This window comes from Hyaena hyaena, unplaced genomic scaffold, assembly GCF_003009895.1.
Source record: "Hyaena hyaena isolate Hyena2069 unplaced genomic scaffold, ASM300989v1 scaffold_490, whole genome shotgun sequence".
In the NCBI taxonomy this organism is placed as follows: Eukaryota; Metazoa; Chordata; class Mammalia; order Carnivora; family Hyaenidae; genus Hyaena; species Hyaena hyaena.
This window is the reverse complement of record NW_024081123.1, coordinates 732,883-868,245: the sequence shown is the minus strand read 5'-3', so window position 1 is coordinate 868,245 and position 135,363 is coordinate 732,883. Positions and strand designations below refer to the sequence as shown.

The 135,363-nt window shown below is 41.2% G+C and overlaps 2 protein-coding genes across 4 annotated transcripts; one reads left to right on the top strand and one right to left on the bottom strand.

Moving 5' to 3' along the window:
• Positions 1-16,940: 16,940 nt before the first annotated feature.
• Positions 16,941-83,206, top strand: B4GALT6 (beta-1,4-galactosyltransferase 6). Of its 3 annotated transcripts, XM_039254442.1 has the most exons (9): positions 16,941-17,216; positions 39,839-39,955; positions 46,386-46,499; positions 61,885-62,009; positions 68,143-68,259; positions 74,417-74,604; positions 77,822-77,944; positions 78,633-78,734; positions 79,720-83,206. In XM_039254442.1, exons 1-9 carry the CDS (start codon positions 17,102-17,104, stop codon positions 79,865-79,867), a joined length of 1,149 nt encoding a protein of 382 aa, XP_039110373.1. In that variant the 5' UTR covers positions 16,941-17,101; the 3' UTR covers positions 79,868-83,206. The 3 variants fall into 3 exon arrangements, with proteins under 3 accessions (XP_039110373.1, XP_039110375.1, XP_039110374.1); XM_039254444.1 differs by lacking the exons at positions 16,941-17,216; positions 39,839-39,955; positions 46,386-46,499 and adding an exon at positions 60,801-61,461; XM_039254443.1 differs by lacking the exons at positions 16,941-17,216; positions 39,839-39,955; positions 46,386-46,499 and having other exon boundaries at positions 61,993-62,014.
• Positions 83,207-107,920: 24,714 nt separating this feature from the next.
• TTR (transthyretin) lies at positions 107,921-115,264 on the bottom strand. Its single transcript, XM_039254453.1, has 4 exons — positions 115,150-115,264; positions 114,100-114,230; positions 111,462-111,597; positions 107,921-108,173 (listed from the first exon to the last, which is right to left on the bottom strand). The coding sequence occupies exons 1-4, from the start codon at positions 115,216-115,218 to the stop codon at positions 108,066-108,068; spliced, it is 444 nt and encodes a 147-aa protein (XP_039110384.1). The 5' UTR covers positions 115,219-115,264; the 3' UTR covers positions 107,921-108,065.
• Positions 115,265-135,363: the final 20,099 nt, after the last annotated feature.

Genomic DNA, 135,363 nt, shown 5'->3' with positions numbered 1-135,363 from the left:
TTTCTCTCTCTTGCTTCTCAGAACTCTTTCCCTTCAGCTAGAATGATTTACCAAGATGTTTGCTAAACAACAGTATTATCTCTAAAAGAATTTCTGCCACTGGCTACTTTTTAAATCAAATAAAATAATACATGTATAAGGTTACAAAAATTTCAACACTAAAATAAAGAATGCAGAGAAAATCTGATTTCTTTCCACCTCCTACTGCAAAAATCTCCATTCCCACTGCTCTCTTTCTCAAAGGCTCCTCATGCCAGATTCTTGGGTACACAAGTATGAGTATATTCCCACTTTCCAAAACATAGAGTGCTCTGTCTCGCCCATTTCCCAGGTACACTCTCTACCTCCCTTTCCCTGCTCAGAGCTCCATTATGGATTAATCGACAAACTTGGTCACCTCTAGCTTCATGCTGGAAGATCTAAGGGGGAGAAAAGAGAGGTGGACTCTTCCTAAAGTCTCATTGGTGGCTCTCTCCAACTACTCTATCATTCCAATTCTGGTAACTGTGCCTTTCTTTCATCTTTCCAGGTCTATATGTGGTTACCATGCCTTGCATTATCTCTAGAGGTTTCTCCACCCCACCCACATGACTTCATAAACAGTCTCCTTTGAAAACTCATCAGTTTGAATGTGGCCTGGTAGAATCCTAAAGATATAAATGAGAGCATCATTTATGCAATTTTCTGGAGCTTAGATGTCAGGATGTATCAACTCACATAAAATCTACCTTAGGCCTTTATAAATGTAATTTTCAATCACACCTGCTGTAATTTATTTACCTGTCCCTTAATGTTGGCAGTTAGGTTATTTCCTGTTTATGACACTGATGCATATTTGTAAGTAGAACATATATAATTTCTAGGGGTGCCTGGGTGGCTCAGTTTGTTGGGTGTCCAACTTAGGCCCAGGTCACGATCTCAAGGTCTGGTCTGTGAGTTGGAACCCAGCGTCTGGGTCTGTGCTGACAGCTTGGAGCCTCGAGCCTGCTTCTGATTCTGTTGTCTCCCTCTTTCTCTACCTCTCCCAGACTCATGCTCTATCTCTGTCTCTCTCAAAAATAAATAAACATTAAAATAAATAGTAATTGCTGTACCAAAGACTACAAACACTAAAAATATTAGTAAATGTTGATAATTGTCCCTTTAGAGGTTTGTATTAATTTATACTGTCTGTGATAGTATCTTGCCAATACAGTTAATTCCTTACCAAACCCATAAGTGAAAGATGGTATTTAATTGCCATTTTAATTTGCATCTTAAAAATTGTGAGTAAAAGCTTAACAACTTTCTATTTTTTTAAACAATTTTTCCCCATAAAGCTCCTTTTTCCATCTCTTATTAATATGTGAGCACTTATATATTAAGGAAATTAATCCTTTGTCTCTTTCATGCATTTCAGATACTTGTTTCAGATTGTCAGTGATTTTTACCTTTGATTATGGAACACTTCCAATGAAGAAAATTTATATTTGCTTGGTAACACTTCTCAATCATTTCTTTCAACATCTTTGTTAGGAAGACCTTCTGCATTCTGAGACAGTCAAGAGATTTGCCTTGTTTTCTTCAGGTATTTTTTACAATTCAAATTTTTATATTTTCATGTTTAAAGCTTTGAACTCTGGAAATTTTTAGTGTAAAAAATCAAGCAGATCTGTTCCTTCCAGATGTTAGTATTGTTCCTTTGCCATTTAATAACTAATCTTGCCCATTCTTATGACTTCAAAAAAGCACTTTAATATATATTGAATTCCCATATTCATTTGAATTTAATTCTTAATTTCTATTCTTTTCTATTGTTTTGGTAATGGAGTTTACTAGTGGGTAGTAGTCTATATTAACTCAATGGTTACATCATTTCTTTACTGTCATCTCTTTATTCAGTTCTTTGCTGGCTGACGTTCTCTGTACAGCGGATTTTTCAAGAAGGGGCTCATGGAAGCATGTTATTTGACTTTCGTCCACGTTTGGAAGTATTTGTTGCCTCTATGCTAAGCAACAATTTCTATGGGTTTACAATTATTGGATATTTTTTCCCCCTGGTGACTTCTGGAAATTAATAGAGAATTCAACACCCCTATTGGGAATTCTGGAACCAGTTCATTGTTTTCCCTATTGTAATGATTTGACCTTTTTTGCTTGTACGTCCAGAAGACCTTTTTTTTTTTTTTTTTTTTTTTTTTTTTTTGCTGTGTGCTGAGTATACTGATCAATGTTGATTAGTCTACTAATTTGTCTTCCGGGACATGGCATGCACTTTGAACATGTTGACTTAAGCCTTCAACCTCCTGTAAGATGGTCTCTGAATTCACAAGACAGGGGCATCCCTTCCATTGTAAAGATATTGAAAAGATCAATAAGAAGATCAGAAAACCAATGCAATGACTGAATTGAGTATTGCTGAGGCTCTAACTCAGAATGAAGCAGACTCAGAGATGAAGAGATGGAAAACAGCAGGAAAAATTAAAAGACAGGCAGGTGGAATGGGAAGATCCAACATCTGCCAAACAGAATTCTTGAAGAAGCACATAGAGAAAATGGAGAAAAGCCAATATTCAGAGAACTGATGACTGCAAATGTTTCAGAATTTAAGAAAGACATTGCACACTGAATCCCTAGCAGTATAAATAAAAACATATTTCAAACACATAATAATGAAACCACAGAACATCCCCAAAGAGAGAAAACTGTAATAGTGATGGAGGGAAAATTATCTACTAAAGACTGATAATCAGTCAAATAGCAACCATAGGTACCATCAGACAATGACACAATTCCTTCAAAGGATGAAGGAAGAATAACTGTCAACCTATAATTCTATGCCAGGCTAGTAATCATTTAGTACTGAGGGCAAAATAAAGTCATATTTATACATGCAAAGATTGAGGGTTTAATACCACAGATCCTTGCTGTAAGAACTATAAAGGATATATTTGAGCAAGAAGGGAAATGAACTTAGATGAGACAGCTGATGTAAGAAGCCATGGTAAGAAGAGAAATGGACAAAATATCTCACAAAAATATATAGAAATATTAATCCTAAAAGCAGCAACAACTATATATATTTTTTAAAAGAAATTGGATACCATATGATTTCATTCATACGTGGAATTTAGGAAACAAAACAGATGAACATATGGGAAGGGAAAAAAACAGAGAGACAGAGAGGGAAACAAACCATAAGAGACTCTTAATGATGGAGAACAAACTGAGGTTTGCTGGAGGGAAGGTGGGTGAGGGGATGGGCTGAATGGGTGATGGGTACTAAGGAGGGAACTTCGTGGGAGGAGCTCTGGCTGCTGTAAGTGATGAATCACTAAATTCTACACCTGAAACCAACATTACACTCTATGTTAACTAGCTAGAATTGAAATGAAAATTTGAAAAAAAATGTGATGGGGTTTAAAGCAATGAAAATAAAATGGTAGCCATGGCATGCTATATGGAATGTAGGCTGTTTGGAGAAAAGTTAAATTGCTTTGGATCTTTGAGAAAGAGACACTGATAATTTTAGAATGCCTGAAAAATAATAAAAATTTTGGGACTCCTGGGTAGCTTAGTCATTCGAGTGTTTGATTCTTGATTTCGACTCAGGTCATGATCCCAGAGTGGTGGGATCAAGCCCCGTGTTGGGATCTGTGCTGAGTGTGGAGCCTGTTTGGAATTCTCTCTCTCTCTCTCTCTCTCTCTCTCTCTGCCATTCCCCTGCTCTATCTCAAAATAAATAAACATTTAAATAATAAATATTTTAATGAGCATGTTAAAAATTTGAGGATAATTAACAAAGTAACAGAAATAGATGTAGAAAACAGTAAAGGGAAAAAAGGAAATGAAATCAAATTTGATTAATCAAATGCAAGACTTGATAGGAATAAAGAAAGCCAAAAAACTCTATAATGAATAGAGATATTCTTTCCTTTTAGTTTATTCAACAACTATAATTTTGAATTTTTTTCTGTTGCATTTATTCTGTTTTCTTCTTCAGCAGTACCCAATACCTGATGAGTTCTGTTGCCTGTCCTTCTTTTTGTTCTAATATCAGCTTTATGGAGGTATAATTAACAGAATTGTAATATATTTAAAGTGTATATCATGGTGATTTGATATATGTATATATGAAAGGAATCCCGCACCTAAACTCACACATCTGTCACCTGTTATTCGTATCTACTTTTTACTTTATTATTTCACTTGCTCAGTTTTTCTCAAGCCTGTTATCTCACACCTCTGATTGTGTTTTCACCAATATCTGTTTTTCTTTTATTTCTGCTTTCCATATGGACGTGATTTTTGTGATGGTATTATTCTTCTCTTTCATTTTTCTCCTGGGCTCTGCCAGTTTATTTCACATCTGCTTCCTTGAGCTCTTGTAAATCTCTATGCTTATCCAAGATAAGTGTGTATGTGTGTATAATAATTCTTTGGAATTAAAAAAATCTATATTGATCTCCTTTATGGTATAATTTTTCTAGTATGTGGTTGTTATTGGCTTCCTTACATCATGTCCTTTTTCCTCTTGTTTTTCTTGTGTTTTATGGTGGCCCCTTCTTGACTATTTCTGTTTGGAGTGGATTTATTCCCAGTAGTAAAGGGGGTAAGGGCCAGGGAGCACCCCCGCAGAACAGCTGCATCACAAGATGCTGCCTGTGAAAGCTGTTTACCACTTTGCCCTGTGGCATGATTCTCTTCCAACTTAGAAGTTGCACTGGTTTTTCACGAATCTCCTCATGAAAACACTTCTCCAGGATGTTTACCTTTGCCTTAGCTTTCACAACTTGCAGTTTCTATAGGTTGGCAGCTCTGGGCTGCAGGTCATCCAGGATTTTGCCTCCCCATGGTACACTGAGAGCCTGCTTCCTAGGGGCAGAGTGCGTCTGTGCTTTGCTGGTTGAACATTTCCCCTGCCATACTGGCAGAGGAGGGGAGAGAAGCTCCTCAGGCAGCTGAGCTACCAACTCTCCTTCCAAAGCTGTTTGTCTGCTCAGTCCCCCCAACCCCCCCACCCCCCCCACCCCCCCCCGCCGAAAACTCCAGGCTCTGAAGGCTCTGTCCCAAATGGACTGAGTAGGGATCCTTTTCCAGCATTCTCCATGACACTATTCCCAGGCTTCCTTCGTATATAATTGGTGAGAATTTTAAGTGTTTTCCTGTATCGTTCAGGATTTTTCTTGTATTCCTTGTTATTTTCAGTTGATTTTAGGAGGAAGAGGTGGCAAAGCTATTTTTTAAAAATGTTTATTTATTTTTATTTTTTAATTTTTATTAAAAATTTTTTAAATCTTTTATTTATTTCTGAGAGAGAGACACCATGAGCAGGGGAGGGTCAGAGAGAAAGGGAGATACAGAATCTGAAACAGTCTCCAGGCTCTGAGCTGGCAGTCAGCACAGAGCCTGATGCGGGGCTCAAACCCACGAACCGTGAGATCATGACCTAAGCCAAAGTTGGATGCTTAACTGACTGAGCCACCCAGGTGCCCCAATGTTTATTTATTTTTGAAAGAGAAAGAGAGGCAGAGAGGACAGAATCCCACACAGGTTCCTTGTGCTGTCACTGCAGAGCCTGTTGTGGGGCTCAAACTCACCAATCGTGAGATCACGACCTTAGTGGAAACCAGGAGACTGACACTTAAGAGCTCTTTTTATTTCATTGGTTTAAACTGGAAATCACCTTTTGCCAGCCTAGCTTTTTATAACAAGTTACCTCCTGCTACATGTCTACTTTTATTGTTTTATCCCCTTTCTCTGTGGGAGTGGAGAAGGGTTTAACCAGAAAGGTTTGTCTTAAAAGTAGGGAAAAAAAGTCATTCCCACCTTATTTTAATGAGACTTCTATTTCATCAGATCCATATTCCCTCTCCACGGCATAGTGTGATTCTTCAGAACAGCAATACATGATAAAGGCTCCCAGGAGATTTTCATGTTATTTTACAAGCAGACCCAGAACTTGATCAGGAATGTTTAAAATTAAATGTCTTTATTAATCACAATGCAATTCATATGGGTAAGACTATTCTACTGTTAACAGTTTAAAGACATATGGGGTCTGGGGATGACTGGCATGTCAAATGTGGTGGAGTAAAATTTATTTGTTGTTTTGTACTATCAGTTTCACAGTTAATGCATACTGTTTTGGTAAAGTGGGATTTTAAGCTATCTTTATCATATAGCAAAAATAAGGACTTTTTAGGGGCGCCTGGGTGGCTTAGTCGGTTAAGCGTCCGACTTTCGCTTAGGTCATGATCTCGCGGTTCGTGGGTTCTAGCCCCGCGTTGGGCTCTGTGCTGACTGCCTGTTCAGAGCCTGGAGCCTGTTTCAGTCTGTGACTCCCTCTCTCTCTGACCCTCCCCTGCTCACGCTGTCTCTCTCTCTCTCTCCTAGAAATAAATAAAACACATTAAAAAAATTAAAAAAAAAAAAAAGGACTTTTTAAAATTGAAGTTATTCGGAGAAAATTTACAGCAGGACCAGAAGCAAACCCAACTATAACTCAGTAATAATTGCCAGTTGCTGCAAATTATGTGAACAAAAGCCCTATAGATGCTTTTCATTTGACCAGGGGTGAAGATCGTATAGCCAAGGGCTCTGGTACCTGAAGTCCCTTCATATCCTCTCCTTAGTACACTGGCTCCCCCAAGCCACTGTAGAGCCTGAAGAAACACGGAACGATCATTCCCTGTCTAGTACACGTAGTCCTAAGGAGGCTGGTGTGTTCAAAGGTGTCCAGGTTTGTCTGTACACATCTGTAGTCTGGGTAAGCGGAGGGGTATCACGCTGAGTGCAAGCGTTTCCACCTAGGAAGGCAAGTCTTGTCTATGAGAGCTAACCTTCTCCACTTCATACGCTTTAGCTGACTAGTCTGGAAATACTTCCCGTTTACTTTACCTCTTCCTGAAGAAAGACTTCATTTACTTAAGGATAGATTAATTTTTTCTCTCACCTTGACAATAACTATATTTTTCATGCCTTGTCAGATGAAGAATGCTAGAAACATAGTTGGTTATATACAGAGATATATAGATAGATAGGGAGTTGTCCTTTGCTTTGGAAGCATTTACTGCGGTGTGTCCTGTCTCAAGCCATCTATATTTGGGATAAGTGACTGTAACTCTTTAACTTGGTCATTTTCCAGCATTCATGGTCACCTTGAGGGACCACGAATTCATCCCTAACTGTAATACTGATTTTGTCCATCCTTTCCATTTCTTTCATTCTTTCTGTCTATCTATCTATCTATCTATCTATCTATCTATCTATCTATCTATCATCTATCTACCTATTTATGTTTATTTATTTATTTTGAGAGAGAGAGAAAGCGCAAGTAGGGGAGGAACAAGTGAGAAGAGAGACTGAGAACCCCAAGTGGGCTCTGCACTGCAACGTGGGGCTCAAACCCACAATCTCTGAGAACATGACCTAAGCTGAAGTCGGCCACTTAACCAACTAAGCCACCCAGGCGCCATCATCCTTTCCATTTCTCAAGTCTTATTTTAGGTCTCCATTTTTCTGGAATCAAATTTATTTTAATAAAACACTTGATTTTCAGTAGGAGTTGCATTAGTTTTCAAATTGGCCCTTATTTGAAAAGCTTTGCTTTTTTATTTTTTTTTTAGAACAGTTTCAGGTTCACAGAAAATTGAGGGGAAGGTACAGAGATTTCCCCATGTACCTCCTACCCCCACCTGCACAGCCTCTCCCATTATCAACATTCCCCACCACAATGGTGCATATGTTACAACTGATGCACCTCCAACTGACACATCATTATCACCCCAAATCCATTAGGTTTTGCTCTTGGTGTTGTATATTCTGAGTCTGGACAAATGTGTAATGATATGTATCTATCATTATAGCATCATATACAGTATTTTCATTGCCCTAAAATCCTCTGTTCTCTGCCTATTCATTTCTCCCCCCAACTCAACCCCTGGCAACTACTGGTCTTTTTATTGTCTTTATAGTTTGACCTTTTCCAGAATGTCATACAATTGGAATCATACAGTCTGTAGCCTTTTCAGATTGGCTTCTTTCACTTAGTAATACTCATTTAGCAATGCATTAAGGTTTCTCTAGGTCTTTTCATGGTTTGACTGCTCATTTCTTTTTTAAAAAATTTTTTTAATGTTTATTTATTTTTGAGAGAGAGAGAGAGAGAGAATGAATGGGGGAGGGGCAGAAATAATGGGAGACACAGAATCTGAAGCAGCTTCCAGGCTTTGAGCCGTCAGCACAGAGCCTGACAGGGGGCTCGAACCCATGAACAGCAAGATCGTGACCTGAGCTGATGTCGGCTGCTTAACTGACTGAGCCACCCAGGCGCCCCATTGTTTTTGTTTTTGTTTTTGTTTTTGTTTTTGCATGTGGATGTCTTGTTGTTCCAGCACCATTTATTAAAGACTATCTTTGCTCCATTTTATTGCCTTTGCTCCTTTGTCAAATATCAGCTGACCATGTCTATGTGAGCCTATTTCTGAGCTCATTATTCTGTACCACTGATCTGTTCTATTCATTTGCCAATACCAAACTGTCTTGATTACTTATAGTAAGTCTTGAAGTTGGGTAGGGTGGGTTTTCCAACTTTCTTCTTCTCCTTTAACATCATGTTGGCTATTCTGGATCTTTTACCTCTTCATATACAGTTTAGAATCTGTTTGTAGATAGCCATAAAATAACCTGCTGGGATTTTGATAGGGATTGCCCTGAATCTATAGATCAAGTTGGACATTTGATAGTTCAACTGACGTCTTAGGCTGGAGTTGGGTATTTCTTTTAGCCCACAGGGAAGGCTAGAGGTGATTGGAATTGGGTATTCCCTTTCCCCCAGGTTAGTTAGGCTCTGATAATGCCCCAGCTAGGTGGGCGATGGTTCACTCACAGGTTAATATTTGTGTGGGATAAGTTGATCAAATTTTATCCATTTTGTAATAAAATAAGGTATATCACATTGCCCATTTGCTATTTGTTCTTATGATATTTCAAAGATAGAAAATGCTATATGAATAACAATACATTTACATATTTAATAATATATCTTATTACCCTGTTATAGGGTTTTTCTCTATGCTCTGAGTGCCATCATGTGCTCAACCCATGAGGTTCTAGTGGATTATCTGTTAGCAAACATAACCAGTGAGCGATGTCCCAGCCATCCTGAGATGAGTGTTTCTACAATGGGTGTTGTTTTCTCTGCTTTAGCCTCTCCTGCATTTGAGCTCTGGTCAATAATTTTGACATAAATTGACTTCTAAAGTTAAGGTTCTACAGTGCTTTACCTACTACAAAGGAAAAAGGAGGACCAGAAGCTAGGTTAGAAGACAGATTTTTCCGGTAGCTTGTGATACTTTCAGAAGAATGCTTGAGGAAGCAGAGAATAAAGAAAATTAGCGGATTGGTAGAAGTCTTTTTGACATTTTGAAGGGCATCTTAAATATTGCTAAAAGCTTTGAGGATTGAAAAATTGCTTCAGTGGAATACTTAAAATACTTCTCCATAGGAACTATAGAACCTAATATAACCAAATCAAGTTAAAGCTCTGATTCCTGAGAATTTATCTTCATGCTGAACTGGGTAAGTGTGTATATATTGTTTTCATTGGCTTTTTACCAATTATCCTATTAGAATGATCAGGTTTTCCAATTAATACTTTTTGGTAGTCACAAACCTATAAATAACAATAATTTTTCTCACTTTCTTTCTACTATTTTTACCTCTTCATATTCTCATCCAAGTGCATTGCTTAATTCTTGCCAGTCCATGTCTTTTTCATGATTTGAATGAGGATAATTCTATATGCCTGTTGGTCTTTTAAAAATAAGAACATTATCTGCTTTTCCCTACTTTATGAAGAATTTAAACATCAGAAATTACTTAATTGTATCAAATGCTTTTCTAGCCTCTATCCAAGAGATTGTATGCCAATAAATTTATGAGAGGTTGCTCAATCTTTTTGGTAGTCCTCAGGAAAGTGAAAATTAAAACAAAAATGAGGCACCACTACATTCTATCCAGAATGTTAATATTAATACAGTTGATTACAAGTGTTGGTGAGAACATAAGGAACTTGAACTCTCAAACACTACTACTGGGAGTGTAAACTGATAGAACCATTTTGCGGCAATTGGTTGCCATTATTTCTGAAATGTGAGCACACCCATATCATGAAGGTGAGAATTCTGACTAGTAGCCATACAGCCAATAAAAATGAGTAAATTTGTGTGCATTATAATAGTTTATAATGTGTGCATAATACTAGTTTTATTTGTAATTGGATCCAATTGAAAAGCAATGTTCATTCACAAATAATAGGATAGGTAGTTAAATTGTAATATATTTATACAATTACCTACTAAAAAAAGATACTAAATTTCTTTTCTTTGACCTAATATGTTGGGAAATGTTAATAATTTGCCTAGGTTCTTGCCCTTCTGGGTCATTCCTATTGGACATGGTGAATTGGTATTATTCATACTTTTTAATCTGAAAAGGCTACCTCCTTTCTATTTTTTTTTTTTTTTTTATTTTGAGAGAGATTGAGAGAGAGAGAGAGCAAGTACAAGCAGGGAAGGGACAGAGAGAGAAAGAGAGAGGGAGAGAGAAAGAATTCTAAGCAGGCTCTACACTGTCAGTGTGGAGCCCAGGTGAGGCTCAAACTCACAAACCACGAGATCATGACCTGAGCCTAGCTGAAGTCAGACTCTCAACAGGTTGAGTCACCCAGGCACCCGAATACTGGCTTCTTTCCTTTGGTTAGCTCTGATATATTTAAACTTAGGTTTTTATATCCCTTGTAATGGTAACTTAAATCCTTTCTGTGACTATGAACTTGTGAATTTTAATTTAAGTCAGGACCTCAATATTCCAAAATTCTCTTCTCAGACACAGAAGCACTGAAATCCTTTATCAAATTTACTTGAATCCTCTTTCTCACTTCAATGTTTAACCATTTAAACTCTAAAACTGTCTTAGTCACTAAAAGAATAGATAATTTAGTCACTAAAAGAAGAGATGGAGAAAAGCCTAATAATGTCACATATGATAAAAAAAATAGATAGAAAAATTGCCGATGAATGTCCTTCATTAAAAATTTATTCTGTATTTTAGATTTCATATTTTTTATTACTTTTGGCTGCCACAGGTATAGGATTGTTGATATGATAGAAGAACATCTTACTAGCGTATTAGCTTTTATCTATGCATTTTATCTTCTACTTTTATGATTCATTCACCTATGAAGATGGCTCTTTTGATAAAATGCTCTGGGTAAATTAAGGTGAACTAACTTGGACTCCTTGTTATACTACTCAAAGGAATATATGTAATCATGTGAAAGGTTAAGAGTATGTTGATTGATTCACTCAATAATTATTTATTGCCTTGTTTTTGTACAAGGTTCTGGGGTACTACTGCATGTCATCAAAATAGAATCATGCTCAGGAAATGATTTTTTAAAAAATTCAATGAACTGGGTCAAGTAATAGCAGTGGTTTTCTTCCCCTTCTTTTTAACATGTCTATATGTGTGTCAATAAGAAAGGTATCTCTCAAAGTTACCCAAGACTAACTGCTGTTTAGAATTCAAGGCAGCTCTGGGAATATGGTCATTGCCTTGTCTGTTTAGCAGCCAGGTTTATGGACCCTCATTCTAGGGCTGGTTTGCTCACCTGGTATGTACAATGGCCACTTGTCCTATGCATCTGTTTATATGTGTGCTAATACTTTGATTTCCCTCAGCTTTCTGGGGACTGCAGGGGACTTGGGTGATGGAAGCCTCAAAAAGGAAGAGGAAGCCTCCTACATTTCTCCCTGGTGGGTGCTTAAGTAACATCCCTTCCCATGGAAGGCACAAGGCACTACCTTCTATGTGATCCAGCTGCTCTTTCAGTTTTCTATCTTTGCTTTTCACTGTCTGTTCCTCCATCTCCAACCTCAAGTTTTCCAAACACATTCTTATTCCATCTGCCATGGGGAGGTTTCTTTCTCTAGGCAGCCTAGGGGCTAGTCAGGGGCACTAGCTGGCAGCTCAGATTCTCTTTAAGGCAAAACTAGCAATCTGTTGAATAAACCAACATTATGCTGAGAAAAAAAAGGATAAAGCAAACATAATCTATTAAGTTTTCATTCTGACCCATCAATTGATTGAACTAGACAGATGGGCCTTAACTTTATGCACCACATAGTACAATTTAGAATCTTTGTGACACAGATGTCTGAGACAAAATTAGTAAAGATAATTTGAAATATTTTTAGAAAAATTAAAAAAATACACTAACTAAAACATTTGCCCCAATAGACAAATTGTAATCCCTTTGAAACTGGAGCAGGTGTGGTTTGTGGAAAGGGCACTGAATGAGGCTGATAACATCTTGGCTCTGTGCCCAGCTCTGCTACCTTATTACCATGTGACCTCAGGCCAGATATTGTACCTGACTGAGCTTTAGTGACATAATAATACTTGCCAAATGTACCCCAAAGGGATGTTGTGAAAATGATAGAAAGGTGGTTTGAATACTTCAAAATGCTATAGGGCATTCTTATGATGGGAAATAATGGTTTTGGATTTAGAACAAAAGGGTTAAGGCAGTTTGAAAGGAGTATGAAATTTGGGTCAACTGCTGAAGTAGAGATTGTTATTACTAGAGTGGTTTTCTTTTTAAATGTTAACCACAATATGGTATCACCCTATATATAAGATTATTAAAATCTCCCTTTAAAGTGATTATGTTTGCTTTCAAATTTGTTTTAAAATTTCTTTAATACAACATAAATCAGATATAGAAAAATCTGCTGATTTTTCTCAGCAGAACTCTGACTATATTTATAATGAACATCAGTTGGGGAAATGGGCTTTATTTAAGAGAAGTATCTGTGCCACAACAGTATCTTGGAATATATATTCCATTTCACAAATCACACCAATGTCTAACTCTTAGACAATCTATATTCCAGTCATGTAAGTAAAAAAATTCAAGTGTCTAAGTGTAACTCATCAACCCAACAATTTTCTTTAACTGAATATGAGAGGCTAAGACCATGTGTTTAAATATATAAAATTACCATATTTAATCAGTGGTTGTAATATGGAGGTCTGAACCCTAACCAACCATAAAAGTGAGATTCTATGTGTTTTCTTTCATTCCTTTTCCCCCCCCTCCCCCCCCCGTAGCTTACAGGAAAAACAACAACAAAAAAACTTATAGATTTTTATGCTACCAAGGTTGTGAGCAAATCCCAAACCCTTAGTAGATATTGTTTATCCTCATTCAGCATGGACCAAGTAAAATGTCATCCACCTCATCAAACAAGTACATTTTTCTATTCTGTTGTAATCATAATTTCAGTAATATATTTCTGATTAATATACATAGAAAGCCATTAGTTTTAACTTATTCAGTTTGAGATGCAGGTATTTAAGAGCATGGGGCTCTCATAAACAGAAAATAATAAAAGGAATACTTGGTGGTAATACATGTAGAACACAGCAGTTAAATGAAATTTACTTGTGTCTTACTAGTGTTAAGTTTTATATTATTATAAGTTTAAAGTCTTACTGATTTTATAAAATTAAACTTTGATAGTAAAAATTAAACTTTCTGCAAGGTCATTCCTCTGCTGTGGGCTTTACCTGGCTCCTGAGGAAGTATCAGTTGATAATCTGGGCTTGAGAAGGTTTGGTGAGCATTTCTTGAGCTCTAAGTATTCCATCGATTTTTGCTTTACAAATGAGCTGAGACCCTGAGGCATCCTTCAGACTACTGGAAACTTCATGGGTGACTCCGTAGGAAGTTTGGTGTTTAGACAGAAAGGAGATCAGCATCACCCTTTACTGTTGGCAGAGTGTGATCTAAAAGAGATTTTTTTAAAAAAACAAATTTAACAAATGTTTTAATTGTGCTTAGTAGGTACTAGGCTGCCTCAAGCTCTTTAAAGGTATTAGCTCATATAATTTAATCCTTATAACAACCCTAAAAGGTAATATGATTATCTTCTTCAGCAGATGAAGAAATGGAGGCACAGGGAGCTTAAGTAAACTCTGAGGTCACTTGATCAGAGTTATTGGGATTCTACCCCAGGATCCCTGGCTCCAGAGGCTAGGCTGTTGACACTCTTTGTGACCGGTGATTAAAGGGCTCACAGGCACACCAACTAAGCAGGTTTTCTGGTACACTGCTTTGCTCCAGAGGGAACCAACCAGTCTTTTTCTTTTTAGAACAAACTAGTCTTTTTAAAAAATGTTAAATGTTTAATTTAAACGTTTGAAAAATTTGAAAATTTTTCTATAATTGATTTTTTTCTTTTTGAGGTACAGTTGACCCACAATCTTTTATTCCTTTCAGGTATATGCAATGATCGCCACAATAAGTCTCGTCACCACCTGTCTCCGTGTATAGATACAAATTCTTTTTTCTTGTGATGTGAGCCTTTTAAGACTTACTCTCTTAGCAACCAATCAGTGTTAATAAGCACTGTGGTGAACTTGAAAGAGATACCAGTGGCAGTAATCTATGCCAGCCAGGCACATCTATACATAGATGTTGGATTTCTTAAAATAAGAATCAATTTCTAAGATGTTAGATATACCTCCCTCTTAGTTTTATAATAAAGTTTTCTAATAAAAAGCCAACCTCACCTGAGACCTGGCCATTGCTAAGCTGGCAGCTGAACTGGTACAAACAGATGAAAAGTCAGCAGGGTCTGAGAAAGAAACTACAACTTTGCTTCCTCACTGTTCATGGATTTCTTTTGTTAGCAAAGACATTTTTTAAGTGAGTTTTATACCGTATTTAATGTGGCTCCATTTGTATTTCACGTTTCCCTTAAGCATCTAAAACTATTACAAAACAGCGTCATTTCCTTTCACATTAAATACCCAATCAACCAGAGAAGTTGAGTAACTTGTAGGTATCCCGAAAAACTAAATATTAAAAAAATGAATTGGAACTTGGCGATTCCACTCGGTCAACGGTCTAATGGGATGTGAGAGAATCTGTTATGTGCCAGACATTGTGCCTGGCATTTTACACAGTTACCGGGCTCAACCCCACAGCCTTGCAAAGTGGCATCACATTCATCATTGAGGGCACAGAAAAGAGGCTTGCAGAAGGTAGTAGCTTGTCATGAATTTCACAGTTAATAAAAGGCCTTAGTAAATTATAAATTCAGGTTCAGGCTCCACGTAGCACAGTACTATTTAAGAGATGATCCAAGGCCTGGGTATCTTGCTAAGAAGGTACCAAGTTTCCTGGCAGTCAAATGATGGTTCGATACCACCGCGTCTGGAAATAGTGAGCAAATCGTGGCGGTAGGGTGCATCCAGCCATTTCCAAAGATTAGTTGCAACAGAAACACCTTCACACAAACATTGGAAAAATGTGATACAGCTAAGGATCCGGACTTCTTCACTTGGCTAGCAGGAAGAAGCAGCTTTTGAACAAAGGGGAGACCAAGGCCCAGGAGGGGGGGATTAAAACAATTTGCCTACTGCAGCTGGTTGGTGCTGCAGCACTCAAGGGCCAATTGGCTGCACAGAAGTCTTCTCCGCCCCGCCTGAATGGGTATAGCTACCGTAGGACTAGCCAGGGCTCACCTTCAGATGAGAGGGCAAGTCCTATTACAATGGAGAGACACAGATCCATAACACATCCTGACAGTATGTTTCTATAAGAAGTACGGGATGGAAGGTTTCATTAATCCGGGACTGAAAAAAGCCCTGGTTCCCGGGGCGTGGTATTTTGGGAGGAAATTACACCATTGAAGTCCCCTCCTTGAGATACCCTTTTCCTTCCAGGTGCATCATCCTTCCTCATCGATCCCTAGGGGCAAGCGTACCCGAGGCTCAAGACCCGTCCTCAGCCCCAAGCAGCGCGGGGGTCCCCTGGGGGCGGGGGCCGCGGTGACGCAGGAGGCAGCAGCGGCCCGGGTCGCGGCGCGGGGTGGGGGCAGGTTGCTCGGCGCGGTGCGGCGCCGGCCAATCAGGAGGCGCGGTGTTCCGGGCGGAGGGCGGGGAAAGTGTGGGTGGGGGCCTCAGGTTTCCTCCGGTGCCCGGGGCAGCGCCGCCTGCAGTCTCCAGCCCGAGCGCTGAGCCCCGCGGGGGGTCTCCGGGCGCGCCCGCCGGTGCGGGTTTTCCGCGGCTCCCCCCACCCCCCCTCGCGGGCCAGCCCCCTCCTGCGACCCAGACGCGGCTCGGACGGCGCCCGGCCTCCTCCTCGTCGGGCTTCCCAGCTCTGCCCGCAGTGCAAGTCGCCGGGTCGACCGCTCTACGCCTGGTGTCCGGGGGCGGCGCCGGCGGGGGCGCCTGACCCCCGGCGGGCGGCGGTAATGTTGCTGCGGTTGCCGCCCTTGCGGCCGGGCGGGCAGCTGGCGGCGGCAGGAGCCGGGGTCGGAGCCCGCTCGCCGCTCGCCGGGACGCCGCCCTCGCCTGCGCTCGGCTCCCGCGGCCGCCGCGGGGCGCCGGGGCCCGGCGCGGCATGAGGAGGAGGCTGCGCGCCCGCGAGCGCTCAGCTCCGCGGCCCCCAGGGCCCCCGCGGGCCCCCGCGCGTCGCGCGCGCCGGCTGCGGCCCCGGCGCCCACGCTAGCCCCGCGCAGGCACGAGACGCCGCGGCCCGGACGAGGCGGCGGCGCAGGCCTGCCGAGCGCCGGCGGGCCGCCCCCGAGCGCGGGGGCTTCGCGGCCCGGACCCCGGCGGACTCGGGGAGCCCGGGCGCACTGCATTCTGCTGCCCCTTTTCCGCAGGGGCGCCGCGGCGCGCAGCCCGCGCTTCTCCCCACCTGCAGCCCCTCCTCCCGTCGCCGCCGGGCGGATACAACGCGCCTCCTTGCTCTTCCTCGGCCTCTTCGGGTCCCGCTGTCCCCGGGTCCCCCGGCCTTGCCTCCCTTTTCCCTCGTCCCCCCCTCCCGCTCCTCCCCTCCCCCGACTCTCCGGCCTCCCATTCATTCCGTCCGCTCCCTCCCTCCCCTTTCGTCCTTCCCGCTCCAGCCCTCCCCACAGCCCCCCCGCGCGGACCCCGTGGCTGTCTCGCTATTCTTAGCACATTCGTGGAAGTTGAGGGCCTGGATGGTGCCCCCAGGTCCGGCCTGAGAACGCAGCCCGAGCTGCTGGCCGGGAGCAGGAAGATGTCTGTGCTCAAGCGGATGATGCGGGTCTCCAATCGCTCCCTCCTTGCCTTCATCTTCTTCTTCTCCCTCTCCTCGTCCTGCCTCTACTTCGTCTATGTGGCTCCGGGCATCGGTAAGCACTGAGACACACCCTCCCTTCTCGGTCACACCGAAGGAAACGCAGGATGTTCGCGTTTGGGGTCTGGAAGGTGGAAGAACAGGGGCCCGGCAGAAAGCATTTTATTTGAAAGGTTATTTCAGGCGTGTCAGGTAAACTGCTTGGGGGACACGGCTTTGGTACGTTGAGTTTCGTTTGTGCCCGTTTAAATAACTTAAAAGACTGCATTAAAGGGACACAGCAAAATTAGGGGTGGTGACCCCGGATGCCCTCCCTGGCCGCTTTCTAGAGTGTTCATGACAGCGTCACTCATTTAATACCAGGTCCTTTAAGCTTAAACTCAGTGCTTAATCGTAGTTTTATTCATATCCCCTCAGATATAGTAACTGATTGTGAAAATATGATGGAGAAACCGACCACAGGGAATGTGATTCAGTTCAAGAATGTGTGTTTTCAAGTGTTCTAGGTCACTTTTTTAGAATGGGGTCAGTGAACATTTCTGCCACACTTCAGGAATTTTTAGGCGATGAGTTTTCTTATGAAAACAACGCTCCATTATTTAGTCGGCTTTTCAAGGGTAGATAGACTCTGCTACCTGTTAGGATGACTTCTGAGATAAAATAATGATTAAAATGACAATTTTGCAGGATAGTTTGTAGTTTAACATTTTAACCTTTATCCTACTTAATCATTTTTTGGGCCTTTGGCCCAAATACACTTTTTAATAATCTACTTGGATTGGTTTATTAAATATTCTAATTAGTCGGCCCCCTTTGGTTGAAAAGGTGCCAGTGTGATCTCCTAGTGAATAAAAATTAGGAACCTCATAAGGGTATTAAAACACATTGTGCTTCCCAAACTTTTTCTGAGCTTTCCCTGGTTATTCTGTATTTAATGTTAAATATTTATGGTATGTATTTAATGTTAGTGCATATAGTGTAAAATATGAGTTTAATGTTAACTTAGTATTAATATGGGTCTCCTGTTACTTCTTTTTAGACACTGGTTGTCTTTTGAGCCAGTGCCCTTTCTCTCTGGGTCAGCCAAAAATGTATGGCCTCTTATACAGTGAAAACACCTGCAAAATTTTGAGATGGACTTATTATCAGGATATTGTCCTGTGTGATAATAGATTATTTTAACAACTTGCAGGGGAGAAGGAAGAAGCAAACCTTATTAAGACTTCTATTTCCTAAAACAGAATCACAGTGTGACTTTTTCTTGATTAAATTTTTGGATTCAAGTAAGATGTTTAAACTCAGATAATGATGGTTGAGAAGACATACATTGTTGAAACCTTGATGTATCCCAAAATAGAAGTTTGAGGTTAAAGTTTGAAGAGATATGAATAATTTAAAATATTATTTTCCTTTAATGCAGTTTTTTCTTTAGGCTAAATAGAAACCCCTGGACACCTGTAGTAGAAATGACAATGGTAGCTCAGTGGATTTGAGAGTAGTTAGCCAAAATATTTGGTGGCTGTTCTTAAAATCTTCGGCCATTTTGGAAGTCATACAAATTCACTCTTCATGGGGCACCTGGATGACTGAGTTGGTGAAGTGTCTGACTCCTGATTTCGGCTCAGGTCATGATTTCATGTTTGTAGGATTGAGCCCCATGTCAGGCTCTGCGCTGACAGCACAGAGCTTGCTTGGGATTCTCTCCCTGTCTCTCAGCCCCTCCCCCATGTGTGTGTGCTCTCAAGATAAATGAAAAAAAAATCAACTCTTCATTCTGTAGCAATTTTTACTTTGTCATGTAGTTTTCTCTTTAAAGGTTGGAAATCTTTGGGTGATGTTATTTTATCAGCTATGTAACTTTGAGAGGTTTGGGAGAAAAAAATTTTTGCACTTAGGCAACAATGTTGTTTCTCAGTATTTTGAGTAACTTGTTGAAGTTATGTTACTCCAAAAGCTAACCAAAGGAAATAAATTCTAGCTGTTGCTTGTTAGTCATTCTTTTTTCTTGGTGCACTGATACATTATCTATAGATTCTTAAAATTCAGTTGATGTGAAATGCTAATACGTTTTTCTTGCTTATATACTTAATGTTTGTCATAACATTATGATATGTCATAAAAAATTTGGCAATTTTCATATAGACAATTAGGTTGACACAGTTTATTTTATTTTATTTTAATTTTTTAATGTTTTATTTATTTCTGAGAGAGAGAGAGACAGCGTGAGCAGGGGAGGGTCAGAGAGAGAGGGAGATACAGAATCTGAAGCAGGCTCCAGGCTCTGAGCTAGCTGTCAGCACAGAGCCCGGTGTGGGGCTTTGAACCCACAAACCGTGAGATCATGACCTGAGCCGAAGTCAGACGCTTAACCGACTGAGCTACACAGGTGCCCCAGGTTGACACAGTTTACTGTTTTTGTGGGTCTTATAATTTATAAGTTAAAAAAGTTGATTAAAGCCAGTTAAGAAGAATGAAAACCAAAACGTATGAAGTACCATCAATGTGTTAAACCGTATCTATTTCCCAAACCAAGTATTATTTAGCAGAAAAAAAAAGGCTCTTTATTTTTCATTTAAGTATTGGGAAGCCATTTTCCAAAATTCACATTTTTCCCTGAAAGCTCAAATTTTATCATTGGCAACAACTTTTTTTTTTTGAAGTGTTAGGCTCACTTTGTTCATTTTTGGGAAAATGTAGGTATAACACAAGAGTCTAACCATAGTTTGTCAGTTCTTTAAAATAAAACTGATAGTTTGTGTAAAATGTGGCTAGGAACACTTCCCATTTCATGATATGTTTCTTATTAATGAGATGCACCCCACACTAACTAGGTTCTTATAACTAATTTGCATGAGGTGTACAGAGAATCTTCTTGAAATAATTCATATTATTTTTCAGTTTTTTAAAATTAATTTTGAGAGACAGAGGGGGCTAGAGGAGCAGAGGGAGGGGGAGAGAGAATCCCAAGCAGACTCTGTGCTGTCAGCGGGGAGGAGGTGGGGGGGTTGGGGGGAGCCGGATGCGGGACTTGAACCCACAAACCGTGAGATCATGACCTGAGCTGAAATCAAGAGTCTGATGCTTAACTGACTGAGCCACCCAGGCGCCCCTGAAATAATTCATGTTTTAGCCTGAATTACATCTTGGGGCAAAATTTTCTTGTGACCAAAATATATGTTGTTTAAGAGAGTACTTTTTGTTGATCCTAAATAAATGTTTCGGATCTCTTCCGTTAAAAAGTTCATATTATACCTATCCACACCAACTTGTTGAGTAGACATTAATTATATTTTCCTGCTTTTCCTGTCCAGAGACCTATTTTTGTCATGCGCCTTCCCCCAGGCAATCAGTCTGTCATTTTTCAGTTCCTCTTCCTCAGTCTTCTTTACCTGTGTTTCTCCCTCCCTCCCTTTCTTCCCTCTGAACAGATAGGACCACACAGTTGTATACAGCATGATCCGTTTTGTTTCCGGTGTTTTCTCGTGTTCAACAATTTTTTTGGCTATTTGGGAGATAAGCTACAATGAGTTCCATAAACTTTAAGCTCATTATTTTAAGAATAATTCGAGGGGCGCCTGGGTGGCTTAGTCGGTTGGGTGTCCGACTTTCGCTTAGGTCATGATCTCGCGGTTCGTGGGTTCGAGCCCCGCGTCGGGCTCTGTGCTGACTGCCAGCTCAGAGCCTGGAGCCTGTTTCAGTCTGTGGCTCCCTCTCTCTCTGACCCTCCCCTGCTCACGCTGTCTCTCTCTCTCTCTCCTAGAAATAAATAAAAACATTAAAAAAAAATTAAAAAAAAAAAAAGAATAATTCGAAACATTTTCTTTGAAATTTCTAATTCATGCCAGAAATACAGGGATACTCTTTATATCATGAACTTTAGTATCAAGGGAAATTGGTCTGCAGACTCCCGCTCCCACAGGAAGTCCATAGACTGCTTCCCTAGCCCACCTGGCACAGTCAGGAGCCATTAGTTGTTTCTCATTCTCTTTCTGCTTTTGTGCAGGATTGCAAAAAGATGAGTGTGGTTTTCCCCCAAGATCTTGACCTGGCTGGATTGCTAGTGGAAGTCCATGTAGTGTGAAACAATTTCCGTTGTAACTTCCAACACAACATGCGTCTGTCTTCCTGCTGTAGTATAAAAGGAGAAGATGCGCTGACTTAGGCATTCATTCAGCAAACACAAATGGAGTACCTCACATAGGCTGGACATTGTCTGAGGCACAGGACATAGATGACTAAGACACAGTTACTTTCCTCATGCTACGATGGGATGAGCATCAGGAGAGAGCTGTAGCCAGTCCTGGGAAAGCATACCTGGTGGAGTGTGGGCTACTTAAGGACTTTCAGAGGGAGCTGGTGGTTGGAGCAGGCCACGGGGAATTTTCTGGACTAAGCAACAGGACAGCATGGGCAAAGGTACTTACAGAAAAATAGGACTCTTTCCACCTGGCTACCACTTAGGGTGTGGGATGGCAGATTAGCCAGTATTTTGGTGTTGAGGGCCCCAAAATTCCTGGCAGAGAGAAACTGGACTTGACTCACACAGGTTTATCAAAGCTGTCTATGATTAAGAAAAAAGTGGATGCGCCTATAATTAGTGGGGTAGTATGGCGGTGAGGATTGCATAACTCCTTTGGGAATGGGGTTTCACGTCTAGCTGACTCACCAGAGGTTCTGACCTTTCCTAGACATGCTGACAGGCTGCTTTATTCTTTGAGTCGAGGTGGAATTTGGTTGGGGTACTTTGGTCTGAATTCCTATGGGCCTTTTAAGGAATTAGCCTGGCAAGTGCTTTATTAGTTTGAGCCTCTAGGCGGTTTGTGCTCTGCTGCTACTGGTGTAGCAGATGGGTGGTCAGGGTGTGGGGGTATATGTGTGCAAGGGTATGTGGTATGGGAGAGGGTGGCTTAGTTAGATCGTTGCTGAGATCCCCGACCTTTATTTTTTTCTAAATGTTTATAGATCAAATTGACGCAATTTTTTTTCCATAAGAAATCATCTCAGTTGTTTCTTACAATAGTATCCATTTTCAAAGCGTTTATATATTTATCTGATAGTTTCATTTCTACCGGTTTTTCCTAAATGTTTAACATTGATACTTATTAACTTTGTGTGTGTGAGCGCGCGTGCGCGCCGGAGTTCCTCTTGGCTAGCTCAGAAGGTGGCAAGTTGTCCTGCAGCTTTCTTATCGTTGCCCTCTAGCCTCCTGGCCCTGGCTGTGTAAGCCTGGTTGGGTTCTTTTTGACCCTTATAGTTTGCTTTGTGTGTCAAAGGTCCATTGGGTTTTTCCTCACCAAGTTCCCTGACCTACATGGCTCCTTTTAGGGTTTCTTTTGATTTGGGTCATGGTGTCAGCCGTTTCTTTCCCCTCGGCCTTTCTTTGCTGGTCACTTCATCCCATGCTCAAATATTTGTCCTGGGAGTAGCAGGAAACATGAGAAGTTTTGCAGAGGGGAATGATGCAATCCTTTGTTTTAGGGTATATCTTTTAGCGTGGAGCACGGCGATAGAGGGCAGGATCAGCGGCAGGGACACCAGGTAGGAAGTTATTTCAGTAGCTCAGACAGTAGAATTTTAGAACCTGATCGAGGTCATAGATCCAGACAGAGTTGAGAGGGTGTGAGTAGTGACAGTGAAGGAAAGAGAGAAGCTTTAGGAGGGTGCTGTATTCCAGCTTAGACAGCCAGGTGGCTGGTAGGAAGTATAGAGAGGCATGTGCTTTGAGGGAGCTATTTTGGTTTTAGAGAGAATGAGTTAGGATGCCTGTGGGATATCCAGGAAGAACATGTCAGTAAGTAGGAAGATGCACTTGGAACCTGGGAGAGACGTCTAACAGGAGAGTGATTTGACTGTCTTCATCATATAGGTAAATGGTACCTGTTTCTCCCCAACACACCTGAGTGACAAAACTAACTCCTGTAAGTAGAAGTAACTCATGTTTCCAGTCACTGTTAAACAAGGGGTGATAAGGATTAAATCGAAACATGGAGGGGGGCTTAAGTGTAGTTTGAAAAGTTTCCCAAAAGGCTCTGTGACCGTATTCATTCCTCAGTCTCAGATAGGCAGTCATTGTGGTTGACATCATGGAAAGTTTGGATGGCCATTCAAGGAGAGCTGGTGGAAGCTGAAGAGAAGATAGCCATGGATGAAATCTAACAGTTCAGGGCAAGTGGAGAAATAGAAACAGGAAAATGAAGGGGGAGAGAGATCATATGAATGAAGTGAGGCCTTTGTGAGTGAGTGAGTGAATGAATGAATGAATGAATGAAAAATGATGACTAGCAAGACAAGTGTTGCAATGGGTTAATGCTTAGAAGGAGAATTCCCGATTTGGTAAGTAGGAAGTACGTAGGGAACGGATTACAGCATGTGAGCTGGGAAGACTTCATACCGCAAATGTTTGTCTCTACGGGACACTGTGGTTCAGCATTGAACAGGACACACATGGTCCCTGTCTTCACAGACCGTAAAGCCGGTGAGAAATCCTCACAGCTGAAGAATAACTATTCTAGAGTAGAGGGAATACCATTTCCTGTGGGTGCACTGGTTGTGGGGTGGCACTAAACTAGTTTAGGCATTACGGAGAAGATGAAGATGACTCTGAGGCCAGAAGCTTAAGTCAGGTAATTAAAAGCTTAGCTTGGGGGAAGAATAGTTCATGCCGGAATGGAATATTTGAAAGCTAAGAGGTGAGGGAGAAATGGAAAATTAAAAAAAAAAAAAAAAAAAAGGTATGGGCTAAAGCATAGAGTACAGAGAGGAGTGTGGGCTGATGCCAGAGAGATAAATATGAGTTCAGTCAGAGTGATCCTTGTAAACTGGGTATGAGAACTTGGACGTTAACCTGAGGAGAGTGTCAAACCATTGAGCTTACATTTTAGGTAGGAGGGTGACGTAATCAGATTTGCATTTCAGAAATATTTAGGCAGTACTACTATGAATGGATTAAAGGGAGCAAGATTGGAATCAGGGAGAGCAGGTAGAGAGAGTGAGATCAAGGGTGTAGGTACATTAATTTTGGAGGTGGGAGGAGAGAGAACATAAAATGTTTGCTGTAGCAAAAATTAGATGGATATGGAGGACATTAAAGGAGTTCATACTTGATTAGGTAGCTGTCTTGGTTATCTCTTTAGAATGAAGGGTTCCGTTTATTTGATCAAATCTAAGTATAGAGTGAACTGTTTCCTAAACTAAGTTAAGAGATTTGGTTTCTGCCTTGGCAAGTGCTAAAGGCTTAGTAAAGAATTAGTATCCGAATGTTTCTAGTTAAATCCCTTCTGTTGGTAGGGCAGCTCCTTTGTTCTCTTAATAGCTGACAAATCAAAACCATTGAGATGTTGGATGTTAGATACCTTGGGAGATTATGGAGGATGGGCTGGGAATTAGGAACTGTAGAGAAAATTGGATTGGTCAGCATATTAGTTATCTTTAACTTTGTGAATTACCCCCAAAATGCAGGGGCTTAAAAGAACAAATACGTATTATCTCATAGTTGCTGTGGGCCAGGAATGTGGACATGGTGTGGCTGCATGCCTCTGGTTCAAGTTCTCTCAACGAGGCTATGGAGTATTGAGTGTTGATTACGGCTGTGGAGCCTTCCAAGTTCACCCATGCAGATTGGGCAGGATTCTGTTCTCTGAGGGCTGTTGGGCTGAGGGCCTCAGTTGTTAGTTGGAGGCCTCCCTCACTTCTTGCCACATGGACCTCTCCAGAGGCCAGCTCACAATCTCATCACTTTTGCCATATTTTCTTAGAAAAGAGCCACTCAGTATGGTCTACAATCAAGGGAATAGAAGGCATTCTTGGAAACTGCCTACCACAGTCAGATTGCCATCCTTGAACAGAATACTTAACTCCACTATGTCGTTTCAGTATATGTGAATCTAAATCCTATGGGCTCATGAGAAATGAGGTATATTTGTTTTTGTTTTTTGTTTTTTAATTTTTTTAGATGTTTATTTATTATTGAGAGAGAGAAAGAGAGAGAACACAAGCAAGTGGGGGAGGGGCAGAGAGAGATGGAGACACAGAATCAGAAGCAGGCTTTAGGCTCTGAGCTGTCAGCACTGAGCCTGATGCGGGGCTCAAACCCCCAAACCACGTGATCATGACCTAAGCCGAAGTCAAATGCTTAACCTACTGACCCACCCAAGTACCCTGAAATTAGGTATTTTTGAAGAGAAAATTGATTCATTGAAATCTGACAAGGCTAAATACCATTCTTCATGTTATTCTCTCATGAATACATTTGCAGCCTATTGAACAAGGTGGCACCATGAGATAAGTGATGTATTTATTCTGCAGCAGTGTTTACCATTACTACCTTTTAATGTTTATCGAAGGTAATAATAGACACATCTATGGATACTTCTAAAAGGGAGACTCTTAATCTAGGATTGTAGTCTCTGTATGGCAGGTATTCCAAATACCAGTTGGAATTTAACTGAGAAGAGGATGGGTTTTTCTCCCAGGGCAGTGTTATGTATGGTGGGTAATTTCCTAGCCCATCATGTGGCCAGGCTGTTTATCACAGGATGTACTTACAAGGCTTGTCAGGGAGGACACTTGGTGGTCAGAGCGATGGTTGCCTCTTCCCCACTGGAGCCTCTAGGTTTGTTCTTTTGTTCAAGGGCCCAGGGCCTCGGGAACCTTGGACATAGAGGCCTTGGTGTCTCTGGAGCCAAAGCTTTGTGTGAAAAAGTCACAGGAGAGAGATCCCAAGTGTAGCCCACAGCCTCACTATTGGAGCTTCATAGAGTTGTCCCTGCCACACCCTGAACCCTGTGCTAATGAAATAGTCTTGTTGAGAAGGCAGGACTGGCTCCCCAAATTGTTGCTTGTCCAAAGTCTCACACATTGTTATTGGAAGAGCTGACGTAGATAGTTTCCAGAAGAGCTGAAATGTACAGCTTAGGGTATCTGACTCCTCCACTGTGCCTGAGTTGAAGGACCTGATTGTTGTTGCCCTGGAAGATGGTTTGGGGGAAATATGAGCTCTCTCTTCTTCAGCTTAAAAGAGGACCACGTAGAAGAGAGATGAAACTTTTTTGGATAGCCTTAGATAGCCCTAAGGGCAGTTTAGTTACAAAGAGGCAGATTTAAAAAAAAATTTTTTTTAACATTTATTTTTGAGACAGAGACAGAGCATGGGGGGGGGAGGGGCAAAGAAAGAGGGAGACCCAGAATCCCAAGCAGGCTCTAGGCTATGAGCCATCAGCACAGAGGCCAACACAGGACTCGAACCCACCAACTGTGAAATCATGACCTGAGCTGAAGTTGGACACTTAACCAGGCACCCCGTGAAGCAGATTTTAAGAACCCACACCATTCTAACTGACTTGTCTGTAAACAATGAAATAAGTGCCTCATAAGCATGTTTTCAGGCCAGGGGTGGATGACCACCTGTTAAGGCTGGAGAAGGTGCTTTGCTTGGGAGACTGGGCAGACTTCTAATAGCCTATTAAACTCAGTTATGCTATGTTAACCTCCGCAGCACCCTTGCTCACCCAGCCTAGGGCAGACCTGCTCCTCTACCTGTCCCCACCCCGCCTCCACCCACACTGCCTTTTAGAACTTCCTTTCCCTTTCAAGCCTGCATTTCATGTTTGTCTTAAGTAAGTGTGGGGGTGGATGGGGAGGCTGCAGGGAGACTGTGGAAAGAGGTGCATTGCAGTGATTTTTCTAGAGCTTGGATTTCCTAGGTCACTTTTGAGAGTTCCCAAGAGCACTGATTTGTGCACTATTCTCCTGGTCAATTTTCCTGGCCACTTTAGACCAAGCTGGCTGTTGTTACCACTGCCTCAGACTGCAGTTTACCAGTTTTTGTTTTTGTTTTTAATTTTTAAATGTTTTATTTTTGAGAGAGAGAGAGAGAGACAGCATGAGCAGGGGAGGGTCAGAGAGAGAGGGGGACACAGAATCTGAAGACAGTCTCCAGGCTCTGAGCTAGCTGGTCAGCACAGAGCCTGATGCGGGGCTCAAACCCACGAACCAAACCATGAGATCATGACCTGAGCCGTAGTTGGACGCCTGACCAACTGAGCCACCCAGAGGCCCCTGCAGTTTACCAGTTTAATCAGAATAGTCTGTCCCTGCCATCTGTGTCATCCTTTCCCCCCCTTTCCCTCTGAATCTGTTTTTCCTTTTTTTTTTTCTTTTTAATTCCTGAAGGACACAGTGATTTAATATTTACAAGACTGGTTTTTTCCCATTTTTATCTTTTGTTAGAATAATAACAAAGAGAATACTATACAGGTAATATTGTGATTTGAGGTGAAGATCAGGCCAATTCAAGGTTAAAAGTCGGTTTTCCGAGGATACCTACTATGCTATTAACACGCCTTTGAAAAATTTAGAGTTTATTCCAGTTAGTACTAGACATTAAAAATTCTTTTTTAATGTTTTATTCATTTCTGAGAGAGAATGACAGCATGAGCAGGGGAGGGTCAGAGAGAGTGGGAGACTCAGCATCTGAAGCAGGCTCCAGGCTCTGAGCTAGCTGTCAGCACAGAGCCTGACGTGGGGCTCGAACCCATGAACTGTGAGATCATGACCTGAGCCGAAGTCGGATGCTTAGCCGACTGAGCCACCCAGGCGCCCTAGTACTAGACGTTTTTACCTCATGTCTTAGATTCACTGAAGAATTTCAGGTAACACCTCAATTTTATTTTTCTCTAGTATGTAAATCCTGTATTGAGCCAACTTGATTTGTTATGTTTCATCAGCATATTTGTTTTTAGTCATATCAAAACTTGGCAAAGTTTGGTTTAAAGCTACAGCAAAAACCCTCCTCAGTTAAAATAGGAAAGATAGCTTAACGGATGTTTGTCAGCAGTTCTATTTTTGGCTGAGTGGCGTAGCAAAATGTTTAGGAAAACATACTTAGTAATCTTAAATCTGAAATTTGTAATTAACTTTTTTTTTCCTCCAGAGGCATAATAAATATGGCTTTTTGCTTGCATCTATGTTTTCATGATTAATTACTCGAGTTTGTGAAAGTCTTTGATTCAACCAAATCATTGTGCGATACCATTATACTAGGAGGTAAACATAGATTCTTCCATGTCTGAATGAACTGTGCATAAATTAGAAAGCTGTGTAAAAGACGATTTGTTTAATAGAAGTTAAACTAATATAAAAGGAAGTTGTAAGTTTTTGCTTGTTACAAATGTATTTTTAAAGAGTTACTATAGGCCGTGGTTTTCAAATTTCAGTGTGCTTCAGGTGGTTTGCATAAAAAAACTAAAGCCTTCTTAGGCTTTATCACCTGAGATTCTGGATCTGATTCTGGTTCATTTTTAATATACATCTTAGGTAATTCTGGACTGTGGGAACTTTATTTCTGACAAATACCCCAGCTGGCAAGTGAAAAAAAAAATTAAGTGCTTGATAGGTTTACCTCTCTAAATTAATCATCTTCTATCATTTGATCTTTCATAGGAGTAATCTTACTTTTTAAAAACTAGATTAACTTGTTTATAGCATCCTGTTTTACTGGAGCTGGAGATGGCTGTCATGGTGAAGAGTTTTTTTCCTCCAGAATAGAAATGGATAGAACGGACACATACATCCTTTAAGACAACAAGGATCATGTGTTTCTTTGTGAGTCTGCACTGACTATGTGACTGAGTTATAGGTGGAGCTGAAATCTGTTAGTGTTTTTAATTATGAGAAAGATACATTGTAATTTACTTAATAGGAACAGTAAAAGGGATTAAAGTGTTTAATGTTGCATGTTAGTTAGCCAGTGATTTAAAAGCATTTTATATAGCATTTTTCTAGAAATGTCCCTTTGTAATATTGTTACAGTTAAGTAGGTATATGAAATTTGTTATTGTAATCTTGATTGAAATATAGGTCGTGTTTTATTTTTAACTATTTGAGGTTTCCTAGTGTTAACGTGACCTTATTGAAACCATGTTATATATATTGTCTTCCTGATAATTAGGTTAGTAGCTCAGAAATTATGACTTTTGCAGTTTCCAGTTTGACTCAGAGGAAGAGAAATTGGATTTTACTTTTATTTGAATCAAGAGACCTAAGGTAGAGAATTATAAGGTGCTTTGTTTATTGATTTGAAAATATGCTCTAGCTTTGGAAATCTTTGAAATTCATTTCCCACAGTGTCCGCTTCTCTTCTGCTTGTTTTAGAATCCTTTTCCTTTCATAGATAAGTTGAAATTTCAAAAGGTTATTTTAATTGTGAAAACACAAGGAAATTGGGGATGACTGTAAAACATATAGTTCAGATACTTTAAACCTTTTTTCCTCATGATAAAATTTTAAAAAATTCTTTATTTTGAACGAGAGAGAGAGTGAGAGAGTGCATGAGCAGAAGAGGGGGAGAGAGAGGGAGAGAGAGAATCTCAAGTGGGTTCCATGCTGTCAGTGCAGAGCTGTGAGATCATGACCTGAGCTGAAATCAAGAGTTGTACACTTAACCGACTGAGTCACTCAGGCACCGTGTGATAGAATTCTTTTGTAAAGATTCATTTCACATTTACCTTATACGTTCTGCAATCATTAATTTTCAACAGTTTTATAATGTTTCCTGGGTGTGTTTATTTATGGTGTGATCTTTTAGTCTGTAAATTCATTAGGTAAATTTCCTTACTGATTAGTTTAAAAATCTAATTGGCTGCATTCTTCCTTCCCCGATTCCCTCATTTCCTCCTCATTTTACTTTTCTACAATGTGATGCATAATGCTTAAGTCTTTAAGCTCCTGCTTGAGCTTTAAAGAAACATGCATTTATTTTAAGTGAATAACAGTGAACTAAGAAGTGACAGTACGGATTGGTATCTTGTGTTAGTGTTTTCATATTGCTAGGTTCAGAAAACTCAGCTTAACTGATGATCTGATTGTTGCAAAAGTACTTCTGATATTTTAGGTAGTTTACACTTCTTTAGGATTTTGGTTTTTACAGAGGAATCTCCCCACCCCCGACCCCTTAGTTTCTGGTACTGCATGGCAAATGGTAGGCATTCAGTAAATATCTGTTGAACAAACACATGTCTCTACCCTGAACGTCTTTAATGAGACTGTTGGAAAAGTCCAATTTTATCTAAAACTATTTAATTTTGGTCGGTATTCAAACAGAAATAATCTCCAAAAATAACTTAAGACTGCTAAATTGCAGAGTGGACGAGGTAAAAGCACCAGTTGTAAAGAATTTCTTGTTAATTTTTAGTGTCTACATCAGCAAAGGTGTAGCTGTTGGCTAAGATCTGAAATAAATCTGTACCGTGTCTAACCACAGAATTCATTATTCCTTGATAAAGTGGGATTCTCAATGCAGAAGTCTTTCATTCTCTTTATTCGATAGTCAGCCCATGAGTCACTTGAAAGATGGGGAGGAAGTTATTATAAGTTGGTAATTATCTGCACTACAGATTTCCTTGAGCCCGTACCTGCTTTGAATTATTGTCACCATGGTGAGATACTCTGCTTAAATAGTACCTTGACATAAAGTGAATTTGTCTTACAGCCTGGCACAGTCTAGAAATTTGTTACTTTTTAGTTTTTAACCCAGGCAGTACTTTGGTCCTAGGCAAAGTATGAGCAATATTTCATATATAGTCTGGCCTAATTCTGGGGTTTACAACATTATTAACAGGGATAATGTGTTTATCTTTATCATCTTGGATGAGTAATTTCTGGGAATTTGTTGAACAAGGGAAGAAGAAAACCTTTAAGCATCTGAAATAGATACTTAGAAGATTCTTGTGAGTTCTTAGAAATTCAGAGCTATCTGATTCAGATATCTGTAGTAATATCAAGGGGCATAATATAGGCAGTATTTTTCTTTTTTCCACATCGTTCATTTCTTTATGTGTTCTGTAGATAATATGGGAAGCTGTAAGTGCCCCTTCTGATTTCCTCCTCCTCTTCCATGCACTAGTTGGAATCTGGTTTATCCCTCTTTTCTCACTTCCCTCAGAACTTCTTACATTGAAGAGTTTTCCTTCTTTTTTTTCTTTTACATGTCTCCCTTTGCTCTGTGACTTTCAACCATTGCCTTTTCCACATTGCTGTCCCTCAGAGTCCTTCAGACCTGTCCTTGAATCTCAGTTTTTAATACCTACCTATGCCAGTTCTGGGTTTGTTTTCTGATTTTATAATGGGGAAAATTGTGCCTATGCCGTGTGGTGGTGTATTAGTTTCCTATGGCTGCCATTCACATTACTACACACTGAGTGGCTTGAAACAACAGAAACTTATTATCTCACAGTCCTGGAGGCCAGAAGTCTTAAATCAAGTGGTGCCAGGGCAGTGGTCCCTCTGGAGGCTCTTGAGGAGAATCCTTCTTTGCTTCTTCCAGCTTCAGATACCTCTTGGCATTCTTTGTCTTCTTGGGCTTGTGGCCACATCACTTCAGTCCCTGCTTCCATCTTTACATTTATTTCGTGTGTGTGTGTGTGTGTGTGTGTGTGTGTGTGTGTATGTGTGTGTGTGTGTGTGTGTGAAAGGTCCCTTGCCCTTTTCTTGTCTGAGCATTTGTCAATGGATTGAGAGCCCACCCGGATAATCCAGGATGATCTCCTCATCTCAGGATCCTTAATCATCTCTGCAAAGACTCCTTTTCCAAATAAGATAACATTTTCACTGCTTCTGGGAATTAGGATGTGCACATATCTTTTTGCGGGCCCCCATTCAACCTGATACATACAGGCAGTTTAAGAATTAAACATAATTAGGGGTGCTTGGGTGGCTCAGTCGGTTAGGTGTCTGACTTCAGCTCAGGCCATAATCTCACAGTTCATGGGTTCTAGCCCCGCATAGGGCTCTGTGCTGGCAGCTTGGAGCCTGGAGTCTGCTTCGGATTCTGTCTCCTCTTTTCTCTTTCTCTGTCCCTCCCCCACTCATACTATGTCTCTCTCAAGAATAAACAAACATTAAAAAAAGAATTAAATAAAATTATATGTATATATATTTACATATATTTGTATATGGCAGGTGGCTTGACCAATGTAGGTACTCAATACATGTTCATTCATTTCCCTTTTCTTTAGAAGCCTGTGCCCCAAGCTTTCTGCATCCTGGGATGATTTTGGCAGTTAGTACAGGCATATCTCATTTTATTGTGCTTTGCAGATCATGCAATGTTTACAAATTGAAGGTTTGTGGCAACCTTGCATCGGGAAAGTCTGTTGACACCATTTTTCCAACAGCATCTGCTCACTTCATGTCTTCGTGTCACATTTGGTAATTGTCACAGTATTTCAAACCTTTTCATTATTATTGTATTTGTTATGGTGATTTGTGTTCTTTGATATTACTATTGTAATTGTTCTGGGTGTCATGAACCCAAACTTAAAACAGCAAACTTAATAATCAGTAAATGTGTGTGTTCTGACTGCCTTGCTGACCAACCATTTCCCATCAGTCCCCCTCTCCTTGGGCCTCCCGATATTTCCCAAGACACAATATTGAAATTAGGCTAATTAATAATCCTACAGTGGCTTCTAGGTGTTCACGTGAAAGAAGAGTTGCACATCTGTCACTTTAAATCAAAAGCTAGAAATGAATAAGCTTAGTGAGGAAGGGATGTCAAAAGCCAAGATAAGTGGAAGGCTCTCTTGCACCAAACAGCCAAGATGTGAATGCAGAGGAAAATTCTTTTTTTAAAGTTATTCTATTTTATTTTTTAATGTTTATTTATTTATTTTTTGAGAGAGAGAGAGGGAGACACAGAGTCCAAAGCAGGCTCCATGCTCTGAGCTGTCAGCACAGAGCCCAACATAGGACTTGAACTCATGAACCATGAGATCATGACCTGAGCTGAAGTTGGATGCTTAACTAACTAAGCCACCCAGGTGTCCCATAATGTTTGCTTAATTTTTAAAGAGAGAGAGTGCGTGTGTGCATGCGAGGACAAGTAGGGAGGGGCAGAGAGAGGAGACAGAGAACCCTAAGCAGGCTCCATGCTGTCAGCACAGAGCCCAATGTGGGGCTTGAACTCACAAACTGTAAGATCATGACCTGAACTGAAATCAAGGAGTTGGATGCTTTGCCGACTAAGCCACCCAGGTGTCCCCAGAAGAATGGTTCTTGAAGGAAATTAAAAGTACTACTATAGTGAACACATGAATGGTAAGAAAGTGACACTATCTTATTGCTGAAAAGGAAAAAGTTTTAGTGGTCTGGATAGAAGATCAAACCAGCCACAACATTCCCTGAAGCCAGAGCCTAATTTGGAGCAAGGCCCTAATGCTCTTCAATTCTGTGAAGGCTGAGAGAGTTGAGAAAGCTGCAGAAGAAAAGTCTGAAGCTAGCAAAGCTCGGTTCATGAGGTTTAAAGAAAGAAGCTGTCTCCATAACATGACAGTGCAAGGAGAAGCAGCAAGTGCTGCTGTAGAAGCCATGGACATTTATCTAGAAGGTCTAGCTAATTGATGAAGGTGTTTCCACTGAATGACAGATATCCAGCATAGACAAAAGAGTTTTCTGTTGGAAGAAGACACTGTCTAGGACTTTTATAGCTAGAGAAGAGAAGTCAGTGCCTCATTCCAAAGCTTCAAAGGACAAGCAGACTCTTATTAGGTAGGGGCTAATATAACAGGCGATTTTAAATTGAAGCCATTGCTCATTTGCCATTCCCAAAATTCTAGGACTCTGAAGGATTATGCTAAGTCTGTTCTGCCTGTGCTCTAGAAATGGAACAAGAAAGGCTAGATGAGAGCACATTTGTTTACAGGATGGTTTACTACTGAATATTTAAAGTCCACTGTTGAGACCTACTCAGAAAAAAAGATTTCTTACAAAATATTACTGCTCATTGACAAGGTACCTTGTCACTCAAGAGCTCTGATGGAGATATACAATGAGGTTAGTATGTTCATGCCTGCTAGCAAAACATTCATTTGGTAGCCCATGGGTCGAGGAGCCATTTTGACTTTCAAGTATTATTTAAGAAATACATTTCATAAAGCTTTACCTGCCATAGATAGTGATTCCTCTGATGGATCTGGGCAAGGTAAATTGAAAACCTGGAAAAGATTCACCATTCTATATGCTATTAAGAACATTTATGGATGGGAAGAGGTCCAGATATCAGCACTACCAGAAGTGTGGAAGAAAGGGATTCTAACCCTTGTGGATGACTTTGAGGGGTTCAAGACTTCAGGAGAGGAAGTCACTTCAGATGTGGTGGAAATAGCAAGAGAACTAGAGTTAGAAGTGGAGTCTGAAGTTGTGACTGATTTGCTGCAATCTCCTGATGAAATTTGAACAGATGAGGAGTTGCTTCTTATGGATGAACAAAGAAAGTGATTTCTTGAGATGGAATCTGCTCCTGGTGAAGATGCCATGAAGATTGTTGAAATGACAACAGAAGATTTAGAATATTACACAAACTTAGTTCATCAAACAGGGACGGGATCTGAGGGGATTGACTCCAAGTCTGAAAGTTCTACTATGGATAAAATGCTAGCAAACAGCATCACATTCTACCAAGAAATCATTCATGAAGGAAGAATCATTTGATGTGGCAGATTCGTTGTTTTATTTTCAGAAATTGCCATGGCCACCCCACACTTCAGCACCACCACCCCGATCAGTCAGCAGCCATCACCATTGAGGCAAAACCTTTCATCAGTAAAAAGGTATTACTTGCTGAAAGCTCAGATGATGATTAACATTTTTTAGCAATAAAATATTTTTTAGTTAAGGTATGTACATTGCTTTTTGGGGCACCTGGGTGGCTCAGCCGTTTGAACGTCCAACTTCAGCTCAGGTCACGATCATGTAGTTCATGGTTTTGAGCCCCACATTGGGCTCTGAGCTTGGAGCCTGCTTCAGATTCTGTGTGTGTCTCTCTCTTTGTCCTTCGCTTGCTTGTACTCTGTCTCTCTTGCTCTCAAAAATAAACATTTAAAAAGAGGTATGTACATTGCTTTTTAAGACATAAGGCTGTTGCACACTTAGACTGTAGTGTAAGCATAACTTTTATATGTACTGGGAAGTGAAAGCATTTGTTTGACTTGATTTATTATAGTATTTGCTTTATTGTGGTGGTCTGCAGCAGAACCTGCAATGTCTCTGAGATATGCCTGCATCAGTTCAGAACCTTCCAGCTCCACCTCAAATCCCACTGATGTCCCTTTCGGTGGCCATCAGGCAGTCTGGTCCTTGACTTCCATCCTTACTTGTGCCAAGTTCTCATCGCTGTGGCCTGTTCTTCCTTGCACCTCCCCAGTCCACAGTCTTCCTAACCTTACACTTCTGGCACTTTCTCACCATTATTAACATTACTTCTCATCTTCACAATGACCTCAAGTCCTCTCCTCTCTTTTCTTCTGTTCTCTCCACCTCCCCCCCACCTCCCCCACGATCCAACCACTTGGACCTTTACAAATTATTTTCCATTGCTTCCAAACTCTACTCAGGTTGGATTGTTTACTCCTGGATACACCCAGCACCCGTGTAAGCCTCTACTTACACTGTCCCATCAGTGGAAATGTGCTTTTCTGTCCTTCCTCTTCTTTCATTTTGTGTCTTAAATTTAAATTTACTTTTTCTTCCCTCTACTTAGGCCACAGTCATGCTTGGGTTTCTCCTATTCTAAAAAAAACAAAAAACAAAAAACAAAAAAAAAACCCAAAAAACAAAAACCACATTCCCTTAACTTGTCTCTCACTTCTCTTTTCTGAAAATTGCTTTTACTTTGCCACTATCTTCTTTACTATTTCCTGTTTGCCTCCCCCCCCCCCCCCCCCCCCGCCCCATGTGCTTCCTAGAAACTCTTCTCTTAAAGATTGATAGTTATCTCCTAACAGCATTTTTAAGAGGCTAAATAGTATGGTGGTAAAGAGCTAGACCGTTGGGGCCAGGCTGCTGGAGTTTGAATTCTGGCTCCACCACCTACCTGATAACTGTGTGACCTTGAGCAAGCTACTTAAGCATGGCTCATTTTTAAAAAATCTGTAAAATGGGAATAATATTAGTACCTACCTTATACAGTTGCTTGTAAGGATTAATTAGGTTAGTGTATGTAAAGTTTTTCTAAAGATGCCTGGTAGAGTATTAGTGTTTTATTTTTTAAGCTATTATTTTTTTAAAGTTTATTTATTTTGATGGGGGGGTTGATAGAGAGTGAGCGAGAGAATTCCACGTAGGCTCTGTGTGGACAGATGCAGGGCGTAATCTCATGAACTGTGAGATCATGACCTGAGCTGAAATCAAGAGCAAGATGCCTAACTGACTGAGCCTATTACTTTTTACTCTTTCTTTGTGGCCTCCCTGGCATTTGATATAGTTGACCATTTCCTCTTTCTCCTTCACTGTGTTCAAGCTCAGGCTAATTCATCTTAGGATCTTTTATCTATGTGACCCTGTTTGCGGTCTCTCGCCATGCATCTGAACTTATCCATTTTCTGAATAATTTTTCTAACAGCAATTCACTGCCATATTTCCCACTCCTATATGCATTTCACCCCAAGTTGTATTTTCTGCACCTCTTTCTTAGCTCCAGTGCTACACTTAATGATGTACCTAACCAACATAATCTCCCTCTCAAATTCAGCTCTTCGCTGGGTTACTTTTTGTTAAAGGATCTGTGCTAGTGTGTCATAAGGTTAGGAACATAGACCAAGGGGACATTGTGTTTGAGGCTTTGAAGCTCAGGAAACATTTCCAGATCAGTGCAGACTGGCCCATTCTCCTTGTCTTGAGTACTTTTTTCACTGAACAAAGCTGGATGTGGAAAGAGATGGGGAGACACTAATAGCAAGTACTTCTCTTAGTTTCCTGACATCGAGAATGAGGTAAGTTAATAAATTTTTTGCCTCACAAACCCGGGGTGAAATGTCTGGAAGCTGTTGTAAACTGTTGATTTTGTAAGGTTTTTTGTTTTTACTGTTATAGATACCCCTTCCCTACCCCAAAAGCAGAACAGGTAAATAAATTTGTCTCACAAAGCAGAGGCAAATAGCAAATTAACTAGAGAACAGGGCATGATTTTAATTAAGCAGTGGTAGTTTCTAGTGTATTTCTGACTTGTCTCAAGACCACAAACAAAGGGCAAAGCTGAGAAAGATTTTCCTATTTGTTTTCTGAAATGCAGTTTCTTACGCTTGGAATAGAAATTTTAGACCAGCATTTTGTCGAAATTGCTTGTTTGCCAATAAGATGTTCCATTTTATGTTAGTGGTAATTAGCAGTCATATAGTTATTTGAGTGTGGGTTAATAACAGGGCGTTTGGAAATCAGGTAGTTGGAACCATTCTCATGTGGGCCTCACAGTGCTTTGACACCTTGCATCCTGTCCATTAACTCTAAACAAAACAGCTTCATTCCCTAATGGGTTTTCATCTTTGGGGATTAAACCCAAGAGGACCATTAACCTAAGGAATGTAACTCAATTAACTGTAAATGATTTAAAATAAACTAATAGATTTTCCATTTGGAGGGCTTGGTGTCTTGAGTTCCTGAATTTTTTTTCTATCCATCTAATGAATAGTAAATGCATTCTTTGGGTAAACGGTTCACCTTAGTTACAGTTGCCAGTGGGCATCTTTTTTTTTTTTTTTTTAATTTTCCTTAACAGTTTTGTTACCTGATGTTTTGAAGTTTTTAGAATCATTTAACTTTGATGATTCTTTTCTATACCAGATGTTTTCTTTGCTGCTTAAATCTGACTTGGCTTCAAGGTGTCAGACAATTTTCTGTATGCGAGTCAGTGTGTTAAAAGTAAAAGCTATGTAGTTTTAAAAAATTCCATTTCCAGGACACATGGCAGTGCACCTATGTTCTTACCAGCATATCCTTGCTTAGGCTCAGCACTGTTTCCTGGAGACTAAGACTTTGACAGGGGCCTCAGACCTGCTGCTCCAGCTTGGGTCTTTTTCCCAGTTTGGTGCAGAACAAGTGTTACAAGGTGTTTACATCACTGATAGGAAATTTCATTTAGAAGTTCAGTATTAAATGATCCAAGGTGTTGAAAACCAGTTGGCATTAGTTTTCTGTTTGGATGGTTTTTCCCTGTATCAATTCTGTTGAATTTTTGTTTTCTTACATTTTTGGTTGGCTATTCTTGTTTTCATTTTTTACTTTGTTTTCTTCTTTCTGTTAAAGTCCACTGAAGAGCAAAAATGTCATAAAAACTTGTGTCTGTAAACCCATGGGTGTAATAAATTCAAGCCTAAATGAGTTATATCTAATTATAGGACTGCTTTCTAGAGAGGATATAGACACGCTTTTAAAAATGATTGAGGTAAAACTTACATGAAGCTTGGATTTCTGTTCCTCTCTCTGTTATGGATTGAAGATAAAAGGAAAAGTGTTATTTTACTCTGTTCTCTACTAGGTTTCTTTACTTTGCTCCTTTGTACTTCGAGCAAATTAACCTTTACATAAAAAATGAGAAAGGAGGTAGTAAACATTACATTTTGCTCATCTCTCAGTATCATCTCAAGGACGTAGATCAGGGCCCAGAAAATTAGTTGGCATTTAAGATTTTTTGATTTGGCTGCATTTTTCGAGTGTCATTACAGTGTTCGGGTCAGATTATTTTAAAATCAAAAGAGTCGTTAGATGAGCCTTGCAGTGTTTTGGTTTTGACATGAAAATGATCCTCCTCCCCTGACTGCGTGGGGCTTATGATGTGTTGGCTGTATGCTGGGAGACTTTAGAGAAGGGACTAGAGAGAACAACCAGAACAATACTGGCTTTTTTAGGTGAGGAAACTTAAGATTCGGTGAGCTGTCCAAAGTTATGCATTATGCTCATAGGATCAGGACCGAGAAAGCATCTTTTGATTACTTCTGCACCTCTCTGAAGGGCCTGGCATCTCTAAAGGCAGAGATTTTTGTAATCATGGTCAATTTACCAGTTTCTCCCAAAGGAAGAAATTAGGGGCCTAGTTTGATGCACTTACCAGTAAGAATTAAATGTACCAACTTGAAAATGCACATTGATTTTGATTGTGTCTACTTTTACAGTCCTGGTAGGTAGATTTGTGATTCAAAGGGAGTGTAAAAGTTCTAAGAAATTAAATCAGTAGAGAGAAATTACCGAAATAGATATTGATTCTGGGTCATTCTGCCCCCTAACTCTCCTTCCCCAAAGACACTGAGAATTTGCAAGATCTATTGCAAGATTCATATTCATACTAGATGTGGTAATATGATATATTTATGATCAGATAAGGAATCCTTGCCTTTGTTGGAGTTTTGGTTTGAGGGAATTAGTAAAGAATTAGACAAAGTATACTATGTGATTGTATATTTGCAGTAAAATGCCTTTGTTGAAATTTCTAAGTATATTTTATGAGAAAATCATTTATGGGTAAAGGAATTAATTATGATACTCAGTCACATTCTATTTGATGGATATTACTACTTGAATTTTTCATTTTTATTGTTTTAAAAAAAGTTTGTTTTATTTTTGTCTTGTTTTGTGTTTAGATTTTATTTTTTTAAGAAATCTCTACTCCCAACTGTGGCTCGGACTTAAAACTCCGAGATCAAGAGTCCCATGTTCTCCCAACTGAGCCAACCAGGCACCCGTGTTTTTATAAGTTTTTGATAATAGGAAGTAATCATTTTATATTTCTATTTTTTCTTTGGACATGCTGAGTGAGTCTGTTGGGGTTTATTGGGCAGTTCCTCATTCTGACTTTTACTAAATTAAAGAGAAAAGCATACTGAATCATGATATTTCCTCTTTTTTCTTTTGTAGCCAACACGTATCTCTTCATGGTACAAGCTCGAGGAATAATGTTGAGAGAAAATGTGAAAACCATAGGACATATGATCAGGTTGTACACAAACAAGAACACCACACTCAACGGCACAGGTGAGACAGCTGCTTCTTCTTCCTGCTTGCTTCTGCTTTGTACCTTTTTAGCGAAAAGAGGTAAACCAGGTCTCACGGCTTCCAGTTTTGTCTCTAAGTAACTCTGTTAAAGATGAAGTATACTGGGAGGTTCTTTTACTGTGTGAGCCCCAGCTGTCCCATGTTCTAGGATATATAAAGGTGTTTCCACAGAGGGGATGGGGTTTTTTGTAAAGATACTTAATTCTTGCAAACATAAAATGCAAAAAACTTTTTCAATTCACCCATTGACCACGGAGAGAATAGTTTATCCTTACTAGTCCTTTTGCTGTCTCTTTATGCCTATTTTAACTCCTAAAATGTTTTTCCAACTATGTCTAGAAAATGCTTGCTGTTTTTAATCATAGAAGATTCTTAATAATTGTATGGCCTTTTAAGGGGGCTTCAGGAGAAATTATAGAAGATGGGAAAGCCGTAGCTAGCTGCTCTTCTTCTTCTTCTTTTTTTTTTTAATGCTTTATTTATTTCTGAGAGAGAGAGAGCAAGCGTAAGCAGGGGAGGGTCAGAGAGAGAGGGAGATACAGAATCTGAAGCAGGCACCAGGCTCTGAGCTAGCTGTCAGCACAGAGCCTGACGCGGGGCTCGAACCCACAAACTGTGAGATAGTGACCTGAACCCACAAACTGCAAGGTCATGACCTAAGCCGAAGTTGGATGCCCAACCGACTGAGCCACTGAGGCGCTCCTAGCTGCTCTTCTTTTAAAAGTATTATCTGGAAGTAGAATCTCCATCACAGAGTTTAAAGCCTAAGTAATAGGCCAGAGCAGTGACTTAATGAAGGTAGACTTGTGGTGGAAGAATGTTCATGCCCCCATGTGGCAGAGTGTCTGCTGTCTCCTGGAGTGTTATTACAGGTTACTTAAAGGTTTTAATGACTCATTGTCACTTGTTGCATCCTCTATATTCTCATTTTAAGCAGTTAAAATTAAAGATTTAATTGTGTCAATAGTTCTCCATTGTGCCATTGTCAACGAGAGCCAGATTCTCTCTCTCTCTCTCTCTCTCTCTCTCTCTCTCAATAGGAAGTCCCTATCTGCCAACCATAGATCTTCTTTCTTAAAATGTATGTTAAAGTGGGTAATAGTTTTGCCCTTCAAAACTTCAAGACTGTGTCATATTGATTCTTAATTGAATTTCACATGTGCTTCTGCAAAATCCATTCTAGCCATTTGCCTGGTTTGTTTTATGATGCTGCAAATCAAAACACACTTGTTTTCTCCCTTTTATTTTTAAAGAAATTTCTTTTAGAAAGGCTGTCCTTGTACTTGGAATTTTAATAGTATAGTAAAAATCTCGTTAACTGGTCTTCTGCTTTAATTGGTCTTCTGAGTAGTAGGTCAATGTTAGGGGCAGTTTAAACGTTATAAAAGCTTCTTTAGGACTTGTCCTGGTTGAATAAGTTGATTGTGAAAGTGTTCACTAAAAGTTCACTCCACTGAACAGAAATACTCAGCATCTTTAGGTTACCGTATTCGTAGAAGGAGTGCTGGACATGTTTGCACAACCGGGTTCTTTTCCTGGGGCATGAATAAGTTTTATGTGAGAACATTGAGCTTGATTAAGAGAATTGATTACTGAGTCAAGACAGACTTCACAACTGGAAGACAAGAAACAGGGGAATCCTTTTTCCCCCTTTACCATGTCATATTTTCAATAGTGGCCCCACAACCAATGCTAGCTTTGGTAAGAGTTGGCCTACTTTTGTGAGCCTTTGAAAACTTTTCACATTGTTTCTTTATCGGTGGTAATACTGTTCTCAGGAGATAGTCATTGTGTCAGCTACGAATCGGGATTGGTTTTAAGAGAGACCCGGCTACAGTGGCTTAAGCACGTGAGGCTCTATGTTCTTTTGCAAAAGATGTCTGGAAGTTGGATACCTGTGGCTGTGGTAGAGAGTGTCTTCACATTCCTTCCATCTTCTGCTCTGTCATGGGGTTTTACAGTCTGAGGTTGTTGTAGGGCTCCAGTCCTTATATTTGTACTTGGGTCAGTAAGAAGGAGGAAAAGAAGAGGGAAGAAGAACAGAGGGACCCTTTTAAGGAGACTTCCCAGAAGTTTCACATGGTATCTCTGCTTAAATCTCATTGGCCAGAACTTTGTTGTAATGGGCTATAAATTATAGTCTTTGAGCTAGGTACACTAGTGCTTTGAATGAAATTGGGGTTCTGTTAACTAAGAAGAAAGGGAAAATGGGGTTTGAGTAGGCAACTGTGAGGCTTTCGCGATATTCATTTATGTTGAACAATTGGTATAATTAGTATACTTAGCTAGATACCAGAGACACAACACTAAGAACAACATCCTTCCTTTGTATGAGGATCTCTAAGCTTTTGGGAGAGATGGAAGCATACATAGTTATCTATAATACAGTTATTTCTTTTCGTTAGAGTTCATTCATTCCGAGAAAGAGAGCGAGTGAGCGCACGTGTGAGCATGTACAAGTGGGGAAGAGGCAGAGAGAGAGAGAAAGAGAATCCCAAGCAGGCTCCACACTCAGCACAGAGCCCAACACAGGACTAATCCCATGACCTTGAGACCACGACCTGAGCTGAAACCAAGAGTCAGATGCTTAACCCACTGAGCCATCCAAGTGCACCAATATAATGCAGTTTATTTCTGCACAGACATACAGATATCACCTGCCAAAAAGGAGATAATGGCCAATAAGGTGTACAAAGGGATAATTGAACTCTAGGGGAGAATTGATTAACATGTACTGGCCTATTTAAAATTTAACACTTGATGATAAATAGGTTGTGATATTTCTAAGTACATATTTGATTTCAAAAAAGGGCTTTTAACCTCGTACCTGACTTTCTAAAGCACCAAATGTGAATATATCCCATATGTAATATTTTTGTAAAGAAATTATACACTCTTGTGATCAAATGATGCTTTGCCTTGTAGCTGCGGAGTTAGTCAAATTAAGAAAACAAGATGTAATCAGTGAATAATCACCGAAGCAGATGATAGTTGTCATGCAATGTTAGAAGGGGTAGGTTTGTTAGAAATAGTCCAGCACACTTCCTCATTTGGTAGATACAGGGTCTGAGACCTTCAGACTTTGCCAGCCAAACACAACAAGCCAGTGGTAAACAGACTAGAATTCTCACTGAGTTTCTGTACCTGTTTTAAGATGCCTTTTGTAGGAAAAACAACGCCTTTGGGAGTCCTTTTTCCATTAGTCATAAGGTCCTATGAGAGCTGAGGAGGGGACCTGCCCAGCAGTGTTTAGTTCTGGGTCTCTCTTTTCTTCAGGTGTGGCTTCAGAAGAGAGGAAGAGGATGGGGGCCCAGAACTCACTGTGTTTTCAGTTGTCCATTCATTAGATGAAATAATGTCTACCTTTTATAGCAGTTGTGGTAGATCAGTCTCAAATGCATCTATCATGCATAACCTTTTAAAGCTGCTCCTGATTTTGTAGCAGTGGTTATATTTGATGGACCTAAGCACTTTTACAGGAATAATGATTTTGTGGGTTTATTACAGTACTGTCTCCAAAAGCTTAAATTATTGTTGGCTGTATTATCAGTTGTGAGGTGTTCATTTACAGTAAATTTTTACCATGTTGTAGATACTTTATTAGATACTGGAAATCACAGGCAATTTGATTTCAAAAAAGAGATAGTCTGACCTGTGGCAAGGGGTTGGTGGATGGACTTATACATAATACATTGGGATGACATAAATCCCACTAGGTGCGGTACTCAAAGAGTGCGGAGACTTTTCTGTAAGTCTGGCAATGAGTTGAAAGCCTTATGATCATTTGTGTTGATGTGGCCAAGAATAACACGTTCAGCTCCAAAATCTTGTATTTAAAGGAAGTGAATATTGCTGTTGTGTGTCTTTGAGGTTTGTTTTTTTTTATTTTTAATGGTTCTTTAAAAACTGGTGCATGGGTTCTTTTGTGAAAGATTCAAGTCATTATAGCACTAAAATAAAAAGTGAAATAATCCTGCAGACCTCCTGTTGCCACTAAGGCTTCCCAGGGGGAGCTGTCGTTAACAGTTTGTTTTACAGAAACATCTAGAGAGCTTACAACTTCTGTGAGTTGGATGTGGATTTATTGAATCATAGCATGTGGCTAAGAGAAGGGGCCCAGACATTAATAACAAGAAGTAATAAGTTATGCACAATAAGAAAATATTCTTATTTAAAGTCAACTACATAACATTAAGAAATTGCTTGAGAGTTAAGAATATTTATCTGCCTCAGGATTATAAGAAAATGAATCTTCTGAATACATAAAGGCCAGAGACCACCTTATTTATCTGCTGTGTTTAGCTCCTACATATGCATAGTGTATGGTAAATACCTACTATAGTACAAGTCCCCATAAATAGAGAAAAATTTTTTGCATATAACTTGAAATTTGATCTATATCTAGATATATTCTTTAAAAAGCATCTTAAGGAATCAGAACTTTAATGGACTTACACTTATTTTATGTTCAGTATCTTTTAATCATTCAGATATATACAGGGAACATATAGGGTATTGACTCCTAGAGGGGTCTCTATGCTTTTGGTATGTCCCTGGGCTTACAAAACAATGTCCACTGACTGTCCCCTCCCCTTTGGCTTGGAGGAGTTACCTTGCCGAGTGCTCTCCAGGGCTTCTCTGGACAGAGGCATTGGGAGGATTTCATCACTGGGGCTTTCCAGTTTCCTGGTGGAATAGCCTAAGCAGTTGTACATCTTGTCATCGTGGGGCTTCATGGCATCAAATACACTTCCCTTAAAACCTTCCCCATGCCCTGCCAAATTCCTAATTGGGATTTCCACGTAGTCCTTTGGAATTGGACCTTCTCCTCCAGCTTCTGTCTTCTCCTCGGTACCAGACCCCCATACCCCTCCACTTGCAGCCTCTGCGGGGCCATTCAGCAGGTGTGCCTGGGTTGGGGGGCATCTCTTGGCTTGGAAGTGCCGTCCTGGCGTCCAGGCTGCATCCCTTGTCGAATCCATTTTGATGATGAGTGGATATCTATGTTTAGGCAAAAGGTATGTAGGTGTTTGGTGTTCTTTGATTCTTCTAATATAATTCATATTCAGTTCAGGATTCTACCATTTTTCCACAGTGAGAGGGTTTAGCTTTTCCAGTTTAGTGAGGTGTGTGATTTACCTTTTGTCTTTTGCTTGCTGGTTACTGACAGACAGGCCTCTCTCTTAAGTCATATGCCTCTTCTTCTCTTCTCTCTTTTCATGCAGATCAATTCAAATAGGAGTAACTTTTTCAACAGAGCAGATTACTGGAGATTGAGAGAATATCTTTGTATTTTCCTAAAGTGTCTGCTAGAGCTTCATTTCCTGTGGGGACACGGCTTATGATCTAGGAGACAGACAGTACTTTAATCAGCTGTTTCCATGTTTTGTCTCTTATTGCATGTTGGTCTCGTTCTCTTAGACTGGCTTCATTCTATGTAGAGGTCATGGTTCTCAGACCTGAATCTCAGCACCTTGTTCCAGAGGGCTGAAACATGATCTCTTTGGTTCCAAGTTCAAAATTCCTAAGGCTCTGACTGTCCCGGGTTAAGTCACATGCAGTCACTCATAGCTCTAGTCAGTGAATATGTATATGGGCTCCAGATTGTTCTGAGCATTTCTCTTACTGAAATCTGAAAATGGCTACATGAGGTAGACACAGGTGGGAAACTACATTGTCTTGCCCTGTACCACAAAACTAGTGCATTTTGGAGCAAGGATTTGAACTCCTCATTTGACTGTGGCACCCTAACCAGTGCCATGTATGCTGTATAACTTGCAGTACCTGAAGATAATGGACCTAAGATAAGATAGAGCTTCAGGGCTCCCCAGGGACTGCAGCCTGCTATTCGGAATGAGTAATTTAAAGATTAAAAATGGACCGTATTATGGAAGTAAGTCGAATGGGTAAATCTCGGTTTCATAAGTGTGGGGTGGTGAGAATTACTCCCACCCTTCTGCTCCGTGGTTAAGAGAAGCATTGTGCTGTGACTGTGTGGTCGTCCAAGATGCCCTTGGCCACTTGATGGTGAAGAGGATTCCCTGGTGTACTTTCACATTCCCTTTTGACCTTGCTCAGCTCAGGGAGGGATGGGAGCAGGTGTTCTATGGTTACATGTAAGCTTGCTCCGTATGTAAGCACACATCTGGCCAGGCTGCTCTCTAGACTTTTCCCCAGTCCCCTTGGGAAATCATGCTGAGCAGTCTTTTCCAGCAGCAGTGAAGGGTGAGCGGGAGAGTAGCCACGGCAGCTGCGTTTGGTTTTCTCTAGTTCTTCATAAGATAATAGCTTTTAAGTACTTCTGTAGATTGCATACTGCAAGCCTTCTCACAGTGGTAGTGACATATTTCGTCCTAGGAGCAAAGCAAAAGGCAGTTTTTTGGTTGTAACTTTTTTCTCTCTCTTCAAGATTATCCTGAAGGCAATAATTCAAGTGATTATCTTGTTCAAACAACAACATATCTACCGGAAAACTTCACATATTCACCATACCTCCCCTGCCCAGAAAAACTGCCTTATATGCGTAAGTGTCATCTAATTTTGACTTAACTGTTTGTGTTATAATAAACTAATACAAATCACATGGTTTGAGCACACCATGCTCAGATCATTAATTACTATGGGTGCTAATGTTCATGTTATTTGATATTTCTTTTTTGGACAAAGCATTTTTTTGGAAGTGAGGGGGATTGAAAAGTGAAGAAAAAGCTCCTCCTTTACCCAGAAACAACCTCTATTGTGAGTTTGATGTGTATTCTTACAGGTTATTTGAAAAATATTTTTTACATAAATAGATGGTTAAGACAATTATAATGTCTCAAAGGTGTTAAGAATTTATATAAATGGTCTTAAAGTTACAGTTCTTTCTAGAATTTGTTTGCTTAATTAAAAATTTTTTTAATGTTTTTTTTGAGAGAGAGTGAGAGAAACAGAGTGTGAGTGGGGGAGGGGCAGAGAGCGAGGGAGACACAGAATCCGAAGCAGGCTCCAGGCTCCGAGCTGTCCGCACAGAACTGGAAGCGGGGCTCTAACTCACCAACTGTGAGATCGTGACCTGAGCTGAAGTGGGATGCTTAACTGATGAGGCACCCAGGCGCCCCTGCTTAATTTTTTAGGATTATCCATGTTGATACATACAGATCTACTTATTTTCCTTAATTACTGTATTGTACATGTTTGAATAAAGGTACCACATTTATCTTTTTCTCTGCTGATGGAAATTTATGTGGTTTCCACTTTTTTGCTATCACAAAGTAGTGCTATCAGCAGCAGCACAGTACAGATTTCTCTGCATGTGGCACATATATACTTGAGGGTTCATCTCTAGAACTGGGGGTTGCTACATAGGCTAGCTTGGTTTTGCACCAAAAGAGCTGTACCAGTTTATTTTTTATTTTTTCAAACATTTATTTATTTTGTTTTTGAGAGAGTGAGAGAGAACACATGAGTGGGGGCGGGCAGAGAGAGAGAAGGAGAGAGAAAATGCCAAGCCTCAATGCGGAGCTCAGTCCCACTTACTGTGAGATGATGGCCCGAGTTGAAACCGAGTCTGAAGCTTAACCAGCTCAGCCACCCAGGTGCCCCAGACCTGTACCAGTTTATATTCTCAACATCAAAGCATGAATGTACCATTTTGATATTGATAGACTTAAATTTTTGCTAATGTGATAAAAATATTTTTTCTAGTTTGTTAGATAAAAAAATGATATCACATTGTTTGGATTTTCACTTTTCTCATTAGTAATGGGTTTGAGTGACTTTTGATGGATTAGTGAGTGGTTTTGAATTTTTTCTCCTGTGACTCACTCAGTTGTGTGCTGTATCGATTCCATATTGGTTAATGGGGCATTGGTACTGATTAATGGACGTTCTTTACATATATTCTAGCAGTGACCTATTGTCTGCTGTATGTGTTGTAACAGCTATTCACAGTCCCTGGCTTGTCTTTTCATTTTGTTTATGGAATCTTCTGTTTTACAGAAGTTTAAAGCTAATGATATTTTCAGGTGTATCAATCACATTAAAGTTTTTGCTTTTTCTGACTTAAGAAAGCTTTCCGTATTACTCCAAGGCCATACAAATACTGTTTTATTTCCTTCTAACAGTTTTACATTTTGCATTTAGCTTTTGTATATAGTATAAGATAGCAATAAAAATGGTGTATTTTAATTACATACGTTTTCAAAATATGTAATTCAATTCAATTTCAATACATGATCATTAAAAACCTACTATAATCACTCAGAAGCTGCAGGGCTATAATTTTGGCATCTTTTTCCTTTGTATGTTTCCCTTCCCTCAATTTTAAGCATGCTCTGCACATATAAGCTTATATGTTGATTTTTATGTAATTAAAAAATTAAGTAAATATCCTTTGAGTTACTTATTTATCCTTGGATTCTAAAGCACTCAGTATCAAAATGTGCTTTTTATGTCTTTACATGAGTATTCTTTCTTGAGGAAATTGACCATTGTCTATCATATTTATAGGATTTTTTCAGTTTGTTGTTGGTAAATCATTGAAATTATATGTTTATAATAAACGAGTCCCCTTTCAATGTCATCTAAGGCCATGGTTCTCAAGTTCGGGGGTGCATCAGAATCAGCTGGATAGTCTTAAAATCCAGATTGCTGTACTCCCCCTTGGGAGTTTTATACTCTGTAGATCCTGAGTGAGGTCTGAGAATTTTCACCCCTAACAAGTCCCTGGGTGCTGGTGACCCTCAGGCTGCACTCTGGGACCCGCTAATCTAGAGTAGGTCCTGGCTATATCAAGTCTGAGGAGCATTTATAATTCTTGGCCCCAACCCCTAAGTGATTTTATTAATCTGACAGGGGGCATGGGTATTTTAAAAAAAATTCTCACTTGATTCAAATCTTGCTGCCTCTTTGATGTCTTATAATAGAGAATGAAGCTATGATTTTCGTGGCCGTGTATTTGTCATTACTTTGTTATTGTAGCCCTGGTTTTCTAAAAATGAATGTTTTTGTCTGTGCAGTACTGAAACCACTAAGTAATGTTCTGTTGAAATATTGATTACAATAATTTCATTTTCATAATTTGCGTATTCAAGGGTTCATAGTCTTAGGAAATCTTTCTGTTCTCGGTTTAGTTGCCATTTTCTTAATTACTGCTTTATGGGTACTAATTAAACTCTGTTTAAAAGCATCTGCCTGCCAGGCCTTGCTACTAGCACTGCTCTCCTCCAGCCCAGAACCTGTAAATGCCCCTGTCGCGGTGCTTGAGAGATTGTGTCAGGCCTGCTGCACATTCACGGCCTTGTCGCTGAATGTCCTGCTGCCACTGGAGTCCTGGTTCTTCACAAGAGAGGATCACACTGGTTGGCCAGCCACCTTTTCACAGAAGGCCTCCTCGTGGGCTGCTGGCTTTGGGTCCAGCACCAACCCCAAGTCCTAATTAGAAAATTGGTCATGTGCAAATAACTGCTTAGAAAGGGACCGTAGAAACAGCTGACATAATGAGGCTTCTTCCAACAGGGCCTTGCTTGAGCCATCCGGAAGGGCCCCTTCACTGAGTCACGTGACCACTGCAAAGTAAAGCCTCACTTTGCCTATCTGTAAAATACGGAAGTATCGTATCAACTTCGCAGTGTTGCAAGGATAAAAGGAAGTGCAGGGCTTTAAGCTGGATAGACATTAGTTTCATATTCCCTTTCTTCCTCACTGCTTTGATGGAGCCAAACTTTGTGATGATCAAGGGAATGAGAAACCTGGAAGAAATGGGTGGAGTTAAGGGTTTTATACTTAGCTATGTATCCTTATTTTTTTTTAAGTTAATAACATTATTTCCCATTAATAATAGAGAACAGCACAAAATACCTAAGTGTAAAATCTTATTATAATATCACACAAAACAATTGAATACAGTGTCTCCCTAAATAATAGTTAAAGTAAATCCTTGTAGGGAAAAGATCTACTTTGATGAAAACTGTCCAAGTATGAATGATACTTAATTTTCCTATAATCACCAAAAGTGAAGTTTAGGCTTAACATTGGTGTGTTTGGTTATCTAGCTGTAGCTTCTTTTTTATTTTTCTCTAGTGGAGCAGTGGGACTATCAGCACTGGATTACCATAAAGATGAAGTTGTAACTTTTCCAGTTGGAATTCAGATAATATGGATTTCTTAGACTTCAGCAATATTTTATATTCAATCAGTTATACTGTAAAATCTATTTTGTAAATTTTTTTAATGTTTATTTATTTTTGAGAGAGAGAGAGAGAGAGTGGGGGAGGGGCAGAGAGAGAGGGAGACACAGAATCCAAAGCAGGCTCCAGGCTCTGAACTGTCAGAGCCAGCTGAGTGGCTATTTTGATTTTTTTTAGTAAAGCAGAGTGGGAAAAATGTCATTTGTGTACTTTGCATTAAAATGAAGGTAGACTTCCCTGGAGTTTTCCTATCTTTTAATTCTTCTTCAAACAGAATACATTTCCAGTAACTTTCATATATTTTTTCCTTATTGTTTGCGGAATATTTCCGTTTATGGTTTAACTTTGGTAATTGCTATATTTGCTAGACTTAGGAATATAACAAAAGCTATAAAGACTTTTTGAGGTGAATTTAAATAATTCAAATGAAAATCAGCAAAAAGGGAAAAAGGTAAGTACGCTTCAGGGAAGCTCAAAGAATATGTACTGTGACAAACCATCATGCATGTGTGTACAGTAAAAAGAGAGATGGGAGCCATTTTCGAGTAAACCGTGGCTACACATGTAGTGGCCCTGGGTTGTTCACAGGGGCAGGCAGAGGAGACATGAAGCTGAATGGCCCCGACTTACCAGAGCAGGTTACAACGCTCACAGAAAAGCAGCGTGCTCACTATGAATGGGTTATTATGTGATGAAAGGGAGTCCGTGGTTCCTTCTAGAAGGAAAAGGAAGACATCAGTGAGAGAGGATGTTGTAATTAGGTCTTGCAAGGTAGTTCACTAGGTAGCTGAGGTAACAGTGTGAGAGCATGGAGGGTTTTGTGAGAACAGAGGGTGGTCTGCTGTGACCAGGGCGGGAAGTGAGGCTGGACAGGGAGGGGAGAGGCCTTGAGGGCCATGTGGTTCCACGAATCCCTGGGGATCCATGAGATAGGCCTCAGAGGGAGCAGAGCCCTTAAGCATATATGTAGAAGGTTGATTTATGGCCTGTGTGCATATCTCTAGGATAAGGGTGCCCAGTTTTTAAAGGGTCTGGGGCAAAAAAGGATAAAACAAAAATGAGCAAAGACCACTGCTTTAAGCAGAAGAATAGTGTGACTAGGATGGTATTCAGAAAGATTATTCTGATGAGAAGTTGAAAAGTAGATGAGAATGGGGAAATACTAGAATCTGGAAGACCAGCAAGGAACTTTCTGCCGGTGCCAAGAAGAATGACAAGAGCATATGCCAAGGCTGTGGCATTGGAGAGAGGATGAGGCATCAAGGAGAAGCTCCAGGGGTGCCATTGGCTGTATGTGGTAGCCAACCAAGGGATCGGGGTTAATGAGTAAGGTTTTGGCTTGGTGATTGATAACTGAAACAAGTAATGCGGGATAAACATCACATTTGGAGAACAGGGAAGTTAATGAGGAAGTTAGAGTTGGGCCTTGTTTAAAGCTCAGGAGAGCTAATTTAGAGTCCGAATTTCATCAGTGAGATCTAGGCTGGAAATAGAGGAAGTGATACGGGAAGGCTAAAGGTGGGTCCCTGGAGATTACTGGCACTTGTGGGGGTGACAGGTAGTTAGTAGCAGAAGGGAGAACAGTCAGGGACATAGAGGGCTCAGGGAGCAGTGTCCCAGAGGCTAACGAGGACACAGTTTGAGGGGAGGATGTTCTGTCTTGTGACATACCTCAAACCAGATGGAATGAAGACCTGTGACCTGTGACAAGCCATTGAATGTAGCATGGAGAAAATGGAGGCCACAGCAAATGCAGTCTCAGTAGAGGGGTAGGGTAGGATGCAAAGTACACTGTCCAGAGAAGTGACCCAGAGGGGTATAAAAACTCATTGGTTAAAAAAAAAAAAAAAAAAAAGTGTGGTGGGAAAGGGAAGTAGAATGGAGTAAGGTACCTGGAGGAGGTGGGGGCAAGGGAAGAAGCCTTTAGGAAGATATGGACTTGAACAAGTTTTTGGGAATTCCAGAGAGAGAAGATAGGAAGTATAAGGAAGCAGAAGGGAAGTATCCATGGAGCCAGATTCTGGAGAAGCTTAAGGAAACAGAAATAGGCTCACATCAAGGAATTAGCCTTGGAAAGCAGGAACCTCTTCTCCCCTGAGGCGTGAGTATAGTTCATTGGGAGATGAGGTGGAGAAAGTTAAGGGGGTTCATGCCTATTGCTTCAATGTTCCTGATAAAGTGGGAGGCCACATACATATGAGATGTTGGCCAGGAAAGTGGGACTCAGTGCTGGGCAGTTCCAGCAGCTGAAATGTGTTCACGTCAAGCCGTGTGGCCACAAACATGATTCAGGGCTGTCTGCTGACAGGAACTTTGAGAATGGGGCCGGTAACCTTCATTCCAAAAAGCCATGCCTGGTGATTCTTAGCCACATGACCAAAATTACTGAGCTGCTTATTAGAAGACTAGATAGACTGGAAAAATGAGGCTATAGCAGAGAGAAATTTAAGCCAGAGCTGACTGACTTTCAACTCTGACACTGCCAGTCATCCTAGGTAATGGTGATGCTTAAGGTTTGTGAATACAGATCTGAGTTTGTAAAGATGATGTACAAAAAAGAAATAATAAGGATGATATACAAGGTGAGGGGAGAGTACCTCCCAGTCAGTAAATAAGGCTGGATATTTGAAGCTGGTCAAAGGGGGTGAATTTATAAAAGAAGGAAGTAAATGTCTTTTGTTTTGTTTTGTTTTTTGTTTTTCTTTTGTTTGTTTTTGTTTTTTTGTAAAGTGTAGGTATAAGTCTGCAGAATACCATCTTTTATCCCTGGCACCAAGATTGTAGACTGAGGAAAGTGAGCATTTGGCACAGTTTGAAAGGAAGAACACTTTTTCATTTAAGATAAAGAGTAGGGTGGTATTCTGAAGAAAACACTGAAGTACAGTATATGGAAGTTTCTTGGCATTGAAATGGTTCCAGAAAACACATTTGAAACCATGGGAGGAATATATGATATACCATTTTTTCTTGACATGACATATCATAAATTTCATAACAGCTTCTTGGGAATAAGAAAGAAGCAGTACGTTACGTGCACACGTTGTAGGGTATGCCCCTGTGTCAGGATGCAACAGTGTAAGTGAGTGCGTGTCTCAGAGCTGAGGAGATAACGATAATAGTTGAGGATTATGACACGAAAGGAGGTGGTCAGCTTATCAATAGTTGGGGACTAGGAAAACAGTTTGGAGGAGGTGATAAAGGCTGTGGGGCTTTCAGGGGGCACCAAAGGTTCATTGGGTGGGTTATCAGGGAAGTAGGACAAAAAGCGAAGACTGCTAACCAGGGGTTTCAGGTAGTCATTCAGAGTAAAGTGAGAGAAAACCAAAAGCAAGGGAAGAAACTGAGTGTTAAGAGCTGTGTACTGTGGCCAGGATTAGGAGCTGAGAACGTGGGCTATATGGAGGCTGTTATTTTGGGTCATTTATATGTGGGACACCTGTTGCACAAATGTCTTATAGGCCTATTATAGTACCTGATAGCGCCAAGGGGTGGAGATACAGGTAGGAAGAAAGCAGAAAGAGAGGTGAGACAAGATTGATCGGGGGCCAGCTTTGCCATTCCTGCCCATTCGCTCATTCATCCATCTAGTGTCCAGGCATTGCACTTGGCATTGGTGATGTGTGACTAAAAATCTCTCTATTTTGGTCACTTTAGGAGTAGTTGAGTAAGAAATCGTTTGTCTAAGTAGGCCTAAATTTCCAGAAGTTGCGAAGCCCAAGTAATTCCCTAGTGGAAATAGGCAGTTTCTAGTGTTGGGTCCACAGGGGGCAGTGGGTGACTGGGGGTAAGAGGACTGATGTAGCCATTTAGCCTTGAGCTGTGTGTGCGCAGGCAGCAGCCCCAGGGGATGTGGGAGAGAATGTGCTATCTTCTCATAAAAATCATTTTTTGACTTTGGAGAGAAATTCATCTGATGGGATATTTCTTAAGGAAATTCACATCTTTCTCAACACTGTCAGTCAGATCTTTGGGGTGTGCACATGTGAAACCCTGAGGGCAAAGTGGTGATAAAAAGTCAGAGGATCCAGAATTATAGGCTTTAGATACCAAAAAATAGATACAGGCCCTAAACTGAGTGACATAGTCGCAGAGGGCTGTGGATTTATGGAGAAAGCAGCTCTCTGGCTAGAGATAATATGCCTTACATTTTACTTGAAATGTAAGAAAAAATGTAAATCTAGGTAGTTCATATGTATTGACTATTATTTTAAGAATTGTATTTTCATAGAAAAAGTAATGTCCTAAGTCATGTCATGTGGTATGTTGTTGTCCATACTACCATGAGCCTGTGGTTTGGGCCTGCACATGCCTCATGGACCCCAGACCCATTTAAGTTTCCAAACTGGGTGGCATTATCACATGTCTTGCTAATTCAGCATTAGAAAATTATAGTAAATATCATAGATAATCAATGATGCAACTAAGTTTTTCTCAACACATAGCAGAAATAGTTTGGCACGCAGGCTTTGCTGACAGGACTGATGGGTAGCTTACAACTGACTTTTGTTCTTCCACTTGACCTGAGCCTCTAGCTAACTGGCAGCCCCTGTTCTTTTCAGGCACCCAGTTCTGCCCTTTCCTTTCCAACTCCAGTTCCACCTTCCAAATAGTCAAAGTCAAGATTTGATAGATTATGTTATTTGCTTTTGTGTGCTGATTGATGGCTCTGCTGGATAAACTGATTCAGAGAATATATTTTTGACCTTTTAATTTCTTTTTTATTTTTTTACAATGTTTGTTTATTTCAAGATCCAGGGAGAGAAAGCATGTGTAGGGGAAGAGCAGAGGAGAGGGAGAGAGAGAGAGAATCCCAAGTAGGCCCCATGCTGCTAGTGCAGAGCCTGACTTGGGGCTCAATCCCATGAACCACGAGATCATGACCTTAGCTGAAATCAAGAGTTTGGCGCTTAATCGCTTAACTGACTAAGCCACCCAGGCGCCCCTGACCTTTTAATTTCTAACTGGGGTGAGCACACGTTCTCATTGGAAAAGCTCAGGCTAGCACAGGTGCTGAGTGAAGATTGGGGGTTCCCTGTGGAGTTCAGCGGGTCCTTTTTCTTCAGTTGCCCTTGGAATGTCAACAAGCGAAATAAAGGGGGACTAGCCTGGCTGATTGCTTAGGTTTTTTTGTTTTTTTTTTTTTTTAATTACAAGCACAGAAAGTTTTTTCCTCTCCTGGTTTTAAAGCACTGGAATGTTTCTTTGATTGAAACTGGAAGAGGATATCGAGTATGTAAAGGAGGTGAAAGTCTCTTCAGTGGGTATAGTGGTGAGGACCCCAGGTCCTCCCTGACCGCAGGCTTACCTTGAGAGATGTTTTTCTACCGAGGATTGTTTGAAAAGCACATCGCAAGAGGTTTATCTGCTTCGTGACTCTTCCTGGACTTTCTCTGCAGTGTGCCCTTTCCCCTTCACTTCCTGTGCATGGCGTCTTTTCCCTAACACCTTGTGTGGAGAAGTGAGCTGGTGTATTGAATTAAGTATATGCAGAATAGGGGTGCCTGATTGGCTCAGTCCTTTAAGCGTCTGACTCTTGAGCTCAGCTCAGATCATGATCTCATGGTTCATGGAATTGAGCCCCACATTGGGCTCTGTGCTGATAGCAAAGAGCCTGTTTGGGATTCTCTCTCTCCCTCTCTCTACTGCCCCCCAGCTTGCTTCTCTGTCTCTCTCTAATAAATAAGCGTTAAAAAAAATAGAATATGCAGATGATGACCTGCTGGATGAGGCTAGCACAAGCCACCACATGGGGCAGGCAGGTAGCTCCCTCAGCATCCGAGCTCCCACTTTGGGGAAGTGAAACCCACGGAGTCATTTTGACTGGAGTTACAGTTTCACTACACCCACACGAAGGAAGCAGAGTCACAGGGTTTAATTACTTACAGATTCCAGAAGCAAGGGGGCTCAGTAAGCTGGGGGAAGGGCAGTCCTCTGTTCCAGGTTGAATGAGCAGGAGGTAGAGCAAGGTAGCGGGCACCTATCACTTGTAGGGTGGTTGGGACAGAGATCACTTAACTTTTTGTGGGCTTAACTCTAAGTGATTATTTTAAAAGATTCCCTGGGGAAAAACAAAGCAGGAATTTATGGCGGAAATCCTAAACTCAAGTCCTTATCTAAGTGACAGACTCTGGGTGTGAACAGGGTTATCAGAGTCTGAAATGCCTAGGCAGCAACTCAGAAAAACAAAGTTGTTTTTTCAGAAGAACAATAGTTGTTTTTGTCACCACAACTGATCCCGCAATGCCTAGGCATTAATCTTTAGGGAAAATCATAGGCACTATCTGGACGGTGGAGCTATTATGAGCCACTGGCAGGGATTTGGTCACCCAGCACATGAAGCACTTTAGCAAAGCAAATATGCCAGTCAACAATATCAGTAGACAAACAACAATTTGAAGTGCTGTTTGTAACGACCCTCTCCATTTGTTGGGGTCAAGCAACCCCAAGAAAATAAACCAAAGCCCTTGGATAAATAAGGTTAAGGTAGGTATTTGTTTAAAAACGTGGATGAGATAATGGAGTACGTATACCTGTTAACATCTTTTGTAAATTTATCTGAATGTTTCCAGAATTATTAATATTCATGCAGCAGATGGGGCCCTTTATAGCACGTATACCCGTTCCCTGGCCAGTAGGTAATCTAAAACTAAATGGTTATCCAAAGCTGTCTGCTGCATCAGGGCTAGTCTTCAGCGTAACAGTCCAGTGTGTTCAGCAGGGTGGCTGACAGGTTGCTGTTTATCTTAACAATTCGTTGTTGTGTGCCTAGTGCGGTGGCAGCTAGCCCAGTCCCAGTGAGGGGTAACCGCAGACCTGTGACCAGTATAACAGGTTTGAATACTGCATGCTTTTGACATGAGGGGGCAGAGGTATGAATTGGGGGGTCCTGTTCAGTGATTTGTAAGAGTAGCTCCAGGGAGACTCAAGTACACTGGTATGAGTAGGGGACTCCTGGGGGCTGGCACGGAGGCACATGCATTGGACGTTGAGGGAAGAAGGGCACACATGGAGAGCCACATAGTATGACAGCCCCAGGTCACTGGACACACAATGGACACTGACTGTGTCATCAGGGAAGCTAAAATAAGTTGGAGGTCCCTCCCGGATGGTTGGGCCTTGAGGCCCAAGGCCATAGGGGTGATTCTCCTTGGGACAAGGTGTAGATCATATGGTGTTGGTTCCTGGGCAGATATGAAGGATTATAAAGGACACCTGGGGGCTCCTGCCAAGCATCACAGAGTGTCCTGCATTAGAGCAGTTGAGCACCATGGAGAGAGGTCAGGCAAGCCATAGGGACAGATGTTTGGGGGTCCTTCTGCTGATCAGATGGGGACAGGATCAATATATTAGCTTTGTAGACCACTAACTAGGGAAACAGCCTTTGTTGAACCTGGTAAGGTGCCACGGAATTATAGCAGCCCTCAAAATAAGCTCTGATTTCTGCCTATTGTAAAAAAATATTTAAGACTGTCCGAAGACTTGAATAGGAAGATTGTCTATTATTTGTGTCCTAGTGGATAATTAGGGAACTATGTGGGTAATTGTCCCCCCGCCCCCAGAAGAGAAACAAGCTCTGGATCCCAAGGGCAGCAGCCTTGGCAGCTTCCACTCTCAGAGGTCAGAGTATGGGACCCCAGGTCCTGGTGCCAGGGCTGGGACATTCCAAGCGGTGATGACATTTGCCTTCAAGGTGGGCTGGTGGTCTCTTAAAGAGCCCACAGTGCCTGAGCAAAGGCTTCCGTTTTGTATTTGAGCTGTCCTGGATTAGGGACCCCTGATCTCCAGAACCGCTCACACAGAGGGCCCTCTGGTCATCTTATGAGAGAGCTGAGTTGAGGTGCCACTTCTCCATGGAGACTGAGAAAGGGCCTGGAGGCCCTAATATCTCTAAGGGCCCTCTGTTGTGTTCCTGGCTGAAGGGGCGGAGGGCAAACAAGATTTGGGCTTCAGGAAAATTATCTTTTTCATGTATGGCTACACATTAATGTGGGCTAATGCCTATTATGCTGTAATTAACATTGCTGAGAATTGTAACAGTATGGCTTTATAATTGGGTGGGGGTGCTTTAAGAAGAACTGCTTAGATTCTGGCCCCAAGGGCACCCTCTGGGTCAAGGAGGTCAAGTGGTAGTATGCCCATTAGCCCATCCCAGTCTTATAGAAGAGGAGGCATGCTTCATCGAGGCTTGTCCGCGCACAGGGAACCGCGCTGTAATAACTGTGATGGGTGGGCGGGCCTGGTGCCAAGCCATAGAAACCCACATTGGGTGAGGCAGCTTCTTCCTGCCCATCCCTGCAGACTCCGGAGGCTTGTGGGGGAGGTCCCTTCCTGAGAGTCTATTCCCGTTTTTGTCTGCATTTCCTGCACTGGTGATGCCCCTGGCATCACCTCTCTCATCTGTTAGGACTGGCTTTCCAAGCTCAACACCCTAGTCCCAGCCACCAACAGCGTGGGCCCAGCAGCCAGCCACGCCTGTGGCACTCATCTAAGAAAACTCCCCTTGGCTGATAGCATCCACTGTCCCTGCCTGGGGAAAGGTGGCAGGACCCTGTTGTCCCCACTAGTTCACCTTGGCCCAGTGCCGGGACTCTAGCATACGAGGATTGCAGATTACTTCCAGACCTGACACACAGCACGGACTCGTTTAGCGACTACTTGTGTAGTCACACCTACCACTGACTAGAGCCTGCTGGTGGTCAGCGTTGCAGGGGAGTCTGACTTTTACAGCATCAACAGTTTAGGGTCGGGATCTGTGGACGGTACGCAGCAGTGCGAAACAGTGCCACAGACTGCCAGCAAGCAGTGGCTCCTTCCCAGGGAGACTGAGTGGTCTGGGAGAGGAGGTTAGTAAGCTATTTGCAGCTCCAGGACATCATATGGGGCTACAAACTGCACCCACAGTCCCATCTTTATCTCCAGTTGTGTTGAGAAGCAGAACGGTATCTTGAATTAAGAATACCCAGATGATGACTTGCTGCATGAGTGGGCACAAGCCACCCACATGGGGTAGGCAGCATCCAAGCTCCCACTTTGGGGAAGTGAAACCCACGGAGTCATTTTGACTGGAGTTACAGTTTCAGTACACCCACATGAAGGAAGTAGAGTCACAAGATTTAATTACTTACTGATTCCAGAAGCAAGGGGGCTCTGAGGTGGGGAGGGGCAGGCCTCTGCTCCAGGGTGAATGAGCAGGAGATAGAGCAAGGTAGCGGGCACCTATCACTTGTAGGGTGGTTGGGGCGGAGTTCACTTAACTCTTTTATGGGCTTAACTTTAAATGATTATTTAAAAAGGTGCCCTGGGGAAAAGCAAAGCAGGAAGTGATGGCGGAAATCCTAAAGTCGCATCCTTATCTAAATGTTGAGACTGTGGGTGCAAATAGGGCTATCATACTTTGAAGTGCCCAGGCAGCAACTCAGAAAAACAGAGTTGTTTGTCTCCTTGCAACCCACTCCACCCCACTAATTTTGTGTTTCTTCTTCCTCTTCTCTTTCCAATCACACTTTTAGTTTTCCCAGTGGTGGCCATCCTATCTTGGAGGCCTGTCCCCTAACATCCCCTCCCCTCCCCGGCAAAATAGTAATGTTGCTGTGACGACTGGCATGACACCTTCATGCCCCTGGGTTGCCGTTGGCCATCAGCCAGTACAACTAGGGTTTCAGAGGAAAGAGCAGCAAGCACACAGGAAGGCTGCTGAGGGACTCTGAGGGCGGTGTGGGGTGGGGCCCAGCAGAAGTGGGCTGGACTCGGGGTGCTTCACACATGAGAGATAGTAAGTGGTGGGCACTGGAGTCCCTGCCCACTGAGAAGAGAGATGTAAGACTTGCCTCTTCATTGGCCAGCGCCTGAGTGTTTGAGATGAAAATGCAACAGCAAATGAGACTGGGGGACAGTGCTGACAGTAATGATGATTACAGCTGTTAAAGCAGACAAGCTGGAAAAAAGGCCAAAAAAATTGGTTTAACAGTGCGTAACGAATTCCAGCCTCAGTAACTTATATGAACTGCCTATTATTTATAATGACTATCATTTTAGCAATCACGCATACCATTAAGTGCATCAGATTTATTTGTGTGAATTTTATTTGATTACAGTGGTGGATTCAGTCTTGGTCTGCTGAGCTGGTACTTAGATTGATCAGTCTTACATTGTGACCTACCCTTTCTCTTCAAGATCATACGTTACTCTTTCCTTTAGGTGAGCCTAACCTTTCTAAGATTAGCTACTTACATGAAAGACTGGGTAAAAGACCACAGACATAGTCAGGAGAACTGGCAGACATTAGAAGATTGCACTCTTTTTCCCCCGAGCTTATCCTTTGAAATGTAGACATATGTATTTTATTTTATTTTTATTAAAAAAATTTTTAGTTTATTTATTTATTTTGAGATAAAGAGTATGAGTCAGGGAGGGGCAGAGAGAGGGAGAGAGAGAGAATCCAAGCAGGCTCTGCAGCACTGTCAGCGCAGAGCCCAACGCAGGGGCTCAAACTCACAAAACCGCTAGATCAGACCTGAGCCAAAACCAAGAGTCAGATGCTTAACCGACTGAGCCACCCAGTTACCTGGCATTTGTTTTTTATTTACTTCTTGCTGGCATGCCTGAGTGCTTAATGGAAGCTACCAGTACTCTTGCCTAGTTAGGAGGAAGGGAGGGATGGGAAGAGAGGCAGCTGTGAAGCCGTAGGATACAGAATAGCAGGAGGAAAGGAGAGGGCTCTCTCTCGAAGAACTGAGGGTTTTCTATGTGGAGTCATGGCCAGTCAGGCTCAGAGCACTTGAAATGGGAAGCCTCATTTGTTGGTATGTATTTTATGAGATGAAGAGGTTAGACAGAACTTAGTTCCCAGTTAGTTCCCAGTTCTGTTTCCACTTGGGTTAATGGAAATGACTTTCCATCAGAGTCATTTGTCATTTCAGCGGTACGCAACAGAAAAGCTCGTAGTAAAAACACCTCAAGTAATAAATTTATGAACTTAGAAAGTGAGCACCTGCTAGGCCAGGAATATCTTAAAAGCCTATAGTTTTCCAGTTTTGCATATCAAGGGGATACTGGGTAGGTGGTAAACATATAAATTTGTTGAGTTGTATTTGAGAATTCTCTCTCTCTTAAGAAACGTCAGTAAAGTAGGGGACAGGAGGAATAGCTAACATATGTTGAGCATGTACCTGTGTGGTTGACGCTGTTGCTTGATCCTTCTCATGGCACTCTTTTATCCGGTGGACACCACACGGGGAGGCGGGTGTTACCCTCTGCTTTTGCAAAGAAGGAGGCTGAGGCACAGAGAAGTAAAATAGTGTCCCCAGTACACAGAAGGTAAGATTCGGCGGATTTCTGCCAATCGAACCGCTTAATTAACACTTACAAACCATGCTCTCATGCTACCTAGGTCGACTATGTGAGAATTAAAAGTAGTTTTAAAATATGGGCATCAGTTGTCAAATTACAGTAATAAGCTAATTTGTAGTGTCATGCAAACATTTCCCAAAGACTATTAACAATATTTGCTATATTAAACAATTTGATCTATCTTATCTGTGGCTGATTTACCAAAGATAGTGGAGTAATCGTGTAATTTATCATGCAAACTAAAACTGAAAGGGAGTGATACTGACAATTATGTGGTGACAACAGGTATAAACTGTACTCTCCTGGCAACTAAGTTATGCCATCAGCCCTACCGATTGTTGTTTGTCTTGCTTCATATTAAAACAATTCTTCACGTGTTTGACTTTCTAGGGGGATTCCTCAATGTCAATGTAAGTGAAATCAGTTTTGATGAAATTCATCAATTCTTCTCCAAGGATTTAGATATTGAGCCAGGAGGTCACTGGAGGCCTAAAGACTGTAAACCCAGATGGAAGGTGAGGTAAATTTTTTCATAAGTAATATAATTGTTACTGTTTGGGGAAAAGAGTGCTTGATTCAGAATACATAGTGAAATATATTTGTCTTGAAAATTTAAGGCATCAGAGTTTTTGTATTTAATGTATAGGTATTGACAGTTCAGATGGGATTGAATAGTGTGACTTGGGAAGACTGTAACCATTCCTATGCATATTCAAAATATGTGCTCATGTGTTGTCTCTTGGAGATCCTGGTAATAGATACCTCATTTGAGATTGGTTTGGAAAACAGAGTTTTCTCTTTGTTCTGTTTGGAAGAGAGGCTCTGACTTCTCTGCATCCTGCTGCTGTCCCTAATGATCACTGTCACCTGCAGGCATGGCCCTACAGAGTCCTGGAACTGTGACTTCCAGTTGGGTCTCACCCCGGGGTGTTCCTTAGAGGCTCAAAATCCTCAAGAGGCTGCTTGGAGGCCACAGTGGGACACAAAAAGGAGAACTCTGGGTTCTTCACCTCTGTTTCAGAAGGCAGAGCACAAGCTTTTCATCTTTTTGACACATCAGAGTTTGACTTAATGTTCTGGGTGAACAACTATTAGGGAATGATCTGCCTCTGCTGTTTACAATAAGTTGCAAACCCTGATTTAAATCAGAGTTGCTTACAGTCCTGTGAAATTGGCGAGTGGGCACATACACATACGTTCCTGTAAGGTGGTTATGTTTGAACAGGAAATAGCATTTACAGAATTCAAGTGAAAACTACAGAGGATTAAATCAATTGTTGTATCTGAAGGATTGTGATATAGCCTTAATTTGGGAAAAGTTTACAATTCCTCTTTTAAATATTAGTATTTTGCTAAAATATTTGTCTTTTGGTACCAAAAAAAAAAAAATCACTGCTGTGAAGGAGAATGTAGATAAAAGTGCTCTGACTTACCTGGCCTTGAACTCTCTGTGTTGGGGAAGTGTGTTATTTATATCTGCATCCCTAATACAGGGCATATTGTCTGGTCTAAGGTAAGAACTAAACCCAGTTTTGTTGAATTGAGGTTACAAGACAAATAAATGCCTCGTTACATTTTTTTTCAAGTATATTTATTTATTTTGAAAGAGAGAGCACGAGCAGGGGAGGGGCAGAGAGAGAGGGAGAGAGAGCCTTGCTCTAAATTATTAAATAAATGTGGGTTTTTGTTTTTGTTTTTGCCTCAAAGAAGTCGTAAAGCTGCTTAAATGGATTCCAGTACAAATTTGGCAAATCATTTATTTTATGGTTGTCTGGTCAGACTCAGTTGAATCTTCATATTTCGTGATTGATTTTTCCTCACAATTTGTATATAAAATAGGACCTAATTTACACAATTCTACTTTTAAAACAAATCCTGGGCAAATCAATTATTTTTCTTGCTTGGGTGATGAGTATGTATGTTGAATGCTAATGAGGGAAAAAAGCATAATTAATCTCAACAGCTGTGGGGTCGCATGGAGGTTGGTCTTCAGACATATTTTGGGTTACACCATACTGCTTGGGTGTGAATTGTGCAGTGTGGTCGAGTAATCTGGGATTGGAAACATCAAGTATTCTTGTTCTTCTTTAATTGGTCTATATCAGACATTGGATTTTAAATTTTATGGTTTGCTTTTTTCTTCTCACTTTCTGGGTGAAAGGTATATCACAGACAAGTAGTTCTATTTAAAGATTTTAGTAGACTGTAAGCTCCATGTGAATAACTAGGTAACAATATTGGAAGTGGAGTTCCTAGGAGCAAGCTAATTCAAGGATCTAAAACTAAGCTTATTTTATTCAGGAACCATATGTAATGCTGCTCTTATTATGACTTGTTGCAAACCCTTCTCAGAATACAGTTTCTGGTTCTGAGTTATGCAGCTGAAAGTATGAGAAGAACTTTGGGCATGATTCAGAGGTGACTTGTAGTTGACATATTTAACTAATTAAGGACTCTCCCCTCCTCTCCCTGCCTCCAACCTGTTTACATTCTAATGATGTCCCATTCTAATCTTGGAACAGAGTTGAGAGAGAGGGAAAGAAGAAATTACTAGATTTATGGTAAACATCTGCTACCAACTTGATTCTTCATATTTGAGGTTCTTTTTCTTTAAAAAGAAATACCAGCTAGGTTCATTGATGGCCAATTAATTGGAACTGAGATCTTCTAAATCAAGTGATTTCAGCAGTTCTCAGGTATTTTGAACACTATAGGTTCAAATGGAAGATGCAGCACAGGTTGGAGACCTTATGGAGGCAAGCTTCTTCCTCAGCGAGGGGGTTGGAAGAGGAAGACGGTAATGCTTTTCTGGACATTAAAAGGGGAACTGTTTACCTGTGACCTTGCTTTTCCATTCCGGGGTCAGGTGGAGGTCTGAACTGCTTTTGTCTAAAGCCCAAAGTCTTAAAGAAGCAGACAGCTGCCTGCTGTGAGTATCTGCTCAGAGGCAAGGGCTCCAGATCGGTCCTCAAAGATGAGTCTTAGCCACCCATTTCAGGACCACCCAGGGTGTTTGGTAAAGTGAATATTCTTGAACTTAGTCCTCAGACATTCTGATGTTATTGGTGGAAGGGGACAAGAACCTGCATTTTTCTATCAAGTGCCTGCCGTTTGAGAAACTCCTGCGGACACTGGAAATGGGAAGGATGAGGACGATGGACTCGAAACCACTTCAGAAGAGAGAGCACGGCAACTTCTACTGTGTTCTGTCTTCGTCAGTGGCGCAGAGCTGCCACACCCCTCAAGTAGGCAAGTCTGCAGCCGGGTCATCTAGGGACACCGTAGCCGGTGGTGTCCCTGAAGTCTGAAAGTAGGACAGAAACTTAGTGGCAAAAATGTATGGAGTAAACACTTTTCTTGCTAATCTCCTCATGGTGAGTTAAGAGAAAATAAGCAAGAAATGTAGGTGCATAAATTCCGTAAGATTAGTGGCTTAAAGTGGGAGCAAACTGAATGGGATGATTTTGCTTGAACAAGAGGTGGCGAGGAGAGATTCGTGAAGATGAAGTGTTATTTTGTAGAAGGTAATGACCAGATGTTGTCTATCTCCAGATGCATCAACATGACAGTGGCTCACACAGCAAATTAGGGCACACATAAGAAATGTCCTGAAGCAAAGGTTATTAAGCCTTAAATATATTATTGCAGGGGCGCCTGGGTGGCTTAGTCGGTTAAGCGTCCGACTTTCGCTTAGGTCATGATCTCCCGGTTCGTGGGTTCGAGCCCCGCGTCGGGCTCTGTGCTGACTGCTAGCTCAGAGCCTGGAGCCTGTTTCAGTCTGTGACTCCCTCTCTCTCTGCCCCTCCCCTGCTCACGCTGTCTCTCTCGCTCTCTCCTAGAAAAAAAAAAAAAAAAAAAAGATTCCTCATTTAAAAAAATATATATATATATATTATTGCAGAACTCGGAGATCTTCATTTTCTAGACAATAATTTGTAAACGATTGAGAATGTCATTCCACAGCCACAAGAAGGAACATGCCAAATGAATTAAGATACTGTTTCACTTTATTTTAATAAAATCTTTGTTTTAGGCGTATTCAAATTATTTGATAATGGTCTCATTAAAATGTGGACATTTGCTGTTTTAAGATAATAGTTTAGCTTATTTTGAATTTGCCAAGACACTGGTAGTTTTTTTCTTTTTTAATATTCTCAGTTTCCTTATAAGGTTAAGGAAAAAAAACCAAGTGTTGATATTTTAAATACTTCCTTGAATAAATTACTGACTTAGAGGCTACAACTTTGTCTATTCTTATATGTTCAACCCATCATTCAGTGTAATCGTATTTAATTAATATGGACTATCTTTAATGTGGACTTGGCAGCTATTTAATAGCTTCTTCCTTTAAATATCTTCCTTTAAATAATTCACCTTAACTGCTTTTGTAGCCCATTTACATTATGTCACAGGCAGCTGCCTTGTGGCCAAATTCAGAATGAGGAAGGGCAAGCCTGACCCTTATTTCTGCAGAAGTTACCACACTGTTCACTTCAGGTAAAGCCAGTGGTAGGGATTTGTTCTTGCCATCTGACTTCTTTCCCTCCTTTTACTTTTCATAGTGGTTTGTTCTCCTAAGAGAGAACGTAGGGGTCCCTAACTGCTTTGGGAGTTGTTTTGATTTGGGAGTTCTGTGACTATGCCAGCAATGGATACTGACCCCTGTCAGCAGGTCCCCAGTGGGGTGTGTGCGGAACCAGCAGTGGCTGCCATGTGGGGGAGGAATGAGATGTGGGTTAGCCTTGCTCTGGCCTTGTGGGCCTTACATTCAAGAGGTACCTTATGGGTGAACCAGAAGGGAATGGGATTAAAAGTGGGGCTGGCAGAGAGGCGCCAGAACCTCTTTAGTTCTTACAACTCACTGAAAATAAAATAGTGCAAACATGAAAATATCAGCATCATAGCAGCCATTGTCTCTTTGTCTACTGTCTCATCAGCATTGAGGGAAAATTAGTATTGGTGATTTTAGATTAGACATCTTCAATTTTGCTAAATTGTCGTTTGTGGGTTTTTAAAAATAAAAGTATTTTAATAATTTAAAAACTTCTCTCATTTATCCTGGTGATGTAAAATAAATACATTAGTAAATGTTACTGATTTCTGTTGACTGTGTCTAATGTCATGATCTGATTTTACAAATAGGTCCAGGTCCTGAACCTACCCTGTCTCAATTATTTGCATTTATTCATTCACTAGTAAAAATTGTTTGGTCTAGGTGAAATTTTAGCAAATCCCAGATTTAATGTTCCTACAAAGTTTTCTGTTATAACCAGGTTAGACTGTATTTTAAAATCCAGAATATAAAGTGACACATAGATACTGTAATTAGATATATTTTGACTGTTATATTCCTTGGAAATCTAATGATTTGGGGATTTATAACCTGTATAAAACATTTGTTTTAATTTCAATTTGCATTAGAAAATTCACAATTATAATAAAGCCAGTTTAGCTAAGAAAAGCAATGTTTAGAAAACTTTCATCATTTTCAAAGACAAAGTCTAAATTGTAGTGTAATTTAGCTGGTATGACAAAGTTTGGATCCAAGAAATAGAGGATTTGAGTTAAGTGATGATTGATAATTATTCATTTATTCCCATTTTATATTAACACATTTTATATATAGATGGTGTTTTTAGTCTTGATTTTCAAAGTCCCAGTAATTTTTTTTCCTATTAGGAGAAACATCAATTTACTGAAAAACTAATTTCTATATATGTGTTTTTTATTTTGTTCTTTAGATTATGTAAAAAACACCTTTCTGGCTATTTATAAAGGAGAAATTTCTTTGTTTTCTACTGCTTACATTACTTTTTTTGTTAAGCTTAACATTTTAATGTAATTTTATTATCAATTTCATTTTAAATTCAGTATTATCCTACCGCTGAAAAAACATAAAGTGTGTCAAAAATTTAATTTTACATTTTGACTAAATGAAAAAACTAATATTATTATGAAACTTCTATGATATATCTGTTATATTTCTCAAAAATAACTCTAGGCCAGATAAGCCATGTGTAAGATAGTAGATATTGAAGTGGAATCTCTTTTAAATTCAGTTTTAAAATCATGAATTTATTATTTATGATCTACTTTAAAACCTAGTAGTTACTCTTGACACATCCCTTCCCCCTACTTCTTATATCCAATCCATAAACCAGTCCTATTAATTTAGTTTTTAAATGTTTCAAAACTCCACGTACCTCTCTTTTTCTCCAGCCTCAACTCAGTTCCAGCTTCCATTACCTTTTGTCTTAACCGTTGCATTAATCCTAACCAGCTCCCTGAATTGATTTTTGGCTTTCTCCCGTCTGCTCTCCATAGTAGTCTTTGCCATCCCCAAGCCTAATTTTATCACGCCTTTTAACTCTTTCCATGACTTCCCATGGTGACCATAGGATAAATAAATACCACAACCTAAGGAATGGCCCTCAGAGCCCACTTACACCTCCCAGGTTCACGAGACCGGAAGTGGAACAAAGGCAAGGACCCCGTCTGTTTTTTCTCACTGTGGGATCTCTAGAGAGAAAACCTATAAAGGTTTGACTTTAAAACCTTTGGAAATTTTTAAGGATCAGTTTTTATCTTTATCTTCAGGGCTTGCTATTGCAATATTTATCTACATATGTGACTATTTTGTTTTTAAAGGTGGCAGTTCTCATTCCTTTCCGGAATCGCCATGAACATCTCCCAATTTTTTTCTTGCATCTGATTCCAATGCTCCAGAAGCAGAGGCTGGAATTTGCCTTTTATGTCATTGAACAGGTGAGAATATTTTTCAGAATGGTATCTAAGTATACTGGAACTTGAACTCTTCGATATGGTGGGATTAAAAATGTTTAGCTTAAGGTGAATCTCTGGTTTAATATTTGGGTAAAATCTCATTTAGGATTAAGCATGTTATATATGCCACATTTTGTTGACCCATTTATCAGTTGATGTGCTCCTATCATTTTTAATCATCATGTCCTACCTATTAAGGTGGAATATTGTTCTTGAACTATTTTTCTATATTATCAGCTAATTTTTTCTCTATAAATATTTTTCATGTCTCAGTATTCCATGTATACAATTTCTTTCAGTCTTATTTGAACTGTTTGGAGATACTTGCCCTACTTTTGTTTTCTTTCACTCCTGTCATATCTAATTTTATACTTAAAAGTATCATCTTGGATTTCTTTCCTCATCTTTTCCCCACCCCACCTCCCAAACACTAGGGCATTTGATGAATTTTATTAGTGATTTCTATGTAGTATTTCTAAAATGGTGTATTTTGTTTGTATTTCAAATATATTGTAATTTGGGTACTTTGGTTCTTGATATTGATAACCTCATCTTATCCTGATACTCCCTTTTACTCATGCTAAGCCTGCCTAAAAATGTATTCCCTTATTTATCAGTAGACATAAAGTGATCTAGCTTATATTATTAGATGCTTCTGGGTTTTGGGTTTTTGTGTTTGTGTGTGTGTGTGTGGAAAATATTCAAATTTTGTTCCTAAGATTATTATATTTAATATGTTTTTCCAGCTCCTTTGTGGCTTATTCTAGATCTGTTCTTAGCTTTTTGCCTCTATTTTTACCCCTGGAAATCCTTGCTATTTATTAGACCTTACATTTCTCTGTATGTAATTTCCTCACTCCTGTAAGGTTTGTTCCTGTGCATATAAAGGTGCATATAGTACACATGTACTTTTTAATGTAACAACCTGTACTATGACTTTTTTTTTTACCTGATAAATCAAAATTTCTAGCTACTTTCATTATATCTATAATTAAAAACTTCTAGGTCAGTTTTACCAATTGCTGGTTTCCTTTATTGAGATTTCAGTCTCCTTAATGTGTTGGGAGGTGAGGTGTCTGCATCAGTGGTTTTATGGTCCTCTGCTCTCCCAGCTGAGCTCTTGAAGAGGGTGCAGTGTTGTGTTTTTAAAGGGCTATTCTTCTGAGAGTCCAGATCACTGAATTATTTTGTGTGTGTGATGGAGCAACCTTTGCAGAGCAGCTAAGATCCATATTTTATAAATTTCTTAAGTCTAAATCTCAGCCTTGATCAATATTAATTCAGGCCCACATAGTTGATAGTGGGTGGTTTTGAGGTAGTAACATCTTTACCACATATGAAATAGAAGAGTGATTTTTTTTTCTGCTGGACTGGTGCCCAGAAGTGCTAAGCAATTCAAGAACGGCTCAGAACTCCTGGATAAAAGTGGGAGATTGTACACAGATTTACCACTTCTCCTTTCCAAATGTCTAAAATGAGAGGGAAAGAAAAAAAAAAGTTTTAAACCAGAAGGACAAAGCGATGGTTGTTGAGAGATTTCAGCACGTTTCTGGAAGTCAGGAAGGAGATGGAGCACTGAGAACCTCCTTAACAGAACAGGGATGTTTGGACCCCCTTGCTTATGGAGGATGATTGTGACAAGAATGGAGGCGGTTTGCTGGACAAACTCCTGCAGATCCCAGCACTTGAGAGGTGTCACAGGTGGACCGAAGCACTGGGCTAATAAAGTCACAGGGTTGATTAAAAGTTTGATTACAAAACAGTCACATTCCCAGTTCCTCACCTTTGCTCGTGTTGCCAGGTGATCGCTCCATTGTGTCTTGTAAGAAGTCAGAGTTGACCCTGTGGAGAAACCACACCAGACAAAGTCCTGACTGTGCCGGCACAGTCAAGCTGTAGGGCCCCGAAGCAGGAGGGGTTGAGTGAGTCTGCGTGCTGACCCTGGGGACCCTTGGGCCTTTTCTCTGTCTGGTGTTTTTGAAACCAGCAGTTAGGAATGAATCCCCCCAACCCCTCCGGCTGACACAGAGCATGACTTGTGTCTTTCTTAGAGAAATAGGTTCACCCCAGGAAGGAGATGGCTGATGTAATACTTGGACATCTCCAAAGGAAAAGGACAGCTCATCACTTTCTCACCTCCACAAAGCCCCTTCATTCATTCAACAGTGGTGACGCAGTAGGGAACAAACCAAGGCAAGGCCCCCCGTTCTGGTGAGGAGACATGGGCAGTGAATCATTCAGGATGTGTCAGGTGGTGCTTGGGCTGAATGTCAGGACAAAGAAAACAATAAGGACATGGACATGTGCTCTTTTGTATAGCGTGTTCAGGGAAGGCCTCTTGGAAGAGGTGAAGTTGGGGCAGCCCTGACTAGTATAATGGGGTGTGGATTCCAGGCGTAGTGTGTTTGTGCAGAGGCCACTGTCACTAGAACAATGAGTGGAGGAAAATGTGTGGGAGGAAGTCAGGGCGTGAGGAGCAGATAATGGAGGGCCTAACAGGCGACGGTGAGGACTTGGATTATCGTACGTGAGGCTGGAAGACTCCAGAGGGCTTTCAGGAGAGGAATGACCTGACCTAACTGATGTTTTAAGAGGAGGCCCGTGCAGAGAATAGAATGGGACAAGGGTGGAAACGAGGGTGGTTAGAATGCTTTTGCAGATGTCCAGGTAGGAGGAGATGTGGGCTTGCACTACGGTGGTGATAGAGGGGAAGTGAGCTGAGGTCAAGGTTGGGCTACATTGGATTCAAAAGTAATATTATTGCTGGTGAATTGGATGTGCATTGTGAGCAATGGTGGAGAATAGTCGACAGTGCCAGGGTTACAAGGGTGCTGCCATTTTCTGGGCTATGAACATGTAGAACACAGTGGGGAGGAGAGGAGCTTTTGGTTTTTATTTTGGTTTGGGTTAAGGATTTGCTTGTGTATGTGTGTGTGCATGTGTGGGGTACCTGTTGGACTCAAGAGCGGTATGCCACAGTCCTCGCACATGTATGTGGAGACTTCCCCCAGCTGTTCAGTGCCTTACTCTCAAACACAAATGCTGAGGGTTCTCACATTTTGAAGATAGCTTATACAAGAGGAGGCAAAACCAATCCAGCAAGAGGGAGAGTAGGAAATAGAGACAATGAAGGGAACAGAGAAAATCTTCAAAGAACAACAAAAGCTCATAATCAGTATATAGAATAAAGATCATGAATCTGCAAAAATAGCACATCATAAAGAATAGTCAGAATAAGGAAGATTAACTTAAGAAAATAACTCCTAAAATAGAAGTTAAGATCAGTCAGTACATGGGACGCCTGGGTGGCTCAGTCAGTTAAGCGTCCAACCTCAGTTCAGGTCATGATCTCATGGTTCGTGGGTTCAAGTCCCGTGTCGGGCTCTGTGCTGACAGCTAGCTCAGAGCCTGGAGCCTGTCTTTGGATTCTGTGTCTCCCTCTCTCTCTGACCCTCCCCTGCTCATGCTGTCTCTATCTCTCTCAAAAATAAATAAAACATTAAAAAAAAAATCAATCAGTGCAGTGTGTCATGGGGGTAACCACTTCCATGATGGCCCCATGGGGATTTTTGCCTCCGTGGAACTAGACTCCTGAGCAGTCTTCTCCTTCAGTGAATACGAGCTGACTTGTATGGGCAATCAAACTGCAGAATGACAGCATGTGACTTTTGAGGGCAGGTCATAAAAGACATTGCTGCTTCTGCCTTGGTCTCTTGGATCACCATTGCTTAGGGAAGCCAGCCACCAGGTCGTGAGCACACTCAAGCAGCTGTGTGGGGAGGAAACCACATCATCCTGGCAGCAGCATCCTGCTGGCTGTGGAAGTGAGCCACCCGGGAAGTGGGTCCCCCAGCTGATGCCCAGACATCCTGGCACAGAGATAAGGCGCCTGTGCAGTGCCATTGGCGTTTCGTGTTCGCAATTAGTAGTAGACTTTCCTTGCAGAGTTCTGGAAAAATAGATAAAAAAAAAAAAAATTGGGGAGGGACTGGGGAGAAAATAGCCAAAGAAATAATATAAGAAAATTTCCCAGAAGGAAAGACATGTCTTTGGATTAAAGGGGCTCATGTGTATATGCGAATAAAATACAAATCTGCTGTGAAGCATGTTATTTTGACATTTTAGAATATAAATTAAAAAGAGAAGATATCAGGAAGGCTCTATAAGAAAAATTACCAGTGATTATGTATCAGGACTGTATGAAACTTCTTGGTAATGCTGATAGCTAGAAGATTGTTTAGCCATGCCTTTATAATCCTAGGGGAAATGGATTTTTAACCTAGAAGTTTTTACCTAGTGTGAGGGTAGACTGATGGCATTTTTGAGCATTCATTGATTAAAAAAAACAAAAACAAAAACATATATATTTATCTGTTTTTTTATGGACCCTTACTCCGGAAGCTGCTGAAAGATGTGCCTTAGCAAATAGAGAAAGCCAAGTCAGAGACAGGGGTGATGCTGGAGAATGAAGAAGTCCTAGGATGAGAGTCACACATGGTCAGACCAGTCCAGACTGCAGAAGAATCCAGGGCAGCAGGAGCTGGAGTTGGGCTTGAGGGGGTGGAGAAGGAATTGATAGATACCTTGAAGTGTTTGAATTATATCCATTATTAATAAGTAGAGGGAATATCTATCGAGGCTTTTGTACAGAATAATTATAATTACATAGAAAACTAAGAAAACAGAAGACAGTTATTAATCCCAGTTTGAAAAAGAAAATGGAATCCTAATTCACTCAACCCTCCAGAAATATTTATGCAGTCCTAATATGCAGATGCTTTTGCTTTTACCAAAAATTATTCTATAACTACACTGGGAAAATGGATGGAGGGGCAATGAGCGTGGTGGTGTGAATCTTCAATGACCTTGGTACGAAGTCAGTGGACAGTGTCTAAAGTTAAGGAAGCAAGGAAATATCAGAACTCTCATTACCTTGCGATATGGAGAAAAAGTACTAGAGGAGGTAAAACACTTTACTTTTTGAAGATGAACTTCTTATTTTTATGATAAGCCATGAAGTATTATGTCCACATTTAATAAAAACAAATTTTTAAAACCTTGAAGGAGAGGAGTTTGTTCAAGCTGATGCTGATGCCCCAGTAATAACATTATAATTTAACTCCCCCCTCCTGTATGTTCTCTCCTTTTCATTGGTGAAGAAGGACGCTGTAAAAGGTAAAAGGATCTCTATTACCTCAAGTTAGTGTGGGACTTGGGACTAAAAATTACTGATTTCTCACTCCTGAGGCATGACTGTGTGGTGGTGACCATGTTGTGTATCTCATTTGCTCCTATCATTGCGCTTTTTTACTGTCTTCTTTGGAAATGATTTTGAGAAATACTGCTAAGGTATGGATAATTGCTCTTTTATTTTCGTCAGATGTAGAATGAAACTTTTTATTGCCAAGGCACCTTAATATAACTTCCCTCGTAAATAAAGGGAAGTGATTATTCTGTAAGAAGTTGGGTTCCGTGTACTAAGTTCCCATTCTCTTGTCTCTTAAAGTGCTCTTGGTCTTTATCATAAGCAAGAGTAATAAAAACAGAAAGTGGTTGTTGCCTGGGCACTTGAATATATTTTTCTTAATGATAATGGAAAATGGTTGTAATAAAGATGTTGGGTTTTGTAACAAGTTCCAATTGTTTTCATCTCTGAAAATGTCTGTGTCCTTATTGTAAGCATTAACCATAGGGAGTTAGCTCTCCATGGCCTTGTTCTATCACAGAAGGGCTACTGCGTGCCGAGTCAGTTCATTTCCTGCTTCTCTTAGACTTGACACATACGGAAAGCTTCACTAAAAAATGAACCTGTATTATTTCTCATGGCTTTTTTTTTTTCCTGGTCATAAATGATCTATATTCTGATGTATTTGGAGGAAAACAGAAACATGAATTACATCATTCTGTAAACCTGGTGATCTGACAATATACTGGTAACAGTAGTTTTCTTCCATGAACTAAAGTACAAAAGAACATAGTAAGGAAATACGTATATTTGAAGATCCTGAAATATTTCATTTTATCTAGTTGATTTGGACGTATTTACAATGATTATTTGACCCTGAATCAACAAGTTAGAAAAATGTAGAAAAAAGTCAGATGACAAAGGCTAACTCTATTTGTGTTTTTCTCTGTGAAGACCGGCACACAGCCTTTTAACCGTGCAATGCTCTTCAACGTGGGCTTCAAAGAGGCCATGAAAGACAGCGTCTGGGACTGTGTAATCTTCCACGATGTGGACCATCTACCCGAAAATGACCGAAACTATTACGGTTGTGGAGAAATGCCACGTCATTTTGCAGCAAAGCTGGATAAATACATGTACATGTAAGTAATGCGCAGTGCTCCCCGTATCATACGGTAGACTGTCGTTGAAGCGGGATCTCTATTCCTGTGGCAGCATCTGAGAGGTCTTAAAGCCTAAAGAGTATCTTTAACTCCGCTTCGTCCTCACAGGGAGCCAGGATACAGAGTCACTTGTCTCCCTAGGTGCTGCCTCTCGCAGAGCTTTGCACGTGGGCTGGTAGGACAGAGAAACCTGGGTTCTACATGGAGCAAATGTGGACTTAACTCTTGGTTCCACATTCAGCAGTGATAGGACTTGGTTAGGTCCTCATACCTCTGCATGCTGGTTTCTTGTTTGTTGGAGTCCTAGAACCCGTCCCCAGGGCCGTGTGAGATCACGTATGCGGGGCCTGCCCTGCCTCGCGTGCATGGCACATGGCAGCGCCCTTCCGCTTCCCCTTTTCCAGTGGTTTGTTTCAGTGCACGGAAAGCCCTTTCTCTGCAGTGTGTCCTCTTTCTAAGTCCTAGTTTCTTGTCTTGCCTTTAATCATAAGAGGCAGGGGTTTTTTGGTGTTTGGTTTTTTTCTCTCTAACTGCACATACCATGAAATGCAAACCGTCATCGGAGCTGATAGTAACTGAGATTGACATGGAAGCACGCAAGTTGTCACAGTTTTCATGGCTGATGGGAGTGGAGAAAAGAGGGGAGATGGTGCCTACATCACATTTTACCTGCTGCCCAACCTACACAGGAGAGGCAGAGAGGCTCCACACGTGACTAGGTTAATCAGCACTAGAATAGGAAAGGAATGCCTTTCTTTTTTTTTTGCTTGTCATTATCATTAAAAAAACCTTTTCCTTACTATTTACAGTGTCTGAACTCCAAGTCCTGTATTACTGTGGGCTTGCCTGGGCTTGCGGAAGATCATCCAGGTTCAGGATCTGGTTCTTGGAAACTTAGTTTTGGTTAGCCCACTAGAATCAAATTAGATCCAGAGTAACTGATTTTCACTAACAAACATCGTGTAGGTCATATGAACTAAAAATTCAAAATCGATTTTTCTTAACTTGAAAATAATTAAGTATTAATGTAATATGATCCTCAGATCTACCTAGACTAATGCCGTGGTTAGTAGGGTATCTTGGAAGTTTGAGTAGAAATTAGAATGTAGTTTAGGGAGAATGGCAGCAGATTAAGGAATAGGCCTGACAGTGGGCAGACTTCAGGCCGTGGGATGAAGCCTGGTGAAGGATCACTGCTCCATAACGGTGCCCACACTCTGATAGCTGCTGACAGGAAAGCCCAGGTCCCCAGATTAGTGATTCTGTCTCTTCGGACAGTGTACAATAAATACTAATAGGTTTTCTTGTCAATCTTCTGTTTCCTCTCCTTTAGTTTATTTGTTCAACCTTCATTTTATCTGATCTTTCTCCATTCTGGTCATAGTGCAGTTACTTCCTCTTAAGCAGAACAATAAATGGAATTAATGTACAATTTATACATGTTAATGAATGCACAGACACACACATTTATCCATATCTGCCTAGCTGCTGATCTCAGGTTTCTCCCTGACCACTAGCCTGGGGGAGAATAACTGACTGGTGCCTCTTGACCCTGCTGAACCCCAACTGGTGTTCTGTCTGTGGAATCCTTACTTCCCAAGGGTGAGCCTGTGCAGTCTCCTGGGACACTGTGATTGTCTTTGGAGTCCGTATAGCTTGTATTGTCTTTGGGTGCTTTCGGCCCATGGTGGGGCCAAGGTTGCTTTCTCCTGCAACCCATGAGTTCCATGTAGGAGTTGCTTCTCTCGTCTTCTCTGGCCGCCCAGGATCTCAACTGGCACACAGCCCTTCTTCCCCGCAGGGAATGAGGGCAGAGTCCCTCCAACAAAAAATTGAGATCTGCTCTCTCCCTTTGTCTGAGGCAGCTGTGCTGTAGTCCTGGCCAGATTTCCCTTGTCTTGATTTACACAAGCTGTTTTCCCTATGGGCCCTCCACAGTGACCTGGCCTCTGTGGGGAGTCTGGCAGGCCGCTTCCCAATAGCACTTTGGGGCCACAGGAGTTTATTCAGAGCTAAGTCTAAGGATGCTAATTTGAGATCAGAAAACCAGTATGCAAATGAACAACTTAATTTGACGAATTCCTTGAAATATGAGTTAAAGGTAAGGAAAATAAAATCCAAATTTAAAAGTACTGTGTGGTCATTTCTCAGAGAAAGACAATTACTGTATGATCTCAGTTATACGTGGAATCTAAAAATAAACCAAACTCACAGTACAGGGGACAGATTGGTGGTTGCGGGAAGTGGGGGGTTAGGCAAAGTGATTGAAGGGAGTTAAGATACAAATGGTCAGTTGTAGGATAAATAAATCTTGGGACGTAATGTACAGCATGGTGACTAGACTTAATGGTACTGTATTCTACATTTGAGAGTTGCTAAGAGAATAGGTCTTAAAAGCTCTCATCACAAGAAAGCGAAGGATTTTGTACCGATGTCTGGTGATGTATATTAGCTAGATTTATTGTGGTAATCATTTTCCAGTATATACACATGTGAAATCATTATGTCATACATCTAAAATGAATACAATGTGTTATATGTCTATTATATCTCAATAAAAAGTCATTCATCTGTATATTAGTACATTCATACATATATATTAGTATTTATTTATATATACTAGTACCTTGCCTCTATATTTGTAAATACCCATGAGTAGTAGGATATCATACCAAGCAGGTATAATTATTATAACAACAGGCAACTAGTCATTTCAAAATTAAGTTCTAGAGCTGTCCTTACTAATTTATATTTATCCCAGTCTCTGTAATAAATAACACATTTATAATTAAATTCAATTCGTTTAGGACATTCTATTAGCTTAACAGCATATAACATTGCATGAACCACTATTGATGTATATAAGCAAGTTTACTTTGATGTGGAAATCTCATACAGTTTTTGAACACTGGGTTTTAAGTCTTCCAAAGTAACAATATTGAATATTAAATTGCAGTTATCACAAGTATCTTATTTTGCATTTTACCTCACACATTTAGATGTTTCACTAGAATATAAAAATGTTTTGTTTCTTGGTACACTTTACGTTTCCCAGGATATGACTTAATCAGCACAGTTGTTTATATGGGAAATAAGAGTGTGTTTCACAAAGCACATATAAGACTGAAAACTTGATTATATGTGGCAAATTGTTTTGATTTCATTTTCAGAATGCTGTATTCTGCTTTCTTTTTAGTCTTCCATATAAAGAGTTTTTTGGTGGTGTAAGTGGACTGACAGTGGAACAATTTAAAAAGATCAATGGATTTCCTAACGCCTTCTGGGGATGGGGAGGAGAAGATGATGACCTTTGGAATAGGTAGGTTGAGGTACAAACTGCTTAATAGAGTTTCTGTAAATTTCCTGTTATATTAGTTAAATTGCACTTTGCCATTCTGGTAAAAGATTTTGGGGAATGGAAAATTTGAGGTTCTTAAATCCTATGTTGTGTTTTACCCTTCTTCATTAAGAGTGCCTTCTGTCTTAACTTTACAAAACAAACTGATGGTGACCAGAGGGGACGTGGGTGGGGGGTGGGTGAAATAGGTGATGAGTATTAAGGAGGGCTCTTGTGATGTGAGCACTGGATGTTGTATGTAAGTGCTGAATCACTAAATTCTACACCTGAAAGTAATATTACACTGCATACTAACTCACTGGAATTTAAATACAAATTTGAAGGGAAAAAAAAGAATGCATTCTGAAATTGACAACTCTGTAATGATTGCATTCTTTTGCATTAAAAAAAATTTTTTTTGAGAGAAAGCAGAAGTGGGAAAGGGGCAGAGGGAAGAGTGAATCCCAAGCAGGTTCCTCACCCAGTGCGGAGCCTGATGTGGGGCTCAGTCTCACACCTGTGAGATCATGACCTGAGCCAAAATCAAGAGTTGGATGCTTCACTGATTGAGCCACCCAGGTGCCCCTCTTTTGCATTTTAAATTGAACTCAACATAATCAATTTTATGTCAGATTTTATTCCTTGATATTTTTATTTCCCTGTATTGTAGAGTTCACTATGCTGGATATAATGTAACAAGACCAGAGGGAGACTTGGGGAAATACAAATCTATTCCTCATCACCATCGAGGTGAAGTCCAGTTTTTAGGACGGTAAGTTTAATATTACTTTCAGATAACAAGGTTTCAAAATTATTTAATGTATGAAGGATTTTTTAAAAAAGCACTGCACCGCCCCCCAAAAAAAATCTTCTCTAGGGAATTGTCTGTTGATGTTATTTTTCTTTATATAAAGGAAAGAGATATACATATGTGTTTATGTTATAATAAAAAGCCCAGGTAACCATTTATATAAAAACTATTTCCTGGGGGCGCCCAGCTGGTTCAGTCGGTTAAACATCCAACTTCAGCTCTTTAGCTCAGGTGATGTTCTCGTAGGTTTGAGCCCCGCATCAGGCTCTGTACTAACAGCTCAGAGCCTAGACCCTGCTTCAGATTCTGTGTCTCCCTCTTTCCCTGCCCCTCCCTCACTCATACTGTCTTTCTCTCTCTCTCCCTCTCTCTCTCTCTTTCTCTCTGTGTCTCTCTCTCTCAAAAATAAATAAAAATTTAAAAAGTAATAAAAATAAAAACTGTTTCCTTAACGTAAAACATATCATTTCATAAAATGTTAACATAAAATATTTTATTTCTTAAGGATGTCGAAATTGTAAGTGTGCAAAATAATTTTTTCAGGAGGCATTTTAAGGCTAGTAAAAATGCTAATTTAGAATGGTTTAGAAGGTTTTTTTTTAAGTTTATTTATTTTGAGAGACAGCCAACACAAGTGGGGGAGGGGCAAAGAGAAAGGAAGAGAGAATCCCAAGAAGGCTCCGTACTACCAGTGCAGAACCTGATGCAGGGCTCAACCCCGTGAAGTCGTGTGATCATGACTCAAGCTGAAGTCAGACGGATGCTTAACCCACTGAGCCACCCAGGTGCTCTGGTTTAGAAGGATTTTTAATTATGCATGAAGAATTAAAATTGTAAAAAGCTTTGAATGCTTTAATTACAAGAATGACCTTAAGCATATTCATCATCAGTTTTTTTCTTTTAAACATGTTGTTGTTATTTTTCATTTTTTTCTCTAACACTCTAGGTATAAATTACTAAGATACTCAAAAGAGCGCCAGTACATTGATGGGTTGAACAATTTAATATATACGCCAAAAATACTGGTGGATAGGTTGTATACAAATATATCTGTAAACCTCATGCCCGAGTTAGCTCCAATTGAAGACTATTAGAAGAGGTTGCTCTCATGGCAAGCTAGACCGCAGTGCTGGATCACAGACTTGGCGTGTCCTTTAAATGGAGGTCGGCGAGTGGACGTGTCACAGTTCTCTGATCTGTGAGAAGAGCCAGCAGTCCTTTGTGTTTACAGTGCGAGATTGTATACTGTCACCCATCCCGGACTCTGAGACACTCCCCCATGGCAAGCACTGCAGAGACTCAATGCCATTCCCGAAGTCTGGAAGTTAAGAGAGCCTCCCTACAAAGAGAACACTTTTATACTAAAATATATAATTTAATTCAAGAGAATGCTCTATTTCTGTTTAAACATGTTTGTTTTGTATATATGTGACGTAAATTAATGTGTTCAAGTTGTTGAAAAAGATGTGTTGCAGTTTTGCATGTAATTGGTTATGCCTTTATTGGACTTTTATAGACCTTTTTATTTGCATGGAAAAAAACAATGCGAATTTATGTCACTAAACAAAGGTTAACCCTTGTGTGGAATGAAGGAACTGTCAATAATTGACAGTCAACTAAAACAGTAAACTGTTAACACTAGTTCTGAGCTTTAGACCTTCAGCCTCTTGTGTGGAAGTCACAGCTTTCTTAGGGTTCTAAAGGGTAAGAAGAAAGGAGTTAAACAGCTCTTCTTCCTACCAGGATTACCTGTTTTTTTCCTTGCTTGCAATTTCATCAGATTTTGCTAAATCACAGCCATATTGTTTATGCACATGCATGAGTATTACCAAGGAAATCTTAAACGTTGTGATGTAACATGATATAAAGGACCTCTTTATGTTTACTGTCTTTCATGTATCTTTGGCGTAATTGTCACGGATTTTGTGCCTCAAAAAATGTTCCCAAGGTTGTATGTGTGTGTACACTCTATTTTTTTTTATTCACAGTGAACAGCACTTTTATTATTTCTAGTTCAGAAGAGCCAAAAAACAATTTTCATTTAAGAAAAAATCAGAACGATTTTTTTAAAAAGAATGAGCTATGGAAAACCCAGTAGTACTTATAATATACAAATGAATTATACTATTAGATAAGAAATTAAATGTTCTATTTTTATGAAGATAAATGCTTAGTAGATAAAAACAAGTTTTCAGTTTAATTCTAGGACTCATAGAATTTCAAGTTTTGAAGGGAACCTTCAATGTTGGCCAGTTTTATTAGAACTATATATTTTTTTCACTTTTAAGAAATTACATTTCTGGTGTTCTTAAAATTGCCTCACTGAAAGCATAGTTTAGTAGAATTATTTTAAAACATGTAATCAGTTCTTTAAATGCATTGATATTATAGGACACTGCTCTGAGAACAGTTGTTACTACCTGAAACCCAGTGTATTGCTTTATCGTAAAGTTGGGTGAAGTTTTCACGGCAAACCAAACAGCATCGTTACTTTGAAAATTATAAACTATAGTCAACAAAATATCTTAACATTTTCACAAATTTAAAACAAAACAGTATATATCTCTAAAGTGAGTCTTCAAAAACAATGACGGGCAAAAGAAATCTGTGAGGGATGTTGGGCTAGTATTTGCCTCATGGATTGTTCCCCTAAAACAGAAATAGAGTTATGTATCTCAGGTTTAAGTTTAATTGGGAAGTATCATTTTTTTATGGCAATCTTGGTAATACAAACGACCACAAACCAAATCATAAGATAATTGAATTTCTTATGCTTTGAAAAACCTGATCGCTCTCCCTTTATGATACCAAGCAGAAGTTTCCACACTTACTTCTTAGAAATATTTCCAAAATATTTACCTTCCATTCTTTTTTTTTTTTTTTTGGTGGTACTCAAAAAAACAAAAATATCAAACCCTCTAAAAAATAAGAGATTTGTTCTTAATTTGTGTATCTGTTCATTTTGGTCTCATAGCCAATGTAGTTTTTTTAATTTGGTGAAATGCAAGTCGGTTGGGAATGTTAACATTTGTGACCACTAACAAGATAGAAGGACATAAGAGCATAATTAATCCTGTAATGCTTAAATATTTTTTTTAATACTTATGTATTTTAATTGTGGGGAAAATTAGGGCTGTTTCTAAGTCTTGTTTGTAAAACATGTATTTTGCTTTTTAAAGTGAAGCTGCCCACATTTTGGAATCTTCATTTTGATACACACTTTACAGTTTCAGGAGAACTCAGTTCTACTAGTATCTGCCTTATTTTCTTGGAAGTCTAATAGCAATTTTTGTTTTATGAGTAAGCCATATTATTTAGCTTTCTTCTGTTTTGAATATGGTATGTCATCCCGTGAAAATCATCTCATTAGTTTCCTTTATGTTTTTTCCTTTTTGTTTTGTTGTTTAAGTGCACACCTAAAATTGATTTTTGCCTGTAAAGAATGACTTTTATATGTTTCCATAAGGCTGATATATACACTTTGCTCAGTTATCTTTATTTTATGAAAATAAATCCATTCCATAAAAATTAACAAGTATGTTGCAAATGCAAATTCTCTATCATTATGTTTGGTGGATTTATTAGTGAACATGTATTGATCACCTACTCTGTATCAAGTGCAATGAGAGGTATGTCTACAGAAAATATATATTTATTTCTGAACAAATCCAGTCAAGCAAGTTGAAACCTTTCAAAATTTATGAAGACGTCCTCTGATAACTTCTCTGTTGTATTCCCTAGTTTCAAAGTCAAGAAACATGTATGTGGACATGGCGCTATTACAAGGTCCCCGTGGCACTACTGGGAAAGTGACATAGTGCCTTTCAACCCCAGACAGAAGTAATGATTAATGGATCTGTTTGTAGAAATGAGAGGGGAAAGCATACATATGAGTATTTTTTAAAATCTACATTTAAATTTGTTTGTCTTTTGTGAAAAAGTATTCAATAAGAAAACTTATTTACAGTGTCATGCGAACACATGATTGTGTATTAAAAACTTGTTTAGATTCCTTTTCCAACCAAAATATATCCATTTTAAGACAAAATGGAAAAATAATACAAAACTCTCCTTCTTTTGCAAGCCTCCTATAAGTGAAAGCAGACTTTGTGTCATTTTGTTTGGCCTTTGCTTATATCTCTTATATTTCTGTATGTACTTTTTAGACAAATAATTAGTGCTCTAGATTTATTGCCTTGTATTTGCAAGTATGCCAACTGAGAGATCTAACATGGCCATAGTGAGGTTTATCGGAAAGAGGAAGTGTACTTAAGATTATTTTATTTATTAGATCTGAAAGGCTTCTACATAAATGCACTGAAATAAATGCTAGTAATCTTGTATTCTCATTTTTTTTTTTTTTTGCTTCTCATGGAAATGTTTGTACTTTTTTATCATTGTCTTTTATGAAATATAATGTTCTAAAGACTTCATGTGACACTGTAGTTATTTTCGCTCAGGAACTTTTTGGGGGCTTTCTGGGGTTGTTATTGTGTTTATTTTCTTAAATTTGAAGTGAATTGTTGATAAATACCTTGACTGCCCTGGGATTGCAACAAAAGCAGAAAGCGACCACAGGGCCTGCCTTTGGAACAGTTTTAGCTAAATAAACATTTGCTGATCTCCTCATAGCCTTTAACTCAGAAAAGACACAGTGATATTTAAATATTCTTCATCAGTACAGTTGGCAATCTGTTGTATCAAAATGAATATTCTTTTTTTTTTTTAATTTATTTCTAGGAGAGAGAGAGAGACAGCGTGAGCAGGGGAGGATCAGAGAGAGAGGGAGTCACAGACTGAAACAGGCTCCAGGCTCTGAGCTGGCAGTCAGCACAGAGCCCGACGCGGGGCTTGAACCCACGAACTGTGAGATCATGACCCAAGCGAAAGTCGGACGCTTAACCGACTAAGCCACCCAGGCGCCCCAAAAATGAATATTCTTAAAGAAATCTTTTTTTTAACATTTCTTCTACCTACACAACTTGAGTAAATTAAGCTGGTGTGTTGTGGTCAATCCCCTTCTTGTTTCTCAGGTCCTGAGTAGTATTGAAGACCTTTAAGGCAAATAAACCTAGGGACTAGATTTATATTTGGGCCTGGATTGTGAGATCATGATTTGTCTCAACTTAAATTGTTTCTGTAATCAATTCTAAATATTATTAATTTTTATGCCTAGTATGAGCTGCTGGGATATTGACACTGTGTGTCACAAATCAAGCCCATCACTGAATCATATAATCATTTAGTCATTTAAATCATGCAAAGCCATAAAGTTGAGTTGGCTTAGTCTGCCCCAGGTTCCTACCTCTGGTATTAACACCTCTGGTGTTCTCTGTGGAAGCATGTCCACTCAGTTTAATGATCTTGTATGTGTATGTTTCTGTTGTGTCTTTAAACGTAAGGATTTAGGGTTGCAGAGATCATCTGGACCCAAACTGTTTTATTTAGAGAAAGCTGTTCTTGAGGAGCATACACTGTATTGCTCTTAATGTAAGTGACTTCAGAAAAGACAGTGCTACAGCACTCAAAATTATACTACAATTAAAAGACAAACATCTAGGGGAGCCTGGGTGGCTCAGTTGGTTGAGCGTCCGGCTTCAGCTCAGGTCATGATCTCCTGGTTCGTGGGCTTGAACCTCCATCAGGCTCTGTGACGACAGCTCTAAACCTGGAGCCTGCTTTGGATTCTGTCTCCCTCTCTCTCTGCCCCTCTCCTGCTCACACTTTGTTTCTTTCTCTCTCTCTCAAAAAGAAAAATATATAAGTAATAAAAATAGAATGTGTATGTTTCTCAGCATGTTCCTATAACACAGTTTCGTGGACCTGAATTCATTGCTTATTTAATCTTCCTAATGCCATCAGTTGAAGTCTGTGCTCTGTAGGCTCTCTAAGAAGTATCAGACATTACCTACACTCATGGAATTTATCATTTTTGTGGGTAAAATAGATATGGAAACAACCGAAAAACCTACATATTGTCAAATGAGGTGCTCAGTTGTGCCCTCTGTAAACATTGGTTTTGTATTCCCTAATGCAGTATTAGGCCAATCGAGTATCTTTGTAAAGAAGCTTTTCCCAAGGTGCAGAATATTTCTTAACAGTAAACCCTGTGCTTCAGAAGGATAGTTGAGATAATTGTCTACGTCTGATCGTGAGGATTTGCAGTTAACTTTTCACAGGACTGTGTGGAAGGCAGTGGTTATAAGCAAAGACTCTGGCATCAGACTGATCTGAGTTTGAATTCAGAGATCCCCTATTGTTAGCTGTGAAATTTTAGCAAAATTTTAAATCCCTGTTGTCTTCAATTTCCTGATCTTTCAGTTGAGGATCATAGGAACTATCCGAGGATTTGCTGGAGAGATTCAATGAGCCAATCCTAACAAAGCACTTAGCACAGTGCCTGACATGGTGAGCAAAAACCTGGCTTAAATTAAGTCAGTTTCAGCTCAAGGCTAACAAGCCTTTCTTTCGTGCTCTTGGATCTTTTTTTTTAAGTTTATTTATTTTGAGAGAGAGAATGGGCAGGGGAAGGGCAGAGAGAGAGAGAGAGAGAGAAAGAGAATCCCAAGCAGGCTCCACAGGGTCAGCACAGAGCCCCACACGGGGCCCAAACCCGCAAACTGTGAGATCATGATCTGAGGCAAAACCAAGAGTCGGCCGTTTAACCAACTTAGCCACTACGGTGCCCTTCTTGGATCATATTTTAAGAATGATACTGCATTCTTTGATTCTACTAGGAAATGAAGTCAGTGATTACCCTCCACATGATAATGTAAGTAAACAATTCATAAGACTGGCAGAGGTGCACAATTAAATTTTAGCAGTAATAGTCGTGACAAGAAAGACAGCGTATGGGAATCAGGCTCCGTTTCCTCAGAAGGTTGTGTGGTTTTAGGTAGATGATGTGGGAAGCACCTATTAGGATATTTCCCTTATGGGTGTCATGTAGGAACTTGTAGCTTCTCTCAGTGTTGCGTCAGGAGAAGTTACATGTCCACAGGGGCCTCTACTGCCTTTTCTCTCCTACCTTGGCTTCTGGATTTGGCTTTTTCACCTATCGTGGTCCCAGTTCTCTTGGAAGACCCTTCTTCCTCTGCCTTCCATTCTTTCTCCCTTCTCCCCTCTCTGGTCAGTAACTCACTTTCTAGGACCACTGACAAGCACTGTCTACTAGCATGTCTGGTGATGACGGAAGTGTTCTGTGACTGTGCTGTCCAGCCTGGTAGCCACTAGTCACATGTGGTTGTTAAGCACCTGAGATGTGTCTAGTGCGAGCAAGGAACCGGATTTCTAATTTTGTTAAATTTTAGATTTTTGAGAAAGAGAAAGAGAGTGTGTGGTGTGTGTGTGTGTGTGTGTGTGTGTGTGTGTGTGTGTGTGTGTGTGTGTGAGTGAGCGGGAGCAGGAACACAGAGAGAGGGAGACACAGAATCTGAAGCAGGCTCCAGGTTCTGAGCTGTCAGCACAAAGCCCAACACCGGGCTCAAACCCGCAAACCGTGAGATCGTAACCTGAGCCAACGTTGGACGTTTAACTGACTCAGCCACCCGGGCGCCCCAAATTTTAGGTGACTTTAAGTCGCCACATACAGCATGTGATCTCTTATACTTAAAGAGCTTTAACTTTGTGGTCTCCCTAAGTACATGCAGGAGACTCTCCAGTCCAAGCTAAGCTAAGCTTAGAATGCGTAGCTCCTGACCCGCATTGTCAGCTTAGGGGCCGTCTCCACCTGCTTGTTCACAGAAACTGAAACCTCAGCATGTCCTCAGCTGAACTGATCATATCTCCCTTCAAAGCCTAGTCTTCTCTTGTTTTACCCTCCACTTAGTAACTCAAGGCCAAATCTTCGAGTCACCCTCTCCCTTCCCCTCTGCGCAGTCAATATTAGCTCCACCTCTGAAGTCCCTCTGGAATCTATATGGTCCTTTGTTTCTACACCACTGCCTGGATCCTGCCCCGTCTTGTCTTACTGCAAAGGTATGCCTTCGTTTTTTATTCTAAAATATTGCCACAAAAATTGTGTCTTTTGAAATACTGCCTTGCTTTGGACCTTTCAGTGGTTCCCCCACTGCCTACAGAAAACAGTCCCAATATTTCTGCTTGTCATACAAGGCCTTAACCACCTGTCTTCCACTTTCCTCTCTAAAACTCAGCACCTCACTTCTCATCCCTCTTGCAACCTTTTTCTTCCCCAGCTGCCTGTGAACAACTCCTGCCGGCCTTTTCTAACCTCCTCCATCAGAGGGTCTCCTACATGTCTCATAAGACTCTAGACCTCTGGAAGCAGTCTCTGGCCAACCCACGTCAAATGTGCCACTCACCCCCTTGCACTCCTGCCCTACAGCACCACCCTGTTAAAGCGTGTCTTCCGCCGTTACATTTATTGTTTATGCATTTTCTTTTCCTCTCGAAGACCGTTAGCTCTTTGAGGGCAGTGGTCTGTATCACTTGTTTTTGTACACCCAGCACCTAACACAGTGCTCAGCGAGTGAATATTTCTGTCGGGCAACACGATTCACCATCTGTTAGGGCAGGACACCATAGCGTTCTAAATTACTGTGCTGTTAATATCTATGCCATACCTACTTAAAGCTGTGTGCAGCAGGATCAGTGCCTTAATTAGGACTGTTAAATGCTGGGGCACCTGGATGACTCAGTTAAGCATCCAGTCAGTTAACCTCAGGTCACAATCTCATAGTTTGTGGGGTTGAGCCCCTCATCAGGCTCTGTGCTGACAGCTCAGAGCCTGGAGCCTGCTTCAGATTCTGTGTCTCCCTCTCTCTCAGCTCCTCCCCTGGTTATACTCTTTCTCTCTCTCAAAAATAAACATTAAAAATTTTTTTTAAAAAAGGACTATTGAGTGCCATCGTCAGAATGTGTTTCAACCTACCTACAAATGTATCTGAATAGGGAGTCAGGCCCAAGTTTTTACTCAACATATTTTTAAAATTTAAAAGTATTTACCAAGCTTTAGGAAATTAATATAGATGAGTGTATAAGAGAAATAGAATAGTGAAGAATTCACTGCCAAGACAATTTTTATTAAGGTTTAAAAAACCCCAGAAGGCGAAAATGCCCCTTCAGGCAAAATAAATGTCACAAGACACAACTGTGTCGATTGAAGAATGAGAGCAGATGCCGGGAGACACCTGTTTGACTTAGCACCAGAGAGAAGGTGTTAATTTACCTCTGGAACAATTTCTTTTTTTTTTTTTTTTTTTTAATATTTTTTATTTATTTCTAGGAGAGAGAGAGAGAGACAGCNACCTGTGTATCACAAGGTTTTCCAGTCTAGGTGATGAGAACACAAACTCCTCCAACCCTCGTGTGAGCCCCAGGGATTATTTCTTTTTCTTTCTTTCTTTCTTTTCTTTTATTTTTTAATATTTTTATTTATTTCTAGGAGAGAGAGAAAGAGACAGCGTGAGCAGGAGAGGGTCAGAAAGAGAGGGAGATACAGACTCTGAAATAGGCTCCAGGCTCTGGGCTGGCAGTCAGCACAGAGCCCGACGTGGGGCTCGAACCCACGAACCGCGAGATCATGACCTAAGCAAAGGTCGGACGCTTAACCGACTAAGCCACCCAGGCACCCCTTCTCTGGAACAATTTCTAACTGAGGCAGTTTTTCAAATGTATTTACTTGATTTCCGGGGACTTTATTTTACACAGTTGTCCCTCCCCTTGTCCCTATCTTCATCTTATTTTTCTTCCTTCGTCTCTCCCACCACCCCTGTTGGAATCCATAAAAAATCATGGTGGCAATGCGCTCTGCTGCGGTCTTCATAAAATCCTGTAAGTGCTTTTGTTCTAACGGAACAGGGTCACCATGGTAACCAGACTACCCTTTCATTATTCTCTTATTCTCTTACCCCTGGACCTTGTATAAACGTCATTTTGCATAGGGAAATTATGCAGTCTTAACCTATCTGGCAACTTCTGGCAGCCGTGTTCCTCGTCTCTCCAACCCCAATATTTCTGGGCATTTATTAAACACTTACTGTGCCAGGCAGTCTGCTGTGCTGGGGACATGAGAGCGAATAAAGCAGTTCCTTCCCCCAAGTAGGCTACAGCCTAGCAAGGGAACGGCTTGCCAGGGGCTTCTCACGGAGGCCACCCCTTTGCCTCTAAATATTTTTTAAGCTACCTGGAAACCTAATTAAAAAAATGGGCAAAGTCTTGGAGAGGTCATATAGAAGAGGGAGTTTCCACAGAGTTGTTTCCACAGGGTCTGTGAGGAAGAGGATCACCTCGCTACCATGGAGAGGGCAGGGGTGAGGAGTGGGGGGACAGGGTTTGGCCACTGCTGCTTGGCCACTTAGGGGTGAAGAGGGCCCTGGTTCTTCTGTAGTGTCTTCTGGAGAATAGACAGGAATGACTGGCCAGGAATGCTGGCCTTTGCTCTTCTATGTGCTTGCGCTACAGTGAACAGGCTTTTCTTGGGGGGCTCTTCTGGGGGCATCTGCAATCAGCATTTCTGGGCTGCACGCATCCCTAGCACCCAGGCTGGAATGCTGAAGGGGCAAGAAAAAAATCCTCTCAGAACTCATCCCTGAGATTTTTCTTGTCAAGTCCCCATGTCCCCAGGGCATTTGCCTTCTTTCCTCCTCCACCTTTCAGCCTTCTGGTAGGGTTTCGTGGTGATCCACGCGAGCGAGAAGTGCATGGAATGCATTTACCCATCTTGCCCAACTCCTAGAAATGGCACATAAAAAGAAAGGTCAGGAATTGTTCTGTAACTTGACTGTGTGTCAAGATGGTGGTTGTGACATGGCATTATCACTCTGCAAGACGTTACCACGGGGAGCAGGACTTGGCAAAGGGGACAGGGATCTTTCTGTATCATTTCTTACAACTGCAAGTGAGTCTACAGTCACCTCAAAATTAAACAGCTCATTAGAAAAGAGGTAAAGGGCCTATATGAAAGATGATCAACTCTTCTCGCCAAGAGAAGTACAGGTGAAAATCGGAACTTCCATGGAAGTACCACATGAAACTCTGGCAAAAATCCAGAAGTTTCACCGACCCTTTGGTAAGGCTGTGGAGAATCAAGTGCTCTCATACATAGGATGCAAATTGTCATAACCCCTGTAGAGGATTAGCAATACCGAGCAAAATTACTAAAGCATTTGCCCTTGTCCAAGAAATCATTTTTTAGGCATCTATTCTAAACACACATCTCTACAGAGATGAAACAACATGTATACAAGTTTATTCATGGAGGTGTTACTTAGAATAGCAAAAGTTGCCAACTAAGCAGAGGGAACTGGTTGAATAGTCATCCACACACTAAAGCACTTTGCAGCCACATGAAAAGAGGGGACATAGGGGCACCTGGGTGGCTCAGTAGGTTAAGCGTCTGACTTCAACTCAGGGCATGATCTCACGGTTCGTGGGTTCGAGACCTGCGTCAGGCTCTGTGCTGACAGCTAGCTCAGAGCCTGGAGCCTGCTTCAGATTCTGTATCTCCCTCTCTCTGACCCTCCCCTGCTCTCTCTCTCTCTCTCAGAAATAAATAAAACATTTAAAAATTTTTTAAAGAAAAGAAGGGACATAAATTATGTTCTGTTATGTACTGCTTTCCAGGCTAATAGTGTCCTGTGGGGAAAAAAATGAGGTTCACAAATGATAAAAGGGATGCCTTTTGTGAATGAAAGAAGGGGAACTAAAAATACATGTGTGTTTGCTTCTCTTTTACAAAAGAGTGGCTGCCAAGACAAATTACCAACTAATAAAAATGGTGGTATGGGGGGGAGGGGAACAGTGGGGCAAAGACCACAGGGTTGGCAGTAAGACCGATTCTTTAGGTGTGATTTTATATAGTTAGGAACTGGAATCGTGTCAATGTTTTTACAAAATCCAAAAATTACATTTAAAGGAAAACCTAAAATCAATTTTAAACAGAAAAAAGCTTAAACATTTATTTGGGCAAAGCAGAACCAGTATTGTTTTTCATTAGCTAATGATTAACCTTAGCAATAAAGAAAACAATTCTTGTCCAATCATTGTTTTTGCTGCATTGGATAAATGTCACTAATCCCATGTTTGCATGTTTTACTGGTTCTTTTATTTTTCCTATTATTACTATGCACCTTTCTTTCTTTTTCTCTCTTTCTCTCTGTCTCTCTTTCTTTCTCTCTTTCTCTCTCTCTTTCTTTCTTTCTTTCTTTTTTTCGACAGTTTACTTTGTATTGTTTTTTTTTAATTTTTGTTAATGTTTTATTTATTTTTGAGAGAGAGAGATAGAGACAGCATGAGCAGGGGAGGGTCAGAGAGAGAGGAAGACACAATCCAAAGACACGCTCCAGGCTCCGAGCTGTCAGCACAGAGCCCGACACGGGACTCGAACCCACAAACCGTGAGATCATGACCTGAGCTGAAGTCGGACACCCAACCAACAGAGCCACCCAGGTGCCCCGTATTGTTTTTTTAAAATTTTTATTTATTTTTGAGGGGGGAGGAGGAGAAAAGTGAGCCCGAGCCCGAGTAGGGAAGGGGCTGGGAAAGAGGGGGACAGAGGATCGAAAGTGGGCTCTGTGCTGACAGCAGAGAGTGTGCATCAGGCTCTCTCATGAACCCCGAGATCATGACCTGAGCCAAAATCAAGAGTCAGACACTTAACCAATAGAACCACGCAGGAGCCGCTGCTTTGTATTGTTATTGTGACAAATGTAATAACTTCTCTTTTGTGGCCACATCAGTGGGTTTGGCAGCCCCGCCCAAGACCCCTTCCCAGAAGAACCTGTCTTAACCAACTCCTCAAAGGAGGAATTCCGCACACCCTGTAGCTCTTCTGGCCACTGCTCGCTGGACAGAGGGTAGAGCCTTGCCCAGAGAAAGCACCACAATACACAAACAAAGCCAACTGGATTCTCTGAAATTTGAAGGGACTTAAGGACTGAGGCAGTTAATTTAGGAGTGAGGACTGAGTCCAAATTTCCCTCCACGCAGTTAAGTGAGCAGAGAAGCTGGTCTGCAAAGAGAATAAAGAAGACTCATATTGGGAATCTTGCAGCCCAGAAATAGATAAAAAGGTAGTTACTTCAGTTTCTGATGGCTTTCCAGACCCAGTCCCTGGTGAGACCCAGCTGTGCCCATTCCATTGTGTTCTGTGAGAAACATATGAATCCTTATGTAAATCCCTTGTTGTTCAAGTTTGCCGGGCTGAGTTTGTGTTCTCAAATCAAATGACCCCTAATTGAAACACTTCATTTCTCTTTTTTAGAAACTTTATTTTTTCAATTTTTTATTTTTATTTTTTATTTTTTTTTTAAATGTTTTATTTATTTCTAGGAGAGAGAGAGAGACAGCGCGAGCTGGGGAGGGTCAGAGAGAGAGGGAGTCACAGATTGAAACAGGCTCCAGGCTCTGAGCTGGCAGTCAGCACAGAGCCCGACGTGGGGCTCGAACCCACGAACTGTGAGATCATGACCTAAGCGAAAGTCGGACGCTCAACCGACTAAGCCACCCAGGCGCCCCTATGTTTTCAATTTTTTAAAATGTTTATTCTTGAGAGAGAGATAGAGTAGGAGAAGGGGAGGGGCAGAGAAGAGGGAGAAACAGAATCTGAAGCAGGCTCCAGGCTCTGAGCTGTCAGCACGGAGCCTGATGCGGGGCTTGAACTCATGAACCATGAGATTATGATCTGAACTAAAGTCAAATGCTTAACTGATTGAGCCACCCAGGCACCCCTTTTTGAGAAAGGTTTTTTTGACCTCATTAAAATCAGTTTTGATTACCTTGATCCAAGTGACAAGCTATTCATAATCAAGGGTATTCAAACCTACATAAAAATAGCCCCATTAGAGTGAGATATTTTTGAAGACAAGAACAATTTCTTTTTCATCTTTTTAGAAACATTTTTAAAATGTTTATTTATTTTGAGAGAGAGAGAGAGAGAGAGAGAGAGTGTGTGTGTGTGTGTGCGTGTGTGTGTGAGCAGGGGAGGGGCAGAGAGAGAGGGAGACACAGAATCCAAAACAGCCTCCAGGCTCTGAGCTGTCAGCACAGAGGTTGATGCAGGGCTCAAACTCGTGAACAGTGAGATCATGACCTGAGCTTAACTGACTGGATGCTTAACTGACTGAGCCACCCAGGCGCCCCAACACTACCTAAATTATTAACGTGGCCTTGCAGTTGTAGGCATAGGGCTTTCCACACAGATATAGACCTTGGTGCAGGATGATGTACACTGAAGTTCAGGAACTACTGCTTGAGGCCAAACAAAGCTCAGATAGAACCCGTGGAGTTTCTCTGGGTCCACGGCCTACTTCTCTCTTTGTTGGGTCGTAAGTTGTTATTATTTCAGAAGAAAGATTCTGGAGACTTATGAAAGACTAATAAGACCATTATCTTGACAAGCTTTTAGATATTTCATAGGATCATGTGGTCAGTTTATACAAAGTTCATGTAGATAATATTTCACACATTACATGTCTATAACAGGCTAGGTCCTTTCTAAGCCTGTTTCATGTCATCCACCTCATTACCACTCCTCAGAATCACTCTGAAGGAGCAGAAGTAGGGATCAGTTGAGAAGCCACAGGAAAGAGATTCAAGGCAGGAGAGAAAAATTTCAATGCTGCCCATTCAAGATCACTCAGAAAGTGGAAGTGGTTAAAGGAAATTTGAGGTCTAAGGAAGTGGAATAAATAGCAGTGGATAAGAAGTTCTATAAATCCCAGAAATTTACAGGATTCAGAAAAATCTTTCTAGAAATTAATTCCTGACTCTAGACTTCAAACTTGAAGTCCAATAATTTATTAAAATTAAGAAAAAAATTACCAACAAACATTTATTGTTCTTCTAAGTCTGCAGTCTGCTTCTAAGTTATAAGCAACATGACATTGCTTTTATAATGTGCTTCTCTAAGGAAATAAAATTTATCCAAAGGCTTATGAGTATACATTGGGGAAAATAATTGAGTAATTTTTTAATAACACTTTTTAGTAGCTACTTATCTAAAAGCATCTTTTGTAAGTCATTTCCTGGGAGTAAATGTAATTTCTTACTCTAGGCCAAGTATCTAAAGTATTGGAATTACCACTCCATGGGGAGAACAAATCGAATAGGAATCATGAGACCACAGAACTTTAGGTCAGGAAGGAACTTTAGTCACTTCTCAGTCTTTTGGCTAAGATCAAATAAGGCCAGGAAAGAACTTCAAAATCATTTATTTCATTTCTTTTCTATTTATTTTATTAGGTATCAATTAAAACACAACAAGAAATATAAATGGAATTTGCCCCTCTTCCACCAGATGCTTGTAAGGTTCCTGTCATTCAATCTACCCCGGCCACGGGACTGGGTTTAAAACACTGATCAGATCAGTGTTCCTTGCCTTCCTTTGCCTTTACACTAGCTTCCCCTTTACTCATGGACCCTTTAACTTCTTAGCATTAAGCCATCCTCAGCTACTCCATACGCACTATCTAGCCTCTAACTAAACCAAGTTGCTTGCCTTTTTCTGAATATTTAACATTCTCTCAAATCTCTGTCCCTGCACAGTTCAGTCTCCTTGTCAGGAATGGCTTTTCCCACTCATATGCCTGGTGTCTCCGAGTTAGCTTCTAAGGAGGTCCTCAGGGGTTCACTCCTCTGTGAACTCTCCAGGTCCCCAGGAATCAGGGCAGGTGTTTCTATTATGCCCCCATAGCATTTAAATCGTTCAATGTCGGTGCTGACTCTCTTTCCTTCTCTCTTTTCTTTCCTTTCTTCCTCCCTCCCTTCTTCCCTTACTTCTTTTCTCCCTTCCTTAATTTTTCCCTCCATTTTTCTTTCATACCTGCCTTCAGGTGATCAATACATGTGTGTGGAAAAACCAGTACATGTGTGTTGTTATAGACTGGGTAATGTTTGCGCCTCCAAGATATCCATGTGCTAATTCCCATAACCTGTGTGAGGAACTTTGCAGATGTGATTAAATTAAGGACCTTGAAATGGAGAGATTATCCTGGATTATCTGAGTGACCCCATATAAACACAAAGATCCTTGTAAGAAAGGGCCAAGAGCCAAGGATAACCGTGGCCCCCAGAAGCTTAAAAAGGCAAGGAGAACCACTCTTTGAGGTCAAGCATCCAGAAGGAACACAGCCCTGCCAATACTTTGATTTTAGGCTTCTGGCTTCCAGAAGTGTAGGAGAATAAATTTGGGTTGTTTTAAACCACTGGATTTGTGGTAATTTATTACAGTGGCAATACATTAATACGGTAATGCTAATGCCTAAATGCATTAAAAAGTCAGACCTTTTAAACTATTAGACAAATTTTTAAAAATGGTTTATATTAAAGAGAATAGACAGTACACATTAAAAATAAAATGGAAGTGCCTGGGTGACTCAGCCAATCTAACTTCCAACTCTCGATTTTGGCTCAGGTCATAATCTCATGGTTTGTGGGTTCGAGCCCCACATGAGGCTCCACACTGACAGCACGGAGCCTGCTTGGGATTCTCTCTTTCCCTCTCTCTCTCTGTCCCTCCCCTGCTCACTCAGGTACTCTCTCTTCCTCTCAAAATAAATAAACTTAAATAAGTAATATAAATATAGGAGAAACGTTCATCTTTTGTAGTCAAAGAATAAAAACTAAAGCAGTCATAGATACAATGATAAAAACATTTCTAATAAGCAGAACTGGTAAGGCTTCAGGGGCATCTGGCTGGTTCAGTCAGTTAAGCGTCCGACTGCAGCTCAGGTCAGGATCTCACGGTTTGTGAGTTCGAGTCCCGCGTCGGGCCTGTGTTGACAGCTCAGAACCTGGAGCCTGTCTTCAGATTCTGTGTCTCCTTCTCTCTCTGACCCTCCCCTGCTCATGCTGTCTCTACCTTTCTCTCTCAAAAATAAATAAAACATTAAAAAGAAAAAGAAATGGTAAGGCTTCAGTGTGATAGAATTTTTTACACTAATATGCTCAGACTCCTTATTACTCCAGGTAATATAGTTCTTGAGAATTTAATATTACCATGGATTGTTTTAAACCTTTTTACATGTGTTGTGACAACGGGTCTTTAAAATAACCTTTTGGGGGGCACCTGGGTGGCTTAGTTGGTTAAGCATCTGACTTCTGCTCAGGTCATGATCTCATAGTCCGTGGGTTCGAGACCTGCATCGGGCTCTGTGCAGAGAGCTCAGAGCCTGGAGCTTGCTTCAGATTCTGTGTCTCCCTCTCTCTGCCCCTCCTCTGCTCACTCTCTGTCTCTGTCTCTCAAAAATAAAATAAAGACGGGGCGCCTGGGTGGCTCAGTCAGTTAAGCATCTGACTTTGGCTCAGGTCATGATCTCACGGTTCATGGGTCCAAGCCCTGTGTCTGGCTCTGTGCTGATAACCAGCTCAGAGCCTGGAGCCTATTTCAGATTCTGTGTCTCCCTCTCTCTCTGACCCTCCCCTACTCACGCTGTCTCTCTCTCTCAGAAATAAATTAAAAACTTTAAAGAAATACAATAAAATAAAATAAAGACAAAAAAATTTAAATAACCTTTTGGAGGTGGTGCTGTGATTATTCCCATTTTACAAATGAAAAAAACAAGACATGGAAAGCTGACATAATCTGTGCAAGATCAAATAGCTTGTAATGGTGAAGCCCAGACTACTTCCCAGGCAATTTGATGCTCAGGGGCCCACTTTATCTAAGAGACCCTTCTAGAAAATATCAGGTCATTCACTTAATTTAACAGAAGCAAAAAGCTGTATGCTTCATAAAGGTGTTTGCTGTGGCCCTAACTTCAAGTCCACCAAATTGAGACTATTGAAGTATAGCACATTATGAAGGCAGTGTCAATTTTTCAAAAAATAAAAATTGCAATTAATTTATTAGGAAATATGAGAAATTGTTCATTATAACATAATTATAGCATGCAAATAATTTCACATGATGACTGCAACTTTACCTAAATACGTTTATAGCATTCTACTAATAAAAATCACTCTATTGTGGTACAACTATGTGTTACTATAATTTTAGTTTCTTGAACATTATTAAGCTCCTTTCAATAAAAGTATAATAAATAATTATCTTTAAAAAAACGCTGCCAACTTTATTCTCAATAAATCATAGGATTGAGTCTTTCAGTTTAATAATATGCATGAGAAAGCCCATTTTAGAACCATTACTGATTTTTTGGTACGTTTTTATCTTACCAAGAGAAGATGAATATTTCTATAGCTGTATCATTTGAGGCATTCTTGGTCACAAGTAACAATATAACTAAATCAGTAAATCCAGAATTGTTTTAAAATTAAAAGTTTATTTTAAAAACTTTTTTAAAAGTATATATAATTTTTAAAAAGTCATTCTTATAAATAAAAATGAATTTAAAAATGAATGCTGAATCAAACGCTTAAATAATAAAGAAACTATTGGTTAAGGCCAGTGAAAAATCGAGAAATATTAAATGCTTCGGCTGCTCCAAATTGTCACCAAGCCTTACTTTCTACCTTTTTGGAACTGGCTCCCTCCTGAAGGTGACCCCTTCATACCAGCACCTCCCAGACTGTACTCTTTTAAGGTGGCATATCACATCTTTTAGGAGATGTATCACATCTTTTGGGGGAAGTGTATCACATTCTTTTTTTACCCTCTAATTGGACCATGTTAGGTGAACACCCCTAACCTAAAAGTTGCTGGAACATTCATGGATTTTCCAGTGTGTTTGCCTCTCTACAGAGGAGCCCCAGGCAAGAAAAGACTTGACTTCTGAGAAGACCCCCAAATCTTGTGCAAGACCCTGACTCCCCACTGGGGATCCACATTCCCTGTGCAGGACCCTGACTCCCTGCAGCGGGGGGCTCCCATCCTCTAATGCTTCTCTGTGGGGTAGCCTGGGATGGAAAGGTCTCTGCCTTTCAAGATGCTGAAGCCAAACCCACTCAATAGGTTCTAGGTAATTTGAATGGAGGGCCCTTTTGTTCTTGTGGCCCTGGCCACAGGCAGGAAAGTATTTTCAATAGACAGTTTCTATTTTTAAACATTCTCAGTGCCTAAGTTCTTGAAGTCAGTTTCTGGATGCAGAACCTGGCACTTAGTATTTGAACTAGGTTCCTCCCAGGAGCTGGTGATCTTTTAGTGTTTCTCAACAAACTGATTCATTTCTTGTAGATCTGCTAGGATCATGCTGCTATTTCTCACATGTCTGTATGAGAAGAAAAACCACCCTGGTAAAACCCAAAGACCTCATAAGGGCTCTCCCAAGAGCCATCTGCCTGCTTGGAGCCAAGCCTTTCATGTATTCCTTTAGCAAATATATTTTTTTAATGTTTGTTTATTTTTTTTTTGAGAGAGAGACACACAGAATGTGAGCGGGGGAGGGCCAGAGAAAGAGGGAGACACAGAATCCGAAGCAGGCTCCAGGCTCTGAGCTGTCAGCACAGAGCCTGATGCGGGGCTCGAACCCATGAACTGTGAGATCATGACCTGAGCTGAAGTCGGCCGCTTAACCAGCTGAGCCACCCAAGCACCCCTCCTTTAGCAAATATTCATTGAGCACCGACTATGTGCTGGACACTATTCTGCAGATACTTTGAAATAATATTCCAACGTATTTTCTAAATACTCTTTCCTAGGGGAGGCTGTCGAGTAGTGTTCGTTCAGCTCCGCAAGGGCCATCTAGACAGCTGCCAGGGACTCTCAGGCCAGACTCAGAGCTCTCTCCCTAAGCCCAGCGCTGCATTTGCACAGCAGGCTTTATACCAGTCTCACACCCTCTGGCCTCCTGGGGAGTGACGTTAGTGGAAGGGGCAGCAGGTGGGTGGCTTGCAGAGAAGTGCTAGTATTTATTTAAGCAGGCTGCACATACCCCTCTCTGCTTGCTAGCTGACAGTGGTTCCGGAACAGACAGGCAGCCTTTGCATTGATTGCCAAAGATGAATGACCATCTGCCTTGGCTTTAAATGAACCAGGGCAGTTCTAACCCACAGTGAATGGCGAACTGAGAAATGGAATTGATTGGGAGCTTATTTCCATTTTGAGAGGCAGTAAGAAGTAATGGGGCTAAAGGAGGGGTGTGTTCTACAAACTGTGAAATAGAGAGAAGGATGGCTGTACAAAGGAGGGTTTGGATGAGAAATAAAATCCCTAGGAAGCACTGCCTCTGTGGGTAAAATGTAGTTTAAGGCATAAATACTCTAAAGGTCTTGTTTGACAGGTGCCATCCAAATGTTGCAGAAGCTATTTTAATATTGGTGGATTTTGCTTTCTGCCAGCTTCCAAAGTATGATAAAAGCTTGATTACCTTAAGTTCAGCATGGCAGAAGTTGAGCTCAACATCCCTGCCTACAAATCTGCCCGTCCGCCCATATTCCCGGGCTCAGTGGCTGGCTTGTCCACTCAGTCTGCTGGCCATGATTCCGGGGTCAGTGCCTGAGATGTCATGGACTTCTCTCATTCACCCATTCCCACAATAAAGCCAGAATTGCTACCTGCTGATTTTCTAAATACCTCTATAGACATTGAGGAAAAGGGGGAGGGAGTGAAGAAATAGCTCATGCATCGAGGAACCGGCCTCAATGTTTTCACAAGCTCAAGCTTGCTGCTCACATCTGAGCAGCTTCGTTCCATTGGACGTTACCGTATCATAGAACATCAATATCATCAAGGTTGCTCTGAGACCATGACAAAGTAACAAAAAACAAAGTCACCATGAAACCCACAAAACACCAAATCTCCCATCTCACTGAAAGGAATAACTGCTTCTTCTTTATTACCAAATTACAGTTCTTTCTCCTCTCTAGTCTGCCCTCCCTAAAGATGGACAGACCGCTGAGACACCATAGAATTGCATCCATTTTCTGACAGCATCCAATCTAGATGAAATCCCACCTCCTCAGACCCTTCCTCAAATCATCCAGTTGAAGCCCAAAACCTACAGTAGGTTCTTTTCAACACTCTAAGTGAGACACTCTGTGTTTTCCCATGGTCTGTGCTCTCTTTTGCTAGAAAACGTAATAAACCCAAGTGGTTCAACTACATAAATGTGCTCCTCATGGATTTGGGCCAGAAAGTATTGACACCATTCTCTTCTCTCTGTTCTGGCTGCATCGTATTCTTTATTATCACCAGCCTATACAGCTGTAACAACATCAAGTGTGTTATTCTAGATTCTGAGGTTCTTTCTCTCTGATTCCTCTTTCAAGCAGGCATGAGATTACCTCTCCCACCCTCAGCATCACATTGCATGAGACTTTCTGTTTATCAAAAATGGGGCATAGTACATGATGGTTTGACAACATAAACCCTTAGATGTAATGCACTCAGAAGGGCATGATATCGCTTCTTTGGTATTCTTACCAAAAATGTATACTCTCACTTCAATCATGAGAATATGTCAGGTGAATCCAAATTGAGAGTCATACTACAAAATAACTAGCTAGTACCCTTCAAAAATGTCAAGGACATGAAAAGCAAATGTTATGGGTTGAATCATGCTTCCCTCCAAAAGATATCTTTAAGTCTCAGCCTCTAGTACTTTAGGATGTGACTTTATTTGGAAACAGCGTTATTGCAGATGTAATTAGTTAAGATGAGGTCAGACTTGTCAGGAAAAGATAAATACCATATGATTCCACTTATATGAGGATCTAAAATTGTCAAATTTATAGACACAGAAAGTAGACTGGTGGTGTCAGGGGGTTGCTGTGTTGAGGGAGATTGGGAAGCTATTGTTTAACTGGTATAGAGTTTCAGATTGCAAGATGAAGAAGTTCTGGAGATCTCTTTCAGACCAACATAAACACACTCAAACCATTGAACTGCAGGCAAAAAAATGGTTAAGATGGTAAAAATTATGTTATGTGCTTTTTACCACAATAAAAAGTATAAATTTTAAAAAAGATGAGATTACTCCTGTGCAGTGTCCGCTAAGAAGACAGTCATAGGAAGACAGAGGCAGACACTGGAGAAATATAGCTGCAAGGCAAGGATCCCCCAGATTACCAGCAAGTCACCAGAAATTAGGGAGAGACAAGGAAGGATCCCACCTTACAGATTTCAGAAGGAACATGGCCCTGCCAATGTCATGATTTTGGACTTCTAGCCCCCAGAGCTGTGAGACAATAAATTTCTGTTGTTTTAAGCTACCTGGCTTATGGTACTTTTTAATGGCAGCCCCAGGAATTTAATACAGCAAGGAAAGACTGAGATACTTACAGATTGGATATCACTAACAAAGATTATATCAATGTTATTCTCCCAGTTTTGATAATTGGACTATGATCACTTAAGATGTTAGCATTTGAATCTGCGTAAGGAGTTCTATGTGCTATTTTTCCAACTTTTCTTCCCTGAGGCTAAAACTAGTTCAAAATAAGATGTTAAAACAACAGAGCATACATAGCAACAGTTTTCTAGATATGTCTCCTGAGGCAAGAGAAACAAAAGCAAAAATAAACTATTGGGACTTCATCAAAATAAAAATCTTCTGCACAACAAAGGAAATAATCAACAAGACTAAAAGGCGATCAAATGAATGTGAAAATATATTTGCAAATGATATATCCAATAAGGATTATTATTCAAAGTATATGAAGAATTTATACAACTCAAAAAACAAATAATGCAGTTAAGATAGGCAGAAAACATGAACAGACATTTCTCCAAAGAAAACGTACAAATGGCCAAGAGACTCATGAAATGATGCTCAACATCATTCATCATCAGGGAAGTGCAAATCAAAACCACAATGAGAAGGGTGCCTGGATGGCTCAGGCAGTTGAGCGCCCGACTTTGGCTCAGGTCATGATCTTGTGGTTCATGAGTTCGAACCCCAAGTCAGGTTCTGTCCTGACAGCTCAGAGCCTGGAGCCTGCTTCAGATTCTGTGTCTCCCTCTCTCTCTGCCCCTCCCCCACTCACACTCTGTCTCTCAAAAATAAACATTAAAAAATTAAAAAACCACAGTGAGATATCATTTCACACCTGTCACAACAGCTAAGATAAAAAAAAAAAAACACAAGAAATAACAAGTGTTGGCAAGGACATGGAGAAAAAGGAACCCCTATGCACTGTTAGTGGGAATGGAAACTGTATAGCCACTGTGGAAAACAGTATGGAGGTTCCTCAAAAAATTACATAGACCCACCATATGATTCAGTAATCTCACTACTGAGTATTTACCCAAAGATTTATGAAAACACTAATTTGAAAAAATATATACACCCCTAAGTTTATTGCAGCATCATTTACAGTAGCCAAATTATGGGAGCAACCTAAGTGTCCACTGATAGAAGTCTAGATAAAAAAGTAGAACACACCCCCCGCCCCCCCCACACCCCACAATGGAATATTATTAAGCCATAAAAAAGAATGAAATCTTGCCATTTGCAACAACATGGATGGATCTAGAGTTATAAGTGAGGCAGAGAAAGACAAATACCACATGATTTCACTCACATGTGGAATTTAAGAAACAAAAAAAGAGGCAAACACACAAACAGACTCTGAACTACAGAGAACAAACACATGGTTACCAGAATAGAGGTGGGAGGGGCATGAATGGAAGAAGTAGGTGAAGGGGAGTAAGGGAACACTTCCTGTGACCAGCACTAAGCTCAGCTATGTAGCTGTTGAATCGCCATACTGTACACCTGAAAGTAAAGGAACACTGCATGTTAACTATACTGAAATAAACAAAAACAAAAACAAAAACACAATAGGGCACAGATTTTTTTTTCTTAAATAAGAAACACACCCTGGCATTTAGTCATGCCACTTTTCTGCTAAAAACCCTGAATTTGGGATGAGAGGAACAGGTCCTCTATGCTTGTTTTCACTAGCGGTTGCTCACGGTGGCACACAATAGGTCTCACAGGTCGTCTGCTGTCCATCATACCGGCCTCCCTGCTCCGGCCTGTTCTCCTTTTTCTGAATTCCCATGTGTACTGCACTAATCCAAATCACACTAATCCACGTCTCAAACATTCATTTCTGCAAATGAAATCGGCTGGTTCCCCTTCTTCTGCTTCCAATGAATCCCACCAGGCTCATTTCTACAAGCTTTATTTTCTTTCTTTCTTTCTTTTTTAATGTTTATTTTTTGAGAGAGAAAGAGTGTGAGTGGGGGAGGGGCCAGGGGATCCCAAGTGGACTCTGTGTTGACGCAGAGAGCATGATGCGGGGCTTGAGCTCAGAACCATAAGATCATGACCTGAGCCGAAGTCAGACGCTTAACTGTCTGAGCCACTCAGGCGCTCCAAGCTTTGTTTTCTTAAATTCAGCCTCTACCATGTCATTTCCCTAGTCCAGACCCTACAAGGCCTCTTTATGACCATACACGGGTTTTTCCAAGGATGGAAATAATCCTTATATTACGATTTCTCCAGAGAAATAAGAATATAAATATACATTTATACTAAATATAAAATTTTAATTTATTTATACTTAAATATACATATTTAGAGAGAGAAAGATTTACTTTAAGGAAGCGGCACAAGTGATTGTGGGGGCTGGCAAGTCTCAAATTTTCAGGGCAGGCCAGCAAAGTAGACATCCAGGGAAGAGTTGATCCCATCTTGAGGCTAAAGGCAGAATTCCTTTCTCTGGGGGCCTCAGTCTTCTTAAGGCCACCAACTGATTGAATGAGGCACCCACATTATGGAGGACAATCTGCTTTACTCAAAGTTTACTGATTTAAATGTTTATTACATGTAAAGTGGTCAAAGGGTACAAACTTCCTATTATATGATGAGTAAGTTCTGGGGGTGTAATATACAGCGTGGTAACTATGGTTAACAAGACCATATTGTATTCTTGAAAGTCGCTAAGAGAGTAAATCTTAAAAGTTCTCATCACACACATGCACACAAGGGGTAACTCTGTGAGGTGATGAAGGTGTTAACTAGCCTTATTGTGGTAATCTCTTCACAGTATATATGTATATCAAATCTTCACATTTTACATCTAAACTTACACAATGTTGTGTGTCAATTATATCCCAATAAAGCTGGAGGAATAAAATGTTAATTGTGTCAAAAAATACCTTCCCAGCAACAGCTAGACTGGTGTTTGATCAAAAACTAGACACCATTTTGCCTAACCAAGTTGACACATAAAGTTAATCACTGTGGTGCTCCTCCTCAAATGTATCCATCCTAGGGTGGAATCTTTGGCTACATACTTATGCCTGAAGTTATTGGGAAATTGATAAAACATGATAAAGATCCTTCCAGATTTAGGGAAGTAGGAGATGTGTGCATTTCTGATTAGTGAGAAAGGCCATGAGTGGAATTAATTAAATTCTCGTTTATCTCTTGGGTGTTTTTATGGGAAAGAGAATAAAGCTGATTGGAGGCCACCAACGTTGATATGTTAGAAGCAGATATTATTGCTTTTGCAGATTTTTGGCAGGACTTTCCAATTAGCATTCGTTGCTGTTTGAAGCATTTGGGTAAGCAGCTCTTTTCAGGCTGAGTGAGTTAGGACCCCACAGACCACTGAGACAAGCCTGTTTCTGTGCCTTCCGGGGCTTCCCAAAGCCTATCTCTCTGCCTGTGACAACCCAGTTCCCACCCTCCTCTTTGCAATTATCACACCAACTTCCATTAAGGTATCCCGGCTGATGTAGTTTTCTACAACTTAGATAACTATTCATTTATCTGTGACATCTGATTTTCAAATATAACTTGTAAATATCTTTAATATACACAGTACTTTTATAGATCAATATGGAGTAAACAGACCCCCTCCATATGGCAAATGAGGTGGACATGCAGTTCATAAGAGGTTCAAATGGCCAAGAAACACGAGACAATATGTTCAGCATCACTAAGTTAAAAAAAAGAATTCTAAATAAATATTAAGTGTAAATTTTGACTTTCAGAATGGCATACTTCAGTGAATAAAATAAAATTTGGAAGCTCTTCATAGGAGACTTTATTAGTTTCCCAGGATTATAGTAACAAAGTACCACAAAGTACCAAAGTACTACAGCAATGTACCTGGGTGGCTTTAAATAATAGAAATTTATTGTTTCACAGTTCTGGAGGTTAGAAGACCCAAATCAGGGTGTCAGCTGGGGCCACACTCCTTCCAGAACTTAAAAAGGAGAAGACATCTGTTGATGGAGATCAATTCTTATTGCCCTTGGCTTACAGCCACAGCACTACATTCTCTGCCTCGTGGTCCTTCTCCCTGTGTGTCTGTGTCTGAATTTTCCTCATTCATTCATTTATTCATTTTGAGAGATTAAGAGTGTGTGTGTGTAAGCAGGGGAGGGACAGAGAGAGAGAGAGAGAGAGAGAATCCCAAGCAGGCTCTGCACTGTCAGTGCAGAGGGGCTCGATCCCATAAACTGTGAGAGCACGACCTGAACTGAAATCATAAGTCAGATGCTTAGTCCACCGAGCCACCCAGGAACCCTTCAATTTTCCTCTTATAAGGACACTGGGTGTATTGGCTTAGGGCCCACCCTAAGGACTTCATCTTTACTAATTACATCTGCAGACTCTATTTCCAAATAAGGTCACATTCACAGGTACTGGGTGTTGGGGCTTCAACATACTTTTCAGGGCCCACAATTCAACCCGTAGCAGTGGATGTGAAAGGCATAAGCCGAGATATTAATACATAACAGCAAAGAGCAAAGGAGAAAAGGATCATTTCAGCAGAGGTAACATGGACAGAAGACTATCAGGGACCAGACAACACATGCCAAAATGTTACATAGCTTCCAGAAGGTAGATGACATTCAGAAAGAAAGAAGAAGGCTGAGGGTTAAACGGGAAGTTGAACAGAGTTGATTTCAGTGGACAAGATTAGGTTAGTTGATACCAAGAAGAAATGACAGAGGAAAATTAAAAAGTTAAATTCAATTCAGGTATATATATGGCAGATTCATATTTTCAATCTGCTTGGGCTATAAAAATCCATAGCTACCTAACAGAAGCCAAATTGAAATGTAGCATTTTATAAATAGGCAGGTTGGTGACCAATACAATCATTGTAAGTATTAGATTGAATCTTACAAAAGTGCCAATATTTGATCATTTAATCTACAAAAATGGCAAATGGATGTGGATTAGCCTAATATACATGGGAAAAAGACTTGCTAACCTCATTAACAGAATCAGAGGCATTGATTTTACCACATATATTTGGGCAGAAAGCTTAATACATGTTTAAAAGCCAGAACCTACATTTCACTTTCCTCCAAATTCTGACTCCTTCTACACAGCCAGCGAAAGCATGGCAAGATTTTAGATTTGAATTTGGAGGAAAATGGAATGGCTGCTTAGGTGTGTTGAGGCCTAAGCCTTGGGTCAAACCCAGGTCGTCTGGGGAACCCTAGTTGGAGATTGTGTTGGAGGCAATAACCACCTCTGCCCCAGCCACACGGGGGTGCCTGATGACAAGGTTCCCAGCACAGAGCCTTATTATCTAGAAGATGAATTCACAGCTCTAGCAGGTGGCGTATAAAGCCCGCCTTCACTCCAGCCTTCTGTCCCGCTGTCTCCAAACTTACTGTGGCAGAGATGGCTCTTGACCAACCCAGATCAGTGCTTTTCCTCAGAATGTAGTCATTCTGGGAAATGACTCCTGGCCAGGAAACACATTGCTCAGTGCATCTAGATGAGACCACGTCCCAGGTTTGGGCCAGTGAAATGTAGGTGGGAATCATATGTGTCACTTCAGCACAGAGGGGATGAAGGCCATACTTTCTCTCTTCTTCCAGTCTGTTGATCAGGTGTCCCTTGAAGCCACAAAATAAATCAAACCTGTGTCCCGAGTCACCATTTGGAGGAAAGCCACCCTGCGACTTACCAGGCCAAGAACTCCTGTACTGAACATGGTGCGAGTGAGAAATAAACTTTGGTTTTGTTGAGCTACAGAGATAGGGATTGTCATCATAACTGTGATTGTCATCACAACGTAGCCCACCTCAGTACTCCCTACATGTCAGCATCTTCCCTCATCATCTGTTCCCTCAACGAGTCACGTGGTTTCACTGGTCTGGCCTTGCACTCTCTGCTCTCTGCCTAGACTAACTCCTCCCTTTTGGAGCTGGTGAGCCACCAAGATTCAGAGATGAACTTATTCTGAGTCCCTGTCTGACTTTACCAGGCTGTGTGCTACTCCCTCGTTCCTCCCCTCACTGTGCCTTGTACCATAGCCTCTGTCAGATCACGTTGACACTGTCATCTTCTCAAAAGGCCGTGAGCTCTTTAAACACAGGCACTAGATCTTATTCTGTATGTTCAGAGCACTGAAAATAGCACTTGGCATGTAGTGGCTTTTCCGTACATGAATTCTGAATTAGTCTGAGTGAATTGAGGGTGTGAGGGCTCTCTGATTACATCTTTTAGTCAGCTGACTGTGGGGTGTAGTTGGTCAGAACTGAATTAGAGGGCTTGAGTCACTGCAGGTGTGTCCTTGTGTGGCTGTGCTACTCTGAAAATCAGTAAAGCATTTAAAAGGAATGCACAGAATAAAGAAGTGGGTCATCGGAACTTATCTTTTGCTATTCACTGAAGGTTAGAGGAAACTCGAGCCTTCTCATTTTCAGAATGTGGGTTTTTTTTTAATTTTAAAAGAAGAATTTTTAAATGTTTATTTATTTTTGAGAGAGAGAGAGAGAGAGACAGAGTGGGAGAGGGGTGACAAGAGAGGGAGGCACAGAATCTGAAGCAGGCTCTAGGCTCTGAGCTGTCAGCACAGAGCCCAAGCTGGGCTGGAACTCACAGACTGGGATATCATGACCTGAGCCAAAGTTGGATGCTTAACTGAGGCCCCCAGAATGTGTGTGTGTGTGTGTGTGTGTGTGTGTGTGAGAGAGAGAGAGAGAGAGAGAGAGAGAGAGAGACAGAACATGTGACATGGGAAGGGGCAGAAGGAGAGGGAGAGAGAGAGAATCTTAAGCAGACTCCACACTCATCATGGAGCCCGATGTGGGGCTCCATCCCACGACCCTGGGATCATGACCGGAGTTCAAATCAAGAGTCAGATGCTTAACTGAATGAGCCACCCAGGTATCCCATCAGGATGGATGTTTTTAGTGGCCGCAGACCATGTGAAGTATGTGCTTAGCTTGAAAGACATTAGGAATGGGGATTTCTCCCAGAATTCAGCCAGACATTTTTTGAGTTCGCTTCTCTCTGAAGTTTGAATTTTTTTTTTTTTTTGAGTGGACAATAAGGGAATAAAAAAGTGAGTTCAAATGAGACAGGAAGTGCTTTAATAGGAATGTTTTATTGACTCTGCCCGAGCTTCTAGCATAGCTTATAAAGTGAAAACACTGCATTAATAAAAATGGAACATTATTGGTTACACAAAACCCTGTCCTTTCTCTTTCAAATCCACCAAGGGAGAAGTCCTTCATTCTTTGGGGTTGCTGACGAGGGCTGTGGTGGAGTAGGAGTAGGGGCTGAGCAGGGCAGCGATGGTGTAGCTGCGGCTGCCAGAGTCGTTTGCTGTGAACACCACCTAAGAGAGAGCAGAAACAGGGTCCATTTCTAACAGAGCCTAAAAACGTGAGTCAGAGGCAGAGAGACCACTGGAAGTCCAGTGCCAATTTAATTCATTTTATTTTATTATTTCTTTTTCTGGAACAGTTTGAGCAAAAGGCAAAACTCCAAGTACACTGGTAAGACTCTGGGAGCCTGGCACAGCCCTTGGAATAAGATTTCTTTACTGCCGCCTGTAGAATCAGGTCTCTCTTTTTTGTTTCATTTTGTGTTTTACAAATGCACACTAAAATTCAGAGTGGCCCTAGCCTGACTGAGAGAAATCACAGAGAATCTAAATCTTCTTGTCCATGTTCTTGGTTTTAGAAAAAGGAGGAGAAAAGGTAATAACCAGCATTCAGTGACCTGAAGGCTGAAGAATGGTGAGTGCCATTCATACTGCAATACCTAGAGACCTAGAATGTTAGAGCTGGTAGGTAATACTCTTACTACTTAATTTAAAAAAATTTTTTTTAAATGTTTATTTATTTTGAGACAGAGAGAGAGAGAGAAAAAGAGAGAGAGAGAGAGAGAGCATGAGCAGAGGAGGGGCAGAGAGAGAGGGAGACACAGAATCTGAAACAGGCTCCAGGCTCTGAGGTGTCAGCACAGGGCCCACTGTGGGGCTCAAATCCACAAACTGCGAGATCATGACCTGAGCTGCAGCCGGACACTTAACCAACTGAGCCACCCAGGCGCCCCTCTTACTACTTTATAGATAAGTAAACTAGATCTCTGAGTTAGTGTTTGGCCCAAGTTTATATAGGACAGAGCCAGGCTAGAAGTTAAGGCTCCAGTCTACAAACCCAGAGATTTCTCTCCCCTCTATTCCTTTGCATTTTTAAACATAGAAAGCACGTATGTTTTTATGTATATAACAAGCAATGAAATATGGAGTAGAAGCATCATACGGTTCTATTTACAATAACAGAGTGTGGAAGATAATGTGGGAATTTTGAAATAGACATGCATGGGTTGGAGCTCATTTGAGCTTTTCTAAATGGACAAATTGCTAACAAAAGTGTTATTCCTGTTAGCCATGTACTTCAGGAGAGTTTAGTAGAGATTCTGAGACTCAGTCACTGGAATAGTCTGGGAGGGATGGATCTGACTCAGGAGAGTGATGAGGGGAAGTGAGGAGGTCTTTAATTTTACTTATTTTGTACACAGGCCTTGGAATGAGCTTTGGACACATCCTGGATAAATATGTTTTGTTCCTAATACGCAAAAAGGAAGTCTTGATTATTTGGGGACAGGAGAAAAAAAGATCTGATTAAACTGTATTGAAAATGAAAATAGCATGAGGGCAAGAGGAAGTGAGAATCACCTAACAACCTCTCAGAAGAAGAAAAAGCATTCTTTAAAGGCCAAATGTCTAAAAGGATGAGGGAAAGCTTTTTCTCTCTCCTAGTGACATTGGCCTCCAGCCCTACTTGAGTCTTCCTGAGAACTGTGGGTGGCATAACCTGTGCTCAAACTCCCATGAAGTGGAGAGGCCTAATGGTTCCACAGGAAATTTCCCAACTTTCTCGGTAAGTATAACATGGCCACCTGTGTCACTGGCTAGGGAGAAGGTAGCTAATGCTGAAGAATAGCAGCTATCTCGGGAGGTCTTGATCAGGAGAAGCTGGTGGGGAAGCAATTCATGGCTGGACCTGCCATCACTAGTGGCTGAACTAAGGCCTTGGGGCTTGCTCTCGCCTACCTGCTCTGTCTCACTCTCCATATCCATTCAAGCTCCACGTAGGGCTGAATGTGTGACCCAATATGTCCTACCTCAGTCCCTCTCCTTCCACACCAAGGGCAGGAACGTGTTTTCACCTCTGAATTTCTAGCATTTAGCAGCATGTTTGACACATAGAAGCCTTTTATTTTCAAGACGTGAGGAGCTGAATTAATACTATAGAGTAAATAATAGGCAAGACAGCTAACATCTAGTGAATAGGAGCAACGTATCATGGGCGGTCTGGCAGCGAATCTTCTCACATGGTCTCATGAGGCTGAGACCAGAGCAGACAAATGTTCCAAGGAGGCTGATCCAGGGCAAAGGCTGAGACTCTAGGGGCAAATGTTTTATGGTAGCACCTCTTAGCCCTGGACTATCTAAACTAGGCTCTTTGTCTTGCTGCCCCACGGAGAAGGAGCAGCCAAAGGCAAAGCTTCTTGGTAGAATGGGGCTCCCTGGATGCCTTGTGAGCCCCAGAAGTCAAGCAGCCCCCCTGCCTCAGTTTTTCTGGCAACAACACTAAAAGAACCATTTTCTGTCCATTTAAAGCCTCATCTGTGACTAAGCCAGAGAGAATGGTTCCCTTTCATGCTGAGCTATTTTTGATGCAATTATTTGATCTTTAGCTCTGACCAACATGTCTGGATTGTATTTCCATGACAGCCATCTGTTTTAAATGACTTAAGGAATTACACACAAGGAGGAGACAGCAAGATTGGGCCCATATATAACTCTGAGGTTCCTACTACTTCATCAGCAAAAAACAGAGTATGAACCAAGGGTTGCAAATGTGGCTTTATTATTTTTTTAGCCTGGCTTCTTGTTGGAAGAAAGCTGAGGCCCACCTGAGGCTCAACTCAGCCTGGGCCCTGTTGGTAATTATTTCTGCTCCTCCCTTTACTAGCCCGTGACTTTTGGCAACTTGTTAAACTGCCCTGTGCCTCATTTTCTTTCTTTGTAAAATGAGGATAATAGTAGGACCGATCCCAGTGGGACGTTCGTGAGGATTGAATAAGTTAAATGTAGAAAACACAACAGCCTGGCATGGGGTATAGGCTTGATAAGTGGTATCTGTTGTGTTGCCCTTATTATTTTGAATTTACTGTCTCTATATGCATTACCCCAAGTCACTTACCCAAACCTCTGGGGACCAGGTTGTTTTGGGATAAAGTGTGTTTTCAGATTTTAGAGAAGTAAAACGATGTGTCGATGTTTGTTACCCTAGGTGGTGGGATCTGGAGATCTGTCTAATAATCCAACAGGTTAACAGTTCTTCAGCTAAAAATTTTCCTATTCAGTGGAATGAGAGAAGACAATAAGAAGCATCGTGTAGATTCAGGTCATGTTACTCAATGAGTTTCCACCAAACTTTGCCTTTCAGAGTGTTCTAGATTTCTGACTGTAGAAATAGGAAAGGGAATCTGTGCTAATTCAGTTTCCCGATGGCATTTCCATGGTATGTGATGTGCAAACTGGGCATTGCCTAGGATCAAACACAAAAAAATAAAAATAAAAGCAATTCAAGTGTCTCTATACTCTCACCTCTGCATATTCATGGAAAGGGGAAATGCCAAGCGACTTCCAGTAGGTCTTGGTGTCTAATTCCACTTTGTATACCCCTTCCACAAAGTTCTCAGGAGTTGTGAGCCCATGGAGCTCTCCAAATTCACTGGTTTTCCTAGAAGGTACAAAATTACAGGTTACGTTAGGCATTAGGGGAATAAATGCCATGGCAAGCATGGCAAGGTGATACCACACACACACACACACACACACCCCACATATGTGCAGTGTATGTATATGAGGGGATATATATATGTATGTATATGTATTTTTTATTTACAGTAAAACCTTGGATTGTGAGTAACTTGTTCTGCGAGTGTTCTGCAAGGTGAGCAAACATTTCTAACAAATTTAACTTGATAAATAGGCCATGTTTTGTGATACAAGTAGTATGTAATGCCGAATGTCACATGATCACAACTGACCCAAAGGTTCTTGAAATTTGCTTTGATATACAAGTGCTTTGGATTACAAGCATGTTTCCAAAGTGAATTATGCTCATAAACCAAGGTTTTACTGTGTATATATATATTTTCTGAATATATATTCAGGAAAGGAAGAAGGGAAGGAAAGGTGAATTTTCTGTAACTGTCTGAAATTAACTGTCAAGAAATTTGTCAGAAATGTTTCAAAAAGCTTATTGCAGATTTTTCGTAGGAGAACAGAAGATATAGGTATAATGTTTCACTTCAATAATAGTCATTGCCGGGTGCCTGGGTGGCTCAGTCGATCAAGCATCTGACTTCGGCTCAGGTCATGATCTCATGGTTCGTGGGTTCAAGCCCTGTGTAGCACTCTGTGCTGACAGCTTGGGTCCTGGAGTCTGCTTTGGATTCTGTGTCTCTCTCTCTCTGCCCCTCCCCTGTTCATCCTCTCTCTGTCTTTCTCTCTCAAAAATAAATAAACATTAAAGAAAATTAAAAAAAATTAAAATCACATTGTGATTTATGATCGGTGTTTGGGTGAAGGTTTGTAACTACCCCTCAGAAGTGTCCATAAGCTGCCCTGACTCTGAGGTTCACCATGATATCAGGGTCTCACTCCTTCCCCCCTGGCAGCAGGGTGTCTTTCAGAGGCAGTATCATTGGTACACACAGGGGGAACTCCTAAGTATTAAGCATATGAATTTTTTATTATTTATATGTTTAATCTCTTTAGTAACACTTTGCCAACAATAACTACTAGGCAGGCTCCTTTTTAAAAAATGACTGGGGATCTTCTGCTTCCCTTCATGTGCCAGCTCAGTTGCTGATGTTAGAAATTGCTCTCCCTTAGATCTCAAAAACTGACAGATAAAAGTGGAAATTGTCTTCACTAACTTTGATCGTTGCCTTTCCACCTTTCTTCTTTTCCAGGAAGAGAATATTCAATTTCTTTCTTTTTTTTTTTTTTTTGTCTTGTCATAAAAACGTTCACATGAACATCTGAATATTTTAGGTTTTCATTCTATCTCTTGCTTAGAATATTCCCTTAAGTACTTTCCACATTGTGCTTGGCATTTTAGATAAACATAAATGAATTCACAAATAAGGACTCAGTTGAAACCACACCAATGAAAGTGGTCTTCCCTGCAATGGTTGAAGAATCATGTGCTTCATGGGATTCAATGAAAACCCACAGAAATTTACCTTCCAGGAGACATAAACTCTGAGCAGTATTGTTTGGTGCTGAGGATTTCCTGGTTGCCCGTTCTTTCAGTTAGCTGGTTTTGATTTACTAACGTGCATTTTCTTTACAATTCTTGCTAATGGAGGTGGCAAAACTCTACAAAAAGTAAAGGTGGCCGATGAAGGGGACAAGTGATTGTTGTACCTTATGTTGGGTGATGGCTCTGCTTTGCATATTTGTCTTCCTTTTCTGTGCCTTTCTGTTACTGAGTGTGACAGCCCCAGCCTTGCACAGAGTAGGTGCTCCACTGTGCTGGGTTCTGGATGACCCAGGTAGACTACTGACAGGTGCCTGGTCAGGGCTATCCCTCAATTCCTTTCCCCTCCTTAATAAAGTAACACACATTGTTAACTTTTTGCCTAAAATTCCCAAACACAGGAGCCTGGCTGGCTCAGTCAATGGAGCGTGTGACTCTTGATCTTGGGGTCATGGGTTCAAGCTCCATGTTGGGGGTTGAGATTACTTAAATAAATAAATATTAAAAAATAAAATTCCAAGAGAAGGACCCTAGCTTGAGTGTTATGCAAGGGCACCAGGGAATCTGTGACACTCTTGAAATTATATATATGGTGTGTGCATGCATGTGTGCGTGTGTGTGTGTGTGTGTGTGTGTGTGTATGTGATTTTTCTTGATGTAGAGAAACATAGTTTTCATTACCTTCTTAAAGTGGCCTGTGACCCAAGAAGGCAGTGAACCGCTACTGGAGTAGATGAGGCGCTGGCTCCTTTTCCCTGCCATCTGCTCTGAATGCTGCTCACCCTCCTGGACACTCCCATCTACACAAAGGAGAGGAAGGCATCCTCCCCAGGGCCCACTTGACCTCTGCCTGCATTTTCAATCTACCTGAAGATTTCTTCAGCGAATGATGTGAGCCGTTCTCTCTAACAAGTAGTGGAAGAATGAGGAACTAGATCAAGGTCCCATGTCTGGGTTTCTTAGGCAGCTTACCCCGAGGCGAAGGGCTCCCAGCTCTCATCAGCAGCCTTTTTGAACACTTTCACAGCCACGTTGACGGCAGGACTGCCTCGGACAGCATCTAAGACTTTGACCATCAGAGGACACTTGGATTCACCAGTGCCCTGGGCATAGAGAAGACCAGTGAGAGGTCAACAAAACTGGTTAAGAGTGAAAGGATCTGTTCTTTATGGTGTTAGAAATCTGGAACAAGGCAAGAAGTCCATGCCAACTCCATTTTCAGCAATGTGAATGTCGACAGTTAGTGAGCTCCCCTGCTCAGTATAACACAGACACGATTGTTCCCAAAGCAAGACTGGTTTCGGCCCCCGGACTTGCTGCGATCGACCTGGAACTCGTGTAATGAATTTTAAGGGAGAAAACAGGCCCTCTGAGAACTGGTGCTGTGTTAAGCATTGCCATTTGAGTGGCAATGTGGAATTTAGTGGAATTACTAAAAAGATGCAATGTGCCACAGGACCAAATAGTTTGTTTTTCCTGAGAACATTTTAGTCAGCTGCTGCTGTAGTAATTCCCTGTTACTAGTTGTAAAATAATGTCAGACTACTTCAGGATGCATTTTATAGTATTAATTAATTCTTCTAGAGGACTTGAGAATTCAGTAATTGACTAGAATGTTGTCCACCCAGCCTTTCAGAGCTGAATCAATAGACACATTTTGGTTAGCTGAAGGGAAATAAACCTTATAAAAGGAAGTATTTCTGAAAACGTAATATTGGTAGCTTAATGAATCATATCTTTATTTCTACCACATACTCGAGGACATTGAGGGCAGGAGTCAGGCACGGTAAACTCAGTGCACCGAAGCTATAGTGGGGAGCACCCAGGGTCCAAGCTCCGGATCAGTGAGCTCTGCAGAACTTCATTCATTTTGCAGTTTGACTCGATGATGTTTAAAAGTCGATGCTGGGTACCCTTCTCCTAGTAACACAAGCCGCCTGGCAGAGCTGAGAGAAGGCACCTCTGTTTCATCAGGTGTACATAAGAATCAGATAAAAGGACTTCACAGAATCAAGCACTCACCGCAGGGCCAGCCTCAGACACAAGTACCAATCCGGCAAGGCAAAGGAGGAGCAGATGAGGAGAAGCCATCCTGCCAAGAACGAGAGAGTCTCTGTCTGTGCTGGCCGCCCCCAGCTTGGGGCTTTTATACTCACTTCTCCCAAGCCATCCCTCTGATCCCTGCCAACATGACTCCAAACCTGCTGATTCTGATTATTGACTTAGTCAACAAAGAGAGAATAAGTAACTCATACAAATATGAACCTTGCCTAGAGAGATTAGAGCGTAGGAACATTAGCTCTATGAAATATTCTTATTCTTAACAGGTCATTTGACCAGCTAGGTCACCAAAACAAAATAAGCAAAACCAAACAAAATTATTCTCCCTCCTTGGCAGGATGCAGCAACATTCTTGGGATTTTTTCCCCTCCCTTACCGATTTCTCTGCATGCTTTTCCATTTACTATACATTATGTCTTTCGTTTTAGATGCTGGATGAAAGTTGTAATAATTTGTTTCACAAAGAATGACATTTGGCCACACAGGGTTAAATACAGTGCATTCAAAAACATCACTGCACTTGGTATACGTCCATGAGTCAACATGAGAAAGCTTTTACAGTGCTTATATTTTAAAACGCCTATGTTTTAGCCAAACTAAGTCATCTGGAAGCTTTGCTTACTCAGCAACTTCCCCACCAATTTTGTGTTCTTCCCAGACAAGGCTCATCTCAATCCCAGAAATAATGATATATGTCACACTGGCATCAGTGACCCTGAAATACAGAGAACCAGATAAACTTTACTGCTTCTCCTGCTCTGATGTGCAGAAACCAGGCTACCCAGCTGGCTATCAAATCTCAAGAATCAAAATCCAGGAGCAGCTGGCTGACTCGGTTGGTGGAGTGTGTGACTCTTGATCTTGGCGCTGTGAGTTTGAGCCCCATGCTGGGTGCAGAGATTACTGAAAACAAGAGTCACAATTCACATTTCTGGACAGAAGTAAAGATGACTGTGAGAAATAGAAGCTACGGCTGACAGCAGAGTCTCTTCCTCCTCATGACTTACACGTCTAGAAATTATCATTATTTAAGTAATAACTCAGGTGTATGTGTGCACACACAATGTGTATGTGGCTTTGATCATGGATTCATGAAGACAAGATTGTCCTTACAGACACGTGCAGAAGATAAGACAAAACTTCTGGACAAATACACATCAAGGAGGAGTCTAGTTTGGAGAAGCGAGGGCGGGGAAAGAATTCCCACAGCTGACAGTCAGGCTGAAAGAAAGTTGACAAGCAATCATGAAGGATAAATGGCTTTCAGGGAGAAGTGGAAGAACAGGGAGGCATTTCAGGAATATGGAAGTGTGCAGAAGAAGACTTAGGGACCACAGGAAAGCAATAATGAGCAAATCCAGTTCTGAGTATAGCTAGGAATGGAATCCTATAGCCTTGGAGTCTGACTCTGACATGGTGCTGGAAAGAGTTTTGAGTCTGGAGATAGATAATCTGAGTCATCCAATTCCTAATTCTGCTGCCCTGTTTCCGGGGTGACCTTCTCTGAGTTATTTAATACCTCAGCCATGCAGCTCATGCATTTATAAAGTAGAAATATCTAATATTTTAGTTCAAAGGACCTTTCTAATAACTCTTAATATGAGATGATATAAAAGCTCTTTGTAACCTTAAACCGCTGTTCTGATGTCAAGGATAGTTACAAAGATTTGGTTGAACATCTCTGCTAAGGAGAAAACCATTTCTCTAATGTTTCATCTATATTGTCATCTGATTTTCTCTTGACATGTTTCCATTGCTCAGAACTTGGATGGAGAGGCTGTTTTCTGACTAGCAACTCTAAATATTTGAAAAATTTCTCATATCCTGTCAGTCTTCCATCTCAGCACTACTCTCTGTTGGAACCTGGAAATGTCGTCTGCAGACATTGTGAATAGGCAATCCCAGGCTGCCACCAGCTCATAGACATGGTATGTATGGCTGTGGAATGTTTCTTTAAATATTCTGAAACAGTTGCTGAAATTAAACGCTGAGACAGTGCTGTGGCTTCTGAGTGGCTCAGCTGGTAAAGTGGCTGACTCTTAATTGCAGATCAGGTCATGATCTCACTCACTGTTGGTGGGATCCAGATCTGCATCAGGCTCTGTGCTGACAGTGTGGAATCTGCTTTGGATTCTCTCTCTCCCTCTCTCTTTGCCCTTCCCCCACTAGTTCTCTTTCTCTCCCTCTCTCTCTCAAAATAAATACACTTTAAAAAAATAAAATAAAAGTTGAGACATTGTGTAAACATTTGGATTCCTGGCTTTTCTTGAAAGATCAGAAAAGATGGCAGCACTAGGCCTTCATTGACACATGGCAGGGAGCTCTCAGACTTCACAACTCGCCAGGCCTCCCTCCAGCTCTGAAGCTAGGGAACATTTCTAGTGGCACTATCTGGCTGGAGCTTTTTTCTTTCCTTACCCATGCCCTGTTTGACTCATCTTCTTGGAAACTTGGGTTCACAATCACTGGTCTTCTAACAGGCATTCAGATGGTGAATGACAGCTTGGTTTTGGTTTTTGTTTTTGTCTTTTGTTTTGTTTTGCCAAACAGATAGTCCCACTTCTTTGAATGATTCCTCTTCAGACACATTCCTGAAACCCTTATCACCCAGAACTTCTCCCTCTGACATACTCGCACTGGCCAATGTTTCTCTTCAAATAGGAGCATCCAAGGGAAGCAGCTAAAATCACCTTTTAGGTGAGAGAAGAACAAGTAGGAAGGAAGAAGAGAAAAGTGGAAGTGCATTCTTGGTCAAAGGAACCCTTGTATGGAACAAGTGGCCGTGAGAAATACAAGAAAAGTTCAGTGTTTCCTGCCTGAGAGGCAATCTTTGATGACTGAGGGTCACATGGATAAACACAGGCTCACTGAGATAAGAGGGCCTGCTGTCCCCAGGTTTATTTGACTTTGTGAAAGCTCTTTTAGCAAGATGGTTAGCGGGATCCACCAAGAAGGGTGAATAAGGTCAAAGGTCACCACATTCCTGGAGTCCTAAGTGGTTGCTGTAGTAATTGTGCTCTAGGGCAAATATAAGCAACAATAAGGATCCAGGGCCAGAACACAGAAGGTGCATAATTGAAATATTTATGCCATCCATTTGTCTTTTCGTTGTCATGTACTGCTTTTCCTCATATTCTGACCATGGGACTGTAGCGTCAATGTTCCACTGAAGTAAAAAAGACTAATTCGATGACAGCGTTCCTCCTCCTACTGGAGACTATGAGGTGGTTAATGGACAGTTCTAACTTGCTCTTAATTTAAGTGTCTTCTGCTCTCTCCCTTGTAATGAACAGACTTCTTTGTATATTTTAAAAGTTATAATAGATTAGCTCCTTTTTCTTCATTTAATTTCTGAGGGTGCATGCCAACTACTAACCAGTGATCTGTTGACCCCGAAACGCCTATTAATATTATTGCAAGTAAGCTGATTAGCCACAGTGGACAGTTGGTTGGCCAAGTACTTGGACTGGGTCTCACAGGAAGGCCTGGGAGTGGTGTGGGGCCCTGGATCTTTGCAGGGTAGAGAATTCAATTTTGCTACCTCCTCTGGAGGTGAATAAGCCCTGTGGGTTTGATTAATGGTAAGTAAATCATAAAAGACTCATTTAAAACCATAATGCCAATTTAATTAATAGTCAGATGGTTGCTGAGTAGGCAAGGAATTGCAGGAAAGGAACGTGACTAATTTTTGGAAACCATTTTATCCAAACTGCTGAAGAGCCTAGAAAAGTTTTCTCACTTCATCCTAGTGTATGTGTTCCTTGTGCTCAGAATGCGTGTGTTCACCTTATCTGGCATATCTTGCTAACTGAATAAACACTGAAGAAACCTTTTTTTTTTTGTCTCTGCTTCTTTCATTGTCCATGTGGACAATCATGCAGGTAAAGGCTAGTGTTAGCTAGGAGATCTTAATTAGACCACATTTTTTTTTTTTTTTATCAAGTGTAAGTTTAGTTTCACGGTTGAATTTTAGTGCCCAACCGAGTTGGGAAAGACAATCAGGAACTCCCCAGTATAAGAATCTTCCACAGCTCTTACCCCGCACACTGCCATATTTGGGGACTACATAACTTCAAAAGCAGCAACCTCAGTCCCACACCAAGCTTGAGAATTGACCCCATCTCTATCTGGGGGGCTTTAATTTACCTTATGTTAGTAGCTCAGATGATTCAAAGTCAAAACACCTATGCCTGGGTCCAAGGTTATATCTGTCACAACAATCACACACTTGCTAGGGATTTAATCCATTAGGAGTTATTAGATGAAGTTAGAGTTTTGGCTTCTAGAGCCACTCAAAGTTCACCCATCTCCACCTATGATGGAGAGAGGTGTAGACAGAAGAGGAGATTCAAGGTTTTTTTTTTAAATATAGCTGGCCGGTTTTCTTTGTGTTTCTCTGTTTTCCTCTGCAGCTCTCATGCACCTGGTGTGGCAAAACCGGCCTGAGTTGCATGCCACTTGGATGGCCCTATGTGGCCATCCTGTGAATATCCTGTGAAAGGTAAGTAAGAACCAGGCTGTGGCTTGATGGAAGGGTCGCATGGAGCAGACTGCTTTCTTCTCCAAACATGTCTTTGTGATTGCCTGATAGCTTGGCTCAGTTCACCAGGAGACTGCCTGGCGTTTGGGTCAATAGTACCAGCTAGACTTAAAAAAGTTTTATTCTTTTGATTTTATCTCTCTATCCATACCTCCTTTAGAATCAGCTTAGGACCATCATCCAGGATCCATATCTTGTTCTCTTTTTTTAACTTTATTTATTTATTTTAAGAGAGAGAGAGGGAGAGAGAGAGAGAGAGAGAGAGAGAGAGAGAGGAAGGGGCAGAGAGAGAGGGAGAGAGAGGAATCTCAAACAGCCTCTGCACTGTCAGGACAGTGACTCTCAAGAACCATGTGATCATGACCTGAGCTGAAATCAAAAGCCGCATGCTTAACTGACTCAGTCCAGGTGCCCCGGGATCCATATTTTGGTCACTTTTATATATCTTTCAAGTTTGGAAATATGACTACATTGGGGATATTTTATGTTCATCAGCTGAATGAAAGCAAGCAACTCTTGGGTATCTTCTGAATGTGTGCCATGTGCTAGCCATCACTGTGAGCGATATCAAGAAGCATATGTCTCAAAGTTGCTTGTAATTTCATTATTTAGAAAATACATTTGTCATTCAATGGGAAACAGTTGATGAAGTACATAATTATTCAGAGAAGGAAGAAGTCACTTTTGGGCTCATGGAAAGCTAGTGTAAGAAGTGAGGTTTAAATTTATCATCAAAGATAAATATAACCTAGATCAGAGAAAAGGAACAATATGTATGATTTCTGTCCCATACAAGTAAGGAAGCATTTGAGAACCTCAACTGGACCAAGTGTAAGGAGATGTTAGTGCCATGCATACTGTGGTACATGGAATAGTGGAAAATATGAAGTTCAGGATTAGGAACCAAGCTAGACAGAGAGGTTAAGATGAGGAATGAGGCAGTGGGCTAGTAATGGAGACAACAGAGCTGGCAGATTAGGAGGGGTAAGAGGAATTCCAGAGCCTGAAGTCTGATGGAGTGTGGACTGAAGAGGGTTCTAGATGCTGTGCTTTTCCAAATTTTCCACTCCTGTAAGGATGATAAGATCTGTAACATCATTTGGGGTAAATGGAAGAGTCTGCTCCATTTGGAGGTGATGAGCCTAGTGAACCCAGCTCCCCAAACCCTACCTAGCTACTCCAAGGGCAGAGGGGACCATCCCAATATATCCTATATACTCCATTTGTTACATGTGGATTGAGAATTTCAACCATGACATGTTGAGACCTAGTTATAAGTGTTTGGTTATATTTGCTGTTGTTATTGCTGATTTTATTGGGCCCTTGGAGGTGAATATGTGAAGGATAAGGGAGCTGGTCTGAGCACTGAGCTGTAAGGACAGAGCAATGTGGAAACCAGAGAGAGCCAAAGTGCAGAAGTGAAAGAGTATCAAGTTTGGCCTGAGAACAGGATAGAGACGTGTCTACTGTATGAACCATGGATTGATGAACCCTAAGGAGATGGACCAGGAACATAGTTCAGAGTTAGATTGTGCAAGCTCTTCAATGCTTTCCTGGGAAGTTTGAGTTTTACTTATAACCAGGGAAATAAACCTTCTTGATGATTTTTGAAAATCTTTATAAAGATGCAATTTCCATCAAATGGGCAAATATATTTTCTTAATGATTAAATTATAAGCAACATTAAGGTATATGATTTTGGTATCTCCCACTGTGGTAGGGACATATTGGTTCACCTTCAGAAGGTGTTCGATTACAGTAGCCTGGAGCACTCTTCCTCATGAGGTCGGTGAGGTCGTCGTCACTAGGATATCCATGTGAAAGCTCCACGGCCATTGGTCAGGCCTATTATTCAATGTAATTGACTTCCTTTGTAATCCTCTATATTTAACGTTATGCATGATGCAGTTAAGAACCCAGGCAAAGAGACAGAATGAGCCTCAGTCCAGCATAGCTTGGCTGTAATCTAATGGAGTGTGTTAGCATACCTAGAGAAAGAAAATGGCAATCATCCCTGGGGTTGGTCAGTAGTGGAAGGAATTAAAAAGGAAATTGTGATGTTGGCTGTTCGGATTAGAGATTTGTAGTCTTATGGACAGGACTTTCCCTGGGGTAAAAAATAGTGCTGCAGAGATTCCCCACGGAAACAGGACATGTTGGTCCCCCTGACCTGTGTGACTGTTAGGTTTGTTATGGGATATCACTACACTGAAATGTTTGTTTATATAGCATTGTGAGCTTGGTCATTGAGAGCCCATCTCTGAGATTTTAGATGAAAACAGTGGCTCTGAGCTTCCACAATTGACTTTGGACATTGATTGGCCTATGTGAATTGGCAAATTCACCTAGGTTAATGCCCCTGAGGGAGAGGGCCAGCTGGGCTTCACGTGGAGAACTGACCTCATACAATGTTACAATAGTTATTGGGCTCATTTGGTATCACTGGTTTAGAAGCAAGGGGCACTGTTCAACACATAGTGGATTCAAGAGGATGTCAGAAGGCCAGGGTGTTGAGGAAGATGGAGGGGAAGAAATGACTTTTTATTTTAGAACTTAAGAAGATTAGAAAGTGTCTCTCTGATAGACATAAGGCAGTGAATAAAAATAACAGCATAGTAAACCGAAGTTCTCATTTATGGAATGAGAGCATTTACATATCTAAAGGCAGAGGGTAAAGGGACAGTGCAAGGTTAACCCTACTCAGATGCCTCTGCAGCAACATTACTGCTCATCAATTTTCCATATAATCTTTTCTATAAGCTCCTGCCAAACTAATCTTCTTAATGCATACCTCTCATTACATCACATCTCTCTTCAAAAACTTTCTCTCACTCTCCATGGCCAGCCAAGTAAAGTTGAATGTCCTTTGTGTGGCATTCACAGGTGGCCAAGACTTAGCTCTTCTCCGTCTTCATTTATTACTGTTGTCCTTCAAACACCAGCGAAATGCCAGACAGTTCCTGTGACCTGCCCGCCATGGCCCTTATGCCCTTTCCTTGTCCATTCTCCTCCGGGCTGCTAACTGAAACAAAGAAGCAAATAAAGCTCCCAGAGGCTTTTTAGTGTGTGAAAGACAACCTGTATGGAGGGAGAGGCTTGAGACAGAGGTTTTCAGAGAAGAGTTTTGGGAGCCCAGCAAGGTGCTGATGAAGGCCATGGTCACAGAGAGAAAAGGCCAGATGAATGACAGTTATGAAGGTAAAACTAGGAGATTCTGGTTCCATCAGAAGTGGAAAGTGGGTGAGAAGGAAGAGCCAAGCAGTACTGGAGTCTTTTAGCTTGGGAGGTTATTTGGATGATCAAATTATTTGCCATAACAGTTAGAAAGATGAAAGAAAGTGAATCTAGTTTGGGGCATTTTGAGTTGGGAGGGTTGAGGGCCAGGCATTCATGTCCAGACAATGGCTGGAAATAGCCTGGGAGATGGAGCTTGATGGGGATCAGGCTGGTGATGGGGGTTTCAGAGTCATGAGCATGTGGGTTGGATTCCAGCATTTGGAGATCACCAATAGCCATTAACAATAAAAAATTTGAAGATGAACCTCTGGAGTCAACTAACATCCATTTGCTGACAAAATCAAAAGAAGATTGAAAAAGGTTTTTCCCAGGTGGAAATTACTTCTCTCCTGTGAAGTGCTTTACACCTCTCTTAAACATTTATGACGTTCACCAGACTTGTTTGTACTCAGTTTCTCTTTCCTGACACACTAGCACCTGGGGAACAGAGGCAATACCTTCTTACTTTTTGCATTCTCAGTCCCTGGTGCAGGACCTGGCACATAGGAAATGCCCAAATAATGCTTATTGAATGATTCCATCAAGGGATGAAATCACTCCCAGTTGCAACTAAGTTTTGCTTTCTCTCTTAGTGAGTCAACACTGCATTGCTTTCTATAACTGACTTTTAGTGTTTCTGATCTTGGCTGAATAATTTAACTGCCATTTGCCTATGTTCTTGGTTGCATGTCTTAGCCAGGCTGAGTCTGAGCTCTGAGCTCCTGTTGCATCCCTGACCAGTACCTTTGTTTCCTGCCTGCTCACCTGGGACCATCTTCATCTTCACCCAGGTTATTTTCCATGGACCTCTATCTGGCTTCTGTATTTACCTGAGGACTCAGTTCCTCATCTTTGATGAAGGATTCAAATCCAATCCTTTACTATGGTTCAGAGGGATGGATGGAAGCCTTTTTCTTTGACATTGGTATGGCTTCTAGAACTTGCACTCTCGAAGACAATTTCATCTTACTTACTTAGCTCAGAACAGATTTGGAAGTTGGAACAAATGGCTTTATTCTGAGTTATTGGATAAATCTTTTGAGTCTTTGGGGTCAGAGAAGCAACTTCTTCCTTACCGCACACCCTAGACCAGTGTTTCCTAAAGTGTTTGGCCCCAGACCAAGAGTGTGAGCATTCCCTGGAAACTTGTTACAAATGTAAAGTCTAGAGAGTCACCCCAAACATATTGTAATCTGAAACTTTGGAGGTAGGACCTAACCATCTGTGTCTTAACAAGATCTCCAGGTGATTATGACATATTCTCAAGTTTGAAGACCATTGTGTTAGATACAATTTATGCTCAAAAGGAAGGTTGGGTCTTGGAGCCCAGACTCTGGACTCTGTTTCTTTAATAGCTCTGCCACCTTCTAGTGGAGTAAGCTTGGCCACATTACTTAACCTATCTGAACTTCAGGTTTTTTTTCCTTATAAGACAAAATTTTTGAGGCATTTGATCACAAATTGGAGTCATAGTACTCTGTGGCTCTTGAACACTCACAAAGACAAAAACACACAATTCTCATACTGTCAGTTAACAGAGCAAAGCCTCAGGGATGCCTAATCCACTAAAAGGGCTAGGCTGGCTGGTGACCAAGTGTATGCTCCCTTTAGTGACCTCCAACCTTGTTCAGAAACAAATCCATTTGGCCAGGTGTCCATGCAGCAAATAAGAACTTCTTTGCCAAAGTTCTGTGTTGAGAGAGGTTAAGCAAATAATCTATGACATATGGGTTCTATTGAGTGAGGGTCTCTTACATTTTTTTTCATGTTTACTTTTGAGAGGGAGAGACAGAGAGAGAGAGAGAGAGACTGAGAGAGAGAGAGAGAGAGAGAGACTGCTGGGGACAGGTAGAGAGAGACGGAAACACAGAATCCAAAGCAGGCTCCAGGCTCTGAGCTGTCAGCACAGAGCTGGATGTGGGGCTCAAACCCACAAGCCGTGAGATCATGACCTGAGCCAAAGTCAAATGTTCAACCGCCTGAGCCACCCAGGGACCCCAAGTCAGGATCTCCTAAATTGGTGTAGAAAGAACTATTTGCAGATATTAGTAGCTTAGGGAGACTGATGCACAAACAATGAGCAACCTAGATTTTAACAGGCAAAAGGATTACCTAGATAGTGGCTCAGTGCTGCTGTGTTTTAGTTACTTATGAATTCAGCAGAGGAGCTTATTCACTGTGTTTTCAATTTAAAGAGTTTAAACTACAAGGTCACTCTGAAAATGAGTGCTGATTCTTCTAGAGAAGTAAACCATGTCATTAGCTGCCTGGATAGTCAATACAATTCCCTTGGAACATAACTCAGCTTCTGGTCTTTTAATGCATATTCATGCCAACACTATAATTCCTCAGTTGGGACAAATGTGTGTGTAAAAAAAACCCAAAGTAAATATATCCATAGCTTTATTTGAGTCACATATAACCCCAGTTGGCCTTCTTCCCACTGTTTAGTTCTGAGATTTGCTCCAAAGTCCTGATGAAGATAAGTGCAGTGGCCGGTGAGTTTGGATTAGCAGTTTTCTCAAGAGCACACTTGTATCCAGCATTTGCAATATCTTACCCCCATTCTTGTCGGTGCTTTAGGGCAGAAGCTGGCTCCTGACACAGGCAAGCTGCCCCTTCTGGCATCATGGCCATCTCCTGGAATGCTTCACACACTTAGCTTCCACCTGGAGACCTCAAGGGCTATCGACATGGCATCTGTACTTGGAGTTCCATACTGATGACTCACTGCCTGTTTTTTGTTTTTGTTTTTTTTTTTAATATTTTTATTTATTTCTAGGATAGAGAGAGACAGCGTGAGCAGGGGAGGGTCAGAGAGAGAGGGAGATACAGACTCTGAAATGGGCTCCAGGCTCTGAGCTGGCAGTCAGCACAGAGCCCGAGGTGGGGCTCGAACCCACAAACCGCGAGATCATGACCTAAGCGAAAGTCTGACGCTTAACCGACTAAGCCACCCAGGTGCCCCTCACTGCCCGTTTTTAAAGATGGTTACAAATGTGAGTAAGTGGGACATGCTTGCTCATATTTGATTTTTGAAATCTCTTTGTTAGCAATCCCAGCTGAGGGAATATTGATTAGAAAACTCAGTAGGGGCTCTTGTGTGAAGGGGGAACTTTGAATGTTGCCACCGCTTTTCTAAGCTTTCCAGGTATCTCCCCGCTTTCTTATTCAAGGGCCATACTCAAATCTGTTCACACCTGCCTGGCTGTGAGGGCTGCCAGGCAAATACAATTTTCTCTTGACAGGTAATGTAGCATAGTAAAAAATGCACGGACTCTGGAGTCAGGGAATCTCAGTTTGAATCAGCTTTGCTTCACACTAGCTGTTTTACCTGAGTTTTCTTATACAACTTCTGAGTCTTAATGCCCTTACCTGCTAAACAACGATGTGAATAGCACCTGCCTGGTAGGAAGGATTGAATGCAATAATGGATGAGAAGCACAGCACAGTTATCGACACACAGTAATTCACAATGTTGATCTAGTTGCTAGAGGTGGACTGGGGAGACTGTCAGGCTTGCCTTATCTTTTGTTTAAGCAATTTAATCTTTGGCTCTGTTTGTTGTGGACACTCTACAGAGGAAGTTGCAAGCCCAAGGCTGTCTGTTTTCAAGTCCCAGCTTTTTGGATGGGAATCACTATTTTACAACTCCGTTTAAGGCTCATTTCATGTTTTGCCCTAAACATAATCACTGCCATCATAAAATACGGATATACTGTCAGAATTGGAATATTCACTAACTTGGTAGTTAGTTGCCTCTTGGATTGTAAAACATGTAGAAATGTAAGTAATTATCAGGGCATTCAAGTGATGCCCTTTTATTTCAGTGGGGCTTACTATGCTGAATGGCTATCACTCCAGATAGCTTGTGGAAATAAAGGTAGTGAATCAAGGAAGGAGAGGGGCCCTGCTGTTTCTGTTAATGCTGGACAATATGATAAGCGTGATGATCTCCTCCTCCTTGCCATGCAAGGATGGGACTCTGAATAACCAGCATTGTGGAAGGACAGCCGTTGGAACTGGGCCTTGTTGTTTATTGTAAGTTAAAATAGAACTGTTAAATCATATTGCTTAAGATTACTGCTCCCAGCAAATAGGTCAAGGGTGACATTTGCATCAGTGGCATTTAAACTTTGTCCTAGGCTTTGAGCTTCTGTGATTTCAGAAGCTTACGTTTGGCAAGCTCAGAAAGTATCCATTCAAAGAAACTGACTCTGCAGCAGGTTGGGTTTATAAATGGGGAATTCGGACCCTGGGCTCCATTTAGCAGAATGTTGTCTGCCTGACTGAATGGGTAGAGATTTCAGTATTTGGCATATGGTTCAGTGATTATCATCTTTTCTAATATGACATAGAAGTTCTTTTTTTAATGTAAAAAATTTTCTTGCACCTGAACTTCTATTTAGAAAAAAAATCTATGAGGAAATCTAATAAAAAAGCAGCATTGCCTTGAAATGACTTTGTATTTTATAAATCAAGATGTGCATGTGTGTGTTTGAAAACTGGCTACCAATTTCCGGATGAAAGAGTAACTTTGGTCACCTTCAGTAGCTGGTGACAAAAATCGGCAGGTCCTTTGCCTTTTCTATGAGGCCCATAGATGGCGAAGGGGGAGCTCTTGTGGTTTCTTCTGCTAATGCCTTTGTCTATGACAGCATGTGGGTGCAGGGATTTCTGTGAATGATGGAGATCTTGTGACAAAGGAAGTGTCAAGCATAACCTTGCCCTCAAGCAATGAAGACCTCTTCCTGGAAGAGTGTGTTAGGAATCTGGTTTATGCTTCTGAGCCCAGAAGCAGGTATAAATAAAGAGCTTGACTGGTAGTTCAGACTAAAATTGCCCAATATGGTTGGGAGAAGGAGAGGTGCCAATATTGGCTTGTGGCATTGAAGAAGACTTTGTGGAGGAAAGATTTTTGGTGGGGGCTGGAGTAAAATAAAAGACCCAAAGATCCAGGAAAGAAAGAGGATAGAGAGGGGCATGTCCATGAATCTTTGCTTCTCTAGGCCACATCTTCACCTTCTCAATGTTTCCCTGTACTTTTTCCTTCTTATGCCCCCATTTTGTGCATTGTCTCTTTGTGCATAACTTGCTGTCTCTGTTTTGTGGCTTGTGTTGTGTCTCTGGCAGAGAATGAGGAGGGTCACTCCTCCACGAAAGGGTATACTGAGTCAGATGCAATATGTTCCAGCCTTAGCTGGGAGGCCAATAAAGGTGGGATCCTGGGAAGAGGGGCCCTGTGGACCACCCAGGGTCTAAAGTCCCCAGACTCACTGCCCTGGACCTCAGGCACAATTGCTCTGAAACCTTCTCCGGCTTTGATTTGCTGCTTCTTTCCTGGTTTTGCTTGGCAATTGTGCTGTGTATTTTCCCCTGTGTGTCTGTTAGAGCCAAATCAGAGATTAGGATCCAAAAGCCCCTCTGTTCTGAGCTGGGTTCATGGGAGGGGGCTGCACTGTGCCTTCAGGTCTTGCCCCAAAGTGGCCTCCTTGCTTCTTCTGGGGCTGTTGGCACAGGCCCATGACTTTCTGGAGAGGAATGGTCTTGGTAGTTGGGAGCTGTTGGGGACCAGGGGCCATCCTTGGAACCCTGGTATGATGTTTGGTTGGATTCTTGGCTGAGATTTGATATTCAAAACCATCAGCTTTACTTTGTATGTTCTTTCAATTTAGAGCTTGGACATTCTAGGAAAACAGTATAAAAATGGTTTATCAGGAGATTTCAACATTGGTTGATTTCCTTTGAGAAGGATAATCTGGGCTTGAAGGTATAAGGGTTGCAATTTCAAGTCTGCATGGGGCCAAGCTGGGTAAGGGAAAGCCAGTGGCTACAAGGGAAAAGATGTATGCATGGAACGAGGCATGTCTCATCATTAAATTTCAGGAAAATTGGCCTTCTCCTTCCAGCTTCCTCCCAGCTCTAGGACCAGAGCTGCTGGATCCGCAGGGAATGGGGAGGTGAGAGGTGCTCAGAAAACACTCCTCAAAAGAAAGATAGAGCAGACATTGATTCAGTGCTGTCTGGCTGGAGCATCACTGTGGCTGTGAATTCTTTTGGATATTCGTGTCTTTATTTACCTTCGGTATTTCTCTTATTCATTAGCAGGATTCATTATGCACTGTTCTTGCAGAGAAAATCTTGGTGTGCAGTCATTTCCTATTGTGAAGTTGTTCCCAGTATTTCTACACCTCTTCCTGCCCCAAGTGGAAGATAAGTTGGGGTCTCCCAGAAGTAGATCAGAGTAGCATGGAGTGGAGGAAAGAACATGAGCCCTGTGCTCAGATCCTGCCTTGACCATCTGCTGGGTGACTGGAGAAGTTTCTAGTTCCTCTTCAGTAGAAGGGTGATAATCGTGCTATGTCGAGGGTATTGAAGGAAACAAGATGTGGAAAGCACTGGTTTAAAAAAGAACCCGCTCTCAGTAAATGTCTTTCTCTTCCTTTTTTCTCCCCCCCACCTGGATGGCTGCTTGTAATACTTAGTTTCAGTGTGTTGCCTTCAGTCAGCCAGGCCTTGTTCTTTAGCTGTCCAGTTATAGAAACCTAGAACACCTGTCCCAGAAGGCACCTCACTCTTCCTCAATACAATCTCCCACTTTACAAATTCGAACACTGAGGTCCAGAGAGGTACTGCAGCTTGCAGAGAATAGTACCCAGTAGACATCAGTGGAGGGATTGCTATGTGCTAGGCATTGCACATTTAATTCTTACAATAGTTTTATGAGATACTGAAGCACAGAACCCAATGCAGGGCTTGAACTCACGACCCCGAGATCAAGACCTGAACTGGGATCAAGAGTCATACACTTAACTGACTGAGCCACTCAGGTGCCCATGTGAGATGCTCTTTTAATCTACATTTTATAGATGACAAATGGAGAAAGATTTGGAGGGTTAACATATATACCAGTCAAGGTGACACAAACCTTCAGTGAGGAAACCAGAGCTGGGCTGAAATAGATTCTCTAGCCTCCACCTTCTTCTTACCCAAGGATGGGTTTCTCACACTTGAATGGGACAGTCTACCTAAAGGTCTTTATGTGTTATTTGGGATGAGGAAAGGTCCTTAATTAAATCTATAAGGGGGTCATCCACAGAGAAATATCTAGAAAAATTTTTAATGTTTTTTTAAATGAATAAACTTTATTTTATAGAGCAGTTTCAGGTTTATAGAAAAATGAATGGAAAATACAGAGAATTTCCATATACCCTTTCAAATGCCCCATCATACAATTCATGAGTGGGTGCATTCATTACAGCTGATGAGCTAACACTGATACATTGTCATTAACTAAAACCCATAGTTTACATTAGGGTTCATTCTTTGAGATGTACATTTTGGCAAATGTATGATGGCATGTATCCACTGTCATAGTGTCACAAAGAATGAATTTACACTCCTAAAAATCATCTGTGCTCCTCCTATTCACCCCTCTTTCCCCCCACTCCTCACAACATTTATTTTTTTACAGTCTGTAACTTTGCCTTTTCTAGAATATAATGTAGTCAGAATGACACAATAGGCAGGCTTTTCTGATTGTCTTCTTTCACATCGCAATAGGCATTTAAAGTTCCTTCATGTATTTTTGTGACTTGATAGCTCATTTCCCTTAATGGCTGAATGCTATTCCATTGTCTGGATGTATTACAGTTTGTCTATCCATTCCACTACTGAAGGACATCTTGGTTGCTTCCGAGTTTTTGTTGCAGACTTTTGTTTGGTAGACATGGTTTTCGGTTGGCAGCTGGAATGCCTGGCCCAACTTTAAGAATAATCTCAGCTTCCTCACTTAAATTTATTTATTTCAATCTGGTTTGCTTCCCTTATCACACACAAGGATTCCTCATTTCCCTGACCACATGTTCCTTTATCTAAAGAGGAGTACTCTATATTATATAACTGGCTGAATTCCGGAGCTTGGGAACCTCTCAGGGCCTGAGTCCACACAGTGTTTCCTTGGACCCTCCGACTTGATTAGGCTTAGGGGAACTTACACTCAGAAACAATCAGCAGCCATAAAGTCTTCACCCAAAGAAAAGTCTCACAGAGAAGATTCTGACACATTGCAGGCTGTTCAGGGCACTTAGGGTACAGGGAAGATTCTCAGTAACTTTCAATCCCATTATTCCTTCTCTTAAAGTGGGCTCAGGAAAGAAGTATCTCAACAGCTAATGCTCTCAGGAGCACAATGGAGAGCAAGTGAAGAATGTGAGGCAATTGTGTGTGTGTGTGTGTGTGTGTGTGTGTGAGTGTGAGTGTGAGTGGGTTGGGGCAGGTGGTAGGGAGGCACAGGGGACATGCTGCACATATAGACCAAGTGGGAAGCACCTGAATTTTAATGTTTTGTCACTATTTTGCAAAGGGGCTGGAGAAACTGTCACGTGTTTCCCAATCACCCTACTTCAGTGCGTCCCTTTCTTTCACTGAAAAGCTGAATCTTGCAGGTTTCCCATGATCTATTTGCTCTGACTTTTACAGAGCCATTTCTCCTCTCACTTTACATTTAGCTTTTCTTTGCCTCCGTAAGAAAGAACGCCGCTGGGAGGAGCTCCCCTGTACAGCCAGGCTGGCGATGGCAACATGTTGTGTTTCAGACATTTGTTTCATCAGGCTTCCCATTTTATTTTTGTTTTACAATCTGTTCAATAATCTTAGTCACCTTTATATGAAAATAAAAATGTATTCCTATAGTCTTTGGGGAATGATTTTCTTGGGCGATCAAATCAAAACACCCTTTTCTTTAGTTACTAAGATTGGAAACAAGGGAAGAAATTGAGAGAAAGCAGAATTAAAATGAGGCAGACATTTTTTTTCTAGTGTCATCGATGAAAGCACCTTGGTGATGCACATATTCTAATAAGCCATGTATAAAAATGCACTTATGTGTGTGTGTACATTCATAGGCCAGGGTGGCTTATAATACTTGGAAATGACTACGTGAAGGGGCCAAATCAGAGATAGGGTGGTGGGTGGGCCCGAGGGCTCTGGAAGGTTGGGGGGGGGGTGCAGGTAAAGAAGCAGCACTCACAGCAGCTTGCTGTTGTTTCCCGGGGCAGAGAGGTGGAGCCTACACCTTGGCACACCCACCTGTAGAGGCTGCCCCTGTGCATCAGGGCCAAATTCAGGACCCTAGGTAAGGCCGTCAGGACAATTTGTGTGCAAGTGTATTTGATGCCAGGCTGAAGGCAAGACTGAGGTCCCCAAACAAGGATGATTACAAAATTCATGTATGAAGGTCCTGCTTGCTTTTCATGGTGAAGTATACTTATGCATAACTCAAGGCCAATTGGATGCCATAATTATAGTTGATAAATATTATTATTTTTTTAATGTTTATTTATTTTGGGAGAGAGAGAGACAGAACATGAGTGGGGAAAGGGCAGAGAGAGAGGAAGACACAGAATCCGAAACAGGCTTCAGGCTCCACGCTATCAGCATAGAGCCTGACATGAAACTCAAACTCACAGACCATGAGATCATGACCTGAGCTGAAGTCAGACGCTTAACTGACTGAGCCACCCAGACACCCCTAACTCATAAATATTATTTAAAATAATGACTGAATTAGTGTTTACTTCTAGAAAAGATGTAAGTGAAATTCCCACCTGTGTCCACAGTGGAAATTCAATTATATTCTCCATGTCGATAAAGACAGCCTCAAGCATGTGAGATAAGAATTATTTGTTGGATGCATTATCCACTGACAGGTATAAATTTTGCTGTAATAATTACTGCGAAAGACCTCCATGCAAACAAATACATAACTAGAATTGATACAGAAGAATGCCTAGGACTCAAAAGATTTCTTTTTGGTAATGTATCTGGGCATTGATTTCTTCTTGGTAATGTATCTGATTTTCAAATTTCCCCCTTTTATGGTGTATATTCAGTCAACTCTAAGGAATCACCTGGGGAGAGAGTATACTGTAAATCAAGAAAAATCCCCATGAAGCTTGACTACATACAATAGTATGTGTCTCCATTTTATCCTTTTTTCTGCCCATACGAGGAGGCAGTGAGACAGGCTTGGAGAGCATGGGATGGGCCCAGCCTGGGGCATGTTATCAGGGGTGCAGACTGAGCTGAGTGGGACATGGCAGTCATATTCTGAAGGAGAACCAAGGTCAAAGTTATGTTAACATATCTATGGGCTGATGGTCAATGTAAAAGACTAGGTGTCTAGCACACCCCCAAATCTTTGACAAAAGAAAGCAGCCAACCAGGAGGGGGCAGACTCTAACTGGGAATTTGAGATAGTGCCTGAGGAAATCATGGAGGTCCAGTGCAGATCATCTGGATTCTTGTGTGTGGCCACTGCGTGGGCTCGTTCAGATAAAGGGCTGTGAAGGGGTAGTGAATCCCTGGCAATATTGGGAACGTTAAAATTGTACGAAGCTTAAGTGTAAGTTTACATGTAACAGACCAGCTAGGCAAGAGTGGCTTGAACAAAAGGTTCATAGCTCTGGGGCCAGCTTCTGGGTGATTCTCTTGTCTTTCCCCATAGGCTCTCAAGGTCACTACCACAGCTTCCCCCCTTGTGTCTTCAAATGGCAGCAGCCTGAGGCCGAAGGGCATTTCTTCTTCTCAGAAAGAAAGCCTTTCCTCAACTTTTTCTTCTGAGCCTATTAGCCAGGATTGGGCCACAAGCCCAGGTCCTGGCTGCAAGGGAGGGGAATAAAGCCAGTGTCTGGCATTTTCGACATTTTAATGCCCTGGCGTCTTTAAGGTCTTGTTCAGATAATCCCAACTTCAACCTCATTGCTATTTCATATCTCAGCCCACCTTTTGGATTGTTCTTCACCCTGGTTGAAAGAACAGCTGTGGACGCACTGGAACTATTCTTGAAGACCCAAAATGTGAGACAAACAGGAAACTGGTATTTCCTATCCTGTTGTTGCCCAAATCCTGTTGCTGTTTGCGATGGAACTGAAGATGGCAGGTCCCGATTGAGAACTCTGTGCTGAGGAAGAAGGAAGGTTTTGGGGGAAATGCTGATATCGGTAATGGAATGTGTCAGTTATAAATTGTGTTGCTCATCAGAGAATCTGTCACACGCCAGCTACCATATGACCAATATACAGGCTATGAAATGAATTTTAGTATCAGGTCCACTCTCAACTTTTCCCATGGCTTTCTGTGAATTCAGCTGACTTTATTTGGCACTGCTATGCGTGCATGTGTCTAATAATAATCCTGTAGCAGCATCAAAATTTACATACAATGTACTAGTTTTTTTTTTTTTTAATGTTTATTTATTTTTGAAACACACACAGAGAGAGAACATGAATGGGGCAGGGGCAGAGAGAGAGGAAGACATGGAATCCGAAGCAGGCTCCAGGCTCTACACTGTCATGCCTACAGCCCAGTGCGGGGCTCGAAACCACAAACCGCGAGATCATGACCTGCCTGAGTTGGAGTCCGACGTTTAACCAAATGAGCCACCCAGGCGCCCTGTGCTGGGTTGTTCTATATCCAGCTTTGTTACTTGAGGAACTGTGTGTTCCAGGACCCCTGGTACTTCTATGGTTCAGATTTAGAGGCGACCAACAGAGACACTGGCATGAGATTTGAGAGGCAGAGGGAAGTCGTGGCCATTTTCTCTGAAGCTTTTTGGAGGCTGACAGAGTGGGAGCAGGATGGGCAGTGCCCAGCGGGTCCTAGCCCGTCCCTCCTGCACTCCTCCACGGCCCGGCTCTTCCCTCTGATTATTAGCCCAGCTGACCGACAGTCCACCACCAGCCTCATGGCTGCGGATCCTCAGTGGCCAACACCCCCTGCCCGCCTCCCTTCCGCCACCTTCTTGTCATCCGCCTCAGTGACTGAACAGCACCTGACTTTCCTGTTTCCCAGATGCTTCTGACCAGTCCACGTGGCTCTTGCTTCAGGAGGACTAGACTGAGTTTTCTCTGGTTCTCTGACTTGCCTTCCAGATGTTTCCTTTCCAGGCCTTCCCCGCCCCCCCCCCCCCCCCCCCCCCACCGTGTCAGGTCTAACCTACTAAATCATCCTCTAGCACTAATGGCCACTCTCCTCTCTTGAACACAACCTGACTGAGATGTGCCGCTGCTTGAACGTACTTCTGTTCTCTAACCCATATTTAGTACCTCTGCTTCCACCAATAAAAGGGAATGGGATCCTATTTAAAGTTGCCAAAGTAAGGTAATTCTGTTTCTTAATAGTTTCTTAAAAAGTTTATTTATTTTGAGAGAGGGTGAGAGAGAGAGTGAGTGGGAGATGAGCAGAGAGGGAGGGAGAGAGAGAATCCCAAGCAGGTTTCACGCTCAGCACAGAGCCCATTGCAGAGTTTGAGCCCATGGACTGTGAGATCACGACCTGAGCCCAAATCAACAGTTGGA

What these genes read in the sequence shown, in the direction of transcription:
- B4GALT6 (XM_039254442.1), top strand. Translation starts at nt 17,102, where the DNA reads ATGTCTGTGCTCAAGCGGATGATGCGGGTCTCCAATCGCTCCCTCCTT. An exon ending in ACTGTAAACCCAGATGGAAG is followed by an intron (nt 62,010 to 68,142) that starts GTGAGGTAAATT and finishes TTGTTTTTAAAG; the next exon opens with GTGGCAGTTCTCATTCCTTT. An exon ending in GAAGTCCAGTTTTTAGGACG is followed by an intron (nt 78,735 to 79,719) that starts GTAAGTTTAATA and finishes CTAACACTCTAG; the next exon opens with GTATAAATTACTAAGATACT.
- TTR (XM_039254453.1), bottom strand. Translation starts at nt 115,218, where the DNA reads ATGGCTTCTCCTCATCTGCTCCTCCTTTGCCTTGCCGGATTGGTACTT. An exon ending in TGGGAGCCCTTCGCCTCGGG is followed by an intron (nt 111,598 to 114,099) that starts GTAAGCTGCCTA and finishes TGTACCTTCTAG; the next exon opens with GAAAACCAGTGAATTTGGAG. An exon ending in CTTTCCATGAATATGCAGAG is followed by an intron (nt 108,174 to 111,461) that starts GTGAGAGTATAG and finishes GCTCTCTCTTAG; the next exon opens with GTGGTGTTCACAGCAAACGA.